At 41.0% G+C, this 144,179-nt stretch overlaps 3 protein-coding genes across 6 annotated transcripts; 1 reads left to right on the forward strand and 2 right to left on the reverse strand.

The window, feature by feature from the left end:
• Nucleotides 1-4,898: 4,898 nt before the first annotated feature.
• On the reverse strand, nt 4,899-40,582 carry LRRC74A (leucine rich repeat containing 74A). Its single transcript, XM_070733889.1, has 14 exons — nt 40,540-40,582; nt 38,244-38,354; nt 35,876-36,051; nt 34,942-35,049; nt 32,161-32,257; nt 31,032-31,081; nt 28,163-28,244; nt 27,310-27,395; nt 23,161-23,355; nt 20,673-20,768; nt 18,227-18,370; nt 9,670-9,777; nt 6,950-7,035; nt 4,899-5,082 (listed from the first exon to the last, which is right to left on the reverse strand). The coding sequence occupies exons 1-14, from the start codon at nt 40,580-40,582 to the stop codon at nt 4,995-4,997; spliced, it is 1,470 nt and encodes a 489-aa protein (XP_070589990.1). The 3' UTR covers nt 4,899-4,994.
• Nucleotides 40,583-43,870: 3,288 nt separating this feature from the next.
• Nucleotides 43,871-66,775, forward strand: ANGEL1 (angel homolog 1). 3 transcript variants are annotated; one of them, XR_011559324.1, is made up of 11 exons: nt 43,874-44,206; nt 46,827-47,441; nt 48,358-48,578; nt 51,879-51,948; nt 52,301-52,734; nt 53,619-53,745; nt 54,876-54,986; nt 60,461-60,530; nt 62,700-62,863; nt 65,342-65,898; nt 65,973-66,775. XR_011559324.1 is itself a non-coding variant. In XM_070754265.1 (10 exons), exons 1-10 carry the CDS (start codon nt 44,143-44,145, stop codon nt 65,500-65,502), a joined length of 2,037 nt encoding a protein of 678 aa, XP_070610366.1. In that variant the 5' UTR covers nt 43,871-44,142; the 3' UTR covers nt 65,503-66,775. The 3 variants fall into 3 exon arrangements, 2 of the variants coding, with proteins under 2 accessions (XP_070610366.1, XP_070610367.1); XM_070754265.1 differs by having other exon boundaries at nt 43,871-44,206; nt 65,342-66,775; XM_070754266.1 differs by lacking the exon at nt 43,874-44,206 and adding an exon at nt 44,578-44,693 and having other exon boundaries at nt 65,342-66,775.
• Nucleotides 66,776-79,205: 12,430 nt separating this feature from the next.
• VASH1 (vasohibin 1) lies at nt 79,206-104,859 on the reverse strand. Of its 2 annotated transcripts, XM_070754267.1 has the most exons (8): nt 104,274-104,859; nt 103,617-104,011; nt 89,916-90,004; nt 88,609-88,665; nt 87,902-87,976; nt 85,549-85,930; nt 83,556-83,668; nt 79,206-81,710 (listed from the first exon to the last, which is right to left on the reverse strand). In XM_070754267.1, the coding sequence occupies exons 2-8, from the start codon at nt 103,902-103,904 to the stop codon at nt 81,638-81,640; spliced, it is 1,077 nt and encodes a 358-aa protein (XP_070610368.1). In that variant the 5' UTR covers nt 103,905-104,011; nt 104,274-104,859; the 3' UTR covers nt 79,206-81,637. The 2 variants fall into 2 exon arrangements, with proteins under 2 accessions (XP_070610368.1, XP_070610369.1); XM_070754268.1 differs by lacking the exon at nt 104,274-104,859 and having other exon boundaries at nt 103,617-104,112.
• Nucleotides 104,860-144,179: the final 39,320 nt, after the last annotated feature.

Consider the following 144,179-nt stretch of genomic DNA (forward strand, 5'->3'; position numbering starts at 1 on the left):
CAGTATAACGCGGAAATCGGTTAGCGCGGGAGGTCTTGGAACGTAACCCCCGCGCTAACCGAGGGATCACTGTATAGCACAACAAGAGACCGTTTAACTTCATGTTTAGCTGTTTTCTTTGAGAGTTGTGTCAATGGCTTCAGAGCAGGATGTGGCAGCTCCACATTACTAGTATAGAACCTCTCTCTGTAATATAATTATTCCCACCATGAGATCATTTGGCTGACTTTCCAATTCTTGAATATTCTACCAACCTGTCGTGCATTTGTACAGATGCTTAATTATGTTTGAGTTCTCTTGCCCTGGATCCACCATTTCTTACAATGGCTACCTACGTTGTCCAGGGATTTGCTGAGTTATTGATGCTTCCTTTGAGAAGGACCTCTCCCCCTGCTAGAAGAATGAAATGTTTTGGGAAATATTAAAGAAGCAGAATATTATAATGGAGAAATGTTTTAGAGGCAGAAAGCAACCCCCAATCTTTCTTAATAGCCCACAGTAGATGCCAGCACTTAAGGAGATAAAGAGCTTCTTGAAAGAGGAAGCCAACTATCTAGATGGCTCCGCTCATTATCAAAGCAAACACTGCCTGCTGAAGTCCATTCAAGACAGGATATTTCAAAACCCCTTACAGCAATGTTTGACAGCTAACAACAGCTGTGTCAAGCAGCTCCTCACCCAAAATCCAGCCAGGATATAAGCTGTCAGCCGCAATGGCAATTGGCCTGCACGCTCTTTAGAAACACTAAGCCCATATTGCACAAATACCAAACTTCAGAAACACAGAACCCTATAAGAATCTTTCCGCAAACTCCACTAGTTGTTCGGCTGACCAGAACATCATGCTGTCTTTGTGTGTGATTGTGTTCCCCAATCAACTTTCTTTCCAATTGGCCTCCATGTTGTTTCCAGAATCTGCCCCAAACTTAAAATAATTTTTAAAGTGGTTTCTTATCAGTTTAAGGATTTTTCCCATGTGGACTCTAATCACAACAAATCATGGCTAGGCAAATCATAATTAAGAACATAGGACAGTTTAGATTTCCTTGACTGCTTTTATTTCCCATCTGTTCAGCACTCCTCTTCATATGATGTCATTATGATGTCACCAAACTGGATCAGTTGGTGCTAGTCCTTGGGCATCACCATCTTTTTTTTAATGTTAATTTTTTTATTTTTTTATTTTTTTTTCTTCTGTGCATGCACAGAAACTGAGTAGGTTGCTACAGGTTTGGACAAACCGATCCAAACTGGGAAAAACTCACTCCTCTCATATTGCTAAAATGCTAGTATTTACTCACAATGGCCATTATCAAAATGCGTAGGAACACTTCTGTAAATGTTATAATCTTATTATTTGAAACTAACCCTGATTAAAAAGCTCTTCTTTCTGTTTGAGGATCATGCCTTTATTTTCTTGAGATGATCTTTTTTCCTAGTTGGATCTAAGTTTCTCCATACTCTTCGCCTAATTATGTTTTTTGTGCATGATATGAGTGTATGTATGTTTTTATATATTGGGGTTTCTTGTTTTTTAGACTTTTTAAATGTATTATTGTTATTTTAGATTCTAACTATTAGATTTGTCATTATATATTGTTTTTATCATTGCTGTAAGCCGGCCCGAGTCTACGGAGAGGGGCAGCATAAAAATCTAATTAATAATAATAATAATAATAATAATAATAATAATAATAATGTTTACATACAATGTAATTATTGGCTGCCAGATGACTTTCTATCTAGGAATTATTAGGTTCATACTATTCTTGCATGTTACCTTGGTGGAACAATAAAAATATTTAGATTAGACAAATAAGTTATGAATTTATTTACTTAGATGACTTCTGTATATTATAACATTTGGCAAGCTTCAGTATAGTTTACTACTATATCTCGTGGGTAGGTACAATAGTAAAACATTTTTTATCTCTCATTTCTGCTTAATTATTGCTTCACAATATTTTTTTCAAAAGAGTGCAGTATACAAATGAAACAAACTTACCTCAATGTTTCACCGTAAGCTTTAGAAAGGAGTTTAGTGTTCTGGGATATTAATTGTTGAATTAATATTTCCTTCCTGCCATTTTGCTCTAAAACCTGGCAAACGCAATCCTGATCAGAATATCATCTAGGACAGTGATGGGGAACCTTTATTTCCCCTTGGGTACCGAAAGAGTGTGCGTTTGCACTACTCAGGCATTAAATTATAGGTGTGAGTGTCCACACCTATAATTTAATGCCTGGGGAAAGCGCCCCACCCCCCGGAAGTCCTCTGGAGGCTGGAAATGGCCTGTTTCCCAACTTCTGGTAGGCCCAGTAGGCTGGTGTTTCACCATCCCCAAACTCAAAAGGCTTCCCTGGAGCCGGGAGAGGGAAAAAACACCCTACCCTCATCATCCTCCCAGAGGCTCTCTGCAAGCCAAAACCGCCCTCCCAGTGCCTCTGTGCAAGCCAAAATTCAGCTAGCCAACATACACATGCACATTGGAGCTGAGCTAGGGCAACAGCTCAGGTGCCAGCAGATATGGCTCCGCGTGTCACCTGTGACACCCGTGCCATAGGTTCACCATCACGGATCTAGGAAAACTAAAGATAACTCAATAGTCTTAAATAAGTACCAAAGAGAGACTTTTGGGTTTTCTTTGTACTTTGTAATCAGCTGTTCTGCCAGTGGAATAACAATTTATTCTGTAACTATGGAAACTTATTATGTAACCATGACAAAATATTTTCTTCTTCTACATTGGAATTATTGCTAAGCTGACATGCTATTTTTGCTGTGTATTTCCCTAAACATATTTCCCTGTTATTGAAGACATTCATTTTGTACTAAGTTACTTGAAGAATCTCAATACACCATGTCTTGATAGCAGTAATTTATTTATTTATTTATTTACTCGATTTTTACGCCACCCTTCTCCTTAGACTCAGGGCGGCTTACAACATGTTAGCAATAACACTTTTTAACAGAGCTAGGCTATTGCCCCCACAATCCGGGTCCTCATTTTACCCACCTCGGAAAGATGGAAGGCTGAGTCAACCTTGAGCCGATGATGAGATTTGAACCGCTGACCTTCAGATCTACAAGTCAGCTTCAGTGGCCTGCAGTACAGCACTCTACCTGCTGCGCCACCTCGGCTAACCTTTTCCGGACCGAGTGCCCAAAGTGTGCACTCACATGTGCAAATAATAATAATAATAATAATAATAATAATAATAATAATAATAATAATAATTTATTAGATTTGTATGCCGCCCCTCTCCGAAGACTCGGGGCGGCTCACAACAGTGATAAAAACAATATTATAGTGGCAGAAATCTAATATTAAAAGAAATAACTAAAACCCTATCATATTAAAACCAGACAACACATACATACCAAACATAAATTATAAGGAGACTGGGGGAAAGATGTCTCAAGTCCCCCATGCCTGGCGGTATAGGTGGGTCTTGAGTAGTTTACGGAAGTCAAGGAGGGTGGGAGCAGTTCTAATCTTTGGGGGGAGTTGATTCCAGAGGGCCAGGGCCGCCACAGAGAAGGATCTTCCCCTGGGGCCCGCCAGACGACATTGTTTGGTCATCATCGTTCAAGTGAATTGTTAAGTCCTCGACTTACAACCTTACCAGTGTTGCTCGCTGGGATGACAATTTGCTTCGTGTTTCCTGCGCTCTCCTTCCTGGGTCGCCCCCCCGCCTCGGGCTGGGTAGCTAGGCGAACAGGTGTTGCCAGAAGCATAAATGCTGCCAGCGCTGCTTCCATCCACGCCTTCTGCTTGCACCTCAGGTGGGAGGTGTCCGCATGAGGCTGGAGGGAAGCCGGGCAGGTGAGAGGGAAGCTTGTCTGAGGCCAGGAGGGAGGAAAGAGGAAAAAAGCAAGGAGCTCAGACACAGCAGCAGCAGTAGCAGGGGAAAAAAAGGAAAGCTGAGCCGAGACCAGTAATCCAGGAAGTGACAGCCGCTGACCAGCTGGAGCTGCACACACATCTTCATTTCTGCTGGTGGAACTGAGTTCCACCCCCTCCTGCCTGCTGCCCACCCCTGCAAGCATATATCCTGCCCCTGAGTTACAGACTCACCCTTGCTTTTAATATCCACTTTAGTATTTCATTTTTCAAAGTCAGAAACTGGGGAGAAACTCGAAGCATCGCAGCGAGACAGGCTGGAAAATAGGCTCTGATCAGCTCTGTGAAAATCCAGTCTGACAAACCATTGTCGAAGGATCTTTGGATCAGAACTGTCCTGTAGGGACAGTGAAGAATGAGAGGCATCTTGGACAACCAAGAGGAGCAGGCAAATTCCTCAATCTGTCAGAGACAGCTGTCCAGCAGTGGGGGCAGCGGCCATTTTCAAATGACCACTACAAAACTGGGACAACCAGACCAAGTTTATGTGCAGGAGTGGTTTTAGGAATGCTGAAACCAGATGAGAGAGTGGCCAACTCACAGGTAAAAGGCAATTTTGAATTTGGATGTTAAAAGAATTTCCTGAGCTGAAAATAGCAGCTACTTGGCAGTTGAGAAATGCATAGAGGAAAGAAAGAAAGTGGAGGCTAAACTACTTAATCCCAAAAAGATTATTCTAGTTATAATTGCAGTTAGAGTATTAAAAGGAAGAAATCCAGGAGAAAGTTTTGTGTGTGTGTGTGTGTGTGGATTTAAAGGCTATTTTTTGGTCTCCCATTTGATTAATGCAGCTCTGAGCCTGCTTCACATTCTGAAATTTAGGCGAGATTGACTGGCATCTCTAGATGAGTTGACCAACATTTTCTAAGACTTGACTATGGCCTGCTTCTGCCCTGTTGCCCTTTTAACTGCCCTTCACAAATACCACTCATTATATCTTCCTCTTTTGGATGTAAAGAAATCAGCTTCTGTTCCAATGCATTTTATTGTCTAAACTTAAGATCTGTGGATATTCAATTGTCTCTCCCCCTCCAGCACTTATTATTCAGCCCAAAGCACATTTCTTAGCTTCCTGCCAGCACTCATCTTTTAGGACCATTTTTCACCAGCAGCATCATCCTCCCCCTCTTCATCATTTTCCTTGGGTTTCTTGACTGCCTCCTCAACTCTATAGTGACTAATTTGAAAATGAAGAAAAAACAGTAAGGTTAATAATAAAGTAATTTTGCTGAACTTTTCTCCCCTTTCTTGTACTTTTCCCAGTTCCTTAGGATGCTGAAAAGAACTAACTGCCCAGAAGGCTTGAAAACTCTGACTCCTAACACACAATTGGCCTTAATCAGTGATGCCGAACCTTTTTTTCCTCGGGTGCCAGAAAAGCGTGGGAAGGTGAAAACAGCTTCCCCTGTCCCCTGTAGGTCCTCTGGAAGGAGGCTGGAAACAGCCTGTTTCCCAATTTCTGGTGGGCCCAGTAGGCTCAGCTCGTGTTTCTCTCTCCCCAAGCTCCAAAGGCTTCCCTGGAGCCAGGGGAGGGTAAAAACGCCCTCCTCCATCCCCCCCAGAGACTCTCTTGAAGCCAAAAAGCGCCCTCCCAGAGCCTCTGTGTGAGCCAAAAATCAGCTGGCTGGCACACACATGCATGTTGGAGCTGAGCTAGGGCAACGGCTCATGTTCCAGCAGATATGGTTCTATGTGCCACCTGTGGCATCCATGCCATAGGTTTGCCATCACTGCCCTATATATTCATGTTAGGCACATCAACACAAATTGTTAACAAGAACAGAAACAATGCTTCTACCAATATGTAAGCCTCTCTCTCCCTCTTCTCTCTTTTAAAAAATTATACATATACAGTATCTCTGTCTGTCTGTCTGTCTGTCTGTCTGTCTGTCTGTCTGTCTGTCTGTCTGTCTGTCTATCTATCTATCTATCTATCTATCTATCTATCTATCTATCTATCTATCTATCTATAATTGTCCTAAAAATGTGAGTTCCAGGTATATTTATAAATGAAGAGGCATTTATTAAAAACTACTAAAATTAACTAAGAATTTCATTAGTCCTCTACTAACCTCGTCAAAGTGTTAAAATTCCCATTGAAGACAGATGATTTTATGTGATGCTGCTCATTTTGCTCATTGCCCGCATCACAAACCCACCACCCTTCCTTCCCTCCTGTAATTAGCTTAGCCGTTGCTAGCTTAGTCATGAAAACAGATGGGGTTGCTGTCCCGGCATATCAGGCATTAAGATACCAGCAAAGGCCTGTGTGTGTGTGTGTGTGTGTGTGTGGATTATTAGGGTTAGATGGAGATCTGAAACACCTCCCCCACAAGGCATAAGGAACAGCCTAATGAAGGTGAAGGCGGGGCAAACCCCAACTGCATGCAGGAGAGCAAGCTGGAAGAGCACAGAGACGGACGGGATGCAGAACAATGCAGACCCAATACACGATCATAGGCAAAAAAGATGCTAGAGGAGACAATGCGGGTCCCTAAGGAAGGGAGGAATAACAACAACAGGGAGAAAGTGGCGATTAGCACACCCCAAGTATTGCCTCATAATCCTACTCTACCCCCTGGGGAGAGAAAGAGGCAATACCCAAAAGATAAAGAAGGAACAGCAACTCCACCTGTTTTCATGACTAAGCTAGCTAAGCTAATTACAGGAGGGAAGGAAGGGTGTGGGCCTGGGCAATGAGCGATTTGAGCAGCATTATATAAAATCAACTGTCTTCAATGGAGATTTTAACACTCTGATGATGTTAGTGGAGGACTAATGAAATCTTAGTTAATTTTAGTAGTTTTTGGCCTCTCCAGTCCCTGGCAGGCCTGTTTTTCACCCTTATGAGCCTCCATGTGCTCCCTGCACTTACTTGCATCCAAAATGGGCCACGTGGGGATTCCTGGGAGGGACAGGGTGGGCGGGGTAGGGGCAGCCAGGAGTGGGATTTGGAAGTTCTCCAAACTGCACAGACTCTTAGCTAGAGATTCTCCCGAACCCTTGAGAACCCCTGGTTTAATGTAATAGCATACAGCACTCACCTGTAGTCCACGTAGCCTGTTCTGTGGGGGTCCAATTTGCGTACCAGTTCTACAACCTGCACCCGTTTCAGGGGGATCTTTGATTGCTTGAGACACAAGAATACAATTATTGCATAGATCTTGTTTTTTATTACAATTGGCAGCAGCCCTAAAATGCCCTTGAGTGGTCCACAAACTGAAACAGGATCAGATGTGGTTATGATGGGAACTATCATGAAAAACTACAATTGTAGGCTAGACTGGGAGGTTGAAAATACAACCTGGAAAAAGTGATCAACTAATTCAGTTTCACTGCTAAAATTACGTAGGCATTAGGGAGAAGAGCTCCATTTGACAAGTCTCAAAATGTGGAAACACATTTTGGTTTATTTAAGTAAAATAAAGTGAAGGTTGAAGTAAATGTGGACATATCTGAATATTACTTGGAGGAAGTACTACTCAAGAGGTGTAAGTTAGACTTGGAAATTTAAAAACTTCCCAGAAGAAAGCAAAGGCAACAAACCTTTGCCACAAAGAAGAGGGAGTCAAACTATTCTCCAAAGCACCTGAGGGTAGAACAAGAAGCAATGGGTGGAAACTAATCAAGGAGAAAAGCAACTTAGAACTAAGGAGAAATTTCCCGACAGAACAATTAATCAGTGGAACAGCATGCCTCCAGAAGTTATGAATGCTCCAACACTGGAAGTTTTTAAGAAGATGCTGGGTAACCATCTGTCTGAAGTGGTGGTTGGACTAGAAGACCTCCATGGTCCCTTCAACTCTGTTTTATTCTATTCTAAACATACATAATACCCCTTTCTCCTTAATCCTAAATGTACCGTACATATAGGAAATATGTGAATTTGAAATGTTTGTTTATCGAAGGTATTTTGCTTTAAGACTTTTTGGCAAATATCAATATTTTCTGAGTTTCACATTTCTTTTGGCACACTGTAATGAGTAAGGAAGGTGTTCTTGGCAGAGATATGCACGTTTTGTTGTCAAGGCAACAAGAAGTAAAATATTTGTTGAGCCCAGGATGTCCTGACAACATCTGAACATGCAAGAGTTTGTTATAATAGCTAAACTCAATAAAAGTAGTTTTTCAGTGGAGTTGATTTCTTGGTCTAGTCTACCTAATGCAGCTGACACAAACGTTTTCTTTCAGACATATTTGATCAACAGGGGCTACTCAATTAATGTACTGCTGAGAATTTTGGCATTCATATCTCTATCAAAGATGAGCAACATAAGGCACCTAAGTTCCTATATTTTGGGGGGCATTTTTGGGTCCCCTCAAAGTCTTTAAAATTCATGCCAGCAACATCTCACCAGTGATAAATAAAAATGATGTGATTTTCCTATTTCTCTCTGATGGAATAATTTCTTAATTATTTTCCTTTTTAAAAAAATCATTTAAAAAAAAAGCTTCCTCGCTCTTTGAAGGACCAACTATTCCAGCCCTCTCTATAGTCATATCATCCGTGGCATCTGGCTCTTGGCCAAGAAAAAATTTGGAGATAGTGAAGATAGTGCAGAGATTCCAAACGATGATGTTTGACCTTCGTGTTCAAAGAGGACCTTGACATCTAACAGGTTGGTGGAGTGTCCACGATGTGTCTGCAGGTGACCGGTAAAGCCTATACAGACACAAAATGTTCTGCCACACGTTGGGCAGATTCCAACCACAAAACAATAAAATTTCCTTTTCTGATCATCAGTATAATTTTATGTCCACAGTGGTACCTCGACATACGAGTTTAATTCGTTCCAGACCCGAGGTCGTAAGTCGATCAACTCGCATCTCGAACGAATGCCTTTAGACTTTGTTTTTCGCGCCGAGATAACCAGAAGCAAGGATTCTTGCACCACCTAGCAGAAGCTCAGCTTGGATCCCGAATTTGAGCTCAGGTGTCGAACAGAAATTTTGCTTGCGTTGTGGCTCGTAAGTTGGAATAGTCGCATGTGGAGCAGCTCGTATCTAGAGGTACTACTGTATTTGTTTATTTATTTAACTGGTAATCCTGTCTTTATTATTAGGAATACAAATAACTCGGTGTGGCAAACATATTCAATACTTTCCTTCTCTCATTTTCAACAACAACCCTGTGAGGTGGGTTGGGCTGAGAGAGAGTGACTGGCCCAAAGTCACTCACCTGGCTTTCATGGATTTGAAACTCAGTGTCTCCCATTTTCTAGCCTGATGTCTTAATCACTAGACCAGTGATGGCGAACCTATTTTTCCCTCAGGTGCTGAAAGTGTGGGTATCTGTGCTATCGCCCACACCCATAATTCAATACACTGAAGGCCTGAAACAGGCCTGAAACAGCTCATTTCCTAACCTCTGGTAGGCACGGAAGACCCATCTTTCGTCCTCCCCAGGCTCCAGAGGAAAAAAATGCCCTCTCCCATTCACCCAGAGACTCTCCGGAAGCCGAAAATGCCCTCCCAGAGTTTTCAGGCAAGCTGTAAATCATTCACATGCCCATTGGAGTGGAGCTAGAATAACGGTTTGCATGACAGCAGATATGGTTCCGCATGCCACCTGTGGCACCTGTACATAGGTTTGCCATCACTGCACTAGACCAGACTGTTTTTTAAAATCTGTCTTGGTTTCAGATGTAGATGAGTTGGGATTTGTAGCTGTAAAAATCTGGAACACTCTAATGAATTTAAACTTCCCAGGGATCTTCTGGGGTAACTGTAAGAGTTAAAAGAATTTTACATTTTGAAACATTACCAGCATCATGGCTTTCCGAAACTGTGCCACGGGGATTTTCATGTCACCATAATTATCAATACTCCTAAAAAAGTCCCAGGGCCTTAGCTTGTTGATATCCAAATAGATCTGGGGATAAAAGGGGGAAAAGAAGAAGTGAATGAGACCACAAGTTCAGTATTCTAAACCACTTCCCTCAGGATGGCATCAAATGTCTTTGGGTAAATCTGCCATAACATCTGTTTCTGCGATTCTAACATAAAGGCTAAGTTTTCTGTGGCTGAAACTCAACTTTCATCCCCTGGATAAGGCTCTTTGATTGTGAATTTTTCTGCTTTCTAATTATTAATACTTAAGCAGGCATTAAACCTTGTCCACTTTTCATTTCAGAAAATATAACATTACGTTTTCCTCTTTACAATTGAATCACTTCTCGTAAGCCAAAACATGTAGTCTCCCAGCTTTCTCTTACTTTTAATGCTTCTTAGCTCTGATCCTGGCTGTCAATTTTCGCTTATGCTGCTGCCTCTCTGTCGCTTGGTTGTCAATAGTTACGGGGTGGGTTAGAGATAAGGGTTAGTGGGAGGGAAGCACACAGGAGGCCATGAAGTGAGATAAGTTTCGTTTTCCTTGGTGCCAGGAGGAGACCGTTAGAAGAACATTCCAGAAGTGTGACGTGTGGGGGAGGGGAGGAATGAATCCACCTGATGGTCATGGACAATAGGGATTGGGCATTCACCCAAGGGGGTTGGTAAAGGAGGATTTGATATATGCTTGTATCGTGCCATTTTCCTCAGACTTTGCTTTTCCTTCAATGCTTCTAGTTCTGATTTTGATAAATTCACTTTTGAACTTTTACAAAAACATAGAAACATAGAAACATAGAAGACTGACAGCAGAAAAAGACCTCATGGTCCATCTAGTCTGCCCTTATACTATTTCCTGTATTTTATCTTACAATGGATATATGTTTATCCCAGGCATGTTTAAATTCAGTTACTGTGGATTTACCAACCACGTCTGCTGGAAGTTTGTTCCAAGGATCTACTACTCTTTCAGTAAAATAATATTTTCTCATGTTGCTTTTGATCTTTCCCCCAACTAACTTCAGATTGTGTCCCCTTGTTCTTGTGTTCACTTTCCTATTAAAAACACTTCCCTCCTGAACCTTATTTAACCCTTTAACATATTTAAATGTTTCGATCATGTCCCCCCTTTTCCTTCTGTCCTCCAGACTATACAGATTGAGTTCATTAAGTCTTTCCTGATACGTTTTATGCTTAAGACCTTCCACCATTCTTGTAGGACTCTTAGTTTTATTTATCTTTCATTCTGACTGGCAGCTTGACACTGGCATTCTGGAACAGCCAGCTACAGCCTCAGAAACCTCATTATGCTACTTAAGGAATGGTTCTCTTAAAGGGACTCCTTCAAATGGATCTCTCGCTTTTTGTTAGCACATTCATCACATTTCTACTCTCATTGCGAATCTCTTTCTTTAGATCACAACTGTCAATAAGGTTTAGTGGACTGCAAATTCCACCATCCATCAAAAGAAGCCATTTGGCTTGGATTAACAACTGAAATTCAACCAAAATGTAAAATAATACCAGGGACATACTACCAAGTGAGATGGGAGTGTCCCAAAGCACACAAATTCTGGAACAAAATAAAACAATGGTTGGAAGAACTACTAATGGCAAACTAGATTTAAAACCTGAACCCTACTGGGAATTACTATAGATAAATATGATAAAGCGACAATAAACTTAATGTTACACATCCTGACCGCAGCGAGATTGGCCTTTCCTCAAAAATGGGAAAATAATGACACCCCCACAGAAGAAGAGATTATATATAAAATATTGTCCTGCGCAGAGATGGACAGAATTACGAAGGAGCTAAAAGCCCTACATGGCCACATTAATTGCGGGACCGCCTTCTGCCGTATGAGTCCCAGCTACCGGTTAGGGCCCAGAGTCGGCCTTGTCCAAATCCCGTCAATTAGACAATGTCACTTGGTGGGGCCTAGGGGAAGAGCCTTCTCTGTGGGGGCCACAGCCCTCTGGAATCCTCCTTGAAGTAGACCCAGAGACAGGGTTTGAGCAATCGGTACTTTTATTCAGCTCAGAGAATAAGTGACAGCTCAGCAAGGTAAAGTGACGATTCAGCGAGTACCGACTGGCTCTGCAGGGAGAAGCCGCTTCTTTTATACTTTTGCGGTTCCCGCCAGAGCGAGAGCCGGCCGCGTCTGAGCCAATCAGGAGCGACTTCCTGCTTGGGCTCAGACAGCGCTGGAAAAGAGGAACAAACTATTTACAGCGTTACAAGGTAGCCATTTCAGGATACAACACCCCTCCCCTCATAGTTGGACCCATCCATCAAGAAAGCCACGTGACGAAGTCGTCCAATCGGTGAGGCCTTCGAGATTCTCGCGCTGACCTGCGCAGTCCATTTTCTCCTTCGCCACTGACTGTGGAGGATGGCTCGCCGCTGTTCTCCCGGTGCGGCGGACTAGGCCTGGCGGGCCCAACGAAGGCCTCGGAGGACGAGGATGGCTCGGCGTCGCTGGATGGTTCCCCCTGGCCCGATAAGTCTCTCTGCGTGTTTCTTAGTTCGGGCAATGTATAAAAGTCTGTTGAGGGGGGAGAGTCCGAGTCAGCGGGTTGTTGTAATTGGTTTTCAGTTCGTTTCCGAATGTGGTCTATGTGTCGTTTCCACAAACGACCATCCTCCAGTTTAACAATATAAGTCTTGGGTGCATTTTGCTTAACAATAATTCCCTTCATCCAGTTTACATTTCCATCAAAGCATTTTACATATACATTTTGACCCAAATACATTTCTCTTTCTGGTTTTATGCACATTTGGTTATTATTCAAACAGAACCTTGGGTTTAACCTGTCTAGTGGTGACCTCAACTTTCTCCCCATCAATAACTCTGCAGGGCTTACATGTGTGTGCGAGTTAGGGGTAATGTGCTGGGTTAATAAGAATTGGTCCAAGTTCTGTTGCACATCTCCAGGGCCTGACCTGTGCAATGCCTCTTTTGCCACCCTTACGTAACGTTCTGCCAACCCGTTAGCCCAGGGCGAGTAAGGCGAGATGAGGGCATGTCTGACCCCCAGGCCATCTAGGAATAATTCGAATTGCCTGGCTGTTAGTTGTGGTCCATTGTCAGACACCAATAGATCAGGGCAACCATGGGATGCAAACAGTCTGCTCAATACCTTGATAGTGGCACTTGTGGTTATGTTGTTCATTGCTATTATTTCCAACCATTTGGAGAAAGCATCAACCACTATTAGGAAATACTGAGACCCCACTGGGCCAGCAAAATCAATGTGGATCCTAGACCAAGGGCCAGCAGGCTGTTCCCACTCAGCCGGAGTTGTTTTGGGGGGATTGGGCCTAGACTCTTGGCACGGGTCACACTTTGAAACCCAACTTTCAATATCCGCATCAAGCCCTGGCCACCATAAATGCCCCCTTGCTAGGCTCTTCATCCTGACAATCCCAGGATGGCCCACGTGTAACATTCTGAGTACCTTTTCCCTTAGGCGTTTGGGGATGATCACTCTATCCCCCCACAGCAAACAACCTTTTACATATGACAATTCAAGCCTTTTGTTCTTAAAATCACACAATTCAGGTTTAACAATATCATTTTGCCATCCCTTTAGAACACAGTTCACTACTTGTTTCAGGATTTGGTCTTGCTGCGTGTGTGCAGCTACCTCTTTTGCTGTGGTTAGTGGGTTTTCCTCGAGTTCTATCATTAGCACGTCTGTGGTTGGAACAGGGTCTTCTACCAAGTCTGCTATGGGGCATCTGCTGAGGCCGTCTGCATGATTGATTTTCTTCCCCCCCTTGTGGGTGAGCTCATACTGATACCCAGAGAGGAAAAGGGCCCATCTGATTAGTCTTGGAGACATAAAAGGTGGAGTGGGCTTGTTGGGGGCTAGCAGGCCTAGTAGGGGTTTGTGGTCAGTGACTAGCTCAAAATTTCTTCCAAAAATGTAATTGTGAAACTTCTTTACCCCTGCCACTAATGCCAGAGCCTCCTTGTCTAACTGGCTATAATTTCTCTCCGTGCTGGTCATGGTTCTTGAAAAAAATGCTATTGGGGCCTCTGTCTGATTAGGTAGAACGTGAGCTAGGACTCCTCCTATGCCGTACGGCGAAGCGTCGCACGTGAGCCTAATGGGTAGTGAGGCACTATATTGGACTACTACACTTTTAGAAGTTAGTAAATTTTTTATTTGAGCAAAGGCTTCACGTTCAATTTTCCCCCATGTCCAGCGGGCTTCCTTCTGGAGTAAACGATGGAGAGGCTCTGCTACTGTTGCCTTCTGCTTTAAAAAAACGGAATAAAAATTAAGGAGGCCCAAAAATGCTTGCAACTCACTCTTATCTCGTGGCTCTGGGGCTTCTCTAATTGCTCTCAGCTTCTCAGTTGTGGGGTGGATACCTTCCTTATCTATTTTATATCCTAGGAATTCAATACTGTTAGTTCCCCAGACACATTTATCAGGCTTGATTCGTAACCCTTTGTCCTGTAGCCTCTTAAGTACTTCCCTTATTCTTTTGTTCACTTGTTCCTGGTTTTCCCCTGCAATTAAGATGTCATCAAAATATGGGATGGCCCCATTTACCCCTGACAATAGGCGTTCCATGATGCTCTGGAATATCCCTGGGGCTATGCTCACCCCAAACTGTAACCTCGTGCATTTGAAAGCCCCCCTGTGCGTTACAATTGTTTGAGCGTTTGCTGTTTGTTCATCGACCGGAAGTTGCTGGTAAGCCTGCGCCAGGTCGATCTTTGCGAACCTTTTCCCCTCCCCCAGGGAGTGTAAGAGTTGTTGCACAACCGGACTGGGGTAGGGGTGGTGTTGGAGTGCCTTATTCAGGGTTGATTTGTAATCAGCGCAAACTCTTAAGGAGCCATCTGGCTTCAGGGGTGTCACTATGGGAGTTTCCCATGGCCCCTGTTCCACAGGGACCAAGATACCTTGACTAATGAGTTTGTCCAGCTGTAAGTCTAGCTTGGGGAGAAGCGGGAGGGGAACCCTGCGAGGTTTCAGTCTAACTGGTGGGACCTTGGGGTCAATAGAGAAAGATATGGGGGTTCCCTTATACAATCCTAAGGTGGGGCTGAACACTTCAGGGAACTCTTTCACAAAGTTAGGCATAATATCACAGTTTACATTACACACACCCGAAATTTCAATCCCCAACGGTTCCATCCATGCTAGCCCTAGCAGGGAGTGTTTGGCCCCCGTCACAATAAGCATGGGAAGGGTACATTTGACATTCTTAAATACAATAGGTACATTTGCAGTTCCCAGGACCGAGATTACCCCCCCTTGGAAGTCTCTGATCACCAAAGAGGTTTGAATTAGGTCAGCCTCAGACACATTAGGCATATATAGCTTAAATTTTCCCCAGGGCATGATGGTATATCTCGAACCCGTATCTAGCTCCATTGAGCAAGGCTGGTTATTTAGCAACAACGAGATAACAATTTTAGCCCCCTTTTTGGTTGCCGTGTTATTCACGGAATATTGAGAGTTACCTCTATTGTAGTCTCGGTTAGCGGTGGGGTAATTCCTTTGACCCGAGTTGCGGAACGGTCTCCTTTCTCGCGATTGGGGGGGGTGGTTTTGGGGTCGCTGGTATTGTTGTGTGGCAAAAGTTTCTTCTGGTGCCGTTGCCCTGCATGCGATGGCGATGTGGCCTCTCCGGTTGCAACGGCGGCAAGTGGTGTCGCGGAACGGGCATCGATGGCGCTGGTGATTTCCCCGGCAGCCCGCGCAGGGGGCTGGATGAGTAGCTCTAGGGTGTCTCGGTTGGTCTTGCAGGAGGAGGCAGTCGTCCCCGTTGCTAGTTAGCTGGCCGCGGACGTCTGTTCCCATGGCGCTGGGAGACTCGGCGTCGATTTTGGCAATGGTTTCTCGCCTTCCGTGCTCTTTTAATTCTCTTGCCGCTGCGTCGGCTGCTTCCGCGGTTTGCGCTAATTTGATTACGGTTTGTAGAGTCGGCTCATCTTCGGTGAGGAGTTTACTTCTCACTGTGTGGTTCTTCATGCCGAAAATCAAGGCGTCGGTGAGGCGAGCTTCCGGATCTTGAAACTTGCATTGAGCGAGTACCGTTCGAAGCCGCGTTGTGAATTGGCTTATCGACTCGGTTTCTCTCTGAGCCATCATGTGAAATTGATGCCGGTAAACCACGGCTGGTCTGGTTGGTTTAAAATGGCTCGCTAGTTTCTGTTGAAGGACGTCCCACGCTGTGGCTCTTGCTTGTTCTGGTTCGGTGAGAGTTTGGGCAAGTCTACGGATCTCTGCGCCGCAGTAGTTTAGAAAAATAGCCCGTCTGCGATCGGCTCCGGCGTCCTGCATTCCCGCCGCCTCGAGGAATATCTCGAAGGTGGCCATGTACTCGTCCCAAGTCATTTTCTCGGCATCGAAAAGTTCTGGAGCCTGGCCGATCTGGATTTTGTCCATGTTGCACGCGAAGTTCTTCCGTTCGTTCGTCGCCAGTGAAGTAGACCCAGAGACAGGGTTTGAGCAATCGGTACTTTTATTCAGCTCAGAGAATAAGTGACAGCTCAGCAAGGTAAAGTGACGATTCAGCGAGTACCGACTGGCTCTGCAGGGAGAAGCCGCTTCTTTTATACTTTTGCGGTTCCCGCCAGAGCGAGAGCCGGCCGCGTCTGAGCCAATCAGGAGCGACTTCCTGCTTGGGCTCAGACAGCGCTGGAAAAGAGGAACAAACTATTTACAGCGTTACAAGGTAGCCATTTCAGGATACAACACCCCTCACCTTCTGCAAGAGTCTCAATATTCATCTATGCCATCAGGCTTGCGACCATTAGACTCTAGCCCCCTGGCCAATAAATGTATTATGAGTTAGTTGTTTGAATGAGAATCAGTGTTTTTTTATGGTTTTGGGTTTCTTAGACTATTAATTTAGATTAATTTGATTTAGGATGTTAAATTGTTCCTATATATATTGTAAGCCACCCTGAGTCTTCAGAGAAGGGCAGCATAAAAGTCCAATAAATAAATAAATAAATAAATAAACAAACAAACAAACAAACAAACAAATAAATAAATAAATAAATAAATAAATAAATAAATAAATAAATAAATAAATAAATAAATAAATGCATGCATGCATGCATGCATGCATGCATACATACATACATACATACATACATACATACATACATACATACTTACATACATAAAATAGAAAAATAAAACAGAGTATTTTGAAACCTGGGATAAATTTTATTATTGGTGGGAAAAGAGGAAAGCCGGGTTTATGAATTAGTGACAAAGTTGGATATATGTAGAATTTTATTTCTCTTTATTCCATTTTCCTTTTAAGAAAGATAATGGATATATATTTAGGAGAAGAAGTAACCAAGTGAAAATATGTAAACTGGATTATCCGTAATGTACTTGACTTTTTGTCTTTTATGTTTATTTTGTATCAAATAAAAAACTTTTTAAATATATAAAAAAAGAACTGAAACTCAATCACAGCTCGAGTGTCATGCAGGTAATCCTTACTTAGTGACCACAATTTGGGCAGCAGCTCAATCATTTATCAAAGCTATTGCTAAGCAAAACATCAAAATTTTACAATCTTACTTCAGCTTCCCTTTGCTTTACATGCTAAATGGAAGATACGAGAGCTCAACAAAGACCCAATATTCTGAGCCTAAAAGCAGGGGGTGGGTTCTAACTTACCTCGTGGTTAGTTCACTTCCTCCCGTGTCATGTGGCTGTGCCTCGTGGACATGTATATTATTATTATTATTATTATTATTATTATTATTATTATTATTATTATTATTAAAATAATATTTATTAGGTATTTACCAATATAAAGACAATACACTGACATAACAGATTGTTCAAAGGTGGGTACAGTCATAATTATTGGTTACATCAGACATACACCCCTCTTCCCCCCTCCCTCGGCTGCCAGTCTGCAGTTGTGTTTTAGATTTATTTTCCCGGCGTTGTGTAACAGCGATGTTCTCTATCTATATGTTTATACAGTTATTTATCTCAGATTTCTTTTTCTAAGTATTGCATTTATACTATTATTGTCATAGTTATAATGATATAATCTCTAAAAAAGGAGTCAACGAACAAATAAAATTTTACTTTTGTTTTTGTTTTGTTTTTCTGATTATTATTATTATTATTAATAATAATAACAATTTATTTATTTATTTATTTATTTATTTGATTTGTATGCCATCCCTCTCCTACATGCAAGTACAGTGCCAAAAATTCAAAAACAAAATCTCCAAAAAAGCCCAAAACAAGATGGTGGTGCATTTGCAGTGTTGGAAACTTGGCTTCTGCACATGCACAGAAGGAAAAAAAACCCAACAAAAATATTCCCCCCCCCAAAAAATGGCGGCTTCCACAGACTGCCACCGACATCACCATGACATCACCAGCGGCTTACTATCGGGTCTATAGAACCGGTGCAATCTGGGAGGAACCTACCCCTGCCTAAAACGTATCACAGGTGAGGGACTGATCGTTACACTTACCTGAATCAGCTTCATAGGATCTATCTGATACACAATCTTCTTCATAGAATGGCCTCCAATTCCTCCATAGACGATATCTAGTTCAGGCCGTATTTCACAGACATGATCTAACAGCCTGATGAAGCCATCATTTACAAGCACATTCTAAAATAGAGCCAAGAGCAGGATAAGAGGGTTTGAGGGTGAGAGATAAAGGATCCTGTTAGATATTTGCCTGGGTGACCTATCCAGACAGGGTAAAAGTCAAAAGTTCAGATTTGTTTATTGCATGTTGTTTGGTTGCCTTCTTTTGGCTCTTAAAATGTATCTTTGTAAAACTGCCCTGTTGCTGGGCTAGATTGTATAAATAGGAGAACTGTCATTGTATAGAGCTCTCAATACTCCATTGCTTCTTGACTGAATTGACTTCCTTGTCCCGTTAGCAAATAAACCTTGCTTGATTCAACCTTGCTTTGAGAGTTATTACATTGGCGACGAAGAGACCGACCCTTCGTGTGGTATCATGGCTACTCCATCGGTAGTCCAGCCACCTGAATTCTTCGACCCAGAAAGAATGACCTGGACAGCCTACGTGGCGAAGTTTGAAATATTTTTGGAAGCGGCCGGCATGAAAGATGCCGACAGCTGCTGCAAGTGTGCCCTTTTCCTCAATTACTGTGGCACACAGATTTTTGAGCTGGCAGAAACCCTCACTGACCCTGAACCGGCGAACTCAGTTTCCTGGGACGCTCTCTCGTCCAAGCTAGCCACTCACTTCAAACCTACGAAGCCAGCTAGAGTTTTTCGCCATCAATTCTCCCGGATGTCACAAGCAGAGGGGGAAACGATCAACCAGTTCGCAACTCGCTTCAGAATCCTCCCTCACTTTTAGCTCCAAATAAAAATATAAACATGTCTAATCCTCTTTAAAAAAAAAATCATTTTAGGCACGCACCTGTGGAGCCTGGGTAAAATCTAACAAGTGTTTCAGAAAGAGGCAGTAGAAGCCAGGGGTCTGGTTCAGGGGTGGATTCCAACTTACCTTGCGGCCGGTTTGATTCCTTTCATGCTGTGTGGCCACGTGTGTGTGCTTTGCACATGCGTGTGCCTGCACAGTGCAGAACACCCCAAAAAAATTCAAAAAAAGAAAAAGGCGGAAACAAAATGGTGGTGCATGAGCAGTGCCAGAAATCCGACTTCTGTGCATGTACAGAAGAATATTTTTTAAAATCCAAAAAAATGCAATTTTGTTTTTAAGAAAAAGATGGCGGTGCCCAGGGACCAATACTGACTGATTTGGTTCGGTGATGTCATCTTAACATCACCAAGTTGTTACTGGTTCAGGTGAACTGGTCCGAACTGGGAAGAACCCACCTCTGGTCTGGTTGATCCTTTAGTTCAGTGTTTCCCAACCTTGGCAACTTGAAGGTATCTGGATTTCAACTCCCAGAATTCCCCAGCCAGCGAATGCTGGCTGGGGAATTCTGGGAGTTGAAGTCCAGATACCTTCAAGTTGCCAAGGTTGGGAAACACTGCTTTACTCAAACCCAAAATGGCACCAATAGTTACAGGAGACGGAGCATGTCATATTTATCTATGAATCATCCTTGATCAAATAGATGGCATAAGCTGTCAGAATAGGGCACATCCTGCTTTTCAAATTACACACCCAAACTCAGAGTTTTGTAATTTGCATAAATCTACATATATACCACCACTTTTCATAATTGTTTCAGCCTCTTTTTCCTGTTTTGCACAAAGCATTCTGCTTTGCCAATCACGGGTAGCTTTACTGGGTCTTTCATACAAATGTGCTTGCTAGCATATTCTTTTGAATAAAACGGCATGCATTTTCAAACAAATATGCCTGAGATCCTTACTCTCAAAAGTAATGTGTTATGTCTCTCTTTCTGAAGTTCGCTTGGTATGTACGCAGTGAACTGATTTTTTTTTTACTACAATCCCTTTCAAGATACACATTAGTTTTCTTCATTTAACTCAGGAAACTCAAAAGCCGTCAAGCTAATATTCCTCTGGGCTCTGTTGGAAAAGAAGCTAAAATTGTTCACGAAAGGCTTTAAGAAGATTTCAATACTATTGAATGTTATGACTCCATTTGTACCTGAAAGCGTGATTTAATTGGCATGCATGATGCTTTTCAACTATGTTGAAAATAATTGCTTGGGGGGACAGGAGAGAGGGAAAGAGAAAACTATTTTTAAAAAATATAAGAAGACAGAGGAATCTAATGAGATACTAATGCTGTGAAGTACCCTATCTAATATTTAACTTGCACAGAGTATTCAATATTCTGTAAATATCTTATGCTATATGGTATAACGCTGTAAATATTTATTTCTCTTAGCAAAGCCCAGGATATGTGGCAACCTTTCATTCTACCAACAATTGGCTTTGTGCACATAGCAATATATATTCCTTAACTTTACCCTTCTTAATTCATTCTTACTGAGATGTTGATTTCTTCCATTCTGGTCCTTGGATTCTTCCTGACTGACATGAGAAGAGCAATAGCGCCTTCTACTGTGAGGAGATTGTGGGACAGCTGTGAGGAAAATAAATTATAATTTGGATCCTGAAATAATAACAAGAAATTATTTTGGTCCTGGAACTTTAAAAAAAAAAGCCTGCACCTAGAGCTGGAGACTTTGTTTCTGTTCTAATTTTAATACAGATTTGTTGCATGATTTTATACAATGCACGAACTCATGAGCAACATCCTTGGCCTGTAAAATGGAAATAACAGTGATCAATAGCTTTTAATGAGGTGCAATGCATGTACAATTGCCATAGATTGATGATCCAATTAGAGAAACAGATTTTTAGCAAGGATGTCTGGGAGGCTAAAGAAGAAGGGACAGGGTACAGTTCCTGGGAGAACTGTTGATTTTGTTCAGCACAGTCAGATAATAAAGATAAAATATTGTGAAAATATTTACTGACTCCTCGCATCCTGGACATAAACTGTTTCAACTCCTATCCTCTAAACGTTGCTACAGAGCACTGCACACCAAGACAACGAGACACAAGAACAGGTTTTTCCCCAAATGCCATACCTCTACTAAACAAATAATTCCCTCAACACTGTCAAACATTTTACTAAGTCTATTTCTATTTCTATTCTTCTATTTCTACTAGTTTTTCTCATAATTCCTATCACCTATTTCCTCCCACTTAGGACTGTAGGACTGCAACTTGTTGCTTGTATCCTAAGATTTTTATTAATATTGTTTCTTCATTGCTTATTTGACCTCTATGACAATCATTAAGAGTTGTACCTCATGATTCTTGACAAATGTATATTTTCTTTTATGTACACTGAGAGTATAGCACCAAAGAGAAATTCCTTGTGTGTCCAATCATACTTGGCCAACAAAGAATTCTATTCTATTCTGTTCTGTTCTATCCTAATCTAATCTATTCTATTCATTGTTTGTAACTCTGAACAGATTTCTACGATGCTGCATCAAAAAATAGCAATTTTTAATTTTTAATTTATTCTGCACTCATTTTCTTTTTGATAACTTTTAATTGGCAGTAACTACTTATCGATAACAATTTTGACAGGATAAGATATTGAAGCACTTTACTTTTTAAAAATCGGCTAAATATATTACCATATGGCAGCAGCTGGCCAAATGTAGCTGGACTAGGAAGCTTACACAGGTCAAACTGAATTATAAGATAGAAGGGTATTAATTTTTGTATTCACTTTCATAGGATAAGGAGGATTACAAGAGAGTAAACAGGGATACAATAGAGAATACAAATCAGAAGAAAAGCATGCATTCCTTTTGATGAGTATTCTCCATTGTATACTTGCTTACTCTCTTGTGATCCCTTTCTCTCCAATCTCTTTGCTCTGCAGGGGAAAAATTGGTTAGGCACAGCAGAGGTTGCTTAAAGAGGTCACTTATTGGAGTGATGAAAAAAGAGAATAAAAAAACAGGTCAGCATCAGACAATGCGTACTAGTTCACTGTAATGGCAAATATGTTGAAATGTATTGATAAAATTGAACGGGTCCAAAGACAGGCTACCAAAATGATGCAAGGTCTTAAGCATAAAACTTATCAGGAACTATTAATGAACTCAATCTATATAATCTGGAGGACAGGAGGGAAAGGGGAGACATGATCAAAACATTTAAATATGTGAAAGGGTTAAATAAGGTTCAGGAGGGAAGTGTTTTTAATAGGAAAGTGAACACAAGAACAAGGGGACACAATCTGAAGTTAGTTGGGGGAAAGATCAAAAGCAACATGAGAAAATATTATTTTACTGAAAGAGTAGTAGATCCTTAGAACAAACTTCCAGCAGACGTGGTTGGTAAATCCACAGTAACTGAATTTAAACATGCCTGGGATAAATATATACCCATCCTGAGATAAAATACAGGAAATAGTATAAGGGCAGACTAGATGGACCGTGAGGTCTTTTTCTGCCGTCAATCTTCTGTGTTTCTATCTTTCTATATGACAGAAAGAGATGATCATAAATGCCCACCATGGTCACACAGTAATTTTATCAGCAGCATCAAAACTTTGAATGGTTACTGCACAAGTGAGTCAATAAGCAAGATCTACCTATAGTCAGAAGGCTTTCTTTGTTTGCGTGATCAGTTGCAAACTGTAATCTCTAATAAAAGCTGTAAGACACTTTCAGCCCCTAAATTTATAAACAACATGGTATGGGAATGCCCTGGTCACTCAAACGTTTTTCTCTGACAGGTCTTTGTTGCAGGTCTACATTTCTTATCCTCTTTGCTACTTCAACTGATTTGAAGCCAATGTCTGCCACGTTTGAAGTCTAGAAACAGGAAAACATAAGAACAAAACTTGGGAAACTTTTCTCAGATTCTACAGTGAACTGCATAACTTTATCAGGGCCATAAAACTGGCAGCCCAAAAGGACATCTGACAGAATATGGCATCTCACCTTTAGGATTCTAAGGCTCCCATTCAATTCTACTCCTTTGCTTAGCTTTATTGCCCCTTCGTTGCTGATATGGTTGTTGCTCAAATCCAATTCAGCAAGCATAGTGTTGATTTTGAGAGCTTCTCCAAGGGCAATCGCTCCTTCATTCCCAAAGCCATTCCAGGAGATGTTCAGTATCTTCAATGTTGCATTAGCCTTCAGGGGGAAAAGAGAAGATAGAAAGAACCAACCTTTATCTGTGACTATGTAAATCTTAAGAAGAAGAAGAAGAAGAAGTAATATTCAGTTCTGAAATCAGAAATGAAATCAATTTGAAGAGACCTCTGACCAGTGTTCCCTCTAATTTTTTGGGGGGGGTGGGCGGAAAAGTATAGTGTCTGAGCGGCAGTCCCTTTGGGACTGAGCGGCACAGAAATAATAAATAAATAAATAAATAAATAAATAAATAAATAAATAAATAAATAAATAAGCAAGCAAGCAAGCAAGCAAGCAAGCAAGCAAACAAACAAACAAACAAACAAACAAACAAATAAAAAAACCCACCCTGTTTTGCCTCAGAGAATTTCAAAATAAAATACTGTACTGTGTGTCTATAACAGTGAGCTCATAATAGGGCAACTCTGTCAATATCAAAATGCCACTTAAATAGTTGAGCTAGTTTCAAACTAGATTTTGATTTTCTTTCTCTCTTCCTTACTCCCATTCTTTTTCTTTCTCTTTTCCTTCCTCTCTTTTTTCTATCTGTTTCTCTCTCTTCCTCTCTTCCTCTCTCTCTCCTTCCCTCTCACTCTTTCCCTCTCAGCTTCTGGGCAGGTTTGGAAAACTCTGAGTTGATGATGATTTTTAAGTGAGCGATTGCTCACTGCTCAGCTTAGAGGGAACTATGCCTCTGACCATGTTTCATAATGTGAAAGCCTGACTTTCCCAACATTTTTTTCCTTCCACACAGAGACCAGCTAGATTACTTTGGGAATCACGGCTGGACTAAGATGTGTAGAATCTGCCTGCTAGCATTCCAGCTGGTATTGAAAAGCTGCATAGTAACTGCAGTGATTCAAGACTGACTTTGCCTCTTAAATTGCCGACAATGCTACTAAGTTCTTGAGAGAGTTTTTAATCCACAGCTAATGAAAATATAAATTTAAAAAGAGTAGTTTATAAAGCCAGTCATACAATATCCCAGCGGCCGATAAGGCCCCACAGAATTGGCCTTCTCCGGGTCCCGTCGACCAAACAATGTCGTTTGGCGGGCCCCAGGGGGAGAGCCTTCTCTGTGGCGGCCCCGGCCCTCTGGAACCAACTCCCCCCAGAGATTAGAACGGCCCCCACCCTCCTTGTCTTTCGCAAATTACTTAAGACCCACCTTTGTCGCCAGGCATGGGGGAGTTAAGTTATCCTTTCCCCCTAGGCTACTACAAGTTATGCATGGTATGTTTGTGTGTATGTTTGGTTTTTTATAATAAGGGTTTTTTAGTTGTTTTTATTAATTGGATTGTTCATGTTGTTTTACCACTGTTGTTAGCCGCCCCGAGTCTGCGGAGAGGGGCGGCATACAAATCCAATAAATAATAATAATAATAATAATAATAATAATAATAATAATAATAATAATAATATAGAAACCTGGAACTCTGAAGCAGTGGTGAAATCCATTCTTTTTTACTACCAGTTATGTAGGCAAGGCTGCATAGTGGAAATTTTGAGTTGTTTGGAGAACCAGTAGCAGAGGTTTTGAGTAGTTTGAAGAACCGGCAAATACCACCTCTGGCTGGCCCCAGAGTGGAGTGGGAATGGAGACTTTTGGAATATCCTTTACTCAGGAGTTGGGTGAGAATGGAGGTTTTGCAGTAGCCTTCCCCTGTCACACCCACCAAGCCACGCCCGCCAAGCCACGCCCGCCAAGCCACGCCCGCCACGCCACGCCCGCCAAGCCACGCCCGCCAAGCCATGCCCGCCAAGCCACACCCGCCAAGCCACACCCACCAAGCTACACCCAAGCCACACCCAAGCCACACCCACCAAGCCACACCCACCAAGCCACACCCACCAAGCCACACCATGGGCTACTGCAAAACCTCCATTCTCTCCCCACTCCTGAGGGAAGAACAACTCAAAATTTCCATTATCAGTTCTCCAGAACAGGGGTAGGTAAACTTGGCTCTTCTATGACTTGTGGACTTCAATCCCCAGAACTCCTGAGCCAATGATGCTAGCTCAGGAATTCTGGGGCTTGAAGTCCACGTGTCGTAGGAGAGCCAACTTTGCCTACCCCTGCTCCAGAACCTGTCAGAAACTGCTGGATTTCACCCCTGATCAGAAGGCTCTAGGCGGTAATAGCCTTGGGTTGGAAGGATGTGACAAAATGGACAATGCAAAATTGGTACTGGTTCATGGTGGACCATATTCAATTTGAGATTATGGATAAAAGGATGAATTCTTAATGAAACTGATTTGCGACAAGTGATGGGAAGATGGGGCAAGGTAAGACGATATATGGCTAGTAGAATCCGAGACCAAGCTACAAGGAATAAACTGGAATCACTTTATAATTTAAAGTGGGCCTTCTCCGGGTCCCGTCAACTAAACAATGTCGGTTGGCGGGCCCCAGGGGAAGAGCCTTCTCTGTGGCGGCCCCGACTCTCTGGAACCAGCTCCCCCAAGAGATTAGAACTGCCCCTACCCTCTTCGCTTTTCGCAAACTCCTTAAAACCCACCTTTGTTGTTAGGCATGGGGGAACTGAGATATCTCCCCCAGGCCTATACAATTTATGTATGGTATGCTTGTGTGTATGTCTGTTTAATAATGGGTTTTTTTAATATTTTAAATTGTAAATTATTAGATTTGTTATAAACTGTTTTTATTGTGTTGTGAGCCGCCCCGAGTCTACGGAAAGGGACGGCATACAAATCTAATAAATAAATAAATAAAATGTAAACTCTTGAGTTAAAATGGTATATATAAGGAACAACCTCAATTTGATGGTGGGGTGTGAATGTTTGTCTGGTGGTGGGCACCAATCACAGAGCATTTGTTGTATGTTGTGTGTGTGTTCGTATTTTATAAAATCAATTAAAAATTAATTAAAAATAATAATAATAAAAAGAAGGCTCTGAAGGTTTGGAGAATTGTAGGAAGGTGACACTGGCTACATGGAAATGCACTGTGAAAGAGCCAAAGGCACTCTACAGACAGGGGCTTTATATTTGAATTCCTTTTCTTCCCATTATTTATTTTTTATATCAAGGACTTCTTTGAAATCAGGTGGAGCAGAGGGTCTGGCAGATCATAGAGTTGGTACATTGATGCCATTGGCACCACGCTGAAGACACCAGCATTTCTGGCCAGCATGAACATTGAATGGAAATTCTGGGGATGTAGTCCAACACAGATCCAAGTTGGAAAGGTTTAGGAAAAGCGGTCCTAGTACAGGTGTCCTTTCTGATCTAGGAGTCTCCAACCTTGGCAACTTTGAGCCTGGGGAATTTTAACTCCCAGAATTCCCCAGCCACCAAACCAAAGCTGGCTGGTGAATTCTGGGAGTTGAAGTCCTCCAGGCTCAAAGTTGCCAAAGTTGGAGATCTCTGATCTGATCTAGACAATCTGAAAGTATAGTGAGGTATGGAAATAAGTTTAGAGCAGTGATGGGCTACGAGACAGAACGCTAAATTGCGCTCACCGCCATGGCTCGGAAGTTCTTGCGGGACCAGCGCGATTTTGCTGCTGCACCTGGGAGGTAGCAAAGTTGCGCCCATGTTTCGGTGAGGTTTTAGCTGCGGCTCTATGCATGATTTTGCTATCTCCACAGGTGTAGCAGCAAAATCGCGCTGATCCCGCAAGAACTTATGAGCTGCGGCGGCGAGCGCAATTTAGCGTTCTGGCTCATAGCACACCGCTGGTTTAGAGTAAACATAATCATGTAGTTATGGAGTTGTTTTATATTTTTTAAAATGCCAATTCGGGGTGAATAATTGTTTCTCCTGCTTTGAAATATTTTGAAATATCAAAGATTCTTTGTGAGTAAGAGTCTCCGTTTGCTGCTTTCTAGCCGTAGGCTTTTATCTTTGTTGCTTTGGTATCATACTCAACCTTGCCTTGCTCAAGGCTTTCAACTCGAGACATCTAAAGCAGATCCTCCAGCAGATTCTCACCTTGAGACCATTACTCAGTGCCGTAGCGCCCTTCAGCCGCAGATGATTCCAGCTCAGATTCAGACTCTCCAGTGATTCATTATTGGCTGAATAAAAGATGCAGAAACACTTATATATGCCATATGGACACTTTTTGCAAGATTTATTTATTAATTTTTTATGCTGCCCATGTCACTATCCAAAGCAACTGTGGGTTTTGGGTTGTTTCTAGATGTCTATGGCTTTGAAATATGAATACTCCTCTGGAGTCCTTGATGGTCTTGATATCTGACTTACTAATACAGTGGTACCTCTACCTAAGAACACCTCTACTTACGAACCTTTCTAGATAAGAACCGGGTGTTCAATTTTTTTTTTGCCTCTTCTCAAGAACTATTTTGCACTTACAAACCTGAGCCTCCAAAACTGAAACCGGAAAAGGCAGGGAAAAGCCTCCGTGGGGCCTCTCTAGGAATCTCCTGTGAGGAAACGGCTGGAAAAGGTGGGGAGAAGCCTCCGTGGGGCCTCTCTAGGAATCTCCTGTGAGGAAATGGCTGGAAAAGGTGGGGAGAAGCCTCCATGGGGCCTCTCTAGGAATCTCCTGTGAGGAAATGGCTGGAAAAGGTGGGGAGAAGCCTCCGTGGGGACTCTCTAGGAATCTCCTGGGAGGAAACAGGACCTCCACCCTCCCTGTGGTTTCCCCAATCGCACACATTATTTGCTTTTACATTGATTCCTATGGGAAAAATTTCTTCTTCTTACAAACTTTTCTACCTAAGAACCTGATCAGGGAAAAAATTAAGTTGGTAAGCAGAGGTAACACTGTATTACTATTTGGCACATTTCATCCCTTAAGTTGGGAAAAAAAACTTACCCAGCATATGTCCAAATAGCTCTCCAGCTTTCTCAGAAAACTCATTGTAACTGAGGTCCAGCTCTGTCACTCTGTAATTAGCCTGCAGAAAGATTAGTGCAGAGATCTATAGATCCAGTTGTTGTCTTTCATTAAGCACTTGCCTTAAAAAAACGGTGGCCTTACAAATGTTTGTTTGTGATGTGACACTTTACTTTTCCAAAGTGTCAATAATAATGTTTCCAAGGTAGTGTTGTATATGTATCCATTTACCTTAAAACATATACATGGACATACACATGTTGACCTCATACCATCTCAGATATGCTATTTTTGTATTTCCTCTGCATCTCTACTGGTGGAGGGCCAGCGTGTAACTAGTTATCCAATCTTGAGGTAGCATTTTAGTCTCTTCAGAATAAAACCATTCTGGTTTATTTTTCAGGCGACCTGATTGTTAGGAAACTACAATATGCTGAAAACTACACTCTAAGTTATAGAATATGGTTCAAACAGGCAGGCAATTTCAGTACATACTGCCTCCTTATTTCTAATTCTGATTATGGCTTCCCTCAGGGAAGGGAAAAAAAGGTTCAAAGTTATTAAAGAATGATTAAAGAAAATTAATGATTAATCAGTGGAACAACTTGCCTCCAGAAGTTGTAAATTCTTCAACACTGGAGGTTTTTAAGAAGAAATTGGATAACCATTTGTCTGAAATGGTATAGGCTTTCCTGCCTAAGCAAGGGGTTGGACTAGAACAGTGTTTCCCAACCTTGGCAACTTGAAGCTATTTGGACTTCAACTCCTAGAATTCCCCAGCCAGCATTCGCTGGCTGGGGAATTCTGGGAGTTGAAGTCCAAATAGCTTCAAGTTGCCAAGGTTGGGAAACACTGGACTAGAAGACCTCCAAGGTCCCTTCCAACTCTGTTATTCTATTTATTATTCTAAGAAATTTTATTAAAGAAGCATGTGTTCTTCTGTGGATATCTCAAATAGAGATTTGAAGAAAGCACAGTCCTTCTACCCAAGAGACCAAGTCTGATCACAATTTGAGAGTAAAAATATATATATTTTGTTTTATACTATTTATAAGCCTCTTTACTCCCAAGAGTCTAAGTGTCATGTTTAAATTGTATTAACCAAAAATTATAACAGTAAAAAATAAATCTGAACAATATCCAAAATACAAAGTAATCACATAATTGTAATTATGTAATTGTAACAGATTGTAATTTACAGTCATTTAGCTAGGACCAAAATCTTGATTAAATAAAAAAGATTTAAATCTATTTCCAGCAGTCAGCAGGTTGGAGGCTGTGTGTATGTCTGGAGGAGCAGTAATCCATAAAGTGATGACAGTTACCAAGAACGTTTGTCATCTTACTCATGCCTAGGAATATCACAAAGGGGTGGAATGAGTGATAGAAAGGATAGAGAGAAAGAGGGAGGGAGAGAAAGGAAAGAGAGAAAGGGAGGGGGAGAAAGGGAGGGAGAGAAAGGAAAGAGAGAAAGGGAGGGAGAGAAAAGGGGAATGAAGGAGGGAGAGAAAGAAAGAGTGAGTGATAGAAAGGATGGAAAGAAAGAGGGAGGGAGAGAAAGGAGAGAAAAGAAAGGGAGATGAGAGAGGAAGGAGGAGAAAGAGAGAAAGGAGGGGGAGCAAATTATGGATGTCAGAACCCGCGCATGCGTGATAGCGCGCGCCGACACTTTATTTATTTATTTATTTATTTATTTATTTATTTATTTATTTATTTATTTATTTATTTATTTATTTATTTATTTATTTATTTATTTATTTATTTATTTTACTATGCCGCCCATTCCTGAAGGGACTGCCGCTCAGACACTATACTTTTCTGCCCACACTGAAAAAAAAATTAGAGGGAACACTGGTGGAATCTCCTTGGACTGGAAATGAATTGCACAGGCAGATTCAGTTCTACCAAGACATTGCCTGGTGTACCCAAATGCTACACTCTTTAGAGCAGTGTTTCCCAACCTTGGCAACTTGAAGATATCTGGACTTCAACTCCCAGAATTCCCCAGCCAGCATTCGCTGGCTGGGGAATTCTGGGAGTTGAAGTCCAAATATCTTCAAGGTGCCAAGGTTGGGAAACACTGGTTTAGAGTTTTAAAGTTAATGACCACCACTTTAAATTGTGCAGAGAAGTCTGCAATAATCAATGCAGATGATTTTGTTCTCTTTAATGCTTACTCTGAGCTCTTTATTTATTTATTTATTTATTTTCTTTGTTTGTCAAGTATGTATTGGTAGTATACAAAGATATAACAGTGTTTATATACCTGATAATAGTGAGAGAGAAAGGCATTACATCAGGGGATGGAAGGCATGCTGGTGTACTTATTGCCAGAAGTTATTCACTACAATGCTTCAGAATTACTCCTTCCTGTCATGGCTGGGTTCTGGATTCTGCTACTGTCGGTTTGCTCAGGGACACACGGGCGCATGCACAGTACTAAAAAAAGCAAGATGGCGGTGCCTGTGGTGCCACTGAGAGAACTGGTTCAGGGGCGTGGCAAGCTTGGGTCACTGCCGGTTCCAGCGACCCAGGTCGCCAAGTTACTAATGGTTCTATAGAACCAGTCTGAACCGGTAGGAACCCACCTCTGCTTCCTGTATTGAATGAGCAATTGAGGGTGTTGCGTGCAGAAATTATTACATTTGTGGACAAGAGGTATTTTCCAAATATGGCCTTGTGCCATGATTGGTGATGACTGGGGTTGTAATTCATCATATCTAAAGCTTGAGAAGCCTGTTTTAAAAGTTTCAGCTAGTTTGGAGGATTTTTATTAATTTCCTATAGTTACACTTAAATGCTTCCTTTATTCCAGACGCCCAGTTGTCCCCTTTAGCAAGATACTCACAATTAAGGATTCAGAAAAATAAGGCGCTGCCTCATCTCTAAAATCATTTCCTAAAGACAAAGAAAAAGTTGCTAAAAAGTTGGAGAGCTGTTTTACGTAAGGCAATTGCTTAGTCAGTTTCTCCCATTTGTAAAGGCTAGTTCTACCATTCATACAGAGTACGCAGATTTCATCTAATGTGCTTATCTGATGAATGTAAAACTCAATTTTATGCAAAGAGCCGGGGTGGCGCAGCAGGTAGAGTGCTGTACTGCAGGCCACTGAAGCTGACTGTAGATCGGAAGGTCAGCGGTTCAAATCTCATCACTGGCTCAAGGTTCTCAGCCTTCCATCCTTCCGAGGTGGATAAAATGAGGACCTGGATTGTGCGGGCATTATGCTGGCTCTGTTAAAAAGTGCTATTGCTAACATGTTGTAAGCCGCCCTGAGTCTAGGGAGAAGGGCAGCATAAAAATTGAATGAATGAATGAATAAATAAATAAATTTCTTTTTTTTAAATGGAAATGGTCTATATATTGGAAAAGAAGAACATTTGACTTAATAATTAAAAAACAGGGTATTATCTTAAATTAGGAAGCAATCTGTTCCAACAGAGCTTCAAACTGTTAGCCTGTAAAAATGAGATCAAAGTAGTTAGTAGGAATACATCAACAAACTTTGCAAAAGCTATGTTATTTATAGAGATAAAAAGCTTAGTGAGTGACAATAATAACAAGAAAACATGTTATCAATATTGGAGTTTTGAGATGTAGTACTAGGAAATTTCAGGTAAAACTTTTTTCAACCTCTTGATAACACATGAAGTTACTCGTATTTGGATTTGCATGCCCAGGATGGGGATTATGATCCTAAACCACAGTTGGAGTTCAAGTTGTATGCTGAGAGAGAAATTATGCAGCAACATATAAAGAAACAAATGAAGAATCACAAGTTTCTCACCTGTGATTTACAAGCCCCAAAGGTACACGTGTAGGGCAAACCATTATTCTGTATATTGCCCCATTCTTGCCAGCCAAAATCCTTGGATTTTTCAAAATATCTTTCTAAGAGCAAATGCCATATTCTGTAAAGCTGAAGATACCTGAATATTGCTCTGTTGCATCATCCTGCCTTTCTTCAAGAAACCTACCTGCAAGTTGAATAGACCTGATGTTAGAAATATTGTGGAAAAACATTCTGCAGATAGCTTCAGCCCCATCCTTGTTGAGGTGATTATGGGAAATATTCTGAAAAGAAGAAGAAAAACTTATAGAGAAGAGTTGAAAGATGAAATCGATGCATTTCGCAGTATTTGAGCAACTAGATATTTGCGAATTCCTAGAGCACTGATGGCGAACCTATGGCATGGGTGCCACAGGTGACATGTGGAGCCATATCTAATGGCACGTGAGACGTTTTCCTAGCTCAGCTCCATCGTGAATGTATGTGAATGTGTGTGCTGGCTAGCTGATTTTTGTCTCTCTCAGAGGGTCTGGGAAGGTGTTTTTGACTTCTAGAGAGCCTCTGTGGGGCTGGGGGAGGGCGTTTTTACCCTCCCCTGGCTGCAGGGAAGCCTTTGAAGCCTGGGGAGGTAGAAACATAAGCCTATTGGGCCCTCCAGAAGTTGGGAACAAGTCATTTCCGGCCTCCAGAGGGCCTCCAGGAGGCATGGGAAGCTGTTTTTGCCTGCCCCAGGCGTGGGTGTGATAGCATGCACGCATGCTCTTTCGGCACCTGAAGAAAAAAAGGTTTGCCATCACTGTCCGAGAGAATGACACAGTCCATGTTATCCAGACCAGTGTGTCAGTCAGAATTTAACTAGCAATATTTTACTCTTCTCTCCAAATGTTTTCATTTTCAAATGTCTCTGCTAATTTTTACACTCAGTTTTATGTACCTGCATTTAGCCAACTTCCATGTTATTGCTATCAAAAACTTTGAGTGAAGGCTACCAAAAATCAGAGATTTTTTAAAAAAGAGGAATCAGACACAAAAATGCACTTTAAGTTTTCCCCATCAATATGAGAATGAAAGAGTTGGAGAGACATCTTGATATTCACCTGTTGATCCCAATAGATAAACATAGAAACATAGAAGAACTATGTATCTATGTTTTCTATGTATCTATGTTTCTATGTAAAAAAGTTCCCTTTCTTTGAAACAAATTAAATTATAGCCTTTCATAAGTTTAACAAAAAGTTTTTAAAAAAATAATCATCATAGTCCACCTTTTTAAATTATAATCTGTGTTTCTGTAATTCCATAAATTCTATAATCAATAATTACCACTAACATTATTTCCTTTTCTTTAAAAAATAAAAATCATCAAACATAATCCTCCTTATTTTCTATTTCCATAATTCTTATAATTCTGTTTCTGTAATTTATATATCATAATTCAATTCATTAATCAGCCACCCATATAAATTCCATAATCTTTACTTATTGCTAATAATTATTCATAATAAAATCTTGTTAACTGTAACATTCATTCTAGTTATTACTTTTATTTCCGCTACCTGTGCATCACCCCTCCCCTCCCAATAATAAAAACAATATCATTATATTATTTATTTATTTATTTATTTATTAGATTTGTATGCCGCCCCTCTCTGTAGACATCAGTAGATATTAGTCATTAATATTAATCGTCCCTAAAAAAATGACCATTTTCCATTTTCAGTATTTCACTATTCCAAAGTTTTACCCAGAAAGTAATTTTATAAATCCAAGAATATCTTAATTAAACGTCATCATATATGCAACTTAGTTAACTTCTTTCAATTTAATTAATTCCCCCTCCATCAGAGCATTCTATCTCCTAGCAAATATTCATTCCCTTTGTCATTAATTTCCTTATATATAAACCAATTAGAATTGAAATTTCTTAATTAACATCCTTACATCATTACATCTTTTTGCATAATTTAATTCTTATCGATATATAGTTTCAGTCTTTTTCCTTAAAACTGCTGTTGTGATTATCAGTTATATTTCCACTCCATAATTCTTTCTCCAAATGTAACTCCAATCTGTCTCTGATAGAAATATCCAGTATGTAAGTTTTGTTCTATTGCCAATTATGTAACCATGACTCTGCAAAGTTTCTTTGTTCCAAAGCAATGCTGATATAAATACATGAGAATCCATGATAAGGAACCATCTGTTACCCTCTTGTACAAATACAAATACAAATCTCGTTACAGTAACTCCTCGAAACCAGAAGATGGCAGACTATTAATAAGAGACTAAGATGACATTCTAGTAATGTTGTCAGTACATTGTGCCTCTATATTCACTCTTCATATAAGAAGAGCAAATTGTAGACAATTCCAAGGTGGGAGGAATGCTGTGTTCTAAATCCCATCGCTACCAGTTCGCATACACACTTACATGCACGCAATGGTTCTGCACATGTGCAGAAGCATCTGGGGTGGGTGGGCAGAGCCTCCCACCACCACTGCTACCAGATCTTAGAACTATACCGTATCGATAGCAACCCACCACTATGGGGGAGGGATTAAAAGAAGAATTTAACACTTTTCCTCTTGCTGTCATAACTTATAAACACCTATACAACTTTTACTGAGAAATAAGAATACTGTATAAAAATCATAGTACTGAAGTTGTAAGTTCTACCACAAATATTTTAGAATGAAATACAGTTGTTCAGGATTCCATTAGTTCCTACTGTCCCAGGTTCAGTAGCAATTTTTGCATTTTCACAAGGATACACTCAAGCTTTGGGAACTGCATGGGACACTAGGATGCTGACCTTTGATAAAGATATCATAGGGTCAAATAAGTAAAGACTGTGAAGCTGATAGCACATCCAGAAAAACCTGAAATAACCTGGCATATTAGCCAAGCATAATTCTACAGAGCAATACAAGAGTTTTCTTTGTTGTCCTATGAGGGAAACACACAATACCATCTCTTGGATGTAGCAGTTCTCTCGCAACATCTGTACTAAGTATGTAGTTCCTTCAGCCAGAATCCAGTTATCTTCTAGCTCCAGGTGAGTGATGGTTGTGTTGGACTACAGAATGAAGAATTCAAAAATAATAATAATAAATACATATAAATACAAATCTAATATTAAAAAATTAAAAAAACTAATTTAAAACACATTGTTATAAAAAACGTATGTACTACACAATCATACACACTCAAGCCGACTGAACATAAACATAATAAAGGTCAGCGAAAAAAGGAGGGGGGAAGATTAATCCCCCCATGCCTGGCAGCAAAGGTGAGTCTTCAACATTTTATGGAAGGCGAGGAGGGTAGGGGCAGTTCGAATCTCGGGGGGGGGGTTGATTCCAGAGGGCCGGGGCTGCCACAGAGAAGGCTCTTCCCCTGGGTCCCGCCAGACGGCATTGTTTTATATATTTTATTATTAGATTTATTCAATTGTTATACTGTTTTTATTACTGTTGTGAGCCGCCCCGAGTCTTCAGAGAGGGGCAGCATACAAATCTAATAAATTGAATTGAATTGTTTTGTCGACGGGACCCGGAGAAGACCAACTCTGTGGGATCTAATCGGCCGCTGGGGTACCTGCGGCAGAAGGCGGTCTCCTAGGTACTCTGGGAAAAATGCAGACATTTAGTAATATTAATTTACATGACTAATAATGTAAATTATGGGCAAAACCAAAAGTGCCCATAACAATTCAAGCTGCTATATTTTGGAACCATAAGCTGCTTCTGGATAACCAGAAGGACAGCCTCATAGATCACACTCAATATATTCACAGTGAGAGGCTTTAGCTAATGATGTTGTATACCTAAACCATTTAATCTTTCTTCCCCAAATTGGGAAAAGTGTGTTGAAATGCAATAGCATCCGGTAAAAGTACTTACAACCAAAGCAATAGCAATGGCTTTGGTTCCCTTTGGTCCAAGACCATGATGGTTGAGATTCATAACAGGTTCTTCCATGTTTCGGATGAAGTATGAGACAGGAATCACTCCCACCAGCTTGCATGCCTCTCTATACAGGTCTGCGCCCTTTATAGTTGTAAATGAGCGCTCAGCATCTGCAAAAGATACAGTATGTAGATGATAATGCATACTTTACTTCAATACAGAGAAAACTGTATTGTCCTGTCAGAGGCTTCTTCTTCTACTTTCTAGCCTAGTGCCTTAACTACTTTCTAATTATCTTGACAAGACTACTTCATGACCTGTCTATATTATTATTATTATTATTATTATTATTATTATTATTATTATTATTATTTAGATTTGTATGCCGCCCCTCTCCGGAGACTCGGGTCAGCTCACAACAATAAAAACACTACAAATCCAATAGTTAAAAGAATTAAAAACCCTTAATATAAAAGCAATCATACATCTCATACAAACCATGCATAAAATGGAACGGTCCAGGGAAATCAATTTCCCCATGCCTGATGACAGAGATGTGTTCTAAGGAGTTTGTGAAAGGCAAGGAGGGTGGGGGCAATCCTAATCTCTGGGGGGAGTTGATTCCAGAGGGTCAGGGCCGCCACAGAGAAGGCTCTTCCCCTGGGTCCCACCAGATGACATTGTTTCATCGACGGGACCCGGAGAAGGCCAACTCTGTGAGACCTAACCGGTCGCTGGGATTCGTGTGGCAGAAGGCGGTCCTGGAGATATTCTGGTCCTATGCAATGAAGGGCTTTATAGGTCATAACCAACACTTTGAATTGTGACCGGATACTGATTGGCAACCAATGCAGACTGCGGAGTGTTGGTGTTACATGGGCATGCCTGGGGAAGCCCATGATTGCTCTCGCAGCTGCATTCTGCACGATCTGAAGTTTCCAAACACTCTTCAAAGGTAGCCCCATATAGAGAGCGTTACTTTTGGGCTGGGTAATGCAATACCCCTGAAGAGTGTTCGGATAATCCAGAATGCAGCTGCACAAGCTGTTATGTGTGTACCTCGGTACACTCATATAATACCTACACTCCACGAGCTGCACTGGCTACCAATTAATCTCCAGTCACAATTCACGGTGTTGGCTTAGGGCCAAACTATCTATGCCAGTGATTTTCAACCTTTTTTGAGCCGTGGCACATTTTTTACATTTACAAAACCATGGGGCACATTATGTGGTGGTGGTGGTGGTGGTGGTGGCTAAAAAAAGTTTGGACAAAAAAATTCTCTCTCTCTCTTCCTTGCTTTCACTCTATTTCTCTCTCCCTCCCTCTTTCTCTCCCTTCCTCTTTTTTTCTCTCTCCATCCCGCTTTCTTTCTCTCTTCCTTCCTTCCTCTTTTTTGCTCTCTTTCTCTCTCCCACCTTCCCTCCCTCTCTCTCTCTCTTTCTCTCTCTTGCTGTCTCTCTCTTGCTCTCTCTTGCTTTCTTTTCCTCTCTTTCTCTCTCTTTCTTTCTTTCTCTCTCTCGTTCTCTTTCTTTTTCTCTCTCTTTCTCTCTCTCTCTCTTGTTTTCTTTCTCTCCCTCTTGCTTGCTTTCTCTCTCTTGCTCTTACTTTCTCTCTTTCTCTCTCTCTCTCTTGCTTTCTTTCTCTCTCTCTCTCTTTCTTTCTTTCTCTCTTGTTTTCTTTCTCTCTCTGAGCTTCACGGCACATCTGACCATGTCTCACGGCACACTAGTGTGCCACGGCACACTGGTTGAAAAACACTGATCTATGCGACCATCTCCTGCCGCATACCTCCCAGAGACCAATAAGATCACACAGGGATGGCCTTCTCCAGGTTCCGTCAACTAAGCAATGCAGGAGAGCAGGACTGCAAGGGGTTGTCCATACTGCTCCCACCCTATTGGCCTTCCAAAAGGACCCAAAGACCTGGCTTTGCCAGCAGACCTGGGGGGCCCATGAAACTGACATCTGTCATGGCCAAATTACATTGAATGGTATGTTTGTTGCTTGGATTGACTGGGGTATGGGTTTTTAACTGGGGTTTATAGTTTTAGATTTTCCATATTTGACTTCTTTTTTTACTGTATTTGTATTTTTATATTGCTGTAAGCAGCTGAGTCCTTTGAGATTGGGTGGCATAGAAGTAAAAATAAATAAATATGGTAAACAAACAAACAAACAAACAAATAAAAAATACATACATACATACATACATACATACATACATACATACATACATACCATCTCGTTAAGTAAGCCACAGAAGACCAATGTTAAGGTGACTATGTTAAGGCGAGCACTTTGGGGACCTCTCACAAGATGAGAGGTGGAGAATGTTCGTATGAAAGACAGAACTATTCACCTTCAATCGAAAGGTCTGTGTCGGAGCTGTCTTCCCTCTTCTCTTCTGCTCCCTCAGAGGCATCAGCAGTTGACAATAGCTCTGGATACGTGCTTTCTGATATCAAGCTACCTGCAACCAGATTAATTACTTTCTGTATAAACAGAAGGTTCTTGAGATACTCGATACACAGCATTTCCGTCCAGAAAATCCACAATGTTCATGACTGAATCTATTAATGAACTTCAGAGAGCTGTTCATCCCCCCCCCTTTGTTTTGGGGTTTCTTTGCCCAGTTGTACATGACAATCATGTAAAATCTGTTACGATGGATGTTGTCTACGGTCAGAGTCAGAAGAGATAACTACAGATAGTCATTTGAAGTTGTCCCCCCACAATACCTGCAGTGTTGGTTCAAAAGGATACCATTCCTAGTTTCAAAGGACACCAAGCTGAGATTAGAGAAAAAACTTCTGTTTTCCTTGTTATTTGCTTCTATTATCCAAGCTATATTCCCCACCGTTTATTGATCTTTCACCTAAAATTATGCCATTCCCTTTTCTATTATTTCTTTCTTGCCATTAACTGGAATACCATAATAATAAGCTCCTCTGACAATTGGTAAACAACTAGCATGATGGGTTCTCCTTCAATGAAGTGAAATCAGGGGCAAAATTCGGGAGATTCTGACAAGTTCTGGAGAACTAGTAGAGGAAATTTCAAGTCATTCGGAGAACTGGCAAATATCACCTTTGCCTGGGCCCTGAGTGGGGTGGGATTGGACATTTTGCAGTGTCCTTCCTAAATTAGTGGGGAGGGAATGGGGATTTTGCAGTATCCTTCCCCTGCCACACCCACAGAAGGGAAAAATGTTGAATTTCATCCGAGTGAAATGGCTCAAATACCAGTGTGCGCAAAGACTGGAAACAATATTTTAGATGCCATTAGACATGATACCATTCCTGTCACTCCCAATTCATAGTTTATTGTACAACTAGAAACTCAAAAACATACAAAGGCCTCAAGTAATAATGATACTAAATATATTTATGTTTTGATTTTTCAGTTATTTTTGTGGGCTGGGTAGGCAGGAAATGTTTCTCTTCCTTCCACTCACTGGATTTCTTTGAGGCTTCTCTAAACACTACTTAATATTAAAAGCTGATATGAGATCTACAGTTCAAGATATATGTGAAAAAAAGAAATAGCAGTTGACAGAATTCTGGTTTCCCTGGATGAGTTCCCAATGCTGAACAGGAAACCATCCAACAACTCTTGTCTTTGCCTGTCACAGCATGATAATTTGTGAATAACCATGGTCAGGATTTCCAATTGATACATAAAATTCCAACTCTTTCTTGACATCTAATGATTACCCAGTTTTTTGTAGTCAAGATCTGAAAGGCTTTAGATTAGGGTGTCAAACTCATGTCGTCATGGCAACATCACATCACGTGACATATCAGGACTTCCCTCACTCTCACTAAATGGGGCATGGGCGTGGCCGGATGCATCATGCGCTGGCCACGCCCATGCCCCATTTAGCGAAGGTGAGGGAAGTCCCAATATGTGACTTCCCTCACATGGGCCAGGAGGTTGTCAGCCCTGCTTCAGATCTTAGATAAACTTTGAAGATAGGCAATATTTGTTGCACAGGCTATTTCTTAAAGTCCCTGGATTCAGGACACACAAATCTTTTGTTAGTTCAGGAAGAAGCTAATGTAGCAAACTATATTTTTCTTATAGGAGAGAAAATGGGACGGAAAAGATTAAGCAAATACTGCAAGAAGGTTCACAGGAAGTTTGCCATACTTATTTTGCTTATCAGTTAATTTTTAAAACAAATACTAATTATTGTGTTACTGAATTCCAGCAGTGTAACCTATAAGAAGTTCTCACGCAATAAGCTTCTGAAATCTCATTCCTGCAACAGGTATCATTCCATTTTGTAATAACAGTATTGTTTGTATTCTTTGGGGCCTAGGGATAGGATTTTTATTATCAACTGCTCAATCAAGATGCAATTGTTCACATTTTTTTTACTATAGTAAATGTAAACTAAATAATCTAATTCGTTTTTTGTTTTTTGCTGAAAATAAATGCACTGGCAGTTTTCTTCATTTCTGCATTTATACAGATCTGGCTAGTTCTGGCCCATTTTATACTCATACAGAGATATCAGTGTCCATCTCCCCTTCCTGGATCTTACATATATATGGAGTCAACATTGCACAATTAGAGCATTTGCTAAAAATTGATTCACATTCATGTTTTTTTTTTAAAAAAAAAATTGCATACCACATTTACTACAATCTCACCTTCCTCCTCTTCTTCCTCCTCCAAAAAATGTAAAAAGTCCATGCTGTTGCTGAGAGATCAGATAATCTAACTGTTGAGTCTTCTTTACTGTACTTTTGTGATAGTTTCTCTTTTCCTTCAGGCCCTTCTAAAGCAGAATCTTTATGGTCACATCCAAAAACTATTACAAATCACAGAACTGTTCATGTCTTAAAATGTCAGCTGGCAGTGGAGAGTCTCAAATTATATTATTTCTGATTATAATGACATTTCACATGACTGTGGCTGCCTGTATGTTATTCATGTTTATTGCCTCAGGTTTAGGTCATTTCAATTTCAAGTCTTCCATGACCTCACCTAGACATTGTGACCTAGGATATATGATATCTCTAAAGCCACATAGCTGAGGCTTGGGCAAGTCTTCTTTACTGAGATGGATCAAAATGGATCAGAATGCAGGTCAGATATCTTATTTCAGAAAGTGGTGCTGTTGATAATTTAAGGGGCAGTGACGGAAAACCACACTAGATTGTGTGTATTAATTTTTTCTAATATTTATGAAAAACTCCTGTTTTGTAGTTGCACAACCTAGCTAGGATATTCTTTCAATAAACAGAGCAAAATTACTAGTAGCATTAGGTTCAGATGACCTATTAACATCAAAATATGGGGCTGATATAAGCTGAATCACTGCCGACAACTGATACACAGATATTCATATCCTATTTTCATTGGTAATTTTCTATCCCACAATAAATTCCCTGAACTGCTCCCCCACATTTGATCTTTTTAACAAGTAAAAGATTGAGGAAATTTTATTTGTATTTTAACATTTTATTTACACCAGGCTCCAAATATTTCATAATCCTAAACCTGAGGCTACTGTATTTAGGTAACAGCAAACAAGTTTTTATACTAACCAGAGATCAGATGAGCCAGTTTGGTGCAGTGGTTAAGGCACCAGGCTACAAAGCAGACCACAAGTTCTACTCCTGAAGCACAAAGCCAACTAAATGACCTTGGGCCAGTCACTCCCTGACAGCCCCAGGAAGGAGTCAATAGCAAACCACTTCTGAAAATTTCCCCCAGGAAATTGCTGGGATTTGCAGGCAGTGGCCAGTGGGTGGGAGGTGATTTTGTTATATTGTACTATATTAATTTATTTGATTCTTTTTGTTAGTTTTTATTGTTTTAAATGTGGTCTTTTATTTTGTCAGCCCCCTTGAGTCACTGTGGGTTAATGGGAATTAATATAAATTCAACATATGGAGTGAATAGAATGACTGTTTTTTATTGTTTTGGGGGGTTTAGATCTAAATTTAATTAATTGGATCTAAGATATTGTATATTATATGTTGTAAGCCGCCCTGAGTCCTCAGAGAGGGGCAGCATAAAATAAGTAAGCAAGCAAGCAAGCAAATAAATAAATAAACAAACAAACAAACAAACAAACAGCAGTAATATATGTAAGAAAATAGTCCATTTTCCATGCTACACTCAGAAGAAAATTAAACTGTATGCTGCTTTTATTATCCCCTTACAATCAGTTATTTAAAACATGGGTTATGTGAACCCTAAGCCTGGTCATCTCAAGAGTTGTTTGCCACATTATGTACTCCTGATAGTTATTTTGAGTAACAGTAGAATATGAGCTGCCTGTGATTCAAACTAGCTGAGGATATTCTGGCATTGACTAACAAAGGCCATACTGGATATAACCAGCAGGTAAGAGTTTCCAGTTTTTCATCTAATTTGATCTTTGATTTACATTAAAAGCATGTAAATCGACTCCACTAGAGACAGTGATAAAGAGGAGCAATTACAGTATGCAGACAATTCAACCAGTAATTCCTGAAGAAGCAAACACAAGGATAAATTTAGTCAACCCCTTCCCTGTAGGTCAAGTTTATGCATTTATGAATGTTCACATGTAAAAATAAGACCAAAGGAGAACAGGATCAGTGTTAGGTTTTAAAGCTTAAGACTAGATAGTTTAAGGTACTAGTGCTAACAAAAAAAGTCCTGACTTATTCTGACAGAAAAAAATTAAATGTGTGACATTAATAGACTTAACAGCAACTAGTAGACAAACAAAAATATCTTTATTCTAAAACATGAAATTCAGTGTTCAGGGCGTTCACGCTGTTCAGCTTTTTAAGAAATCTTCTTGGGCGCTGATTTAAAACTCCCATCAATGTATTGAGATGATGAAATAATGGGTAACCCCCTATTTGCACTGCTGCATAAACTATCCGGATAGCCAAACCAAGAAGCAAAGTGTTTAGCCACCAGTGCTTTTTTTTTTTTAATCAGAGTTGGAAGGGACCTTGTAGGTCATCTAGTCCAACCCCCTGCCCAACTACTTAAATTGGGATTATTCTCTCACAGCTGCACCCCCCCAAATACCGATGTGCACAACTTTTTAAAAAAGTATAAAAAATTGATTTCCTTGATTCTGTCAGCCTGCTCACAGCGAAGCAGTTGGTTTGCTGTCAATTTCTTCCATTAAAACTTTGGGAAGTCCACCCACCTCAGGTTTTCTCCCCTCACATACCTATTCAATAATTTCAAGGAGGGGACGGGTGGTTTGACATTTCATTTGTTTATTTCTTTGTTTTGTCCAGTACATATTGGTGGTATACAAAGATATAACAATATTTATATACATGATACTAGTAAAAGAGAAACATTAGGACAGGGGATGGAAGGCACTCTGGTGCAGCTATTGCATACTCCTTACTGACCTCTTAGGAATCGGGAGAGGACAACAGTGGATAGTCTAAGGGCAAAGTTTTGAGGGTTAGGTGACGATACTAGAGTCTGGTAGTGAATTCCATGCATCAACTACTCGGTTACTAATGTTGTATTTCCTACAGTCGAGTTTAGAGGTTTACTTTAAGTTTGTATCTGTTGTGTGCTCCTGTGGTTGAAGCTAAAGTAGTTGTTGACAGGAAGAACGCTGTAGCAGATGATTTTATGGGCTATGCTTAGGTTGTGTTTAAGACAACGTAGTTCTAAGATTTCTAAACCTAGGATTGTTAAGTCTAGTTGCGTATGGTATTCTGTTGCGAGTGGAGGTTTCTTGTAGTAAAGTATCTCTGGACATTTTCTATGTCCGAAATGTGGTGAGGTTCCAGACAGATCTGTATTCTCCCCACACTCCTCGTCGTCGCCCGAGGAACAGTCCTGCGAGGTAGAATAAAAACCCCGCAGGGAAGTCGCTCCACTCTTTTGCCCGACGGACCCCCACAACTCCAGCCCGCGGGACAAACTCGTACCCAGCGGAATCCCAAGCACCGCGAGTAGGGAAAAAGGGTGCGGTTTGGTGTTTTGGCTTTCCGCGTGTTGCTTCTCGTTGCAAGTAGGTGTGGAAGCCGAAGGGAAAAAAAGGGGAGGCAGCGGGCGGCTGCGCAAACTTCCACACTGCTCCGCTTTGGCCTCAAGGGAAGGGAAGGGCCTCGGTCCCAGCGCCAGGCCTTCCTCCAATAGCCTCCGGAGAGAAAGGCACGGAGCCAGGCCGCCCTGCCGCAGCACCCCGGGACGTTTGGGCGAGGCGGAGCCAAGCCTTCCGCGTGGCTGGCTGGCGGCCGGGAAAGGGAGGGAAGGCGGAGCGGGCTGGCGGGATGATCGGGACGGTCCTCTGTTACGTCCTGCTGCCCCTGTCGCGGCTCCTGCAGGCTTTCCAAGGTAACCGGCCTCCCTTCTTCGGACTCGTGGGTCGTCCCCTCACCTACCCACCCACCCGCCCCCGTGGCCTTTTCTCCCCGCTCGGGTGAAGCAGGCTGACGGTCGTCAGCTCCCTTCCACAGGGCGGGATGATGGGACGGAGAACCCAGTCAGGCAAGGGCAGGGCTACTTGGTTGCTGCTGCGGCCCCAGCGAGGCGTCTGGCTCGCCTGCCAGGCTCCTTCGGCCAAGGCGGGCGACTGGCCCAACGGCGGCAAAAGGCGCCTGTCAGGGGGATCCCGCTCGCGCCGCTCGTCTCCGCCCCGCGCTGGGAGCCGCGGGTTTTCATTGGGCCTTCCCTTCCCTCCCCCCCTCCCCGTCCCGCCTTCCGGCGTGCTGGTGGAGCGTCTCCTCTCGGAGGATCAAAACAACGGCTGTGACGTTGCTTTGTTAACCGAGATCCCGCACTGAGAAGGGCGCTGGGGATTATAACCTGTGGTTTAACATATGTAAGAAAAGGTTAAAAGTGGTCGGAGCAAGAGGATGGGGGCACGTGAGGGGAAAAATAATAAGGCAGTTGGGCATTGAGGGAACGGAAACAAGCCTCTGGCTTAATGCAGAGATCTTCAAACTTGGCAGCTTTAAGACTTGTGGACTTCAACTCCCAGATTTCTCCAGACAGCTTTGCTGGCTGGAGAATTCTGGGAGTTGAAGTCCACAAGCCACGTTTGAAATCTTCTGGGCTAGGGGTAGGCAAAGTTGGCTCTTCTATTAACATATGGACTTCAACTCCCAGAATTCCTGAACTCAGGAATTCTGGGGGTTGAAGTCCACAAGTCATAGAAGAGCCAACTTTGCCTACCCCTGCAGTGGGATAATGGTTAACTTTTATATGAGGCTTCACTTGCATTATTTTTCTTGCAACCTTGTGAGGTAGGTCGGTTTTATTTTCCCTGCTGCACAGTTGGGAGAGAACATAAGAGCAGGGGTAGACAAAGTTTTTTTTATTTCACAAGTATTCATTCGGTTTTGGGTCCATCCCACCACCCTCGCCACAAAAAAAAATCTCATTTTGATGGTCAGAATGAATTGCCTTGGACTGCATGTGTCACATTTCAATTTTCTGGATAGCCTAAAAAACAATATTTGCTTTTATGGTCACTTCCCCTGTTGTGAGATGTAGAAAGGGGCCATTTGTTTTAAAGTAACTTACTTTTTAATAATCGGGATAGTTTGAGACTGCACTATATCAAATATCAGACCCTCAACCCCAGATAGCATGGCTTAAATTTTTTCGTGTGTAACTTTATTCTGTCTCTCTCAGTCATATTTGCAAAGTAAAATCTTAATTACTTTGTCATTTGTTACTACAGTACTGTGGTGCCCAGTCAACTAATATTTGAAATTAATGTCAGGTGGAGCTCTTGCCTCACAATCAGGAGGTTGTGAATTCAATCCTAAGTAGAGGCAGATGTAGGGTCTCCTGCTTGGGCAAGAGGGTTGGACTAGATGACCTGTAAAGTCCCAACTTGGTTAAACTGTTAATTTTCTTTTATTTGAATCAAGAATGGAAAAATTAGGTTTTTCAGTAAGGGCTTTCAACCAGTTTGCTGACTGATTTAAAATTCAGCTAAACAATAAAACATTTATGTTGCTAAACCCAAATATTCAAAGTCCTATGTGAGTCTTACATACTGTAGTGCAAAATTGTTATCAAATCCTGGCTTCCAAAAGCAACAACATATTCATCAACACATTTCTTTGTGCTTTTCAGATTTCTTGCCCTACTCAATCTTCATCTTTTGTGGATTCTTTTTTTTATCTTTCTGGATGAGAAGGATAGTACAACACTCAGATATAACCTGTCTGCTTAAATGCCTCTGAGCTCCATATAGATCCTATATACTTCTTTTAGAAACTAATAATAAACATAATCTTATATGAAATAAAATCATGTATGCAATCCAGAGCATTTCTTGCCTTCCCGTAATGGGTATTTGGCCCTTACCACTAGTCCTTTGTGAATGTACCCACAACGGACTCTCAGAATTGCAAACCCCCCAATTTATTTATTTATTCTATTTTTATGCCGCCCTTCTTCTTAGACTCAGAGCGGCTTACAACATGTTAGCAATAGCACTTTTTAACAGAGCCAGCTTATAGCCCCCACAATCCGGGTCCTCATTTTACCCACCTCAGAACGGTGGAAGGCTGAGTCCACCAGCCTGCCAGCCTGCCTTCCATGAGTCAAAAAGAGGCCTGTGAAAATATTTACTGACCCCTCTCATCCTGGATTTTATTAATATTGATTGTTTCTTCATTGCTTATTTGACCCCTATGACAATCATTAAGTGTTGTACCTCATGATTCGTGACAAATATATATTTTCTTTTATGTACACTGAGGGCATATGCAACAAATTCCTTGTGTGTCCAATCACACTTGGCCAATAAAGAATTTTATTATTAAAATCTGAATCCTTCTCACTCTCCCAGACGGGATTGAAATCCCTGATTTAGAAAACAGTGATTTGCTCTGTGCCAGCATTTGCTGGTGTCTGTGAATTGTTAAAAGCATGATTGCCGTTAATTTTACCACCCTTGAGTTGTTTCTAAAGTGAACACATGTTCATATTTTGACAGATGCTTTCTTTACCTGCCGAAAGAGCGCGCTTCTGCCAAAGAGCACATCTATAGACGGCCTTTCTGCTCCTGTCGGTGGGAAGCCGAACTTGGAGGAGAAGCAAGCCCTGCTGCAGCAGTGGCTGGAGAAGGGGGCTGGTGGGGGTTGCACTAATGAGAGGGCTTCAGAACTGGACCAAGTATCAGCCATTTCGGCTGTGGAGTGGCAAGAAGGCCCGAAGCTACTGATGACAAGCTTAAGCAACTTGATTGTCTCACCACAGTCTAATGGCCAAGGGGAGGAAAAGGAACAGCAGCAGGAGGAGCTGCTGCAGGGGGTCCCTGCTGAGGAATCTTCTGAGAGACAGGAATTTGTAGAACCTACTCTGACAAGCTCACCAACAGAAGGAAAAGAGGATGCGGAAGTCACTGCTCCATGGGCAGCAATACGGACAGAGGGTGATCCTCCAGATGTGGATGCTCCTGTGTCATCCACAGAAGTGTGGATTGAAGATCCTGCTGCATTAGCCTGGAGTCCTGCCCAGGAGAATGATGTGATACCAGCTGAGGCAGTCATGTGGCCTTTTGCAGATGCAGGTCAATTTCAGCCGCTCCCTCTAGAGATACCTTATCATGGTGAGTATCAGTGCATTTCATTGTGTGACTTTGACCTTACTGGATAAGAGCAGAGTTAACAAAGCGATTTGATATGGGAATATTATTTATGTTAGATATTATGGAAATGCTTCTCAATCCTACCTTTCTTTGAAATCCTTCAAGGTATCTGCTGAATGTTCTAAATTCATTTCATGATTAGAGATATTACACACTGTGAGTGATAATAAGGACAAACTATGTAAAATAACTAGTATAAATATATGAATAATGCATACTGATTTAATCTACTGCATTATTTTTGTTTAAGAAGAATACCTAGTTGCAATGATTTGCAGGAACTTTCCAAATACTTGCCTTCAGACCGGAATGGCAAAAGTGACATTTTGGGGGAGTACAGACACCCTTATAGAATAAATTCCTAGAATCCATTTCAGAGACGTATCCAGAGGATACTTGTATTTCTTAATATATTGGCCAAATGCTTGCTTCTGAATATTTTTAATTTTGGAATAAAAGCTGGTAGTCTGTCACACTAAAAATGTGGTTGTGAATTATAACACATTTGTTTACAGAGTGCTGTTGTGTTAGGGGAAAAAATCTTCTTTTATCCTCTAGAAGAAACAGAATTACTCAGTTGTACAGCAAAATATATTATGCTGTAATATAGAATAGAATAGATAACATTGTAACTCAAAACAAGTCGGAGGCACATGAGATGCTCAGGATGAAAAGTCAAAGGATGCATTTGTATTAAACTAGCCTTTATGACTTAGTAATTTACCTTATAGCACAGGCTCAGATTCTAGTTAAAGTTAATCCTCCCTCAAGTTGCTTTTTGCTCTGAAGGGCAGCAGAGTTTCAACCGCAAACAGACACTTCCAGCACAGCGCCCGTCTCAGCCAAACTATGTCCTGCACTTTTTGCTTTTGTACAGAGATTTTGTGGAGAGATTGGGAAGATATCTCTACCAGCAACCCAGAGCCGAACTCAGAGAGTGGGTCTCTGTTTGAATTCAGAGTAATGTCTTACAACATTCTGGCCCAAGACCTGATTGAGCAGTGCCCACATCTTTACATGCATTGCCATCCAGATACCCTAAACTGGAGCTATCGTCTTGCAAATCTCTTACAGGAGATCCAGCACTGGGATCCTGATGTGAGTATAACTTGGCAGCTTTGCTATATTTGAGTATACGGGTAGTTCTCAGGTTTTAACAACAATTGGAATCAGGATTGCTGTCACTAAGTGATGGGGACATGAAGCATGATGTCACATGATTGCATTACTTAGCAATAGCAATCCCAGCAGTGCCAGTTGCTGTTGCAATCCCAAGGCACACAAGTCATTAAGCAGGAGGCACAAGAGTCCCAAGTAAGGATTGCATGGGTGCTGCAGGGAGTTCAGGTAGAACATGGGACACGCAGTGTAGGCTGGGTACAGGTGCAAGAAGGCCAGAGGGGATGGACAATGTGGCCCAGTGTGAGACAAGATTGTTAGGCATGGCAAGTTGTGAGTGCAGGCAGGCTGGCCTGGCGCAGCAGGACACAAAATGGAGGAAGGCCAGGGCATGTAGGATGCAGCAAGGCACAAGCATAGGCATCCTGGTAGGACTTACTAGAGTGACTTGCAATCTTCCTTACAGACTTCCCCATTGAGTTTACTTGTGGGAAGCTGGCAGAGATGGTCACAAATGGCAATCACATGATCACAGGACACTGCAACTATCCTAAGTGGAAGCTGTTTGCTAAATGCCCAAATTACAATGACGTGACATCCACGGGGACATTACGATGGCTGGAACTTGGGGGATCACCCATTCAGCGCTGCCTCCACTCTGAATGGTCACAGAATGAGTGTCGGCATGTGAGGACTACCTGCATTTATTGACATTGGTACTAAGAAGGAAGCAGAGGAGATGCAAGGCTCATTAAGCCTTGCCTTATATTTGTTTGTTTGTTTGTTTGTTTGTTTGAGTTGAAAGGGACCTTGCAGGTCATCAAGTCCAACCCCCTGCTTAAGCAGGAAATCCTACAGCACTCCAGCCAAATGACAGTCCAATCTCTTGAAAATGTCCAAAGTTGGGGAGTTCACAACCTCCACTGGCAGGCCGTTCCACTGGTTGATCGCTCTGACCGTCAGGAAGTTCTTCCTTATTTCTAGGTTGAAAATCTCCTTGGTCAGCTTCCAACCGTTGTTCCTCGTCTAGCCCACTGGTGCTCTGGAAAACAGCATGACCTCCTCCTCTCTGTGGTAACCCTCAAGTACCTGTAGACTGCTATCATGTCCCCAATGGCCCTTCTTTTCTCTAGGCCAGTGATTTTCAACCTTTTTTGAGCCCCGGCACATTTTTTACATTTACAAAATCCTGGGGCACACAACCAACCAAAATGACACAAAATGACACTCTACACGCAGTACATATTATACATATAGTTAATAATATAGTTTCTAAATGTATTTATTGTATTTATTCTAAATGTATTTAGTCTTCAGAGAGAGGCGGCATACAAATCTAATAAATTATTATTATTATTATTATTATCATCATCATCATCATCATCATCATCATCATTATCATCACTTAATGTGAAACCTGGGCCTGTTTCAATTAACACAAAAGGGATATCCTGGCAGGGATGGTAGTTTGGGGACCCATGTTTAATTTCCCCACGGCACACCTGACCATATCTCACGGCACACTAGTGTGTCATGGCACACTGGTTGAAAAACACTGCTCTAGGCTACCCATGCCCAGTTCCAGCAATCTCTCTTCATAAGTTTTGGTTTCTCGTCCCCTAATCATTTTGTTTGTTCTTTTCTGCACTTTCTCCAGAGTTTCTATGTCTCTTTTGAAGTGTGGTGACCAGAACTGGATGCAGTACTCCAGATGTGGTCTGACTAGAGTGGTATTAATATCTCTCTGGTCTTGGAGTGAATCTCCCTGTTGATACACCTTAGGATTGTGTTAGCCTTTTTAGCCGCTGCTGCACATTGCTGGCTCATATTTAGTTGATTATCCACCAAGACTCCAAGATCCCTTTCACAGTCACTACTGCTAAGTAGGGTTCCTCCCAGACTGAAGTAATGAAATTTCAGATTATTCCTCACTCACAGTCTACGTTTCACCTGTCTTTAAGCCTATCTTTTCTGAATAATTAGGAGTCACCTTTTGAGGGGGAGAGAACTATTTAGCCTTTGAGTTAATACCACTCAGGTGGATGGACAGCACAGTTACGTAAACTATTTCTACTATATTTAAAGCTACAATAATAGAATCAGAAAAAAGTCTGAAAGTAAATTTCTCCCACTGTCATCTTTACAGCCTGAGATCTTAGGGACGTCCCTTCTAAGCCTCTTGCTCCATCCACTATGCACCTCTGGACTGGGCTGTGTCTTATCTGACAGTTCCTTAGCCAGCATCTCTTCACCATGGTACCCATTCCCACGTACAATTACATATTCATAACTCTGACATGTCCCTTGAATCTCATGCCTCTTGAACACTTTTCTCTTTCTCTGTTTTTCACTTGACTATACAATCGTGTAGTTTCAAAATCTGCTAGGCAGGTAGTCTTCTCTTAACAACCCTTTGTTTAACTACCATGCAAATTCATAGTGCTAAACTTATGATTGGCCCTTGAAGTTCTGGCCATCCCCACTATTGTGTGATTGCCATTTGTGATCTCCTTACTGGCTTATGACATACAAAGTCATTGGGGAAGCTAATAATAAGTTGCAAATGGCGACCCCATGACATCCTTACTTAAAGTCGGGGTGGGATTTGCTCAACAACAGCAACCAGAAGGATTTTCCCTACTAAGTGGTGCAGTCAAGTGGCATCTTGCTTTTCAGCCTCAATCTGTGGGACTGTCTCCTGCCGCATACCTCTCAGAGACCAATTCGATCATCCTCCGGGTCCTGTCGACCAAGCAATGTAGGTTGGCGGGCCCATGGGGCAGGGCCTTCTCTGTGGGCTGCCCCAGCCCTAGGAACCAACTATCCCCCGATGTCTGCACTGCTCCTGCTCTACTGGTCTTCCCAAAGGCCGTGAAGATCTGCCTTTGCCAGCAGACCTGGGGGCTATGAATATTAACATCCAGTCATGGCCGAACTGAGATTGATTTGTATGTATCTGTGTTTGATTAGATAGTTCGCTTGGATTTTATAATGGGGTTTTATTGTTTTATTATTTAATATTTGACTTTTTTATCAATGTATTGTATTATTTATTGTTGTAAGCCCTGGGATTGGGCAGCATAGAAGCCTAATTAATTAATTAATGCTTTCTGTCAATTCCATAGTTAACCAAGTACTTACTATCTGTATTTTTCCTTCTATGGCAAATGTAATTAACAAGGATAATAAAATTGGGAGAAGTTAAATGTATGTAGTGGAAAATTATTTGTTCTGCCTTTGAAAGCTACAACATAACTTATTACAGTTATTTTCTTCTAGATTCTCTGTCTCCAAGAAGTTCAAGAGAATCATTATTGGGAGCAGTTGGAGCCAACACTGATGATGATAGGTAAAACTTCCTTCTGATAATGAGCTCAAAAATATGCTTCTTGATGCTCCTCTCAGGATCAGTAAAAATGCCTCTTACTCAGTATTTAACAGCCATCGATGTTTTGGGATGGTTGGCTTTACTTTGATAGCAGACGTGGTTTGGGGAAGCTTGGAGCTTCATGGCTGCCTTTCAAGCTCTAATGCATATCAGGCTTTGGGTGGGAGGGTGTACTGAGCTTTGTTTGGCTTCTCCTTTCCTATGCATTACTTTCTGAATTGAGTTGGGCCAAGATGAGCAGTGGCTTCTTCATCTCAAAGATCAAACTAGCATAAGAGGTATATGTAACAAGAAACTTTTGTCATTTGGCCAGGCTTTACCTGTATCTACAAGCGGCGGACAGGAAGAAAGACAGATGGCTGTGCAATCTGTTACAAGCAGAATAAGTTCCAACTGATCAGTGCCAGCCCCGTTGAATACTTCCGGCCCGGTTTGGATATCCTCAGCAGGGACAATGTGGGCCTGGTGCTACTACTACAGCCCTTATTAACCGAAAACCCAGGAGACAAGGCAATCAGCCCTTTGTGTGTGGCAAACACTCATGTATTGTACAGTCCCCGTCGGGGAGACATCAAACTAGCCCAGATGGCTCTGCTCTTGACAGAGATTGACAAAACCGCAAAACTGGCTGATGGCAGTTACTGCCCCATCATCTTATGTGGGGACATGAACTCTGTGCCCGACTCCCCGCTATATAAGTTTGTCCGGAATGGCGAGTTGTACTACCATGGAATGCCAGCCTGGAAGGTAAGCAAAAGAAAGAGACCAGATAGTCTTGGTTTTGCTCTTAAATGGTTATATGGTTTCCAGCACCTCCTGAGAATCCTGCTTGCTTTTCTCTCCATCACAGGAATTTTTCAGGATTAGTTCATTTATTTAAACTGACCTGGTTACTGTAGAGACCATCTGCAATCAGGCTCTGGCAGAAAGTTCTATTTTCAATTAATAGCCAGCCAGATATTTAAATATGCTGCTGCTGACCTTTAAGTCTTATCTCTCAGTTCTCAGTTCTTTTCTCAGTTCTCTTATGCCTACCAAGCTATTGCTGGGAAGTGTGGTAGAATACGTACACACACACACACAAACACAAACACATATTCACACATAAAGTATGTAGTAGTGGAGGAGGGTGCAAGAAATATGTATATATACGTTTGTATATATGTGTGTGTGCTTATTGCATCTTGCTCCACTACTTCATTAGCAGAAAACAGGCAGATTTGAACTCTCAGAATGTTTTGGTCAGCTAGATTTCCAAAGTCTTTATTTAGTCACGAAAAGTCTAAAGTTTGGGGTAGAGCGCTTTCTCTGTAGTAGTCAGTTATTTGCTTGTTAATGCAAATGCATCACTAGTATTCTTGCATTTATATTCTAGATCAGTGTTTCCCAACCTTGGCAATTTTAAGATGTCTGGATTTCAACACCCAGAATTCCTAACTCAGCCTTGGAGTTGAAATCCACACAGTTATGGTTGACAAACCCTGTTTTAAATTATGGATTCTGGGGGTTTGATTTTCATATAGTCATTCTAGATTTTTGAAACTTTGGATTGTTTCCCTCAAAATATTTGATGGGTATTTGTGTTCTGTTCTTTTCTTCTTCTTCTTCTTCTTTTCCTTTGGCCTCCACAGGTATCTGGCCAGGAGGAATTCTGCCAGAACCCATACCAGCGGAAATTGCTGTTTCCTCTGTGGCCTGGTTGCCTGGGTATAACAGATGACTGCCAGTATATCACTCTTTGTCAAAGCAAGAAGTCAGGTGAATCTCATGATAACGTTGAAATTATAGGTTTTGTGCTTTTCAATATTGTATGTTAGGAATGACAGCTTTTCAGTCTCTGGGGTTCCTCATTTTGTTTAAAATATTATTTACCTATGTACACACACTATTCAATGACAGTTGTGAATTCACTGAGTAAAAAGGCTCATTGGTGATGTGGGAATGAACAATTAATAACTCTGCAGGACTTAAGAAAGGGTTCAGATTTTTGTTTGTTTTATGAGTGATTATCATTTAAAATTGTACCATTTCCCCTGAAAATACAACCTACCCCAAAAGTAAGTCCTGGCTTGATTTTACATGTATGCCCAATATAAACCCTAACCCCAAAATAAGCCCACCCACTCCAGGATTCACAGGTAAAAATTAAGCTAGGGTGCAGCCGATAACAGAGCTACGGATTGATCTGGAGCTGTGTTATTGGCTGTAGAGTCCTTCAGGAAAGCCTTGCAGGCCGCATAAGAAGTTCTTGAAGGCCTCTTGACCAGGGGTGACACACGCAAGTGAGAAATTACACACGCACCCTGAAAATAAGACCTGGTGCCTTTTTTGTTGGCAAAAAAATAAAAATAAGACAGGGTCTTATTTTCAGGAAAACACAGATATCCACATCAGTGTTGGGTTCCTACCGGAACAGTAAAAGACACTGCACAGATAATAAAAGTTGAGCTACATGCCTGCGTGTCCCAGCATGTTTTTGCTTCTGCACATGCACAGGAAGCAAAATCTTGTGAGGGGACTTGAGCGCACGAGAGATTGCAGGAATATTTTGCTTCTGCGCATGCGTGCAGGGAAGCAAAAAAATCACTAAAATCTCATGTGTGTGTGTGTGTGCATTCCCTCATGAGATTTTGGTTCCTGTGTATTCACAGAAGCAAAAACACATGTGGACATGTGTGTGTGCACATATGACACCCAAAGCTGAGTGCCCAGAGCATCGGTAGTAGCAAAAAAAGGAATCCGCCCATGATCTGCATGGATGCATGGGGGCATTGAAGCTTCATTTTAACAACTATCCGGTGGACAATAGTTTACAAATAACAAGTCTGAACACACCGTAGCCATTCTAATTTTTTTTGTGTGTGTATATGTTTGATTTTCGTCTGCAGACAGACTTAAATACAGTCGTGACTTTTTGCTTCAGTTCCGTTACTGTGATGTTGCCTGTGAGCGACCTGCAGACTTGGTCCTGTTGGAAGGTGTGACAGATGCCGTGCCAGGTATTCCAAGATTCTTCCTTGATTTTACCTCTTTCAGCAATAGTATACCTCACTTTAGAAAATTTTTTAATGTTTAACAAGATGCTGCGGGAGAGCTTTGTAAGTCGGCTAAAGTAGCCTTTTCCAAAGTAGTGGTTCCTAATTCCTGCACATTGCATTATTGCCTCTGCTTGATGGTGTGAATAGTATGAGAATCCATATTGGGAGACCCTCCCCTCTCCCCTCCAAGAAGGGAAAGATACCCTGCATGGTCTTGCTTGGTTTTCATAGTAATCAGAAGAGCACCAATGGGTTCTGCAGACTGTGGGTTGCTTTGGAATAATTCATTGAGGTAAATAAATTGACACTTCATGTTTTATGATTAAATCTGTGGTTATGCCCTATGAAGTTGGAGCTGGGAAGAAATTACTGTGTATAAAGGAATCAAAATGCTGTTCCCCATTGAGATAACTTTCTGAAACTGAACCCAGCAGGATCTAATGTGATTTGAATGGAGAAACCGGCAATTTTTTTTAAATGTGCTGGAATTAGACAAGGACTATGGGAAGGAAAAAAAAAATCTCCCATTCCATCCACATGGGAAAAAAGAATTGGCCATTGGTTTGAATGCTGCGACTCTTCCATTCTAAGCATTCTTGATCATATGACTTAGTGTGTTGCCTGCCCTGTGGGTCTCAGTGCCCATAGACATAACATAAGAGGGGAGAAAAACACACCACCCAGAAAGGAGGAATAGGCACTTTGCCCTGATTAGATCTTTAACCCTGCTCTTCTGTTCAGGTCATATGTGACCCGAAGCCAAGTTTGAGTCCCTGTAAAAAAATTTCCCTGCATATCTGAAACTTGAAATTTCATGACTTTTCATCATTTCAGGGGTTCTCTATGAGAATTTTTTTTTGGGGGGTGGGGGATTTCTTTCTTGCTAAAAAACAAAAAGTCACACTTCTTCTGTTCCTGGGTCACACTGACCCGGACCAAAACCTCTTCATTCGAAGTGCTTATGTTTGGTCAATTTGAATACTTTTTTCACTTGGAAAGTAGTCTGAACATTTCTGCACACAATGATATGAAAATTGAACTGAAAGAAATTATGCATATTGCTTTAATTTGGTTATAAAAGGCAGACCCCCCCCCCCGTTTTTCTGAATTTTTTTCAATTTATAGATAGTTTAGCTTGCAAAATGTGTTCAATTTTACTAAAGTTGGTGTGGGATTGGTAGTTTGAACATTTCTGAATATAAGAAAAATATAAATGAACTGAAAGAAATGATTCTTATTGTTTTTTTTAAAATCAGAAATAAGCCCCCCCCCCCCCTTGGCTGCTTGCAACAATTTTCACTTTTTATTTTTTTATGCTCCAAATCCGAAATATTCTTTAAAATCTTAGGCATTCATTTACTCAATTTAACAATGCTGATCATCATAAAAATATTTGTGGGGGTGGGGGCTAATTTTTTTCTGGGGAAAAAAAAAGTCATGTTGACTCTGTAAGGTTAGAAACATAGAAACATAGAAGTCTGACGGCAGAAAAAGACCCCATGGTCCATCTAGTCTGCCCTTATACTATTTTCTGTATTTTATCTTAGGATGGATATATGTTTATCCCAGGCATGTTTAAATTCAGTTACTGTGGATTTATCTACCACGTCTGCTGGAAGTTTGTTCCAAGGATCTACTACTCTTTCAGTAAAATAATATTTTCTCATGTTGCTTTTGATCTTTCCCCCAACTAACCTCAGATTGTGTCCCCTTGTTCTTGTGTTCACTTTCCTATTAAAAACACTTCCCTCCTGGACCTTATTTAACCCTTTAATATATTTAAATGTTTCGATCATGTCCCCCCTTTTCCTTCTGTCCTCCAGACTATACAGATTGAGTTCATGAAGTCTTTCCTGATACGTTTTATGCTTAAGACCTTCCACCATTCTTGTAGCCCGTCTTTGGACTCGTTCAATTTTGTCAATATCTTTTTGTAGGTGAGGTCTCCAGAACTGAACACAGTATTCCAAATGTGGTCTCACCAGCATTCTATATAGCGGGATCATAATCTCCCTCTTCCTGCTTGTTATACCTCTAGCTATGCAGCCAAGCATCCTACTTGCTTTCCCTACTGCCTGACTGCACTGTTCACCCATTTTGAGACTGTCAGAAATCACTACGCCTAAATCCTTTTCTTTTGAAGTATTTGCTAACACAGAACTGCCAATACAATAGTCAGATTGAGGATTCCTTTTCCCCAAGTGCATTATTTTACATTTGGAAACATTAAACTGCAGTTTCCATTGCTTTGACCATTTATCTAGTAAAGCTAAATCATTTACCATATTGCCGACGCCTCCAGGAATATCAACCCTATTGCACACTTTAGAGTCATCGGCAAATAGGCAAACCTTCCCTACCAGACCTTCCCCTATGTCACTCACAAACATATTAAAAAGAATAGGACCCAGAACAGACCCTTGTGGCACACCGCTTGTAACCTGACTCTGCTCAGAATACTCGCCATTCACAACAACCCTCTGGTGTCTATGCTTCAGCCAGCTGCAAATCCATTGAACTATCCAGGGATTAAGTCCAATCTTCACTAATTTATCTATCAGCTCTTTATGTGGAACCGTATCAAAGGCTTTGCTGAAGTCCAGGTAGGCAATATCCACGGCACCACCTTCGTCCAACACCTTTGTGACATAGTCAAAGAAATCAATGAGATTAGTCTGACATGATTTGCCTTCAGTAAAGCCATGCTGATTTGGGTCCAATAAGTTATTGTTTTTTAGGTGCTGATTTATCCTCTTTTTCAGTAGAGTCTCCATCATTTTAACGACAACTGATGTCAAGCTAACTGGCCTGTAGTTACCAGCTTCTTCTCTACTGCCCTTCTTGTGGATAGGCACAACACTTGCCATTCTCCAATCCTCAGGAACATCTCCTGTTAACAAGGATTGGTTAAACAAATCAGTCAGGGGGGTAGCAATGACAGATCTGAGTTCTTTAAGAACTCTTGGGTGGATGCCATCTGGACCCATTGTCTTATTTATCTTTAATCGTTCAAGTTCTTCTAAGACATCGGCTTCTAAGATCACTGGAGCTGAATCCGTACAGTTGGAAGCAATGCTATATCCCTCTATAGTATTATTTTGTAAGGTGTCTTTTGAGAAAACTGAACAGAAGTAGCTATTGAAATGGTCAGCGATCTCCTTATTCCCATTAATGCATGTATTTTTCCCGGTACTAAGCTTCGTGATGCCGCAGTTTTTCTTCTTCTTATCACTAACATATAGACTGGGAGCAAAATGATTTTTTTTAGGTACTTAAATTTGGTCTTTTTGAAAACTTTTTCCACTGGGAAACTAGTTTGAACATTTATGAACGTAATGATATGAAAATTGAACTGGAAAAAAGTAAAACTTATATTTTTATTTTGATCAAAAAGCCCCTCCCCCCCATTCTTTCTGAATTTCGTGTCAATTTATATTTTTTAAGGCTACAAATCTCTAAGGAATTTCCCCCCAAAAGGTTTGATATACTAAATTGAACAATCCTGAACATAAGAAAAATATAAATGAACTGAAAAAAATGATTCTTATTTGTTTATTTTTGCCTCAAAAGGGCCACCCCGCCTCGGCCTTGCTTTGTGCCATTATGTTCACTTTTTATATATATTTGGCTAGAAATGTTTGGAATATCCTTTTGAAAATCAAGCACATTGTAGCCAGAGAACTAATTTTATGAAAGAAATCCATTTTACTAAAAACAAGTATGTAAGTTTGAAATTAACAGCATAATTTTTATATAAATTGAAATAATTGAACACGGGGGGAGGCATACTTTTATGTGCAAAATAAACCAATATGCATCAATTTTTCCAGTTCAATTTTCATATCATTATGTTCAGAAATGTTCAAGCTACCAATCCCACACCAACTTTAGTAAAATAGAATGCATTTTGCTAGCAAAACTATCCATAAAGTGAAGAATATTTCACAAAAACGGGGGGGGCACGCATTATATCAGCAAAATAAACCAATATGCATCAATTTTTCCAGTTCAATTTTCATATCATTATGTTCAGAAATGTTCACGCTACCAATCCCACACCAACTTAAATAAAATAGAATGCATTTTGCAAGCAAAACTATCCATAAATTGAAAAATATTTCACAAAAATGGGGGGGGGGCACGCATTATATCAGCAAAATAAACCAATAAGATTTACTTTTTTCATTTCAAGTTTTATTTCAATGTGTGCAGAAATGTTCAAACTTGTTTCCAAGTGGAAAAAGCTTTCAAAAAGACCAAATATAAGCACTTCAAATGAAAGGTTTTCGGTCCGGGTCAGGGTGACCCAGGAACATAAGATTAGGGAGTTTTTCTGAACAGAATAGCAGAAAGACAAACATGCAGGCAACATGTATCCATGCAACTTGACTAATGCCTGGGGGGAAAGTGCAAGTGTGCACATCTCTCACAGATGTGACACCCTACTTCATTACACAGAAGCAAATGCAGGACCTTCTGTGGCCATATCTAAAGGTTGGGAAGAATTCCTGAAGCCATCGCTGTTTGCTCCAATGTTTAGTTTCGGTTCTGAATCACTTTAAAATGCTGATGCTCTTTCTCTCTTGGGCCTCAATTTTTGCCTTCTGTTTCATGCCTGCACCAATGGTGTTAGAATGCAGCCATGGCAAACTTTATTTATTTATTGGATTTGTATACCAACCCTCTCCGAGGACTCACAACATATCAAAAGTACATAACAGTATACTCAAAAATCCAATTAATATGACTAAGAGAACTTAAAAATCTCCAATATAATTTTAAAAAATATTCATCCCCATTCACTCCATAAATACAGTACAATTTTATACATGTTGGTGCTTGGATTTATTCAGAAGGTTGTAGAAGTTTTTCCAGACTGTTGGGCAAAAAGATGGTAGTTTGCAAAGAATATTGCAATTAAGCGCTTGAGTTGTGGCATTTAGTATATTTTGCTATAGGATAGTGGTGACTAACTTTTTCAGCACAGATTGCTGAAAGTGCACGTGCACCCATAATGCAATGCGCATGGAACTCCCTGCACGCCTTGACACCCCCGCACATGAGCCAGTCCCATGCATGCACACGTGACCCACCCTGCACGCTCACACCCCACGCATGCACTTCCAGTTCCTGCGTACACCCCGCACCTGTGCATGTCTTATGCATGCATCCCATGCATGCATGGCAGAGATCTAAAAACCAGCAGGCCGGTGGGAGACACCCATGCGCGGTGGAGCTGAGCTGGGGCAACGGCTCGCATACCTGCAAAGAGGGCTCTGCGTGTCACCTGTGTCACTCACACCATAGGCTTGCCATCACAGCTGTAGAATATTTAGGGCAGCTGGTTTTATTATGTCTGTTGAAGTCAAAGATTTCAGACTGGCTGGTGGGTTTGATCCAGTGTTTTGTTTTGTTTTTCTGTTGCTGCATTGCAGACCGTCCTGCCTATTGGCCTAAAGACCTCATTGTCGAGAACAACTCTGATCCAGAACTGGTTTGTTCAAGGTAATATGTATGCTGGGTTGGGATTTTGAGAGTCCCAACACACTTGGGGCTATCAGATTGGGGAAGGCTGCAATTAAGAATGCTTGTCAGAGTGAGATTCGGGCAGACATTTTGTCAACAGCCTCTGATTATGTAATTAGAGGAAGGCTACGAAAGTGAAGAATCTCTTGATCACATGATTCAGAGCAGAACGTGTGTACATTGAAACTACAGGTAATCCTCAATTTACAGCCACAATTGAGCCCAGAATTTATGTTGCGAAGTGAGAAATTTGTTAAGTGAGTTTTGCCCCATTTTACAAATTTTCTTTGTTAGATGAATCACTGCAGTTGTTAAGTGAATCTGGTTTCTCCATTGACTTTGCTTCTCAGAAGGTCACCCTATGACTCCGGGACACTGCAACCATCATTAAATGTGAGTCAGTTGTCAAGCGTCCAAATGTAAATCACGTGACCATGGGGATGCTGCAACCATCGTAATGTGAAAAATGGTCAGAAGACATGTAACCAAAGTTACAATGAAATAATGTCCTATGACCATTTTTCCACTGTTGTAACTTTGGTCACTAAATGAAGTGTTGTAAGTTGAGGACTACCTATAAGGAGATTTTTCAGAACAAGGTACTTCACATTGCTTTTGAATGTGATATTAATAAGGTTCCAGATAATGTTTTAGTTTGAGGATTGTTTTAAATTTATTTATTTATTATTTGGATTTATATGCCTCCCCTCTCCGAGGACTCAGGGCAGCTTACAACATATAAAAAGGCAATATACATCAAAATCCAATAAATTAAAATTAGAAGTGACATCTAAAAACTTAGGAACCAATTAAAATACACACATATCCATTCAATCAACAAACCCACTATACATTCTGTGGCCACGGGGCTAGAGTCCAATGACCCCAAGCTTGGCAGCATAGGTGAATTTTTAGACTCTTACGAAAGGCGAGGAGGGTGGGGGCAGTACGAATCCCCGGGGGGAGCTGATTCCAGAGGGCCTGGGCCCCCCACAGAGAAGGCTTTTCCCAAGCGATATTGCTAGTTGACAGGACCTGTAGAAGGCCACATTTGGGGGATCTAACCTGTCGCTGGGATTCATGCGGCAGAAGGCGGTCCTGTAAGTAATGCAAAAAATTGCATTATTTTTGCAATTGCAAATTGCATAAATATTCTCAGATTCCTTTTTGACGTTTGTAATGTTTGAACAATTAGCAACACTTGGCATTATGGCTAGCCCTAAAGAAATTTTCCCTTCATCTTCAGAACATTTTCCATCCCAGTCTAATCCTGGACAAAGTTCACAGAGTTGCTTTAGTTGATAATGCCACACTAGAGTCCTTCCCCAGATTGCTCCCCTGGAAAAGTCTTGCAACTTTGCATTTCTGCATAGAAATGCGGCGATATATTATATTTTCCTTTGCACGATTTCTTAGTCTGTAATTAGCCTGGAAACAATGTGATCATTCAGCAACGATTTTTTAAAAGCTACTGGAAATGGGGATGTTGCCTGAATATCACTGGTATTTTTTTCTCAATAAGCTTCAAAGAATTGATTTTGTTGGGAGTGCAGAAAGGGGGGGAAATGAAAGACCTCCTCTTTTTCATAAACTGTGTCCTAGATAATCATTAATTTTTTGGCATAGAGCCATGATGGCGAACCTATGGTACACGTGCCACAGGTGGCCCACGGAGCCACATCAGAAGGCACGTGTGCTGGCCAGCTGATTTCCAGCCTTGGGAAAGGTCCTTTGCACTTTCAGGAGGCTTCCCTGAAGCCCTCAGATTGCAAAAAATGGGCCAATGGGCCAACCGGAAGTTTATTTCTGAACTTCCGATTGGCCTGCTTGGCTGTTTTTTGCCATCCCCAGGCTTCAAGAGTCCAGAGGCTTCAGTGAGGCATGTGCATATGCTCAGGAGGCAGTGCAGGGGTGGTGGTTTGCACATGCGTGGGGGAGGACCTAGGTAACACGTGCACACACACCAGCTTGGCACACGAGCCTAAAAAGGTTTGCCATCCCTGGCACAGAGCTTTTATTTGAGTAGATTTCTGAAGCATGGTAATAGGGAATGGTAGCTGAGTTTGCTTTTCTTGCTTCCAGTCCTCTTGTTAAATGTCATCTCCCCCCTCTTCTATTTCGGGGGTGGGATTTCTTTCCTCGGCACAGGTATCCAGGCAGTATTCACCATAACCTCAACCTGACCTCAGTTTACAACCATTTCCTGCCCGAGAGAGGTTGCCAAGAGATTACAACTATGCCAATGGGAGTGGGAGCCACTGTGGATTATATCTTTTATTCAGCAATGCCAATCAAGAATGATCAGGAAGAATGTGAGTAGGCTTCTTTCTTTCAGCAAGCATAGGTATTTTCTGAGAAGTTTCGCTAATTCAGTGGGCCATTGAATGTGTCAGTTTATGTAGGCACACGTGTAATTTCAGCTTTAAAACAATTTTGCTTATGGCTTTTTTAAAATGATTGTTGTTGTGAGTGGTCCACGACTGGGTCAGTTAGTCACAGATTCTGAGGAGGGTCCGTCCTGGTACCCTAGGCCAGTATTCTTGACAGTTGAGTCAGTGAGAGTGAAAGAGAGATGGAACCTGAGGAACCACCAGAGACTGTAGAAACCCCAATGATGGTAATGTCTGAGTCAGAGGAGGAGGGAGGCATGGGAGATCAGGAGCCCCTATTAGATGCCCGGGTCAGAAGGTCAAGAAGCAGACAGGAATATCGTTATGGGAAAAAGTTCTATGAACTTTGAGTCTATGAAAGAAAGTCTAGACAGTTATATCTCTAGGAAACAGTTGACCACACCAAGACAGTATATAAAAGAGGATTTCTGGGTAAAGGGGTGTGGTGTTCCAACGTTCGTAATGGTGGCAATCCTAGATTCAGGGTTCCAGATATGTCTCACTGGCAACCTGCTATTATTCTTCTAACTTCATTGGGCAGAGATCAAACTGTGTGAGAAAACCTGGAGAATCGTGAGTGTATGTGTGACTGAAGAAAAAAAAACATGATCTCACTGAGGAATGTGCTAATTAGCCTTGACTCTCAGCGGCTGCCCAGACTTTTATCTCTTAGCCAATTTGGTAGGGAAAGCTGCCAAAATGGACTGAAAGGCTTGAATTTGCTTATGTAAAATCCTGCCTTTCATATAAAAGTGTTTGACTCAAAATCTCAGCACATGGATTCTTCCTTTGTTCCGATCTGCATAGGCCAGAGTAGAACAATTGTCAGACAAGTATGGGGGGTGTTCAAAATTATATGAACCTCTATTTATGCAATGGAGCTTCCTACTTCTCTCTTGTATTCTTTTCCCAAATCCATGAGAGATGAAGAATTTACTGGTGCAAATGCTGTGAGACTAAAGGAGAGAACCTCACGAGGAAAGGGAAATTGTCCAGCACTCTGAACAGAAACTGATCCTCCTCAGAAATGGATATTTGTTCCATGTCAGACACTAATTCCAGCCTTTCTTTAATTTATTCTGGGAAGAAATATTGATGATTATTTCTGAGCAAGGAGTGGCTCATTCTTCCATTCGTTTGGGGTTTAGCTTGACAAGGGAGTTGAAAACAGAGTTTAAATTTAACAGCATGGAAGCCATGAAATTGACACTCATATGCAGAAGCAAGACTGGAAAGAGATTCTTGTTGTGTGACTTCCTTCATTTGTTTCACTGCTCACATTCTTCAGAATGCTGAAAAAGAGTTATATGGACATTTGAGAACTTGCCACTGACACATGGTCATGTCACATTTTAAAAAAGGATATCAAGGGGCCTGGTGAATGTCTGGACTTAGAAATGTATCTATTGTAAACAATTCTTATATTTATCTATCTATCTATCATCTATCTATCTATCTAATCTATCTATCTCTATCTATCTAATCTATCTATCTATCTATCTATCTATCTAATCTATCTATCTAATCTATCTATCTAATCTATCTCTATCTATCTATCTATCTATCATGTATCTATCTATCTATCTATCTATCTATCTCTATCTATCTATCTCTATCTATCTATCTATCTATCTATCTATCTATCTATCTATCTATCTATCTAATCTATCTATCTATCTCTATCTATCTATCTATCTATCTATCTATCTATCTATCTATCTATCTATCTATCTATCTATCTTATGCTGTGAGCCGCCCCGAGTCTGCGGAGAGGGGCGGCATACAAATCTAAATAAATAAATAAATAAATAAATAAAATATCTATCTATCTATCAGATTTGTATGCCGCCCCTCTTCGTAGACTCGGGGCGGCTAACAACAATAATAAGACAATATAAACAAATCTAATATTTAAGTTAATTTAAAAACCCCAATTTAAGAAACCAATCATACATACAGACATACCATGCATAAATTTTATAAGCCTAGGGGGAAGGGAAAGTCTCAATTCCCCCATGCCTGACGACAGAGGTGGGTTTTAAGGAGCTTATGAAAGGCAAGGAGGGTGGGGGCAACTGTGATATCTGGGGGGAGTTGGTTCCAAAGGGTCGGGGCTGCCACAGAGAAGGCTCTTCCCCTGGGTCCCACCAAACGACATTGTTTAGTTGATGGGACCCGGAGAAGGCCAACTCTGTGAGACCTAACTGGTCGCTGGGATTCGTGCGGCAGAAGGCGGTCCCGGAGATATTCTGGTCCGATGCCATGAAGGGCTTTATAGGTCATAACCATTGCTGTGCCTTATTTGTATCTCTATCTGCATTTCTTTTACCTTCTGATTGCCTCTTCACAGCTTTACTTTGTGGGGCCCTGTTTATATTTCCCATTCTGTTTTGTATTTAGATCGCAGGATGTTCCAAGACGGAGCCCTAAAGCTGCTTGGCCGCCTCTCCCTCCTCTCTGAAGACATCCTTTGGTCAGCAAATGGCTTGCCTAATCCTTTCTGTTCATCTGATCACCTTTGCCTCCTGGCCAGTTTTGGGCTCGAGATTTCTGACTTTTAATCATGTGCCAGATCTTCCAAGACTCTCTGAGAGTTGGCCTGAATGGGAAAATCATGCCACTGAAGTTTGCATCGGCGAGCGAAAAGAAAAAAAGGATCTTCCGCACCCTGCCCCCCTTCCCTATTTTTGAGATGTCCTTGTTCTTTTCTCCCTTTTTACATGAGGAAATAACGATTTGGTTTACTCTAGAATTCTGCAATCCTCGTCTGAGCTTCACTGCCACTTTATGTCCGCCTATAGTCTGGCTACTGTACCATATTAAAGGGAACCCTGCCATCCGATTGGCAGCCTGGTCTGGGCTTCCTCTGGTTTTAAAGTATGCTCACTCACCATGTTAGCAGGGCATGTCGTGGAGCATCTGAAAGGAATCTTCATGTAATATGTGCTACACCAGGGGTCTCCAACCTTGGCCACTTTAAGACTTGTGGGAATTCTGGGAGTTGAAGTCCACAAGTCTTAAAGTGGCCAAGGTTGGAGACCCCTGGGCTCCACGCACACATATACACACATACACTATTACACTTGCTTTGTGCTGCAGGCAGCAAGGGATCTATATATTGTTTACTATTGCACTCAAACCAGAGTGACAGTGGTAGAGTGATTTTAACTTTTTGAGAGCTGGCGAGCTATTGCTTCCAATGAACCTGTTCCCACAGGTAAATGCTTGTTGATTGGCATGTCCCTCCTGTCTGTTTGGTTAATGGAATTAATTCAGCTGGCATCCCCTTACTACACACTTACTTTTTCATAATGATTTTCCTGGCAATTTAATTTGTTTGCATGTCAACAAAGCTTCTTGAAAACTCCTCTTTAGATTAAAAAATAATTTTCTCTCTTCTGAGAACATTGCATTTTATTATCAGGTTCCTCAAGAAGCTTTTTGCACACTGATTCACTACTACTTTGGGATGCTTTGGCTGTCTCTGGTGACAGAGTTGCAAATAAGGACTGCCAAAACTAGCAGAAAATGACAGATGCTTTAAAAAATCCCACACACACTTGGAAGCCACAATGTTGGGAACTCGGAAGTGGGCCTGACAGTTGCTGCTCATTTTTTAAAAAAACACATTAACAAATTGTTAAATGAATATGTGATTCAGAGTAAAGGCTGGTCTGTAAATAACTCCCATTCTCGATATATAGAAAAATTATTACAGTATGTGCAAGCTGTGTGCCACATTGTATTGGGAAAAATGCATCGGGAGCTTTCAATATTTTAAATGTTTTCTTAAATTTGAAAGAAAAATAAACACTTTTTTCTAATTTCAGAAAAGTTGTAAATTCAGTCGGTTGAGTCTAGAAAGAGTGAACTGAAGCCCTTTTTGTGTGAGGCTTCAGTAACGCCCTCTAGTGGATGTTGTGGGTCACACTTACAATATGTTGCTCGACAAAGATGCTAGAAATGATGGGCCTCCCTCAAGAGCTCAACACAATACAGTGTTCCCTCGATTTTCGCGGGGGTTATGTTCTGAGACCGCCCGTGAAAGTCGAATTTCCGCGAAGTAGAGATGCGGAAGTAAATACACTATTTTTGGCTATGAACAGTATCACAAGTCTTCCCTAACACTTTAAACCCCTAAACTGCAATTTCCCATTTCCTTAGCAACCATTTGGATTATTACTCACCATGTTTATTTATTAAAGTTTATTAAAAAAAATATATTTATTAAAGGCGGATGAAAGTTTGGCGATGATATATAACGTCGTCGGGTGGGAAAAATTGTGGTATAGGGAAAAAACTCGCAAAGTATTTTTTAATCAATATTTTTGAAAAACCGTGGTATAGACTTTTCGCGAAGTTCGAACCCACAAAAATCGAGGGAACACTGTAATGCCTAATTTTCAGATTCTCTTACAGGAGCACATTAGTCATTGCAGATAAATGTCTGAGTGATAATAAGAGTCTTATCTCTAAGTTTTTCAGTTGGAAAAGATATTGCTCATTATAGCAATAACACTTAGTCTTATAATACCACCTTACAGTGCTTTACAGTCCCCTCTAAGCAGTTTACAGAGTCAGCATATCACACCCAACAATTTAGGTCCTCATTTTAATACTGGAAGGATGGAAGGCTGAGTCAACCTTTAGCCTGGGAGGGTTCAAATTGCCAAATTGTAGGCAGCCGGAAGCCAGCAGAAGTAGCCTGCAGTATAGCACTCTAACTACTGAATCACCATGGCTTATTAATGTATGTACGTAATATGTATGGGTTTCAGCATAACTCTAATGCCTCGAGCAATTTCAACCAAACTTGGTACACATATGACTTACTATCTGGTGAAAAATACTGTGGGGATAAGGCACCCATAGAGTGGCCTTTTGGAACAATAGTATTGTGCTGTACACAGCCTAACGTTTTTCTGAAGAGGTCTAGGCCTCCCACAGTAGGCCTATGAAGGGAGCCTGATTAGGCCAGTACAGAGGCTTTGGATTAATCATGCTGTGGTTAAGCAGATCGCCCCCCCCCCCCCTTACTACAGCAGCCCTTTCTCACAGGGAACACCTTTGGCCTGTCTTCCCAGGATCATCCTTTGCCCCAACTTGGGCCCAAACTTTCCTCGCACAATAGGCCTATGACACAAAGGGAGCCTGATTAGGTAAGCCAGGGCTGGCAAAGTTGGCTCTTGTGTGACCTATGGACTTCAACTCTCAGAATTCCTGAGCTAGCATGACTGGGAATTCTGGGAGTTGAATTCCACAAGTCATAGAAGAACCAACCTTTCCTACCCATGGCCTAAGCGGATCCTCCCCCCTCTCACCTCACTATTTCAACCTGTGTTTCCAGGATTGTCCTTCACCACAATTCATCATGTAAAGGATGGGACTACCCCAACTGTACTCTACAGTTATTGTAAGCCGCCCAGAGTCCAATTGGAGTTGGGTGGCATATAAATAGCACAAATAAAATTAAATAAATGGAGGCAAACAGGTATGGAGGCTAGAGAGGACACCCAGCCTATTTCAGCAGGGGTGGAGGAGGCGCCTTATGGGGCCAGCCCAGAGAATTATGTGTCAGGCCTAGTTTGAGGAAATGGTAAAAGAGATGGTGGCAGAGTTGAGAGTGACTCTTCTAAATCCCCCAGTTGTCCACAGGTTCCATACCTGGGATTTTATACTTTTAAAACCCTGTCAATAAAATTGCTTTGATTTGACACTATGAATTCATTCCTTTTCCTGTCTAAAACAACATGGGGATAAATAAATTACCCAGGCAATGCTGGGTAATCAGCTAATAAAGTGGTCTCTTTCGCAGGTCCGACTTTCACAAAAAGGCTATACCACGGGTTTTCAAAAATAATAAAAAAATACTCCACTTTTTTTTGAACATTTGAACGTTTTCCCGTGGCCGCCCGATGTACAATACTGTGCGTTTTAACCAGTGATGGGCTACTAAAATCTTTACTACCACACTGTGGGCGTGGCTTATGCATTTTGTTTCAACATTTTTCAGTGCAAATTGGGTGCTCTGGGGTGAAGCTCCAAATTTTGCTAACGGAACTATGTTCCTGACCGTTCCCATAGGAGCCCATCATTGGTTTTAACTCTCCTCCCCCCCCCCCAGCCGTTCTGCTTCTTTAAATAAAAGCTCCGCTTCCGCCCTCGCCTCCCGATCCCTCCCCTTTAATTCTTGGAGCGTTGGTACACTCCACTTGAAGCCGAGCCTTACTGCCACCCACCGCCTCTTCTCAGTTTTGCCGCCCCGTTGCCCCTGTGGATTTGGGGGCTAAGTAGAACCAGGAATGGAGGAGGGAGGGGGAGGAAAGAAGGAAGGGAGCGTCTCTATTTCACGGAAATTTGACTTTTGCGGGCGGTCTTGGAATGTATCCCCCGCAAAAGTCAAGGGACTACTGTATATTATAATCCTTAGTAAGATTCTTAACTGCATTTTGTTGTTTTTTGTGCTCTTCTGTGGGTTGATTTGAAAATTTTTAGGTTACAATTCCAGATCTGTAACAATTTGCACGTAGACTCAAGCTACAGGAGGTAATGGTTAACCACAACTAGGTACTTTAGGTACTGCGGTTTTTTCACCGAGCTACAATTGGATGGTCCTCATGTTCTGCACAAATTCTTGACTGGTAGGTATAATATAGGTATATAAATCTTCCTCTTAGAGTAGAGATAAAAACTTATGAGCCACATGCAATTTTATTGCATCAAAACTCTGGTTATTGGAAGAGAGGAGGAACTTTTCTTAGTTTTAAGGGAAAAAGTCAGGTAAACTTAAAATAAAAATAGCCACCTACCAAATTTGGTTGAAAAGCCTAACTCCATTCCCTCTGCTCTCTGTGGCATATGCTCTCAGCCCTAGGTGTAATTTTCTGCAAAATGTTTTTGTACTGATAATGTTTTTGTACTAATACTTAACTCTGCAATCTTGTACTTACTACTTGGAAATAATACCCATTGCACTCCAGATAACCTCTGAGTAAATGCATACAGGACTGTGTTCTTAAGAATCCAAATAAGAGAAAACTGCAGGATTGGAGGCTTTCATCAATACAATAAAAGCAGCAATGCACTCTAACCCCTGCCCCTTTTGTACATGCACATATCCCAACATACATATAGAAAAAGGAGGATTTTGTGTCACAATGACATAAAACAGCTTTTATTAATTTGCCCTCCCTTGACACCCCCATCTCCTGCAGACTAGAGAAATCACTTTGTTGTCAAGAAAATTTTGTGGACTATCCACCTTGTCACTGAAAGCTTGATTTTAAGCAACTGTTTGTCTTTAAAAGTTAAGGACTTATCGGTACTTTAAAGTTTAAAGTAGCATTTAGAAGCACATTTATATGTATTCATATCATTTTGCCTCTTCTCAAGACAGTTCATTAGTCCCCCCCCCTCCCCCCCAGGTATTTCTTATTTCTATTTCCACTAACAAATGCTGTGTTTATTTTATACTGCATACTCACTGTATGGTAAACAGACCAAGGATTACATAATTGGTTTCATTTGATGCATTGCATATTTGAAAAAAAAAATATCTAAATTTTAATCAGTTTGGAGATAGCTTTTTTTAGCCTAGCCACCAGTAAAATTCCTCACTAGTCAAGGTTTTATTAAAGTAGTCTCTGATCTTAAGTAATGTTTAGTTCAGGTCATACCCTACAGATGAGATCTAACACTATTCTAAAGCAGCACTCATAGAATAAAAAGTATTTTGATTTGGAAAGAATGGATCACATTCGTGCTGATTTTCTCACAGGTGCAACATCCATGTTACTAGTTTGTACACAGGATATTAAAAAGATTACAATAAGTACAATAAGTTCCTGTGGTGTCACAGGAACATCACTTTAAATGGGTGTGTAAAAGTGAAATCCTATCGAATTTTTTTTTTTAAAAAAATTCATCAACTTGTTTTAAGACTTCATTTCTTTTAAGACTTTCCAATGAGTGTTGGTCACTTGGAAAAAAATGGTTGGGGGAACCACTTTTGAAATTAGAAAAACTCCAGATGTAATAGAAGAGCCATGATCAGGGTTCCAAGTAACACCCCTAACAAAATGTGAGTAAATGTGGCAGGCCTGAAGGCCCAATACAAAAGGTGGCTTCCAGTACTGACACTCAATATATTTCAATTGTAGAAACTAATACAGTAATATCTTCTCTTCGTGGAAGTCTGCAGTAATCCTGAGTATAACTGCAATTTCCCGGTGTTCAGTATTGTCATTTAGAACATTATTATCATTATCATTATCATTATTATTTAGATTTGTATGCTGCCCCTCTCGGTAGACTCGGGGCAGCTTAGCATGCTAGAAAAGTAATAGGATATATGCCAGCTCTTTACATTGAAAATAATTATGTCTTGGTATATTGTTAGGAGCCTTTTCTCTGCTTAAAAACAACTCGTTGCTGTTTTGGCAGTACAGAATAATCATTGTAGAATTGATGGTTGCAATATTACAGACACGTATTGTCCCTGAACAGGCCATTCCTGGAAGTCTGATGTCACAATGTACCCAAAGACATTACTTTTTATTTAGGGAGGAGAAATCTTACTCATTAATGACAACAACAAGAAACAATTGTTTTATGATTCACAAGATTAAAAAAATATGCAGAAACAAACTTTAATTCTGAACAAGAATTTGGATAAGGAATACAAAATTGAAGGATAACAAGAACTAAATCTATACAGCTTCAGTTATCAGTGGTATAAGAACACAGAACCAGGAGGTGGGGGTAGTTGACAAAAGATACACAAACATGATCATTCATAAAAAAACAAAACTGTACTTTGCTGTCATGACAACAGACCTGAAAACAAAATAAACTGCTAAAATGTGATAAATACTGATTGTCTTAAAAGCAATGCCCTCATTTCCCTTGGAACCATGTGACAAAATTAGGGGATCTCTACACTACAAGCAATTAGAATTGGTGTTGAGGCAGGTGGTTAGCATATCATGCCAAGAGTGGTTTGCAGATAATAAGACATCTGTTGCTGAGATCACGCTTCATTCAGATTTCCCTAAGGAGCCTAGCTAAGCTTCCTTTCTGGCCAATTTACAGCATAGGTCCAGCAGTTGTGACAAAAGAACTGCACTGAAAATTCCTTGCACACATTTTTAAGATTAAAGTATACTTTTACACAGAGCCCTAAAGCTAACTGTTGATTTGTTTTATGGCCAGTCTGTCCTTAAGATAAGGCGGCATGGACTACGTTCTAGGGACATCTTCAGTAGCTAGAGGTTTCTTAGTAAGAAATTAGTAATGGCACATACAATCACAAATGTACATTTCTTTTGCATTCACCAGCCGCTGAGAACTGTTGGATTGTTCGTCAAAAGCGGCTCTCCCATTAAAAGAATATGCACATAGCAACATGTATGCAAAAACTGCTTTCAAGAGAGCCAGAACAAGGGCGTTAAGCTGATGTAGAATTGGTGGGCGATTACATTAGATTTCATCAATTTTATCATACCTATTGATTTGTGATACAAAAGTAACAGCCAGGCTAATTGGAGGCTGAACAATAAAGACACTGATGCTTTGTACATTATCCAGTGTATAAACATTGAAAATGCATATCACAACACAGAGACATATAACCAACCAGTCACAAGATTTGGAAGTGCAGAACTTCAGCTAAGGCTTTCAGCAAATATTGTTGCTATGTGATCATAAAACAGATCTAATACTGACAAGTATTGTGCAAACTAATTTAAACACTATAAATTGGGTCTGGATAGCAGCAATTATGCATAAAATTAAAAATACCAGTGCATATGAGAAGAGAACACTATAGTAACATCATTCTGCAGTAGCATTTCCCATAAACTGTTTTATATTTTTTAAGTGTTGCTCTGCTACAGCAAACACAGCCTCTTCCTTTCTGCTCAGGGCTGAGGGAGAAATTTTCACTTCTTCTCAAGTCTCAACCCCACCTCAGGATTGTATTTTTTTCTCACAACACTCTTCAGTTGCTTTCATCACTTCTACAACTGATAATTCTAAATACAGATAGTCCACTACTTATTACCATCACTAGAACAGGTATTTCCACTGATAATTGCAATGGGCATTAAGTGAATTATGCATGGGTTTATGCCCATCCTCTTTTTTGGCTACAGTCATTAAGTGTATTACCCAGTAATTAAGCGACTGCCTCCCCACAACGACTATCCTTGACAGAACTGGTTGGGAAAATCACAAATGATGATCGTGTGATACTGTAGTGGTATGTAAACAGCAGTGGGCTACAAGCCGGAACGCTAAATTGCGCTCACTGTCATCGCTCGTACGTTCTTGCGGGGCCAATGCGATTTTGCTTTTGCACCTGTGGAGGTAACAAAATTGTGCATGGAGCCACAGGTGTGCCCATGTTTCGGTGAGGGTTTTTTGCTTCCGCCCATACCGAAACATGGGTACACCTGCGGCTCCGTGCGCAATTTTATTTATTTATTTATTAGATTTGTATGCCACCCCTCTCCGCAGACTCGGGGCAGCTAACAACAGTAAAAAGACAACGTAAACAAATCTAATATTAAAAAATCTAAAAACCCCAATTTAAGAGATCAGTCATACATTCAGTCATACCATACATAAATTTTATAAGCCTAGGGGAAGGGAATATTTAAATTCCCCCGTGCCTGATGACAGAGGTGAGTTTTTAAGAGCTTATGAAAGGCAAGGAGGGTGGGGGCCACTCTGATATCTAGGGGGAGTTGGTTCCATAGGGTCGGGGCCACCACAGAGAAGGCTCTTCCCCTGGGTCCCACCAAATGACACTGTTTAGTCAATGGGACCCGGAGAAGGCCAACTCTGTGGGACCTAACTGGTCTCTGGGTTTCGTGCGGCAGAAGGCAGTCCCGGAGATATTCTGGTCCGATGCCATGAAGGGCTTTATAGGTCATAACCAACACTTTGAATTGTTACCTCCATAGGTGCAAAATAAAAATCGCACTGGCCCCGCAAGAACTTACGAGCCATGGCAGCGAGCACAATTTAGCGTTCCAGCTTGTAGCCCACCACGGCATGTAAATGCATATAATGCCAATTGCCAAGCACCAGCATTTTAATGACATCATCATGGAGCCCTATGACGTTCATATAAGGACTGGTTTTAAGTCAAGTTTTTTCAGCAACTTTGAAGGTCGCCAAGTGAATGGTTATTAAGTTGAGGACTACCTGTAAACTCACAAATTCACATAGCTAGATAGAGTGTATCAGTGACAAGCCCACAATTTTATAGGATGAAGCCTTAATGGGGGATATGTCAAATATTTGATTCACCAAAGCACCAGTCCTTAAGCTGTATCTTCAGGCTGAAAGTGGTGGAGAGGAATACCGGTGCACCTTGTTGCCGAGTACTGTCCAGGATAAGGCTAGGCAACATTTACCTTCGTAAGCTCATTTATAAATGTAAAGCATTCCGTATGAGTTCAGCACAACTCTAATCACTAAAGCAGCTACAACAAGGAATCTTTTAATCTTTACTACTTAGCACCTTACGGGAAGCCACCTAGCATTAACAAAATGCAACTACCTATAAACCCCTTCACAATCATATTTTAACATATTTAATTGTACCTATCCAAGATACTTTGGTTGTAGCCTAGTTCTGCTTACTTGCATGGATGGATCATGAATTGAAGATCTGTTGCCAGTTTTAAGAGATATATTTGTTATTTGTCAGGCAAAAGGAACCCCCAACAGAAAAAGTAGAACAGTACAGAATTTTAGTCCCCCAGCTACTGTCGAACTATTTAAAAACATTAACACTATTTTAATAGGACAAAGCCCTTCCATGATGGCATACAAAATACACATCTACTCCACAAACATAATCAAATACCACTGATTACAGATTAAATCACCAGGCCTCAAAAGTGAAAGCCAGCAAAATAAATTATTTTCAGCACTATCTTGAATATATGCAATTAAAAGGCCTGAGAATCCCCTAATGGAAACTCATTGGAAAGGCCAAGACCACTTTTTTAAAGGCCCTGCCTTATGTGGATGTACTGAGAGTGTGATGAGTTGATATGCATGGAGGCAGGCTTTCAAGTAATTTGAGGCCAAGCCATTTAAGGCTTTAATGGTTATATTCAGACCTAAAACTGGTCTCAGAAACATACTGACAAATGCACTATTAACCATTCAACTCCCAGGAAGCTGAATGGCCATAACCTACATGTTTTCCATATACAAAGGCAGCCCCAGAGACAGAAGATGGCAAGAAGGTGACAGCAGGTAGAAAGTAGAACTGATTAAATGCTTTTTTGCACCTGTCATGCAGATGCAAAAAGTGATCCAAACTACCAAAAGCAGCATTGTGGGAGACAGAACAGGAATGGAGGTCAAAATATGCGTGAAATTGGTAAGAAACACCTATGTTTGTTAAATTAACTTATTGTCTTCTTTGATAAAGTCACTAAATCAGTGCATCAGGGAAATGTTGTATAGTATTCTTAGACCTCAGTAAAACATTTGACACAGTAAACCATAATCTACTTCTTAGAATAGTTCCAAGATAGAACAATGTGGGATAGACAGTACTGCCACCAGATGAACTGTTGGCTGATCAACTGCCCTCGCCATGTAGTCCTCAATGCAACTACCATCTCCATGGAGGGAAGCATGGTGTGTGATTCCTCAAGGTTCTGTCTGGGTTCAGTGCTATTCAACATTTTCATCTAATTTGCAGATGATATCAAGCTGGGATGAAATGATAGCAATTGTCAGAAGGATCTTCACAGATTTGAGCATTGGGCCTTATCCAACAAGATGTTGTTCAGTGGTGAGAAATGTAAGGACTTTCACCTAGGCAGAAAATATCAAATACCAGTGTACAGAATAGACAATACCTGACTATTCTATATCATTAACCATTAGAGGGATCTAGATGTCCTAGTGAACCACCACTTAAGTATGTATCACTAGTGTGTTGCAGCTACCAAAAAAGACAATGCAGTTCTAGGCTGCATTAACATCAAGACTGTGAAAGGTGAAAGTATTGCTTGATATGCACTAGTGAGGCCACACTTGGAATACTGCATCCAATTCTGGATACAAAAACAATGTTGAGACTCTAGAAAGAGTGCAGATAAAAGCAACTAAGATAAGAAGGGGGCTATAGAATAATTCGTAAAAGGATATTGCTAGTTTAGCCAAAGTAGGAATTAGGGATGACATGATACCTATTTTAGGTACATGAGGGGCTGACACAGAGAGGTGGAGGTCAACTTATTCTCCAAAACTTCAGAGCATAGGCCAAAAAGCAATGGATGCAAGCTTGCTAAAGCAAGATCTAACTTGGAACTAAAGAGAAACTTCTGGACAGTGAGAAAAAATAGCCAATGGAACAGCTTTCCTCCCAGAGTTATGAGTGCACCATCACTGGAAGTTTTCAAGAAAGGATTGGACATCTATTTGTATGGCATGATATAAGGTTCCTTGGCATGGGCAGAGGTGTGGACTAGAAGACTTTCAAGAGTCCTTCCAACCCCATGACTCTACATGTCATTAATACAAGAACTGTCAAGCTAAGATTCATTTCTTTCAGAAAGTATCACAACTGGCATAGCACTTTCAACTCATACAAATTATTCACAGGCATAGAGCTACCTTAACTTCCTCACTTAGCTACAATTCCCAAAGTGCTCATTTCGTCCTGTTCTGGAAAAGCAGCCTCATAATGATCTAGCCAGACTGGCCATCTGGCTACTTTTAATCTCCAGCAACCTCTAATCATGGCTTGTCCAGATTACATTTCATCTTCTGAACTCTCACCCATCCCCAAGGGTCTCCAGACATCTGTTCAAGCAGTCCAGTGTCTCTCTAGGAGAAAATGACAAGTGGATCTTACACACCTCAGCTCCAATACTAAATGACTCATCTACGAAATGTTGATTTCTACCTTCTCTTCAGTTTTGCAGTTAATACAAATAAGGTCAGCAAGCTCTTTTAGAATTTGACAGGAGATTTTTTTTAAAAAAAAACTTTTCCTGTCCTCTGAATAAACGTTTACCAGAAGCTCCAAAGATTGTAGGCAAACACCCAGAATTACTGAGGCTGGGAGACAAACCAGAAGGGAAACTATTATTCAGTTAAATTTTTCACTGTCATAGCATCCTCAGAAAATAATCTTCTGTTTTCTCATCTTTAAATTTGTAATGTTCAAAACTGGATTTTCTGGGTGAACCTAGATTTTCTGAACTGGCAAAGTCAATATTAGATCCTGTTACATCAGAGCCTAACTTACTAGAAGAGAGCTTTATCATGTCAAAAGATTCTACCAGTTCTTAAATTCCTACCCTCTTCGTTTTAAGAAGAACTAGAAATATAAATGATTTCCAACCACTAGCAATTCTGATTGTGGCTGACAGGCACTGCAGTCCATCAGTTGGACACTCAAGGCATCTCAGCCTAAAGCACATTGAGGCTCTTCTGTGTGTATGGATTGTTCTGATCTGAGCTCACTATCTCTATTCCATGCTGATGTGGGGTTTGCGTAAGGCATTACAAGTCAAACTTGTTCTAAAGGTTTGGCCTCAAGTTACGGAGAAAACCATCTTCCCACGATGGAAATTTCCGCCATCCTACTACTCAAGGGCCAGCTTCCCATTGGTGGGAAATCCTGCTGCCCTTTAAGGTTCTCCTCTCCTTATAGCCACAGTACTTTATTGCCTATATCCCTTTTTTCCTGGGTGCCCTGGTGGCTGCAGAGTAGCCTCATGTATGGTTTTTTTTTCTTCACCACGAAAAGCAGCAAGAATATTTGCAAAGCAACATTAGGGAAACTGAGGGGTGAAGCCAATGCCCATGTGGATATTTTTTTTTTAAGGGAAGGAGATTGCACAAACTTGCTGAGCTCCTTATTTTATGCATAAATTCTATTTCACTGAGAAATGTTTCCTCACCCTTCATTTTCTGCTGGCTGGGGAATTCTAAGAATTAAAGTCCATACATTTTGAAGTGATCAAGGTTGAGAAACATTGCACTAAGCATATGCAATGAAGTTATCCACAAAATTTGCAATTCTGCTTTGAATTCCTCAAATCCCTCAAATTTATCAACTAAATTTTTCTCTCTCAGAGCCAATTCACGGACATATCTAGTCACAGACTGGTGAAAGGATGTTAAGTTCAGTTGTATGTTTTATGTATTTTCACCTTCCTATTATTCCTGACAATAGAAATATTTTGAATGGTTCAGAATGTAGCTTTCTTCAGAGAGAACTAATGGCAGCTATTACTGCATACAAGGCCTCAGCTAAATGTTGAATGTCAAAGAGGTAATGTTTTCCCATTTCATCTTTGAATTTGGCTCAACTTTTTCAATAAATCAAGCTTAACATTAATTTCAGTCACAACCATATCAAGGCTTTCCTTGCTGTTGCCATTTATTTTTTAGAAGGCTTAATAGCTGCAAAATATATCATTAATGATGACCAAGTACAAAGTGAATACAACTCTGATGAATGAGACTTTTTAAAAAGGAGAATGCTTAAGTATTTTGCACAGGCAACTGCTGATAGATTAATATAAAATTTCATTAGAATCTCACTATGTTGCCTAAAAATTAGACTCAATGTTAAAAAAAACCCACAATAAAATATTAAAGATAAATATTGTCCAATTCCTATGTTTTCTCCCTTACTTTTATAAATAAAAATGAAAGAATTCAGACAATATTTTTCTAAATGCACCTTTGTGGCATGCTTGTTCTGGGCAGGAATAGTATATATTCTGTAATATTATGCCACATATAATAATATCACTAAAGTGGTCCCCATGAGGATTAATGTGATAGGTAGAGAGTAAGGAATATGATTTTGACAGAGAAATGCAAACTCTGTTACCAAAGCAGCAGTGAAGTCCATAACAAACAAAAAATATTTAGAAGTGGCTGAAGCAGACACTTTGCTAATTCACAGGAGTACAATTGGGGTGAGGGGGAGTATAGCACAAGGAGGCTTTTAAGATTCTGTAATTATAGTAATTATCTCAAGAAAAGTAGTATTAGCCCTCCTGGCCTGGTGGGGCTAATAGGATACTTCGACCTAGTCTTAATTACAATGAATATATGGAAGGTGGCCTGTTCTACGTCAATGATCTATAACAGGGGTGTCAAACTCATATCCTCACGGCAGCATCATGTGATGTATTGCGACTTCCCCTTTGGGAGGAGGGCATGGCCAACACACGAAACATCAGCCCATGAGCGGGCAGTTTGACAGCCCTGGTGTGTAACATCTTTATTTCGAAGAAGGCCACTGGATCCCACACAACTCCATAAGAGTATTTCATAAATAGTAATGATAGGTTAAATATTTTTCTGAAAATGTTTCCCTTTAACCAGGAAAAAAGTTTAGAATAAAATAAAATATGAAGAGATCTACGTAGTCTAGAGAAAATGATGGGGGATATCACTGCAGGCTCTTTTCTAGTAAAATAGGAATTTTATGCCTGGCCATATCCATATTGTATCCATGTTATGAATATGTATATCCTGGTAATCATTCCATGAGATCACACATGGCATGATCACAAAATGTTATATGTACCCAACAGTTTAAAAACTGTGGGGATATTTCATGTATGCTCCCCTGTCACTGCCTTTAACCTATCTAATGTATTGTAGATCTCTTCCTTGTTTTTGAGCCCATGTCACCCCTTTCTCCTCTTCCTCAGTATATATAAAATGCAATGCTATTCACCAGAAATTCTATAGATAAAGACATGCAAGGCACATCTGAATCTTGTTTAGTTCATAGCAGGTGTATTCTGCTACAAAAACATAAAAATTTTAAAAACCCTGAAAGATAATAAATATTTGTGACAAAGATGGTAGGGAACAATAACAATAAAATCTGTTTTTCCTGCACTTATAGGAAAGCTACATCCTAAATTGGAGAACAGAGTTGGTCAAGTGTTTTAAACCCTCTCTGGGTTTCTCTCCTTACATAATAGATCATCACTTCTTTCAACGATTTGCATGTACTAACTATACAGTGTATGAGACACTCAGCTAATAAACTATGCTTAACTGAAGACAGCATCAGATTTCTTAGAGGTTTCTCAAATTACTGTCATCTAACGAGGCCTATCGCATTCCTTTTCACATAACTTATTAAATACTAAATGTCCAGGTTTTCTTGCTTTATGGCTGTCCACACATATTTTTAACAATGGCCACTTACAGAGTTTTCTATTCGTGCCTCTAAAGCCTATCAAACTATTTTCATTTTGCCAGTTCAGTGTCAAAGGGACATGGACCGAACTATGGAGCAGGTTCATAACTAAGTTTGGCTTCTGCCAATATTAGTAAACATATTTAATAAAACATCCAAGAGAGAAAGATGCACCACTAAAGTAATGCAAATTCACCCTAAAAATATAGCATTGAGAAAAGGCAATAAAATACTGGTTCCACAGAAAAACTCTGCGCTTCTACCCACTTTGAACAAGTCAAGAAGGGAGGAGAAATAATCAGAGAAGAGAATGAAAGAAAGATACATATCCCAGGATCTGATCCCTGTGTTAATATTTAAATACACTGCTACTTACTACTTGACACACTCTAGGAACCCTCAGTATACAATTTCATACAGCAGGAATTAATTCACATCATGTCAGGGAGAAAGAGCAAGGGTCATGTTACTATAAATGAGCAAGACACTCTTTTCCAAGAAACAGGAGACAATGCTTACCCAGCAGGTTTCTCTCAACAAGACACCCTCCAGATGGCGAGACTGCAATTCCACCCATATGGAGAGTATCAGGTTGGGGCTAATCTGCTGCCACCCGAAAGCTTCTATTACTTCCATCACTCTAACAACAGTCGGATCCAGAATAGCACCAGAAAGTGAGGAAAATGGAAACCTTGTCTCCAATTAATCTCTAAAATGCATCCCAATCGGGTACCGCCATGGCAAGCCAATTAAGCCACAGCATTCATGTGGCATCCATGCCCCCAAAACACAGGCAGTCCCTAAACTGTCTTCTATTTACAAAACTTGTATCTCGAGGATCCAGCTAGCCAGTTTGCAGTGGGAGTTGCATGATGTGCATTTTCATCCGAGGCAATCCATTATTTGAAACAAAAGACACTAGGATCACATTTCAGATGGTTTTAGAGCATATGCAACAATATGGTATGCTTTTCCCACTCCCCAAGTTATTAAAAATATTAAAATTCTCAGAAAATACAAATTAAGAAACTCTTCCATAGGAGTCAGTAATTATTTTTTTTTTGCTTCTAGCCCGTGTTTATCTCTTGAGATTTTCTGCCAACTTTGTTCCTTCAAATGCAGAAAGGAGACATATAGCTTACAATGGGGCTTTTTGAAGTCCAAAGCATTCTACTTCTATGTGGGCTGAGAAACAGCACCAAAAGGGCGTTTAATGTTACTTTGCAAATGTAACTTCTTTCCTTGCCAACGAATAACTGGTGAAAGATCTGTGAGTTTGTTTGTTTGTTTGTTTTAGTTGGGTGTATTTAGTTCCTGATATAATGCAAAGAAGTGGCTATCCTTTAATATACAGGATATCACCCCGAGTAAATAAATACCTTGGAAAATATGCACTTTGTACCCTCTGCGTCCCCTCCCACTCTTATAGGTAGTGTTGGTTCAAATGCTTTCCACCAAGTGATCCACAAATGAGAAGATCTTTATACTCTGATTTGGTAACCATTAAGATCAGGCATGGCTTTGGGTTCTGTAGGTTTCTTGTCTCCAGATGGTCTGCACAAGGGAGAGAATTGGGAAACAAGCAAATGAGCTAATGAAAAGAGCCTGTACTTTCTAACAAGAAAAAAGTCTTTAACTTTTTTAGTATCTTAAATTGTTACCGTTATCTGCAGAGCTTAGCTAGGTAATCATCTCACATATTCTTCAAGGATACATTCCGGACATAATTAAAGCAGAGTTCTCAAAGCCTTGACTTGGCATAAGCACCAGGCTGTTTCAATCAACCTCTCTATCTCCTCTCCTTCTGTGAGTCATATGATAAAAGTCAGGAAGAGGCTTGTCATCCTTTTGTTGCTTGAGTTTGTTGCATGAGAGGGAGAATGGAAATGATGCCTGTTTCTTTCCATTAATGAGCTTTCATTATGACAATGAGCTTACAAGTCTGCAATGGGCGAAGGCAATTTCTTGCAGATGGCATCTGCAGTTTTTCTGTGATGAGTATTCACAGAAGGGAGGAGTTTGTGCAATGCTTCCCAAGGACATTCATATCTATTCTAACTCAGATTTCTAACAAACACCCTTGTTAGGAATAACAGCACTCAGCAAAGAACATAATTGAGATATTCCCTTCCCCCTAGGCCTATACAATTTATGCATGGTATGTTTGCGTGTATGTTCGGTTTTTTAAATAAGGGTCTTTTAATTATTTTAAATATTAGATTTGTTATATGTTGTTTCATTATTGTTGTTAGCCGCCCCGAGTCTACGGAGAGGGGCGGCATACAAATCGAATTAATTAAAAAATAAAATAAAATAAAATAAAATAAAATAAAATAAAATAAAATAAAATAAAATAAAATAAAATAAAATAAAATAAAATAAAATAAAATAAAATAAAATAAAATAAAATAAAATAAAATAAAATAAAATAAAATAAAATAAAATAAAATAAAATAAAATAAAATAAAATAAAATAAAATAAAATAAAATAAAATAAAATAAAATAAAATAATAAAATAAATAAAATAAAATAAAAAATAAAACAAGACAAGACAAGACAAATAAAATAAAAAACAAACCAAACCAAAACAAGACAAGACAAAACAAAACAAAATAAGATAATAAAATAAAATAAAAAATAAAAAATAAAAAATAAAAAATAAAAAACAAAACAAAACAAAAAAAATAAAATAATAAAATAAAATAAATAAAAAACAAAACAAAACAAAACAAATAAAATAAAATAAAATAAAAAAATAATTGCACGTAAGTTAAAGGCACGTAAGTTAAAAGCCTGTCCAGCCATTTCCGACTCTAGGGCTTGGTGCTCATTTCCACTTCTTAGCAGAGGAAGCCAGCATTATCCAAAGACATTCTGGTGGTCATATGGCCAACATGACTATACACCGAGTCTGTTGCCTTCCCACCAAACTGGTACCTATTAATCTACTTGCATTTGCATGCTTTCTAACTGCTAGCTGGGCAGGAGCTGAGGCAAGTAATGGCCTCATGCGGCACTCATGTCTCAAAATGAGACAGTCAACTTTCCAGGTGACAAGCTCAGCATCTTTAACCGCTGAGCCATTGTGTCCCCTAGAATTGCACAGAAATATGCCAAATACTGTTGGAAAGAAGTTATAATTCAGTTAATGGTCATTCTCTAAAATCCACGAGACTGATCATTCAACCAATCATTTAATATCAAAATGTCACTGGGAGCAGTAACCAAAGAGGTTGCTGAGAGAGAAAGCAGGTGCGAAGTGTATGTAATGAGACAAGAATAATTATGTAAATTATGTCTCTACTCACAAAAGACAAAGAGTTATGTGCACTTAAATTATAGCAAAATCAAGGAAACAAAAAACTACATAAAGACAAAGCAAAATATTGCAGGCTTACCGCCTTTCTGTCCTGCTATTGCGACGATGTGGACTGGATTGGCTACGTTGTGGGGATGATACATCCTTTTTCCTATCCTTGGTGGGTGATGGTGGTCCAGTAGTTTTGCTGATCTAGGGAAAGAGAAACTTTATACCCTTAGGCTTTTCTCTTGATACAAAAAATAGGAAAGAGCTTGCTGTATTTTTAGCACATTTTAGGTCTTTTGAATGTTCAAAATACTTCACCAAAATTTTGTGTATGTCATGCCCCAGCCTATACAATAACTTTTATATACTGTTGTTGCTCTGCAGCCCCACCTAGTGGCTGGAGGGACAAATGTGCACCAATGTATAATCTTTATACACTGTTGTTGCTCTTTAGCACCATCTAGTGGCCAGAGAGACAATACCAAGTATATTGTTTGAAGCTGACACACCCTTTTACCCATCAGCCCACACTCTCAAAACAAATCCATGCGGTAAGCCAGATTCCTTTCCTTTAGCATTTGGAGAAGGCAGGAGCATAAAAAAGAATCCATCTTTAATCTGCAGCACATGGTCATCCAAGGACAAACCCACATCCCACACACATAGCATCGTTGGTGAGATTTAAATATTTATTAATTGTTATGTTCAGCAGTAACTTAATGCTGTCTATCTTGTATTTGATTCTCATTGTATGTATCCCTGTTTTCCACAGTTTCACCCTATCCTGTTCTTTCAATAAAACATTCAGATCTACACACACGATCTGTTTTATTGGAGGATAGGTGGGTTTAGCTGCATGTCGAGCTCCACACAGACTAATGTGTACTGAAGCCATTACAGTGTTTGAAAGTTCATATACATATATCTACAGAAAGAGCAAGTTGCTGCTAATTATTGTGCGGATAGGAAGAGAAAATTTGCCAAATAAACACATCCAATATTTAGCCTTAAGAAACATCTAACAACAATTATTCCTTCCTTCCTGTAGTAAAAGAACCAGTGTTGTGTATAACAGGTTTCATCTTCCAGCACGCAAATAAGAGCAAATCAATCAAGTAATATTTAACTAAGGCAGGGGGTGAGCAATCTGAACTATACATGAATCTCCCCACCCATCCCTATTTGTAGATCCCAGAGCCCCTTAAAACTCTGACTGCCAAAAATGGATGAAACAGCATTGGCCCAAGTTCCTTCCTTCCTTCCTTCCTTCCTTCCTTCCTTCCTTCCTTCCTTCCTTCCTTCCTCCTTTCCTTCCTTCCTTCCTTCCTTCCTCCTTTCCTTCCTTCCTTCCTTCTTTCCTCCTTCCTCCTCCTTCCTTCCCTCCTTCCTTCCTTTCCTTCCCTTCCTTCCTCCTCCTTCCCTCCATTCCTTCCTTCCATTCCCTCCTTCCTTCCTTCCTTCCTTCCTTCCTCCTTTCCTTCCTTCCTTCCTTCTTTCCTCCTTCCTCCTCCTTCCTTCCCTCCTTTCCTTCCCTTCCTTCCTCCTCCTTCCCTCCATTCCTTCCTTCCTTCCTTCCTTCCTCCTTTCCTTCCTTCCTTCTTTCCTCCTTCCTCCTCCTTCCTTCCCTCCTTCCTTCCTTTCCTTCCCTTCCTTCCTCCTCCTTCCCTCCATTCCTTCCTTCCATTCCCTCCTTCCTTCCATTCCTTCCTTCCCTCCTTCCTTCCTTCCATTCCTTCCTTCCTTTCCTTCCTTCCTCCTTCCTTCCCTCCTTCCTTCCTTCCATTCCTTCCCTCCCTCCCTCCCTCCCTTCCTCCCTCATGTGTATGACACTATCCCACCTATTCCAAATCATCAACCCAATCAGTGTGGTTCCAAATTCACCCCCAGGCACTCAGTTAAGGACACTCACTCATATTTTATAAAGGTAGATTAAACTTGTTGTGGACTTCAATTCCCAGAATTCCTCAGACAGCAAAACTGGCTGATTAATTCTGGAAATTGAAGTCCACATGTCTTAAAAGTTGCCCAAATTGGAGACCCCTGGATCGAACAATCAGTTCTTCCCCCCAACCACTTCCCCTCACCTTTAGCCTCATATCACGGGAATGTCTCTCAAGCTCCTTGCGGAAGTCCTCACGGCTCAGCTTCTCCACATCCAAGACGGAATGCTTCCACTCGATCTGCTCTACACTGTGTGGGTCATGGGACACACACTGGCCAAGCTTCACCTTTTTGAGGGTGTGCCAGCAGCACCGATATGCCTCTTCATAGTCAAAAATAAGCTCACTCAGTGTGCGGAAGGTGGGAGCTTTGTACATGAGATCCTCACGTCGACTTATGCCAAGCGCCCCATAGCGGCCCCCAATGTTCACTCCCAGCACAATATGGTGGAAGTAGTTCCCTGAGAAAAAAGTTTTGAAACTGATGGGGAAGCGGTCCAGTGTTGGCATGTGGTTGGTGAGGTAACTGTTGATGGTACAATATTCAGGAAATAGATGGTACAACAAAGAAAAGTAATGAACCATCACTATATATTGCTCACAGTCACTCATGCCCTCATCACCTCGAGGTTCGATTACTGCAACACTCTCTACATGGGGCTACCTTTGAAAAGTGTTCGGAAACTTCAGATCGTGCAGAACGCAGCTGCGAGAGCAGTCGTGGGGCTTCCAAGATTAGCTGACGTTTCTTCAACACTCCGTGGCTTGCACTGGCTACCGATCAGTTTCCGGTCACAATTCAAAGTGTTGGTCATGACCTTTAAAGCCCTACATGGCATGGGACCAGATTACCTCCGGAACCGCCTGCTACCGCACGAATCCCAGCGACCGATAAGGTCCCACAGAGTTGGCCTTCTCCAGGTCCCGTCGACTAAACAATGTCATTTGGCGGGCCCCAGGGGAAGAGCCTTCTCTGTGGCGGCCCTGGCCCTCTGGAACCATCTCCCCCCGGAGATTAGGACTGCCCCCACCCTCCCTGTCTTTCGTAAACTACTCAAGACTCATTTATGCCGCCAGGCATGGGGGAGTTGAGATATTCCTTCCCCCTAGGCCATTACAAGTTATGCATGGTATGTTTGTGTGTATGTTTGGTTTTATTATAAGGGTTTTTAGTTGTTTCATTAATTGGATTTCTACATGCTGTTTTTATCATTGTTGTTAGCCGCCCCGAGTCTGCGGAGAGGGGCGGCATACAAATCCAATTAATAATAATAATAATAATAATAATAATAATAATAATAATAATAATAATAATAATAATAAATTTTTACATATTTTAGGCTTCATTCTTGTCTCTTTTCAGGTTAAACTACTACAGGTAGTCCTTGACTTATGATCACAGCCCTAACAAGGTGCTAATGCTCTTCCTGGCTTGCGGGATTTTTTCATTTCTACTTCCTTCGAAGACATTTTTTGCCAAGCCCTAAGTTTTTGCAGGCATGTTTTCATAGCTACTCCTTCTGAAGTTTTTTCCCCCATCCCTAATGAGGTTCTAATGATCTTCCCTGCTTACAGGATTTTTTCATTGCTATTCCAAATAAGTATTTTTCCAGCGCTAAGTCTTTTTAGGCTTGTTTTCATTGCTACTTCCTCCGAAGATTTTTTTTTCAGCCCTAACCAGGGGATAAAATAATGTGCTGAAGCTGACCAGACTAAGGACACTAGCCAGATAAATACTTGATAGATTTTTTTTCCTATTTCCTCCCCCCAAAATAAGGTGTGTCTTATACTCCAGTGCATCTTATACTCCAAAAAATACAGTATGTTTTTTTCATGTGACAAAATACCAAGCCTATTTTCTGTATCTGTAGATAAATCTCAACTGAATAATCTTCAGAACCATGCATGCATTTGGATCTGGCTTTGGTGCATCAGATTTCTTTATCTTAGTCTTCAGGTCTATGAGCTTGGGCAGATCATCTAGCACCATAAAGACAATTCAAAGGTTTATAATATAGGTCACATAGTGCCTCCTAACACTAATTCTAATACTAATTCAAACATAAAGTGCAATAAAAATCCTATTCCAGCTGCACAAAGTGTTAAAAGAAAAGCAGGGGAAAACATATAATTAAAAGACATACTGGGACATAAGACACAATTATCTCAAAAGAGGATGCGATTCCTAGATTATTAATATAATAAAAAAGGAATCTGTCATTTGTATGCCGCTCCGACTCTTCAGAGAGGGGCGGCATACAAATCTAATAAATAATAATAATAATAATAATAATAATAATAATAACAACAACAACAACAACTAAAATATTTCTAGTTAGAAAATGAAGGTGTCTCTCTTTTTTTGCTATTATGCTTCTTGTCTAAAACAAGAAGAAAATTAAATATATATTTTGCATATCAGAGTGTAAGTACAGGATTCAGGTGTTATTTGTGGAAACCGTGCACATCCATTTAGTCTTCTAAAATAAAAGGATACATTCCTAGGATCACAGCCTCCAAACACTTGATTGGCAGGGCTTCCTTTGTCATTTCTTTGGCCAGATCCATCAGCCTGTAAGACAAGCCAAGAGAACAAGCAAGAATATTAATATTTTAAAAGTTTTGTCAGATAATATATAGATGAAGAACAGCCTAAAGAGAAAATATGATGGGAAATAACTGCTTAGTCATTCAAGAACAGAAAAAAAGTCATGATGGGTAGTTCCTCTTCACTTCTTATTTACTTTTTACTACTAATACTGAATTCAACATTCAGTAAAAATTTGTCTTCCAAACCGGATTAAAGGTTTGGTGAATAGTTTAAATAATTTGAGTATAATCATATAACTTTATATGTTTAATCTATCATTAAATGTTTCAGGTTAAGAGGCCCAAGTGTGCCATGCAGTGGAGGCTTAAACTACCCAAATGGAATTGCAATCAGGAATAATAAGCACCTCCACCCATATTTATCACATCAGCTAGGCACCAATTATGGCTACTGCTGCAAGAGTTCAGAAGTGCTGAACTGCACTGAAGGAGATGGAAGGCCTGGGAATCAAGCGTAGGTTGCTTCTTTAGCAGATGATATAATATTTTTGCTGTGGCTGTATAATGGATCAGCAACCAGAAAAAGTTGTTCTTTTAGAGTAAAGGTAAGAAAAAGAACTATTCTCAAAATAAGACTGGAAAGATGATACTTACCCGGTCAAAGGCCTGCTTTTCTTGATTTCAAAGAACTGTGTCCCAGTGTGATTGTATCTGGGAATAAGAAGTTAAGGGATATTTGACTTGGGATATTTGACTTGGAAGAGCTGCTGGAGGACCGAGGGGTGGGTTAGGGTTATTGATAGGTATGTGTGTGTGTGTGTGTGTGTTGTTAGAGGGACTACCGTGCATGTAGCATGCAGCAGAAAGGTTTACTTTTCTTTCACCGATAATGACCCCCACAAAATCCACTCCATCTTTCCACTTCAAAATACTGCCAGCACTGAATCTAGCAATAGCAAAGTGCACTCAAAGCACTCCACATTTTTTCTACAGTCTCAGGTTTTCCTCCATGCACTTGGAAAGGCATCGAGTGAAATGCCTTTTGAAGGCTGTATTTTTGGTGTAGCACAACAAACTTTGAAACGACTTATCTGTGGCTTGCTTACAACAATGAGAGAGAGAGAGAAAAGGAGAGGGGGGAGGGAAGGAGGGAAGGAAGGAGAGAGGGAGGGAAGGGGGGGAGAGAAGGTTCTTTTTCCAGTGCAGCTGAAATGTTAATGAGTTATTTCTTTTTGTAGATCAAACAAGGAAGTTGCTTTGCTTCACTTTTCATTTCTTAGGACAGTGATAGAGAACCTGTTTTTGGTCCAAAAATTGTGCCAAATTATTATTATTATTATTATTATTATTATTATTATTATTATTATTAATAATAATAATAATAATAATAACAATAATAATAATTAGATTTGTATGCCGCCCCTCTCCGAGGAGTGCAGGGCGGATGTTGCATGCATGGGCCAACACCCATAGCTCCATGCACCACCGCATGCGTGTGTGAACCCTCCCGCTCCTGGCATGCAACGGCACACCTGTTTTTGCTCTCCCAAGGCTTCAGAGCCTTTCTGGGAGCGTGGGAAGGGTGAAAATGGCTTTCCCTACCCTCCCTGAGGTCCTGCATAGCCCATAAATTGCCTGGAAATCAGCAAACAGTCCATTTTCAGCCTCCGGAGGACCTCCAGGATGATGGGGAAAGTCGTTTTCACCCTTCCCAGGCTCCTGGGAAGGCTCTGAAGCTTGGGGAAAGCAATGAATGGGTATTCCCCACCCTCTCCAGAGGGTGTTTCCTGACTCCCAGTGAACCCAGAGGGTGTTTCCTGACTCCCAGTGAACCCAGAGGGTGTTTCCTGACTCCCAGTGAACCCAGAAGGCCTGAAAATCAGCTGTTTGGCACACACAGTTACGCGTGCCATAGGTTTGCCATCACTATCTTAGGGATTCCGATGCAGCTGAAAGGATACTGAAGTTCCCTGATGTAGCGCTGTATAGCTTCCAGGCGCTCAGGGATGAGAGTGGTTGACTGTAGAGTAGGCACACTTGGTATGGAGATCTGTAGATAAGAAAGGAGGGAGAAAATGAAATTCAAGATCACCAAGTCAAAGATGAAATCCCATTTATATTCTAGTTGAAAGGAAGGAAGCCTGTGATATTCCAGAGGCAAATCAATTGCAACTTCCAGCATCTTTAATCAGAACTGCACTGTCTGGAGCTACCTGAAGATATCATTCATTAATATTAAGATTGCCACAAGACTGTCTGCCTCAGCCTATTATAGGTAGTCCTCCCATTACCAATTGCCTCATGCAGCAACTGTTCGAATTTTTTTAAAAAATTAACTTTGTGTTATGATCATCACAATGTCCCATGATCATTAGGATCACCATTCCTGTGTTTCACAACTGGTGCACCTTTATGGCCACTGCAGCATCCCCCAGTCAAGCTGCACACTCAGTTTGTGACACGCAGAGTTAATAGAGAAAGCAGTAAAATAATAAACTGCGGCCATGTGATATTTTTCACTTAGTGACCATAGCATTTTGCTTAATGACTGACAAGGAAGAAAAGCCATTTTTCTGCTTAGCAACTAAACTGCCAGTTCTAATTGTGGATTGCTAAGCAGGGGTTAATAATAATAACCTAATAATAATTAATAATGATTTATTAGATTTGTATGCCACCCCTCCCCCGAGAACTCGGGGCGGCTACCAATATTTAATGGTAATAGCCAGTTAGTAAGCAAAAAAGTCTAATGATCATTTTGTCTATACATTCCTTTGTCTAAGCCAGGACATTGCATTATAGAAGTGCTATACAATTTCATTAATTCTAAGAAGCTTTGGATTTGTTAGAGTTGTAGTTAAGCTCATTGGGGTAGAGGAGCTAAGGTTGACTATGATATTTTAACAATACTCAAGCAGAAGAGTGGGAATTTGGCATGGCTCATCTTTTTAATGAACATTTAATGTAACGTGTGAGAAAACAAGTTGGAAAACTTTGAAATATCTGAATATGAGATAGTGACATTGAGACATGTATTTATTCTTCAGAATAAAATATACTGTTCAAAAAAATAAAGGGAATACTCAAATAACACATCCTAGATTTGAATGAATGAAATATTCTCACTGAATACTTTGTTCTGTACAAAGTTGAATGTGCACAACAGCCTGTGAAATTGATTGTCAATGTGTTGCTTCCTAAGTGGACAATTTGATTTCACAGAAGTTTGATTTACTAGGTGTTATATTGTGTTGTTTAAGTGTTCCCTTTATTTTTATTTTTTTTGAGCAGTGTACATTAGGCCAGAGGTCCCCAACCGCCGGTCCGCGGACCGGGACCGGGCCGTTGGGGCTTTTCAGCCGGTCCGCGGCGCCAGGGCCCCCTCGGCCTTTCCGCACCACCAGCGGCGCTCTCCCCGCCAGCCAGCCAAGCCCCGCGCCCGCCGGAACCGGCTCCTCGCTCTCCCCCTGCCGCCCGCCGCGTTTGCAGGAGGTGGGGAGGGTCGGGCGGCCCGCCAAGGCCAGGAGGGACGCCGCTGCCCCCCCTTCCCTCTCTCCGCCCGCCGCTGCGCCTCCTTGACGCTGAGAGGAAATGCCGGCAAAGGCTTTCCTCAGCGGAGGCCGGCGAAGGTGATATTGAATGTCGGGGGAGAACGGGCGGTTGCGCACGCTCCCTATCTCCCTGCTAGCCCACTCGGAATATTCAAAATAAGAAAAACCTTTGCCGGCGAAGGCTTTTCTTATTTTGAATATTCCGAGTGGGCTAGCAGGGGGATAGGGAGCGCGCGCAACCGCCCGTTCTCCCCCGACATTCAATATCACCTTCGCCGGCCCCGCCTCTCCTGCAAACCCCCTTGCTGAGAGCCCGGGGCGAAAGTGCTCTCGCAAAGGTGAGGCGGGCAGGGCGTGCGCGCGTCATCGCTGAGAAGAACGGAGAGAGAACGAGAGTGAGTGAGAGCAACAGACAGCAAGATAGAGAGAAAGTGAGAAAGAGAGAGTGAGAAAGGGGGGGAGAGAAAGAGATAGCAAGAGAGAGAACAAGAGAGAGAAAGAGCGTGAGAAAGAAAACAAGAAAGAGTGAGAGAGAGAGAAAGCAAGAGACAGAAAGAAAACAAGAGAGAGAAAGTGAGAAGAAGAGAGAGAAAGAGGGGGAGAGAGAGAGAAAGAGAGAGGGGGGAGAGAGAGAAAGAGAGGGAGAGGGAGAAAGAGAGAGGGAGAGGGGGGAGAGATAGCAAGAGAGGGAGAGAGGGAAAGGGGGAGAGAGGGGGGAGAGAAAGAGAGAGGGAGAGAGAGAGGAGATAAAGGAAGAGGAGAGAGAGAAAGGAAGAGAAAGAAAGAAAGAGGGATAGAAAGAGAGAGAGAGTGAGAGATGCTCAGTGAACCTTTCTTTGAAGTTGCCTTTCTTTCTTTCTCTTTCTTGCTTTCTTTCTTGCTCTTTTTCTTTCTCTCTTTTACCTTCCCTTCCTCTATTTCTTCTTTTCTTTCTCCTTCCTACCTTCTTCCCTTACTCTCCCCTTTCATAAGTTTCTTTCCTTCCTTCCTTCCTCTGTTCCTGTCCCTTCCCCCTTTCTTTCTTTCTTTCTTTCCTTCCTTTCCTCCCTCCATTTCTTGCTTTCCTTTTCCTTCCTCCCTTCTTTCCTCCCTCATTCCCTTCTTTCACTCCTTCCTCTCTTACTCTCCCCTTTCACACCTTTCCTTGCTTCCTTTGCACCCTTCTTTTGTTCCTGTCCCTTCCCTCTTTCCTTCCTTCCTTCCCACCCTCCGTCCATTCATTCACCCATTCCTCTCTTGATCGCCCCTTTTACGGCGCCGCTGACAGCTAGCTCCCCCCCCCACCGGGCCATGGAAAACTGGTCTAGCTTAAAGCCGGTCCCTGGTGCAAAAAAAGTTGGGGACCTCTGCATTAGGCAATATCCAATGAATGGGAAAATATTCTTCAGTTCTAGTCTACGGAAAGGGGCGGCATCCAAATCTAATAAATAAATAAATAAACAGGGCCAGTCCTAGATATTTGATTTTTTAAAATTGTCTTCTTCCAATAGCCAAGTTATTTAAGCCATTTGAAGCAGAAAAATCCCTTTAGCACCTGTATTTTCTAAGCAAGAAAAATATATGATGGTCAATTGGTGAGACATCAGCTGCTGCTGTCTCTTTTATATCACCCAAAGTTGGCTGCTACTCAACTCTGCCTAAAGGTAGAACTAGCCATAACTGCCAGGTAGTAAAATTACAACCTTCTTTGAAGAAGGCATTTAGAGAAGCAGATCCTGGTTATACTTAAGACTAGTTACTCTTTTAACTGCTCCTTTTTTAAAAGAAGAGAAATTGTCACTGTTTCTTCTCATCTTCTTTAGAGTGGTAGGACATATGTAACCCTACATAATACAATGGAAACCACTTAAAATGTGCAGGTCCTATGGCTATAATTAGCTTCCCATTTAAACAGCTAAGAGTGATGATGAATTCACTATACTGTACACAGAGCTGGGCCTTGAACCCAGATTAAGTTAAAATTTCCATCATATCAAGAATTTCAGTTCTATCATGAGACAGAGAGGGGAGAGTGAAAATCAATTACTTGTTCCTCTTAACTCCAAGCTAACTGAGATGCTACAGTAACACTTTCTTGTGACACATTTTTCCCTGCTAGACCATCAAAATGTATTACTATACACATAGTAATTGTTAAAAGGAAACCTTTTTGGGAAAAGCTATTACAGTGATACCTCGTCTTACAAACCCCTCGTCATACAAACTTTTCGAGATACAAACCCGGGGTTTAAGATTTTTTTGCCTCTGCTTCCAAACTATTTTCACCTTACAAACCCAAGCCACTGCCACTGGGATGCCCCACCACCAGACTTCTGTTGCCAGCGAAGCGCCCGTTTTTGTGCTGCTGGGATTTCCCTGAGGCTCCCCTCCATGGGAAACACCACCTCCGGACTTCCGTGTTTTTGCGATGCTGCAGGGGAATCCCAGCAGCACAAAAACGGGCGCTTCGCTGGCAACGGAAGTCCAGAGGTGGGGTTTCGAGGACTTTCGTGTTTTTGCAATGCTGCAATTTCGCTGAGGCTCCCCTCGCTGGAAACCCCACCTCTGGAGTTCTGTTGCCAGCGAAGCACCCATTTTTGCACTGCTGGGATTCCCCTGCAGCATCACAAAAACACGGAAGTCCGGAGGTGGGGTTTCCCATGGAGGGGAGCCTCAAGGGAATCCCAGCAGTGCAAAAACGGGTGCTTCGGCTGGCAAAAGGGGTGAATTTTGGGCTTGCACGCATTAATCGCTTTTCCATTAATTCCTATGGGAAACATTGTTTCGTCTTACAAATATTTCACCTTACAAACCTCATCCTGGAACCAATTAAGTTCGTAAGACGAGGTATCACTGTATTTTCTTTTAAAGACAGTGTGACCTACTAGAACACATTGATTGTAGTGATCCAGCATTGTTAACAACACAGCAAAGGAGTTCAGCACTCCACCAACTGCTGAACTCCTACCTATGTCCTTTCCGCATTGCCCTGAAAGCAACTTTTAAAAATTATGAAATTATGAAATATTATTTTTTTAAAAATTATGAAATGCTACAGGCAGATTGCCTTACCACAGCATAGTCTGCCTATGCATTTGTAGATTCCAAGCCTAATCAGTTGATATTTAAAGAAAGGAACACAAACTCGCAAAGGATGTTAAGTGGTTACACTAGTATTTTCAGATATTATACTTGGATGAAACTAAGTGTACATAAAACCCATTTAGGAAAATGTTATTTATTCATTTTCATTCATTCATTCATTCATTCATTCATTCATTCATTCATTCATTCATTCATTCATTCATTCATTCATTTTCTATGCCACCGAACTCCCTAGGGCAGTGATAGTGAACCTTTTTTCCCTCTGGTGCCAAAACAGTGTGGGTGCACACTATTGCCCATGCATGAGTGCCCACGCCCATAATTCAATGCCTGGGGAGGGCAAAAACAATTTCCCCCACTCCCCCAGAGACCCTCTGGAGGCTGGAAACAGCCTGTTTCCCAACTTCTGGTGGGCCCAGTAGTCTCGTGTTTTGCCCTCTCCAGGCTCCAAAGACTTCCCGGGGGCCAGGGGAGAGTAAAAACACCCTCCCCATCCTCCCAGAGGCTCTATAGAAGCCAAAAATGCCCTCTCAGAGCTCTGTGCGAACCAAAAATCAACCGGCTAGCACACACATGCACATTGGAGCTGAGCTAGGACAACAGCTCGTGTGCCAGCAGATATGGCTCCACGTGCCACCTGTGGCACCCATATCATCACTGCCCTAGGGACTCTAGGCAGCTGACAACAGGAATATAAAACAACAGTAATACAAAACCTCTAAAAACTGTTTAAAAACTATTTACAGTTAAAACAGTTAAAACAGTTAAACCCCTGCATACCATTCATGGCTGAATCTCACTGGTTACCCCCATAAGATCAGCGGCCCAGGCCTGTGGGAAAAGTCAGGTCTTTACAGCTTTCCAGAAGGCCAATAGGGTCAGGGTGGTCCGTATCTTAGGAGGTAGCTTGTTCCAGAGAGCTGGGGCAGCCACAGAGAAGGCCCTCCCCTGTGGACCCACCAGCCGACACTGTTTAGCTCAGTGTTTCCCAACCTTGGCAACTTGAAGATATTTGGACATCAACTCCCAGAATTCCCCAGCCAGCATTCGCTGACTGGGGAATTCTGGGAGTTGAAGTCCAAATATCTTCAAGTTGCCAAGGTTGGGAAACACTGGTTTAGCTGATGGGACCCGGATAAGACCAACTGTATGGGCCCTTACTAGTCGCTGGGAGCTATGTGGTAGAAGGCAGTCTTGAAGGTAATTCTATTGTATTAGTCTTCCTCAAAAGATGATCTGGGATGTGTGTGTGTTCTGCTCATGCTTGAACATGTAAAGATGTTCTTAAGAAAAGCCTAATTCTTAGAGCACTAATGGTGAATCTTTTTTGGTTCATGTGCCTTTTTTTGGTTCACGAGTCTGCAGAGAGGGGCGGCATAGAAATCTAATTAATAATAATAATAATAATAATAATAATAATAATAATAATTGTGCATGTGCTAATGCATGTTCACATGTCCACACCCATTCCCTCCCCCGTTTATCCCCCATGCTGCCCCTACACACAACCGCCCTGACCCCTGCGCATGCGCACAGGCCTCACTGAAGCCTGGGACCGTGAAAAAATGGGGAAACGGGCAAACAGGAAGTTTGGAAAAACAGACTTCCGGTTTGCCCATTGTGCTGTTTTTTGCACTCTGGAGGCTTCAGGGAAGCTTCCTGAAGCCTCTGAGTGCGAAAAACAGCCCAACCAGCAAACTAGAAGTTTGGAAAAACAGACTTTCGGTTTGCCCATTGGGCTGTTTTTCACACTCCCCGAAGCCTCCGGAGGGTGAAACGGCCTTTCCCAAAGCCCAAAATCAGTTGGCCAGCACTGGAGCTGACATAGAGCAATGTCTTACGTGCCCTTTGTTATGGCTTCACGTGCCACCTGTGGCATGTGTACCATACGTTTGCCATCACTGTCCTAGAGATTGCACCTATGTGATTCTCTTGGTGACATTAGATAAAAGGTTTATTTAATGCAACTGGAGTCTCCTGTCCATAAAAGTGGAAGCCCTGCTAAATCAGCCTCCCTGATAACAAAAGAGAATTCTATTCAAATTCCAATGGATCTGAATCCATCCAATATCCTTCCAGAACTTGGCATACAATTTGGAAAGTGTGGGAGCAAGGAATGCGTGGCTGGGATAATAGGGCAGAACCAGCATATTTGGAAAGTTGAGACCATGTAATGAATAGAAATGTGACCAATTGTTAAACCGTTTCGCATAAGAAGCCAAACTGGAGAGGTTGCGCTCTGCCACCTGTTGTAGTTCTCCCATCTATTACTCCACTGTTCTTTATCTTTTTTGATGGGGAGGGATCAGAAAGGCATATCACTAACCATGTTTAAAATAATGCCTTTTCTTAGCTATGTGACACCTGGAAGTATAATTATAAAGAAAATTATATTTCCATTTTCTGCATGGATATGTCAGAAAGCAGCTACATAGACAATGGCAAGTTTTACAGCAGTTACATACTTGAAAATATTGAACAAAAAGACAAAGTTTCCCTGAAATAATTACAATTTAGAATATTTTTGAGGCAAAGATGGAAGGAATAAACTGAAATTCTGTACAGCATTCAAGATACCCCAAAAGACATTCGCTACTTATAAAAACTTTTAGTTCCAGAAACTTAAGTTAGATTGGTGCTTTAATCATTACCAACTGGAAAGCTATTGGAAGATCCTTAATTTCACATGCTGGAAAAATAAAGCTGTGGCTCCTACAAAACAGATTAGAGAAACAGATGTGGAAAGGGAGATGACAGATGTTAAAGCTGGCTTTAGAAAAGTCCAAGCAACACAAGCCATTGCTGATACACACTGGATAATTGAGAAAGTCCAAGAAAAACAAAATGAGCCTCACTGGTTATAAAAAGATCTTTGATGTATGTCAATCATATCTTGCTCTGGGATCTCTTTAGGAAGATGGGAATGTCAGAACATCTCTTTAGGAAGATGGGAATGTCAGGACATCTCATTGTCTTCATGCAGAACCAGTTCAAGTAATCGTCAACTTACAACAGTTCATTTAGTGACCGTTAGAAGTTATGACATCATTGAAAAAAGTTTGGACTTTGGACAGTTTTCACACTTACAACCGTTGCAGTGTTCCCCATAGTCATGTGGTCAAAATTTAGATGCATGGCAACTGACTCATATTTGTGAAATCGCAGCATCGCAAAAACACAGAGGTCCAGAGGTGGGGTTTCGAGGACTTTGGTGTTTTTGCGATGCTGCGATTTCACTGATGCTCCCTTTGCTGGGAAACCCCACCTCCGGACTTCTGTTGCCAGCAAAGCGCTCGTTTTTGCGATGCTGGGATTCCCCTGCAGCATCTCAAAAGGGGTGAATTTTGGGCTTGCACGCATTAATCACTTTTCCATTGATTCCTATGGGAAACATTGTTTCGTCTTACAAACTTTTCACCTTAAGAACCTCGTCCCGGAACCAATTAAGTTTGTAAGACAAGGTATCACTGTATATAATTGGGTGAAGAAATGTCAATAATTTACACTGTGCCTGTCAATCCAAAGCAATTTTTATTTAAGGACTTTGGCCTCCCACAATCTCTGCTATTCTATTATGCATTTTCTATCTTAGGTAAAATGGGAGGGGAGATGGTATGAGGTTGTTAGTATGTAGCCATTACAAATTCCTTCTAGAAAGCCAAGGTCATCCTTTGCCTCTGCACCTGCACGGAAGAAAATGGGTGGACTCTATCAGCATGGCACTTGAAGATTGGACAGTGTGATGGATTTGTGGGAGTGGGGACAAGCACTTGTACTTTCAACTGGGCCGTAAAACCCGGGGGGGGGGGGTTAGATTCGAGTTTCGCCCAGATGTTAATATATTAATATTAATATATTATATAGATATTAATATTGACTGTTTCTTCATTGTTTATTTGACCCCTATGACAATCATTTTGTACCACATGATTCTTGACAAATCTATATTTTCTTTTATGTACACTGAGAGCATATACGCCAAGACAAATTCCTTGTGTGGCCAATCACACTTGGCCAATAAAAAATTCTATTCTATTCTATGTACCAATATGTCTCTATTGATAAATTGGGACTTTGAGGAACACTTTGCCTTGGACTCTGATTTAATTTTGGATGCTATTTGGAACCCTGATTGTGTCTATGACAATACTCTGATGGCTAAAAATGCAAATAGCCCATGAGTTCTAGTCATGAAGGTCAAAGATGGATGAATTCAGTGACAACAACTGTTGAGACACCTAAAGATAAAGATTGGGACAGATTAATCTGGGAAAATCTGTCCATGCAATCGTAACAGATGACACCAACCTGATGTCACATAACTGATCATGCTGCAGCAACTAAAGGCATCATAGCAAGTATTCTGTTAATATTCAAACTCTCCCATTTATCTCTTGTAATGCTGACCGAACCATAGTTTGTAATCTATACGTGAATTCCTGTCACTTGAGTCACTAGGCCTTCCAGATACCCATATTTGACTCAGAGTTTTGGGCTGGAACCTATCCAACTTATCCAGATGCAAAATGTCTGCAGAACAAAGGCTCCTTCCTAGGCCTTGGAAATATGAAGATCTCATATTCTGAGCATCCAGACAGCACAGCTACTATTAACATTTCAAGATATCAAGAAAAGACAAAACTTGGCAATAATGCACAGGAATAAAACAAACTAAACTCAGGAGCTGCTTTCCTGACTCAGCAAAATGGCCTTAAGCAGCAGAAGATACAGGCTCTATTTTACCTCTGCTATAACTCTGAAACACAGCTCTGTCCATTCCAACACACTCCCTTGTTATTTAAAAGGACTCTTTCTGCAACCTTTCTGAAGACTCTCCCCCTGTCCAAGATGAACATGTGATAACACAGGGCAGTACTGGGGGGTGGGGAGCCCTGTATAAACATGCTCACCTTTTCTGCAGCAAGCAGCTCATTTGGGCACTGCTGCATGACAGGAAAATTGCTACCAAATCAGTTACTATAGGTCAGTGTTTCTCAAATAGTGCCCCCCCAAGGGGGTGCAGAATGATGCTGGGGGGTGCGTGACCCCAGGAAAAATGCTTTTTTTGCCGCATAGGGGATTTTTTCACCAAACAATAGCACACAGCACAGAGTAAGAGATATGAAGTGCATATAACAAACCCTTAAAAGACACCATGGAAAAATATTTAACAGGGATGAAAAGAAAGGAGGAGAGGGACGGAGATAAAGTGACAAACGTAAGTCTCCCAAAAGCTAAGATGAAGAAATATGACAAAGCATATGTAGCACTTGTCTTTACTGTGACTACAGTGGGAGATGAGGAAAGACCGGTACGTTTACTGTGTCTAAAAATGTTGGCAGAAGACAGCATGAAGCCAAATAAATTAAGGCATCACTTAAACACATTACACCCCAATCACGCCGATAAGCCGCTTGAGTTTTTCCAGCGAAAACATGCAGAATATTGCAAACAATTGTCCTAGCGGAGAGTTGAGGAGGGCATGAAATATTTATTTCTTCCTAGGGGGGCATAACAGAAAATAATTGACAAACACTGTTACAGGCCAATGCTTCTCAATTATTTTCTGTAATGCCCCCTCCCAGGAAGAAGTAAACATTTTGCGCCCTCCAACTCTCCAACGATGTGTGTCTAGCAGCCCTCCCTCCCCGCCCTGCCACCTCCAAATTGCGCTTCACCATGAGATGCACGTCCTACCTGGCACTTGTACCGGCAACCTTATCAGGTTCTTTGGTATTGTGTCCAGGGCAGCCCATTCTAAAAGAAAATGTCTCGCGAGTTTGAGAAGTTTGATTGAACTTGCGAGAGGGTTTCTTTAAGAACAGCTGCCCTGGACACAATGCCAAGGAACACGACAGAGCTACCGATACAAGTGTCAGGTAGGATGTGGCAAAAGAAAAGCATGTTCCCTGGGGTCATGCATCTCCCTCCCCAGCATTGCTCTGCACATCCACAGGCTGGATCTGACTCATGGTGTTCTAGAAACCATTATTTTAGTAGCTATGGGAAACCTGCTTGAAATTAATAATATTCAGGGTTTGCCGCAAGTCTTTGTCCAATGGTAATTCAGCTCATGGAGCTAAATAATGATGATGACAATGTAAAATGTGTCTGTTGTCCCAACAACTTAGTGAAGCTTGTTGGGCTGGCCAACCTAGAAATGGCACTACAACCCTTATGTTTAGTCTTTTGAAGTCGCAGAATGCGGGGCCATAAGACTGGCTCCTGGGCTAAGCATACATTTCATTTGAATGAATATATAACTTGTAAGGCTACACAATTCAAAAGGGAACAGGTGATGAGGTTTGCACATGGGCAGGTGTCCAATGAGTGCTTGCACACACAATGAAGCCGGGGATGGGTTCTGGATTTTTTCACTGCCGGTTCTCTCAGTGACACTGCATGCATGTAAGAACATAAGGAGAGCCATGTTGAATCAGGCCAAAGCCCATCGAATCCTGCATTCTGTGTCACCCAATGGCATTATTATTATTATTATTGTTGTTATTATTATTATTATTATTATTATTATTATTAATTAGATTTGTATGCTGCCCCTCTCCACAGACTCGGGGCGGCTTGTCCTTGGGGATCTTGAACAGAAAAAGAAGGCAAGACCTTCCCTTTCCCCTGACCCCCAACATGTGCGTGCATATGCAGTGCTTAAAACAACAAAAGTGTGCAGAAGCAAAAACCAAAATGGCAGCGCCTATGGCACTGCCAAGAGACCCAGTTCGAGGATGTGGCAGGCCTGAATCATTGCCAGTTCTAGCGACCCAGGCCAAGTTACTACAGGTTCTACAGAACCGGTCCGAACCAGCAGGAACCCCCTGAATGAAGCACCACCTTTTCCTCCTCAAATCCAAAATAATTCATAATCTAGTGTCTTGTAAGTGAAGTCTGTATTAATTGAGCTTTCTTCCATTCTGTTTTTAAAAGCACAACTAAAATGTAATCCCACGAAGGAAGATCAAGAGGCAGATAGATTTATTTTGGTTATTTGAACAGCCTGCTCTCAGTTTCTGCTTCCATTTTCAAGCCTAAGCAGGTTATCACATGAATGCATTTTCAAAAAGAAGTTCCTTGCTGAAAGCCATTATCAACAGGCCTTTGCTACAGCGCAGGGATCTCCAACCTTGGCAACTTTAAAGCCTGGAGCACTTCAACTCCTAGAATTCCCTACCCAGCAAAGAATTCTGGGAGTTGAAGTCTTCCAGGCTTAAATTTGCCAAAGTTGGAGACCCCTGCTGCTTTGCAGCAAGTCGTCTACATTTTGTCCAGTGTAAGCCAGTCAGTAAATCTGACACAATCCTTATCAAGTGAATTGCGCTCTATTTCCAGTTTTAGTAATATACTAAATCATCTGCCTTTTCTAAGCTGCTACTTGCTTTTATTCATTTAACCTAGTCATCTGGCATTATTGCTCATCAAGGACTTTCATGAAAACAAAGGTTTGAATCACCTACTACAATAGTCTCCTGATAACTTGATCTCAACATGGATAAAGTTGCACTATAATATTTAATGGAAATAACCCAAAATGTTCTTCAACCTTTCCTATGCATTTGTTCCTTTCAGCTATGGCAGTTGGTACAATCTTCACAACACAGTTATATAGGCTCTTAGTTAGAAGAACTAAATATTTAGAATTCAGAAAAAGTCAATCAGTTCAAATTAAACTTCCAGAAGTAAAGCTCTGTATAACAAGTTTAGATAATCTCTTCCAGGCTGGAAAGACAAAAGAACAGGAAACTGTCCAAAGAATTGCAATATCCACCTATTGTTGACTCAAAACGTATCTAGCATGACCTCATAACATGTAAGTATGTCCCCAAACACTGTAGGTTTAACATGATAAAGAATAAAATTAATATACTGTACAACAGAGAGACTTATAGTCAAAGATATTATGTTGTCCAAATATTATGTTTCTAAGCTGCTATCTCAGAACTGTTTCGTTCATAGCTTCAGATTCTTAAAACTAATTATACTGTTTCATCCAACTCTTATGTGCATAAATCTTAATATAGGCGGTATTAGAGAGCTGTGAATTATCATGTGAACTCAACTCAAGTTCTTTTCCCAGCACAAACATAAAAAACGTTCAATATAGGACAGTGTCAATAAACTTAAATCAACTCAGCTCAGGTGGATCACCTTTAAAGCCAATGTTGGCACACCTTCATCAAAAAAAGAAAGCTTACCCAAGTGAGATGTTCACAGGAAACAGAAGGAGGAAGAATCATTTATATGTACCTCCTAGCATCATGACTTACATCCTTGTGTCAGGCATCATGACACAAGTGCTAAATTAACTTTTGCATGATGTTGTCAGGATGTGTCATTATGTCACTGTGGCTTGTTATAGCCACAGTCTCAACTGTGTACCCTTGTAAAGTATAATTTATATGGATTACTTTGTATAATCTGTTTATATAATTACTTTGTAACTCAATGCACTGCAAGCATAATGTATTCTGTTGAGCTGTGTCTAAAAATGCAGATTCCTTTAATAAATTTGAACAATCTGGTTGTTCTTTGTTACATCTATTAATGAATGAATCCAGCTCAGATACTAACACCTACCTGATCCTTTTCTAATATTGAAAAAAAGCTAAGCATGTTGATTTTACAAAGTACTTGGAATGAAAAATCAGTAGAAAAATCCCATGGCAATAGGCTACTCAAAATCATCTTCGGAGAGGGGTGGCATATAAATCTAATAAATTGAATTGAATTGAATCTTGGAAAACAATAATGCTAAACACTTTCATATTTATGCAAATAAATCTGGTTGGATATGTGCACTTAGCAAAAATTAAGCTTGACTTAGTGGCACTTTTATGAGTAAAACAGATAAATTAGATTGTTTATGTGTTGATGGATTTCTCCCACTTGCAACCTTAATCTGTGATTCATATTCATTCATCGTCAGACTCAAATTAGCATTGATTTCCACCACCCATTTCCCTTTGTTGACTGATGTCAAGGAAGCAGTTTTTTCCAACAATTTCGGAGTCCTCTCACCTTGGGTAGATCAGTGGCTCCCCGAATCCTCAGAGCTATTAATTCTCCCTCAGGATGGATCTTGGCCACATGTTTCCACATTCTTTCCCAGGTGGCCTCATTGATGGGAAGCCCTCCCCGGTTGACAAAGAAAGGGACCCCCCCATCTCGGAGGTCTTCATCTCCATCTTCTTCTTGCTCTTCTTCTCGCTGGGCCACCCCTTCCTTGGCCTGGGATCTCCGCAGAACAGCGGCGCCACCACCGCCGCCACTGCCATCCACTCTGCAAGCAGACATCCCAGCATCCATCAAGCTTGACCTCCCCCTTCTTCAGACCACAAAACCTCTGGGCCCCTTCAGATGGTTTGAGACACAAGAGCGGCCACCGAAGACATAGTCGCTAGAGAGCGGAGGCCCTTTAAGACAAGACAAAAGGGTGGGGCTCATTGATAAAGTGGAGGGTGGGGGGACAGTGCAACAGCAGGGCTGAGGTTTGCAAATTCTCCAGCCGGGAAGGAATGAGGCTCATTTGCTTTGGGAACTTTGGAATTTCTGCTCAGAGAGAGAAGCTGGCTAATCTCTCAAGGCTGCGAGGGATAAAAACATCACCAGGTTCCATCATCCCGGAGAAAGGAAAGGAGGGAAGATGAGGATGTGGGAAGAGAGGACTCAACTCACCTATCTGGACATCATCATGAGCTGGTGGCCACCAGGTCCGGGAAAGCATCCCAAGAGCCAGAGGGAGGTTGCTAGCCAGAAGAGCCGGAGAAAGACGGTCTCTCACCCACCCACCCCACCCCACGCCGCGGAGGAAAGAGAAGAGGCAGACAAAAGGCGAAGCAGCAGCAGGGGCTACGCGCGGGGAGGGGGGGCGCGAAGGGAGGCGGCTTTCCTCGCCTTTCTGGGCGGGGAGGGGGAAAGTCTCGTCAGGCAGCCAAAGCCCGCCCGTTGCAAAGGCAGGTGAACTCAGCGCGGGTCACAATGCACCGCCGCCGGAGAAGGGAGGGCGGCGACGGAAGCCAGGGCTGCCCGCTGCCGCCTCTCTTGGAAATACGGGACTCCTTTTTTCCCCCCCAGGCAAGCCCGACAACTGAGCGGGCGAGCCGGAGGGACAAAGGTCGGCTGGCCCCGAGGGAGGGGAGCGTAAGACGCTGCGGCTCCCCTTCTGCGAAGAGAAGAAGAGGCTGCCGCGGATGCCGGCGAGCAGAAAAGGCGCTGCAGCTGCGCCAGCGTGGCTGCCTTGGAATTCGCCTCAGGCCTAAGCGGGCTCGGCGCTGCAGGGGGGGCGGGAGGGGGGGGGCTAGCGTCACACAGAGTAGCCTCGCCGGGTCTCCCCCTGCCTTTCTCCCCCCTCCCTCCCGGCGACAGGCATCGAACAGTCCCCGCGCATGCGTGCCTTCCCAGGAGAGAGGATAGTTAAAGGGACAGGGACAGAGGGAAGCGGGCTGTTGGGCTGCTACCGGTTTGGTTGGAGCCTGGATAGTGGAGAAGCAGAGGTTGAGGTGTGCCGGTTGCCATAGTGTCACTTCATTTATTATTTTATTTCATTTCATTATTTATATGCTGCTCGTTCCAAAGCGGACTCAGAGCGCCTAACAAATGCAATAAATACAATAATATTAAAATACAGTCACAAATACATAATAAAATCAGTAATAATGATAAATAATAACTTTAAAAGAAGCATACACACATAACACTCAATCTAATTCCAGACCTGCAGGTCTTAACCACTTTCCGGAAGATCGGTAGGGAGGTGCAAATCTCTGGGGGCAGTTGATTCCATATGGTTGGAGCAGCCACAGAGAAGGCTCTTCCCCAAGGTCCTGCCAACTGATATTGTTTGGCAGACGGGACCTAGAGAAGACCGAATCTGTGGGCCCTTACTGGCCGCAATGAGGGAGGAGAGAGGAGGCAGTCCCACAAATAGTCTGGCCCAGAGCCACTTATCCTCCTGGGTGACCTTAATGGGTGGGTTTGTGGCGACTTGTGAACTAGGACTACAGGAAAAACTTTGGAGGTTTACACCTCTAAAAAAAATATTCTCTCAAAACCAGTTAAAGCTTGTGAATTTTTTTTTAAGGGAAAACCAACAACCTCCTATGGAGATTCTCAAGTCATCTGGTCATGGTTTATTTTATTTATTATTTTTATTTATTATTTGGATTTGTATGCCGCCCCTCTCCGAAAACTCGGGGCGGCTCACAACAAGTGAAAAGACAATCCAATACATAATCCAATTTAATTAAAATATTATAAATTTAAGAAAAACCCCTATACTAACATACACACACACAAGCATACCATATATAAATTCAACGTGCCCAGGGGAAGATGTTTAGTTTCCCCATGCCTGACGGCAAAGGTGGGTTTTGAGGAGTTTACGGAAGGCAGGAAGAGTAGGGGCAGTTCTGATCTCCGGGGGGAGTTGGTTCCAGAGAGTCGGTGCCGCCACAGAGAAGGCTCTCCCCCTGGGGCCCGCCAACCGACATTGTTTAGTTGACGGGACCCGGAGGAGGCCCACTCTGTGGGACCTAATCGGTCGCTGGGATCCCAAAGGTGTTTTTTTCAAGAGGCAATTGGACTTTCTGGTTTTTCTTTGAAGATGTTTGGCTCCTGAAAGAGCTGAAGAAGCTTCTTGGATGAGAAGCCAAATGCCTTCAAAGAATGGAATGGAATGGAATAGAATAGAATAGAATAGAATAGAATAGAATTCTTTATTGGCCAAGTGTGTTTGGACACACAAGGAATTTGTCTTTGGTGAAAGTCCAGTTGCCTCTTGAAAAACAGCCTCCTAAAAATTGACCGTATATTAAAGCTACAAATGAAAACAAATGAAGAATGAAGACATTGGACTAAATCTCTATAAAACAAATACTTGGGTCCTATGGAACAAACTAAAACTTGACTGCAATATTAGAACATCCAGTGTCAAAGGCCAAATTTCTTTGTAGAAAGTCAACTCATGCTTTCCAACCTGGCTCTTCAGTTAGTGTTCTAGTGTCATTTTGATGGAATAAACAAACATATCTAGCACATAGATCCATTTTTCTTTGATTCCCAAATTATTGGAATATAATAAAACACCACATTTACATCCTACTTCAATCGCAGCATATAAAAGGAGTTTTGTACATCTTACAAAATAGCCATTTCCAAATGCAATTAATCTGACATTATCCTGAGTATATCAACTGTAACAGAATAACAGAGCTGGAAAGGACTTTGGGGTCAATTTTGCATACTTTATGTATTGCGTTTGGCCAGTCTTATTAGAAAAGACCCATTGAAACCAAAGCAATTATTTTAGTATTGATAAAAACTAAACCTCATACTTTAAATAAGTTTACTCTAAGTCTGAATATGTTTACAATAAGTGCAAAGAAAGTCCAGTTTTAAATTCCTGACTTTTAATTAAAAAATAAAATCCTCTATTCGTGTTTGTCTATAATATGACCTACCTTCTGTCTCTTCCCTATTTTAAAACAAACCCCAACCTCTTATGTTTATTTTTATACATTTTTTATTTTTCTCCACATATACATTCATTCATATACCATATATTTCATAACAAGATATACAGCTATACATTTCCATTCAATAAACCATAAACTAGCTTCCTAATTTTGCATCTTTAATATTTTTGTTGCCTGTCTTCCCCCCTTTATTTGATGTCACTCCCCTCCCTCAAACTCCCTTTCTTCCCTCTGCTTTCTCCTTCTCTCTACTCTCTACTTTTTCCTTCTCTCCCACTTTTAATTAGAGGAGAGGAGTATAAATTACAAACATTTGCAGACAACTTGGTACTAATATTGGAAGAACTAATTTAAAATTTGTATAATTATTTACTATATATTGACTTAGAGCAAGAATAAGTGAAGGAAACAAAGATTAAATGGGCAAGAAAATTTGGACATACTATAGAATTGATTAGATGGCAACAGCTTTTGGAAAGAAACTATAAATTGACAATGGCAACAGTGTATAAAGAAAATACTGTATGTACAAAGTGTTTTACAGATGGCAAATGTCACTAGAAAGGATAGTTAAAATGTTTAATACAAATCTAATAAATTATTATTATTATTATTATTATTATTATTATTATTATTATTATTATTATTATTAAAGATAAGCCTATGTTAGCCACCCCGAATCCACAGAGAGGGGCGGCATATATGGTAAGTCCAATAAATAAATAAATAATAAATAAATGTTGGAAATATTATCAAATACCAGGTTCTTTTTACATCCATATGTGGTGGACATGTGCTGATGCCAAAGTGTATTGGAGTTCAATCCAAATATGGATAGAAAAATATTTTAAAATCTTTTACGTTTAGAAAATCAAAATATGCCACCTAGGTTTGGTTGTCTCCTGTTATCTCTCCTTCAATAATTCTGTCTGTTGACTGCCTTCTAATATATGGTAGAGGCCTCCCAACATGTCATATATATAAGCCCTATTTTTCTTTATTCCTACATTTGAACTCATAACTGCTATTCCCTCAACACTGTCAGACTTTCTACTAAATCTGCACTTATATTCTACTAGTTTTTCTCATCATTCCTTTCACCCATTTCCTCCCATGTTGACTGTATGACTGTAACTTGTTGCAGTCATTGCAACAAGTTATTAATATTGCTTCCCCATTGCTTATTTGACCCCTATGTCAATCATTAAGTGTTGTACCATATGATTCTTGACAAATGTATATTTTATTTTATATGCTGAGAGCATATGCACCAAGACAAATTCCTTGTGTGTCCAATCACACTTGGCCAATAAAAATTCTATTCTATTCTATTCTATTCTATCATAAGCCATTAATTAGCATGTTTTAGTGTATTCTGCCATACATCATCCCCAAGTATATTCATTGCTAGACTCTACCAGTCAACATTAAATAAATCAAGAGTATCACCTCTTATATGTTTATCACCTTTTCAAAAGCATTACTGGATTTCAGAATTGTTTATTACTGGATTTAATTTAATCAGTTGCCAAAATGTTCCCGGCCTCAATCCAATCTTTATAATATATCCCATTACCGTGTTGGAAATGTATATGAGCAACAAGAGCTTCAGTAATAATCATCTTGGATTCTCCTGCCATTTCTTGCTACTGTACTGGACAGCTGCAAGCCTACCATTTGGATTCGAGTTTATACAAGCCATGAGAACAGTCTTCTTTCTAATAGTTGGTGCTTATATCAGTCAACTCCTCTTGTAGTAAGTTTTAAGTTACCCATGCTTTTCATTATTATATTTCTGAAAGTTAAATATTCTTGAAAGCTACACTCTGAGCTGAACTCCTTTTCCTCTTTTTCTCCTATACAGTCCCACTTAGGACTGTATGAGTGTAACTTGCTGCTTGTATCCTAAGATTTTTATTAATATTGATTATTTCTTCATTGCTTATTTGACCCCTATGACAATCATTGTGTTGTACCACATGATTCTTGACAAATGTATCTTTTTCTTTTATGTACACTGAGAGCATATGCACCAAGACAAATTCCTTGTGTGTCCAATCACACTTGGCCAATAAAATTCTATTCTATTCTATTCTATTCTATTTCTATTCTTTCTATAAATCATGATGTCCTTGCATACTTCATGTCCTTATGATACATACAAAATTCACCACAATTAATTGCCTTATTGTCATTGCACCTTGTACAACAAAATTAAATACCATGCTCAATGTACATTATAACTATAAAAATAAAACACAAACACACAGCCTTCACATGCTATACAATTGAATTGAAAACCCGATATGCCATTAACATTGCACTATACCGTAAAATTCAATATAGTTACTGCCTTGGGATAGAAGCTGGTTTTCATTCTACTTGTCTTTGTTTTCATTATCCTGTACTGTCTGCCAGATGGTAATAGTTAAAAAAAAAATGGTTTTCAGGGATGAGATGGATCTTTAAGAAGGTTTTGAATTCTCTTCAAGCAGCGGGAGCTATAAAGCTCTTCCAAAGAGGGGAGAAGGCAACCAATGATTCTCTGGCCAATGACGTTAACCCGCTGGAGTGCTGTCCTATGTGCCATCTGCAATTGGCAAACCATACACAGGTGCAGTAACTTAAAATACTCTCTATGGTGCAGCAGTAAACGGTCACCAGCAATTTAAATACAGTAATTGTAAACTATAATCTTTACAAATAATAGAGATCACAAAAGTCTTATCACGCCAGGATTGTCAAGACATATCTCTATCATCTCCAATCAAGAAGGATGGGATGATCTATCCAATGTGCCATTATTAAAATAAAAGTGAAGTGTATTGTTTATTTATAATATTGTATATGGCCACGTATCTCGCAAAAGGCAACTCTGGGCAGTGTACAACATTGCAATAAAGTAACACACATATAGAACAATCAGTATTTAAAAAGTAAGAATGTTAAAAGATTATACAAATAATTATGCAAATCCTAGGCCAGTGTTTCCCAACCTTGGCAACTTGAAGATATCTGGACTTCAACTCCCAGAATTCCCTGGGTAGGGAATTCAGGGAGTTGAAGTCCAGATATCTTCAAGTTGCCAAGGTTGGGAAACACTGGCCTAGGCAAAGAAAGAATAAAAATAGCTAGCTCAGCAATGGAGCCATCTAAGCATATCTACAATTACCTGGACGTTCTAGGCCTGGTGACATAACCAGGTCTTGAGGGACTTCAGAACACCAAAAGAAATGAAACTAGTCTAATTTTTTATAGAAGAACTTTCCATAAGGTGGTGCCACAACACAGATGGCCTGTTGCCTGGGTCCCACTAAATGTAACAATTTTAGCTGATGGTACCTGCAGCATGCTTTCTTTGACTGATATTCTGGGGTTATCTGATGTAATTGGGGAGAGGCAGTTGTCTGAAGGATGAACCATTCTTGTGCCATGAATGGTTATAAAGGTTAAAATCAGCAAATTCAATTGGACTTGAAAGCAAACTGGCAACCAACACAGCTCACAGAGCAGAGGTGTAACATGCACTGTTATAGGCATACACATAACTGCCGGCACTGCTACATTCTGCACCATCAGCATCAACAATATTATTAATAGCAAGGCAGTTGAGAAAATGAATGGTGAGATTTTCCAAGAAAGCTGAGTGATGATCATACAAAACAACTTTCTAGGCTCCCTCCCCCACCTCCATTCAGCAGTAGAATGAGACAAGATTTCTTTATAATGACTTTTTATGGTAATGTTCTGTAACTTTTCAGCGTTACATTTTCTTACATGTAGTTACATGTAGTTTTAAGAAGAAACCTCTCAGTTTCTCTTGCTCCACGTATAGTCATTAGGAAAGGAGCATATTTTCTTCTTTATTGTTCTACATTTGAATTTCCATCCTTGCTTTTCTATTATTATTCTAATGCAACCTCAACTTTATTGGATCTTTTGCACTCATGAAAAAGTGTAATCTCCCAGATGGAGTTCAACCAAGGTTACTTACAGGACCATCCCAATGGCTGCTCAGATCCCACAGAGTTGGCCTTCTCCAGGTCCTGTCAGCCAAGCAATGTTGCCTGGGGGGGGGGCCTAAGGGAAGGGCCTTCTCTGTGGCAGCTCCAATTCTTTGGAATCAACTTCCCCCAGAGATTCGCACCGCCCCCACCCTCCTGACCTTTCAAAAGGTTCTAAAAACACACCTTTGCCAGCAGGCCTGGGGCTGTTAAGCGTCGGCATTCTGCTCTGGCTGATAGTATGATAGTATGCCTGTGATTGTATCTGCTTGAATGGTTTTTAATTGTCTGGGGTTTTAGATTTAGATTTTAAGTTTGGGTTTGTTACATTTTGTATTTTGTATTTGATTTTATCTTGTAAGCCGCCGTGAGTCTGCTGGAAAAGGTCTAGAAATCCAAATAAATAAATAAAAAATAAATATACGTCAATAAATTTCTTCCAAAGAAATAAAAATCTCCATAAAGGCTGTACCCTGAAACTTCTTATTTCATGTAGAGCTTAAAGACCTGGCTCTGCCAGTTGGCTTGGGAACCCAAAGGAGTGATTTCACATTGGGGATGATTAATAAATTAGCAATAGATCTTACCCCCTTCCCTTATCATCTTACTCCTTCCCTCCCCATCTTTTTAGCTAGGTTAATTTTTGGTAGCATTGTATTTAAATTATTGGGCTTTATTTCGTTCTACCTTTTAATTTTGTGAAGATGACCAGAGTTACCACATGGTAAAATGGGCATCTAATAAATTTTACAAGCAAATAAATAAAATGAGATGACTTAAAAGATTTGTACTATGGACTCCATGTTGCAAGATTAAACAAAGAGTTAAGGATTTTTCAGGAAAAGCGAGAAATATTTTCTTGCAATGTACCAATTGTCTACTATTTGACCCCAGGATATGTTACGTTGATTAAGAATCATTCATAATGTGAAACTGGGGAAAATATTTCTGACTAATATCCCAAAGGTCAGTCACGGTTTTGCATAAGCAGAGTCAGCTGCTACTCACATACTTTATTTCTTGTTACTGCTTATACACAAGCCACAAGAATCTCAGAGAATAAATACTTCTTTGTTATTTAATCAATGGAGGTTTTTTTGCTAGTCTCAGAAAATTGAAGATAAAACTAAAGTGGCAATTCTTATACTGAAAGTCAACAAATCAACATTTGATGACTTTTCAGAACGGGAACATAAAAGCTGGACTAACAAATCTGATGCTAGAACTTTGCATCTAACTCTGTTCCAAACATGGTCTGCTAACTGCCTCTCTCCATGAAAGGGCCTTCATGTAGTTTGCATTCCATATTCTATACCGGTTACTTTGAGCTATCCATGTGTTAATATCAATTTTCCCCATCAGGTCTCCACAAGCAGGAAGAACTTTAGTATGAGTACAATCTGATATCTTTTGCCAACCATTTTATCAATAGTGCTATCAGGTGATCCTTGCAGTATAGGGTCAACTTAGCACCTATTGACCACTTGCAGGTGAAGGAGGGATGCCTCCAGTGAAGGGCTACCAAAACATTTACTACCACACTGTGGGCATGGCTTATGCAGGGCACCCTGCATTTTCTTTCAACATCTTTCAATGCAAATTGGGAGCTCTGGGGTGGAGCACCATTTTTACTAACCCACTGCATTCCCCCCTGTCTGGGCAGTAGCCCATCCCTGGGTGCCTCCCCCTTTCTAGTCCCTGCACATTGTCCTGAGATTACTCTGCTTTGGGTGAAAGGAGAGTGCATCTCTATCAAACTGTACATGCCAAGCAGTAATAGGCAGCCAAAATTTTTACTGTGGGTGTGGCTTATTTTGTAGGTGTGGCTTAATTGTCATGTGACTTGGTAGGAGTGGCTTGCCAGCCATGTGACCAAATGGGAGTGGCTTGAACAATCATCATCGTATCATCGTTGCATCATCGTTACTGTATTTGTTGTTGTTGTGAGCTGCCCCGAGTCTTCAGAGAGGGGCGGCATACAAATCTAATAAATTATTATTATTATTATTATTATTATTATTATTATTATTATCATCATCATCATCATCATTCAAGTGAACTGTCACGTCCTTGGCTTACAACCTTACTAGTGTCGCTCGCTGGGGTGACAATTTGCTTCGCGTTTCCTGCGCTCTCCTTCCTGGATCACACCCTCCCCCCACCTCAAGCTGGGTAGCTAGGTGAAGGGGTGCTGCCAGAATCATAAATGCTGCTGGAGGGGAGCCTGGCAGGAGAGAGGGAAGCTCGCCCGAGGCCAGGAAGGAGGAAAGAGGAAAAAAGCAAGAAGCGCAGACGCAGCAGCAGGGGGGAAAAGGAGAGCTGAGCCCAGACCAGTAATCCAGGAAGTGACAGCCGGCAATCAGAGTTGGTCTTCTCCAGGTCCTGCCTGCCAAACAATGTCGGTTGGCAGGACCTCGGGGAAGAGTCTTCTCTGTGGTGGCTCCAACCCTATGTGGAATCACTGCCCCCAGAGATCTCCTCCCTACCCTTCTTCTGGAAAGCCGTTAAGACCTGGCTTTTCCAGCAGGCCTGGAATTAGATTGACTGCTGTGTGTTTATGGTTTTCTTTTAAAGTTATTTTATTATTTATTTATTTGTTTGTTTGTTTGTTTGTTTGTTTGTTTGTTTGTTTGTTCGTTCGTTCGTTCGTTCATTCATTCATTCATTCATTCATTCATTCATTCATTCATTTATTAGATTTGTATGCCGCCCCTCTCCGTAGACTCAGGGCGGCTCACAACAGTGATAAAAACAATACATGGTAACAAATCTAATAATTAATATCTAGAATAACAGTTTTACATTAAAAAGTCTAAAAAGAAAAAAAACCCAATAGATAAAATACATACACACAGTCATATCATGCACAAAATTACATAGGCAAGGAGGGGATGTCTCAGTTCCCCCAAGCCTGACGACAGAGGTGGGTTTTAAGGAGTTTATGAAAGGCAAGGAGGGTGGGGGCAGTCCAGAGGGTTGGAGCCACCACAGAGAAGGCTCTTCCTCTGGGTCCCGCCAGACGACATTGTTTAGTCGACAGGACTCGGAGAAGACCAACTCTGTGGGACCTAACTGGCAGCTGGGATTATTTATCGTTATTACTGCTTTTATTGTGTATTTATGACTGTATTTTAATATTATTGTATTTATCGAATTTGTTAGGTGCTCTAAGTATATTAAATAAATAAATAAATAAATAAATAAATAAATAAATAAATTTGTTTCATGTGCTACCATGATGTTATATAGTTTTAAAAGTCTTGGTTGTTTCTCAGATGTTTTTGATTTTTGACAGTGTTATCCTTTTCATAACTTGTGTTGGTTGTGCCTTATTGGATTGAGTTGTCAACCACTTTTAGATATAGTTTTCCATTTAGCTGGAAGATGTTGAACAATTCATTAATTCTAAAACAATCTTTAAATCCACTACTTCTGAAACACAAGTGGTTTAGAAAAGTAATGATGCAAATGCTTTAAAAGAGTCTTCCTAATTCACTGATATTCATTTACAATTGTCTTTAGAGCCCCCTAGTGACGACTAGATAATGAAAACTTTTTGGATCAGTGTTTCTCAGTTTCAGAGCTTTTAAGATGTGTTGACTTCAATTCCCAGAGTTGCCCAGGCAACGTACAAACTCTGAAATTGAAAAACGCTGGTTTGAATCTTCCTCTTTAGCAAAAGGAAAAATTGTTTGGGAGTGATGAGAATCAAAACACAAAATATGCAGTCCTTTCTTCCACCAATATTTTTCTCACAGAAAGCCTATCAAGTGGATTATGGCAAAAAACAACAACAACCAAAACCCCAAACTCCAAGACATAATTCAAACATAATATGAATCATATTTTATCTCCTATATCTCCTATACCTTTCTTCTATTCCTATATCTCTTCTTCTATTCTTTCATTTGTTGTGGTTCAGCCTGAGCCAGATCAAAGACCAGCTGCGTCTCTGCTAGCTCCATGCCCGGGGAAGGCTGAGAGTGGAGAGGAGAGTTTTTTGCAGTCAGACAGTGCAGACAGCAGTCACAAAAGTGAAGGTGATGCAAGGCCTGGGAGCCCTGGGGAAGGGCTATCTCAAGCAAGTAGCTGTGATTCCCTGGAGTCCCTGGATGATGACGCACAAGCTATCATTAGTATGTGGCAGAGACGCATAGCTCAAACGAGAAATCAACTGCGTAGATATTATCAGCATTGAATGAGGAACACCAGAGGGTTGGGTGTGGTCCTCATTAGCAGGGAAGGGTTTATAAGGCATGAGAACCATTCCAGCAGCCTGGAGTGTTATCAAAGGGGAGTTGGTGTTATCTGCATTTTCTCTCAGCGTTTTTGTTCCTGGCTTGTGGCCCAGCAGCCTTGAAGATTGGTGGGAAGTGTGTGTCTGTTGGCTCAACAGCCTCGTCTGGCATTAAGGATCCTGTGTTTCTGTATGAACAATTGCCTTCGTGTATCTATTTGGAGTTCCAGTGTTTTCCTGATCTGTAAGGACATTTTCTGTTGGCTTCTTTTCTCTTTACCATTATAAAACTGTGTTTGGATTCAACTGGTGTGTCTGGCTTATCTTTTTGGGTTGGTCATAACTTCCGGAGTGACCCAGACAGAACATCATTGATATGTTCTATTACTATATCTTCTTTTCTATTCTTTCTCAGATATATTTTACTATGAGTATCTCCTCTATAACATTCATCATGTATTTTATTATGTGTACATATATATATATATATCCACTAAAACCCTCATTGTGTATTGGACAAAATAAATTAAATAAATAAATAAAAATAAAAATAAAAATATTGGTTTAACGTGTTGCATGAACACAGCTCCTTTGGTTTGGAAACCCTGGTTTGTATCTTAATGTTATATGTGAATCTAATAGGCTGTGGCCATTGAACATACCAGATTATTTACGGGACCATCTCCTGCCACACACCTCCCAGAGACCAATTAGATCCCACAGGGTTGGACTTCTCCAGGTCCCGTCGACTAAGCAATGTCGGCTGATGGGCCTGCGGGTGAGGGCCTTCTCTGTGGAGGCCCCGGCACTTTGGAACCAACTCCCACCCCCCAGGTCCATACCGCACCTACCCTACTGGCCTTCTGAAAAGCCTTGAAGACCTGGCTTTGCCAATAGGCCTGAGAACAATGAGAATTAACAGCTCTCTCCAGGCAACATCACCTGACTGGTGTGCATGACGGTATGAAAGTATTGATTGAATTCAGGGTTTTTTATTGTTACTATTTATCTGTCTGTCTGTCTGTCTGTCTGTTTATTTAGACTTCTATGCCGCCCAATCACGAAGGACTCAGGGCGGCTTCAGCAATATGAAATTACAATATAAAATTACAATAAAAAGAAGTCAAAGAAAAAAGAGTCTAATTACTAAAACCCTAGCTAAAACCCGTATTAGGATGACTCCACAACATGCATACATACCATTCATCCACAATCATAATTATACAGATGGTCAAGATGGATGTTAATTTAGGGCCCCCAGGCCTGCCAGCATAGCCATGTCTTTATGGCTTTACGAAAAGCCAGCAGGGTGGGAGCAGTACGGACATCGGGGGAGTTGATTCCATAGAGCCAGAGCAGAGAAGGCTTTCCCCTGAGGTCCCGCCAGTCTACATTGCTTGGCTGACGAGACCTGGAAGAGGCCAACTCTGTGTGCTCTAATTCAGTGTTTCCAAATCTTGGCAACTTATTTCATTTTTATTTATTTTATCATTTAGATTTGTATGCCGCCCCTCTCCGCAGACTCGGGGCGGCTCACAACAAAGTGAAAAACAATTTATGACAAATCTAAATTACTGTTTAAAAATATTTTAAAAACCCCATTTTCTAAACAAACATACATCCAGACATACCATTCATAAATTGTATATGCCCGGGGGAGATGTCTCAGTTCCCCCATGCCTGACGACAAAGGTGGGTCTTAAGGAGCTTACGGAAGGCAAGGAGAGTAGGGGCGGTTCTAATCTCCAGGGGGAGTTGGTTCCAGAGGGTCGGGGCCGCCACAGAGAAGGCTCTTCCCCTGGGGCCCGCCAACCGACATTGTTTAGTTGATGGGACCCGGAGAAGGCCCACTCTGCGGGACCTAATCGGTCGCTGGGATTCGTGCGGCAGCAGGCGGTCTCGGAGATATTCTGGTCCAGTGCCATGAAGGGCACTTGAAGGTATTTGGACTTCAACTCTCAGAATGCTGGCTGGGGAATTCTGGGAGTTGAAGTCCAGATATCTTCAAGTTGCCAAGGTTGGGAAACACTGCTCTAATTGGTCTCTGGGAGGTATGGGCTTTTAGTCTTTATTAATGGGGTTCTATTGAGGAGTTTTTACCATTATTAATTGTTTGAATTTGACTTTTTATTGTATAGTTTTTTATTGTTGTCAACTGTTCTGAGTCCTATGGGATTGAGCAGCATACAAAGTTAAATAAACAAACAAACAAGCAGACAGACAGACAAACAAACAAACAAACCACATTTTGCTTAGTCAAGAAAGCAATGAACCCGATTCCAGGTACATCAGGACTGGTATATTGCACTTTAATATAAATGAAATTATATCTGTTATCATCTACAGATGGGATGCAGCTCCCTAAACTAATTGAAGCAGTGGTGGGATTCAAATAATTGAACAACCTGTTCTCTGCGCTAGTGACCAGCTGGGTAGGCATGGCTGTATGGTTATATGACTGGGTGAGCAGGGTCAACTCGATGTCACTCAATCCAAGGGGCACCTCACCTCACCCAACCTCTCCTTGCCATGCTCGGCCACGCTTCACCCCTTCCCTTCCAGTATCAAAATGGACCTTTCTGGTAATATTGTTTATTTACTATTAAAGAACACAGAAAATTAGTGAAATTTACAAAACCAAAGCCAACAGTAATATGACCTAGACAAGGGGTGAGGAACTATGAACCTTTTAAGACCTGTGGACTTCAACTTCCAGAATTCCTGAACCAGCCATTGGCTCTGAAAATCTGGGAGTTGAAGATCGCAAGTCATAAAGGGCCCATGGCTCCCCACCTTTGATCCTAGACCTGTGATGATGAACCTATGCCACCCGTGCCCGAAGTGCCCTTTCACCTGGCATGTGCTGCATCACCTGTTCCTTTTCCGGGATTCTGGTGCTCATGTATGGACGACGATCAGCTGACCTTCGTGGATGTGGCAGTGCTGGAAACTGCAAAGTTTTACAGCATGGACATGCACGCCAGCTAGCAGATTGTTGCATGTGAATGGGTGCCAGTAACCAGAAGACTATGTGTGTCTGGTGCACATGTGGAAGCTGGAAGTTAATTTCCTGGTGTGTGCAGGCATGCATATACCTTGAAGCTTTGACCATCTGTGCAGGTCCTTACGCACTCTTTGGGTTAATTTTGTATTATCCTCCTTTAATGAACTACATCTCATGGTAAGCCATAACTCTAAATATTTAACTTTCTTAACTAGACTATAACTATTGAAGTGCCAATTGATATGAAAGAACTAAGGGAAAGTTTCACTTTCCAATCACAACATTAAAGCCTTTTCCAATTTATTCAGAATAAGCTTTCATATATTTAGGCGTTTAATCAATCAAAATTATATTTTTTAAATGTATTAATACCTTCTTCTTCCTTTTCCTATTCCCCCTCCTCCTGCTCCTCCTCTCTGAAAACCCTTCTATAAATTGTTCTCCTATTTTTAGTTTTCTCTGCATACACATTCTTCTGGATAAATCTATAGCCATAGTCAGTAAAGGGCAGCCATTCGCGGCTCTACTGGAATGCTCAGGAGTACGGCGCCTATCATTCAGTTTCCTGCGCATGCGCAGAGTCATGTCCCAAAGCAGTCCCGCCCGGGAGCCACTAGCAGGAAGAAATCCTGCAGGTGTTCTGTTGGGCTCTCTGGTAGACTCCTCCCAAAAATTCACAGGTACAAATTTTAGACACACACACGTTTGAAAATTCAAAACAATGTTCTTTATAATGAAAATTCACTTAAACCAAGCCCTCTTTGATATAGCAAAGAGCACTCATCTCCAAACAAACTGGTAATTTGTACAAGTCCCTTATCAGTTCTATGATACTTAGCTTGCAGCTGTGAGGCAATTCACAGTCCTTCTTCTTTCACAAAGTGAAACACACTTTGCTCTGGTTTAGTTTCAAAGCGGGGAAAAATCAGCACACAAAAGATAAAAGTCAGTAAAGCAGTCAGGAAACACAAGGATCAGATAATCCTCCACAATGGCCAAACCCACAGGCTGCTATTTATAGCAGCCTCACTAATTACCACAGCCCCACCCAACCACAGGTGGCCTCATTTTCTTTGATAATAATCTCTCAGTTGTTGTTGCCTATGCATCGCTCTCCGCATGCGTGGCTGTATCATTAACTCTTGTTCTGAATCCAAGGAGGAGCTAGATAATTGATCTCCTTCTGAGCTGTCTGCCACACTCTCATCCTCCCTGTCACTCATGTCTTCTTGGTCAGAGGAGCCTTCATCAGCAGATTCCACCGGGGGCAAAACAGCCCTGCAGCATGTGGATGTCTCCCCCACATCCACAGTCCTTGGGGCAGGAGCTGGGCCAGAGCTAACCATAACAGCAGGAAGGAGAGCAGCTCGTCGGGGAGACGACGCTCCCCCGTCACCCGCGTCGCCCACTTGCCAGAGTCTCCCCGACAAGCTGCTTTCCTTCCTGCAGGATTTCTTCCCACTGGTGGCTCCCAGGCGGGAGCTGGACTCAGCCCCATGGCCACTGACCAGCTGCATCGGCAGCAGCAGCATCAGTAGAGGCACTCCACGCCTGCCAGATGAGCGCCATGCTCTCTCGGCCCACCTAGCAAGAGGCACTCTTGCTGCTGGCTGGGGCAGTAAAATTCAGCTGCTGCACATGCGCAGAAGCTGAATTTCACGTGCATGGGCATGCACAGGTGACGGTGATGGCGCTGCGTGCACAACTCCATTTCCACCGGTGGAATGGCATTCCATGCCATTCCACTTCCTGCCCAAACCTGGCCATAGTTGAGCACATTTAAATCTGCTAAAAACAATATTTAAATACTATAAAGTGGCTTCCTAGAAATCTACACTACTTTCAAATCTGCTCTGTATCCTGTGGCTGAAACAGGATGTACATTTAAATAGTCCAGATAGAAAAATCTGAACCTTTGAGTCACAACAATAAATGCAAAATCCTGTTCCAATCCCCGATTGGAATACAAACAACTCCATTCTTGTATTCTTGAGATTTCAGCATACTAAAATACATAATGCACAGTATTGCTTTTTAAAAATTGTTATTCTTGCTGGAATCTTGCTGGAAACAACTGGCACACTTAGGCATATTGCCTCTTTCTGTGTCTTAAGATCCCTGTGAAATACAGTACGCCAAGAAGTGTTTGCCCAAAATTATTTAGTGAGCAATGAAAACAAATGGAAGATGAGTTCTGTTTTAGTCAAACTGCTATCAGGTCCTGGATTTGATTCCATTAAATTCCTAAGACGTGGTCGCATTACAGCACTCCTTTCCTTTCCAAGACAGTGAAAAAGGATTCTAAACTCCTCCTTCAAATTCAACTAGAGTTTTACAGGCTTGGATTTGACTGCTTTTGCTGCTTCGATAATTGGTCCTCAAATTAAAGCCTTGTGTGTGTGTGAGAGATGTCAGGATTAGCAATCCTGGGTGATATTTCATTGTGTTACCATATAAGGTGAAAAGTAGAATGTAAGCATGTTAATGTTGAGTCCTAGGGTGTGAACTGCAACCTGATTGGGCCAGGGCATTATAAGATGCAAATCAACTTCATCATTTTCTTTCTGTCTGCTGTTGTTTGCTGTTGGCGGTGGTGGTTGTTAGTTGGCTCGCTGGAGCAGTTTGGGTGTGAGTTAAATATTGAGTAGTAGAAACCTGGATTGGTTTAGTCTCTACTTGTAAGTAAGCTGAATATAGCTAAAGTAAAGTTCCTGCATAGAGAAGACTGAGACAGAAGATATTTTGCACTGAAGAGTAAAATTATTTATTTATTTATTTATTTATTTATTTATTTATTTATTTATTTATTTATTTATTCACTTACTTACTTACTTACTTACTTACTTACTTACTTACTTACTTACTTACTTATTTCTTAGATTTGTATGCCGCCCCTTTCCGTAGACTTGGGGCGGCTAGCAACAATAGTGAAACAACATATAACAAATCTAATATTTAAAATAGTTTAAAAGACCCTAATTTAAAAACCAAACATACACACAAACAAACATACCATGCATAAATTGTATAGGCCTAGGGGGAAGAGAATATCTCAGTTCCCCCATGCCTGATGACAGAGGTGGGTTTTAAGGAGCTTACGAAAGGTGAGGAGGGTGGGGGCAATTCTGATCTCTGGGGGGAGTTGGTTCCAGAGGGTCGGGGCTGCCACAGAGAAGGCTCTTCCCCTGGGTCCCGCCAAATGACATTGTTTAGTCGACGGGACCCGGAGAAGGCCAACTCTGTGGGACCTAACTGGTCGCTGGGATTCGTGCGTCAGAAGGCGGTCCCGGAGATATTCTGGCCCAATGCCATGAAGGGCTTTATAGGTCATAACCAACACTTTGAATTGTGACCGGAAACTGATCGGCAACCAATGCAGACTGCAGAGTGTTGGTGTAACATGGGCATACTTAGGAAAGCCCATGATTGCTCTCGCAGCTGCATTCTGCATGATCTGAAGTTTCCGAACACGTTTCAGAGGTAGCCCCATGTAAAGAGCGTTACAGTAGTTGAGCCTGGAGGTGATGATGGCGTGAGTGACTGTGAGCAGTGACTCCCGGTTCAAATAGGGCCGCAACTGGTGCACCAGGTGAAGCTGGGCAAACGCCCTCCTTGCCACAGCTGAAAGATTTTTCTCTAATGAGAGCTGTGGATCGAGGAGGATGCCCAAGTTGTGGATCCTCTCTGACGGGGTCAGTAATTCCACCCCCCAGAGTAATGGACGGACAGATGGAATTGTCCTTGGGAGGCAAAACCCACAGCCACTCCATCTTATCAGGGTTGAGTTTGAGTCTACAAACGTGTCTTCATTATTTATCTGGTTCATTAATTGCCACATTATATTCTGGTATCTTATCCAGTCCTCCTGTGTACTTCTGCATATATCTGGACAAGAAAAGTGGGGAGGAGGGAGGGAGAGGGAGGGAGAAGGAGAGAATATAATTTGATGGAATATCAGCACAAAGCATTCAGCAACCCTACTCCATCCTATCTCTCTTTGTGTTGTGCAACTTATTAAAACGATGTGACTTTTCTGGACACCAAGAGGGATATCTAGTCTCCTGTAGAATGATCAGCCACCTAAAAGTCCAATTACCAGTGAAAGTTTAACAGGAAATTTATTTCTTGCATCTCCCCACCACCACTCCCCAGCCTATCTATGCTATAAATAACATCCTGCATAGACTGTGCTAAAGTGTTTCAATTTAATTAAATGGTGTTCCAATTTATAAAACAGTTTTCTGTTTCTTGCTTTGATGGGTCTATGAAGCTATTGGTGGCGCCAGAGTTCAACTTCTTCTGCAGTGTATTTGGTCATTGATTAGAACTGAATAATATTAACTTGACCCATCATTTTAATGAATATGAGTGGAATTTATTCCCATCAATTATTTAATGTCCTATTTCATATTGGACAGTTCTATGAGCGGACTGGAATGATATTAATCTTGGACTTTATAACATTTGTACTTAAATAGCAATGCCAGCCGTGGCAATACTTTGTACGTATTATAGGCACTGAGTAAATAAGTTTGGAATGTAAATCAATAGCATATAATATTGCTCTTGTGGCTTCTGATTGTGCCTGATTCTGATTGTGTCAACCGTTGATCCCTAAATTAATCAGAGCCTGAACATTTAAACTTTGCTTTCATGTATGCATCAAAATGATGTTTTGATTGTCAATAGGGTTCTGTTTTATATTCTACAGCCTGTACACGTGTAACTAGCAACTTTTCATTATGACACTTGATTATTTGGGGATTAAACAGCCCTTTCTTTTTGCCCTTAAGTTTTTGTTTATTTCCATTTTCCCCATATTTAAATGGGAAATCTGAACCTAGCTTTATTTTGGAAGCTACTTTAGGAAAAGGTAGATGCCACCTTGAAGAAAATGTTCTAAACTATTACAATGAGCAAAGTGAACAGCGTTATATAAAATTAAATTTCTTCAATGGGGATTTTAACACTCTGACAACGTTAGTAGAGGACTAACAAAAGCTTAGTTAATTTTAGTAATTTTTAAATACATTTTAAACGTTCTGGAGATCCCAATGGCTGTTGCCTCTTCATTTATAAATACAGCTGGGACTCACATTTTTAGGACAATTCTTAAACTGTTACTGTATGTTTAGCCATCTATTTCTGTTCCTTTGCCAAGGCGTTTAACTTATAAGCCTCTGTACTGGAAGTTGCTACTGTTGTATTTTGTAAAACCCCAGCAATAGTAATAGAATTATATGAATGAATCCTCATTTGAATGGCCCTAAAGATTAGAATGAATATCTGAAGACAATTCTTTTCATTTTGATGATGATGATGTTCATCCATTGTATTCAGAGAGCAGGGCCACCATCAGGAATTTTGGGGCCCCATACAGCCTAAGTGTCTGCCCCCCCCCCCGCCATTTTAAAACTATTTTAAGTCGCCAAGCCACTCCATCCCCGGGGATCATTTCCCGCTTCACGCCAAGCGAGGCGGTCCCATAGGCCAGTGTTTCCTAACCTTGGCAACTTGAAGATATCTGGACTTCAACTGGCTTCGCTGGCTGGGGAATTCTGGGAGTTAAAGTCCAGATATCTTCAAGTTGCCAAGGTTGGGAAACACTGGCCTATGGGACCGCCTCGCTTGGCGTGAAGCGGGAAATGATCCCCGGGGATGGAGTGGCTTGGCGACTTAAAATAGTTTTAAAATGGCGGGGGGAGGCCAGACACTTAGGCTGTATGGGGCCCCAAAATTCCTGATGGTGGCCCTGCAGAAGGAGAAAGGAAAGGAAAAGAAGGTGAAGGAAAAGAAAGGAAAGAAGATAGAAGAAGGAGAGAATATGCAAAAAAGAAAGGGAAAGGAAAGGAAGATAGAAGAAAGACAGAAAGGGAAAGGAAAGAGAAAGAAAGCAAAAGGAAAGGAAAAGAGAAATGAAGGGGGAGGGGGAAAGGGAAAGGAGCTAGAAGAAGGACAGAAACGGAACGGAAAGAAAAAGAAAGGGAAAGAATAAGGGAAAGGAAAAGGAATGGGGAGAGGAGGGAAAGAGAAAGGAAAGAAGACAGAGGAAGGACAGAGAGGGAAAGGGGTGGAGTGGGGCGGAAGGGCTGAAGAGCCAAGTCTCAGGATCTCCGGGATCCCTTTGGATCAGGCAGTGGGTCCCGCTGGTTCCCCCTCTGCCCAAAGGGAAGGGGTCGCCACGGGAAGAATGCCTAGATTCGGGGGTTGAGAGGGGAAAGGGGGGTTTCATTTCAAAGCCTGATCTTAGCTGGCCTGCCCTAACTGGTGATGGGGGGGTTTAAAAAAAGAGAAAAGAGAGAGAAACGGAGGGGTGGGGGTGGGCTGGTGAGGAGAGAGAAGGCAACTCGTATCCCCCTATGCACAGCTGCTCCCAGTCCAGGGAGAGGGCACAATCGAGAGGCGTCCTGGATCCTAAGCGCTGGGTTGCCTCCAAAGTAAAAAAGCTCCTTAGCTGCTGGCTGACCGTTTGATTTATGCAGCTCCGGAAGGCGGTGCTGATTGGCCACTGCAACCTGCTTGTTTCTCTCTCCTCGCCCTCCCTTTGCCTCATCCCGGTTAGCCTGCTGGCTAGCACAACAACGCATGCGCAGATGGTTTAAAAAAACCTTAATTTTTAAGAAAGATGTGGTCCTGCCGATCTGCTAAAAATGTCATTACCCCCATAGCGTTCCCTCCCCCCTTGTGGACAGCAGCTCGTGACGAGGTCTCGGGTGTTGCGGGCGGGGGCGGAGACGGAGGGTCACGGAAGGAGAAAGGAGGGGAAGGGGGTGGATGGGCTTCTTGCTCTGGCTGGGCCTTCGCTCGCCTGCCTGCCCTGCCTGCTAGCCCCCGGGATTGGGCCGTTCTCAGGCGGCATATTCGGCTGTGGCTACGTGGCCGGCTTTGTCCCGCGGGCTGGCGCTGGCAGAGGCGACAGTGACGGATTTAGGGGGGAACGGGGACGGATAGACAGGCTTGGCTACCTCCCCCCTCGCCTTTCTTTTCCTCAGCCAGTTCCGCGGCACCGCTGAGCAGCCCCCGGGATCGGGTTGTTCCCGGGTGCGCCTTTTTTTTTTGGTAACCCCCATGAACGGGCATCCCCTGGGGCTAGGGGGCCTCTGTTTGGCAGTCCACCCGTTTTTCTCGCGGAGTGCCCCCCCCCAATACTCTGTCTCCTTACCTGGCCAAATTGGTGCCTCCCTCCCTCGCCGGAAGAGCTGCCCATCTAGCAGTCCCGCTGCCCCATTGCCCGGCAGGGGATGATGGGCAAGGGACGCCTCGGGGAAGGAGGGCAGGGCGGGAAGGGAAGGAGGGGGCTGGTGGGGGTTTAGGAAAGGGGAGCCCGCCGGGCACGAGGGAACACTGGCCGCGCGGGGCTCCGAGGCCAGCCTTGCAGCTCCTCGGCGGGAGGAGCCGAAAGCCACCGGGAGAGGACTGGGCTCAGCAGGAGAAGTGCCACCCCCCCCATTATTCAATTTTCCCGGGCCCGGTACGCCCCTCCCAGTAATACCCGTCTATCGGCGGCCCTGTCAGAGAGGACCTTGACATCTAATGAGTTGTGGGCTGTACGCGATGTGTCCACAGGTGGCTGCTAAGGCTTGAAATGTTCTGCCACATGTTGGGCAGAGATGCTCTGGCTTTGCGGAGTGCTCGCTTCTCTTCTGCTATGAATGTTCTTCTGGCCTCTGATGTCTGGAAGCCTTGGTGGATCAGCATGTGCCATGTTGGTCGATCTTGTGCCAGGGTTTCCCAGGAGATGGTGTCGATATTGAGGCCTTTGAAAGAGGCTTTCAATGTGTCTTTGTATCATGATTGTTAAGTGAATCTGGCTTCCGCATTGACTTGACTTGATAAAAGTCCCCGGGACACCGCAACCATCATAAATATGAGTTAGTTGTCAAGTGTCCAAATGTAAATCACATGACTGCAGGGAATGCTTCAAGGTCATAAGTGTGAGCAATGGTCATAAGACTGTGTTCAGTTCTGGAGACCTCACCTACAAAAAGATATTGACAAAATTGAACGGGTCCAAAGACGGACTACAAGAATGGTGGAATGTCTCAAGCATAAAACGTATCAGAAAAGACTTAATGAACTCAATCTGTATAGTCTGGACTGGAGGACAGAAGGGAAAGGGGGGATATGATCGAAACATTTAAATATGTTAAAGGGTTAAATAAGGTTCAGGAGGGAAGTGTTTTTGATAGGAAAGTGAACACAAGAACAAGGAGACACAATTTGAAGTTAGTTGCGGGAAAGATCAAAAGCAATGTGAGAAAATATTATTTTACTGAAAGAGTAGTAGATCCTTGGAACAAACTTCCAGGAGACGTGGTTGGTAAATCCACAGTAACTGAATGTAAACATGCCTGGGATAAACATATATCCATCCTAAGATAAAAATACAGGAAATAGTATAAGGGCAGACTAGATGGACCATGAAGTCTTTTCCTGCCATCAGTCTTCTATGTTTCTATGTTTCTAAGTCACTTTTTTCAGTTCCTTTGTAACTTCAAACATCACTAAAAGAGCTGTTGCAAATCAAGAATTACCTGTAACCTCTCCTCAAGGCCTTAAACTAACCTATGGCATTTTCTTCTGAGGAAAAAAATGGCAGGTAGATTTGCAGAAAAAAGTAACCCCAAAATGAATGAGTGTAAATGTATTGGAAGAATAAGGGGCTGGACGAAGAGGACTCTAAGAGAATTAAAAAATGAAGGCCTTTATTTATTTTATTTTATTTGTTAGATTTATAAGCCACCCAACTCCAAAATGGATTCTGGTCGACTTCTCTAGTGAATTTATGTCCCGAGCAAGCAAAGGGAGAGGGAACGGCTGTCTGATACTGTGAACTGATGGTGACAGGAGAAATTCAGCAGAGAGGAGTGTCCTTCCACATCCCTCCCACCCCATACTCGCTTCAGAGTTAATGACACCTAACCTTGGTTAGTCCTGGAAGGACACTTTTGTTCAAAGAGAGAGACAGAGAGACAGGGAGAGAATGAGAGAGGGAGGGAGGGAGAGAGAGAGAGAGAGAGAGACAGGGAGAGAGAGAGAGAATGAGAGAGGGAGAAGGTACACAGTGATAAGACCATTTCCTTTCTCACAGCGTCTCCTTTAATGTCAGGCCTGAAATATGAAGTCATTAGGGGATATTAAAACAGTGCTGACAAACTAATTAACAAAAGACATTACGCCGGATGGGCTCAATTTATCCTTTTTAATGGTTCTTATAAATGGGTGCCGCCAATTAAAATTAATAAAGATTTACCAGCGATTGCCTGGCATGCACTGCAGAAGAGTCCACTGAAGGTCGCCTTAAAGTCAGCTTCCTCAGAGCTGCAAATTCAGCTCCGTCTCTCAGCCCAGCAGGATCTCTCTTGGTTATTTCCCTCCCTCCCCCCCTCCCCTGTTCCAATGCTGTCTATTTCTGGGTTTTCTCTGGTTCTTGTCTGGGATGCTTTAGAAATCTATTCATCTCTCGGCTGGCTTTTGAACCCTGCTTGTTCCCGGTTCCTCCTGTCCTTTCTGGATGAACGTAACTTTCCAAATCGAATACCAGCCCAATAAGTTTTGCTATTCTTTACTCCAGGGAGCTTCAACCATGACAACTTTAAGTCTTGTGGACTTGCCATGGTTTCAGACCAGGCCCCTGCTCTACTCCACTCTACTCTGGCAAATCCGTTTGAGGAATTCTGGGAGTTGAAGTCCACAAATCTTAAAGTTGCCATGGTTTCAAATCTCTGCTCTACTCCACTCCACTCTGGCAAATCTGTCTGAGGAATTCTGGGAGTTGAAGTCCACAAGTCTTAAAGTTGCCATGGTTGCAGACCTCTGCTCTACTCCACTCCACTCCACTCCACTCTGGCAAATCCATCTGAGGAATTCTGGGAGTTGAAGTTCACAAGTCTTAAAGTTGCCATGGTTTCAAATCTCTGCTCTACTCCACTCCACTCCACTCTGGCAAATCCGTCTGAGGAATTCTGGGAGTTGAAGTCCACAAATCTTAAAGTTGCCATGGTTTCAAATCTCTGCTCTACTCCACTCCACTCCACTCTGGCAAATCCGTCTGAGGAATTCTGGGAGTTGAAGTCCACAAGTCTTAAAGTTGCCATGGTTGCAGACCTCTGCTCTACCCCACTCCACTCTGGCAAATCTATCTGAGGAATTCTGGGAGTTGAAGTCCACAAGTCTTAAAGTTGCCATGGTTGCAGACCACTGCTCTACTTCACTCCACATCACATCCCTGCTCTACTCTGTTATGTCCTGAGAAGCTGGGAAGTTTTCACTCCGGTTGGACTGGGAAGTTGAGCAGGGAAATTCTGATTGGCTGATTTCCAAAGGGCTCCCTATTTAAACCTCCTGCCAGAGGCAGGCTGGCACTGATGTTTCCTCATGGTAACCAATAAAGAGTTGGAGTCACACTACCGGTCTCCTGTCTCTTCAGTATTGGAATTCAACATACTCCATTCCATTCCACTCCACTCTTAGCAAATCTGGCTGAGGAATTCTTGGAGTTGAAGTCCACAAGTCTTAAAGTTACCATGGTTGGAGATCCCTGCTTCACTCCACTCCATCCCAGCCCTCCCCCCCAAAATACCACAGAAACATTTGTTGTAGCAGTCGGGTATTTAAACATTACTTTAAAGTTTTACCTTATAAATACTTTTTGAGGAAATTTCTGAGCTGAAAAGTAGTCTGAGACATTGGAAGGAAATTAAGTAAAATATTATTTAAAGTACTTCTATGAGTATTGATAAAGATTCTCTGAAGATAGTTTAGGCATTTTATTGACACTAATACAATATGTAACTCCTTGACTGAACTGAGCATCATGATTGAAGAAACATGTTGGTTTAAGTTTTAAAAGCATAACATTCCAGTGAGGTGCACAAAGCATTAAATTAAGCTTTACTATTATATTTTAAAGTTTAAAAACCTTTACAATATCCCCAAACTATTTCAGTGCAAATTTCATCTAGAAATGAAATTTAAAAAAAAATCTTGTGGCATCCAGCAAGTTTATTCTCACGTAAACATTTATTGTAGGCTCAATTAGCAAAAGAAGGACTAGGGCTTTTATCTCGGCAATGCATAGACAATGGCTAAAATGATGAGGACGATGAAACATTCATGGATAATGCCCATCGAAATAAAGTTGAGTGAGAGAGATTTGGGGTCATAGAATCATAGAATTCAAGGGTTGAAAAGGATTTTGAAGATCATCTAGTCCAGTTCCCTGCATAACACACATAGTACACCCATTACTACTCCAACGTATGCCATTCAGTTGCAGCCTAAATACAGTACTTCCACCAAAGAACAGTCTACCATCTCCCAGATTTGAACTGTTGAACAGCTTGTACAACTAAAAAGGTTTTTCTGGTATCGAATGGAAATCTGCTCGCTTATAAGATAAATGTCAATGAGGTATGTTTGTTGGATATGACTGTAATGTTACACAGTAATTGTTTAGCTAATATCCATCTGGTAGTAACATAATCCAGCCCAAATTTTGCAAACTTTTAGACTTCAAAGATTTTGTCAAATGCTTTCTGAAATCAAGATATACTATGCCCATCACATTCCTCCCATCAACAAAGCTGGTCAACCTTTTAAAAAATCAGTTTTGTTTGGTACGACTTGATCCTGATCAATTCATGCTGGTTCCAGCCAAGTGTTGCATTTTTTTGTAAATACTGTCAAGTATTTACAAAAAGTAAATACCAAGTATAGCTATGATATAATACTACTGTATATGTTTAATAAATGCATACAGCTGATAAAAAGAAGGGAAGGTCAAGGGGAGTTATTATTATTATTATTATTTATTAGATTTGTATGCCGCCCCTCTCCATAGACTTGGGGTGGCTCACAACAATAACAAAGACAATGTAAGAACAAATCTAATAATTTAAAAAACACTAAAAAACCCCTTATTAAAAGCAAGCATACACACAAACATACCATGTATAAACTGTATAGACCCGGGGGAGATGTCTCAGTTCCCTGATGCCTGACGGCAAAGATGGGTCTTAAGAATTTTACGAAAGGCAAGGAGGGTGGGGGCAGTTCTGATCTCTGGGGGGAGCTGGTTCCAGAGGGTTGGGGCCGCCACAGAGAAGGCTCTTCTCCTGGATCCCGCCAAACGACATTGTTTAGTCAATGGGACCCAGAGAAGGCCAACTATGTGGGACCTAACCGGTCGCTGGGATTCGTGCGGCAAAAGGCAGTCCCGGAGATATTCTGGTCCAATGCCATGAAGGGCTTTATAGGTCATAACCAACACTTTGAGTTGTGACCGGAAATTGATCGGCAACCAATGGAGACTGCGGAGTGTTGGTGTAACCTGGGCATACCTGAGGAAGCTAATGATTGCTCTCGCAACTGCATTCTGCACGATCTGAAGTTTCCGAACACTTTTCAAAGGTAGCCCCATGTAGAGGGCGTTACAGTAGTCGAACCGAGTTGGTAGGATTGCTGTAAGTTCAGAAGGCTAATAGCATTAAGAGCCTCAGTAGTGCAGTGGTTAAAGTGCAGTACTGCAAGCTATTGCTGCTGATCACCGGCTGCCAGCAGTTTGGCAGATCGAATCTCAGTAAGCTCAAGCTTGACTCTGCCTTCTATCCTTCCAAGGTTGGTAAAATGAGGACCCAGATTGTTGGGGGCAATACTCTCTGTAAACCACTTAGAGAGGGCTATAAAGCACTGTGAAGTGGTATATAAATCTACCGTAAATGCTATGCTATTGCTAGAATTGCTACTCATTATTGGGCTGCAAAAAAGAGCTTAATGCTGTTTCTCAAGAATCAAAAAGAGCAACCTATCCCCTGTTCAGATATATAAAACTAAGAACCATTCATTCTGTGCCCCTTCCTAGTTAATAAATAAGATTAAGGGGCTCAAAAAATTTTCCCATAATTTGAAAGGATATTTAAGGGCTTAATTGGAGACAATTTAGCTTATATTTAACTTTAGCTGGAATGCATTTCCAGTGCCAGCACAATGCTTTATATGAGAAGTAGTCTGAATATATAAAGAAGACATACCGAATGTTTTCTTAACAACCCTGAATAACCTTCGCATTCATATCTGGTTGCATTCACATGTCACATTAATTTTCATCATGATTTGTTGAATCATCAGTCTGAAAATGAATAATGACTTGTTTTTCAGTTTCAAGGTTTATTCTCTCTTCTTTTTAAACAGTCCTAGTTTAGCATATGACCTGTATAGTGTTAGGAACAGGTGATTGTGTGCAAAGCAGCATACCTCAATCTGACTACATTCATTCCTGTTTGTCATTGTGGTTGTTCACATTTTCAACTGGTAAGCCATGTTAATTCATATCATAATAAACACTGAAACACCCAACCATGTTTTTGCTTACGTTAGTGCAAAACCCATCTATTAACTGATGTGGGGTCAAGGTTCCTTACAGAACATCTTTAGTAACCAAGTAGTTGATGTATGGAACTCACTACCAGATTTTGTTGTATCATCACCTAACCCCCAAAACTTTACCCTTAAACTATCCACTGTTGACCTTTCCCGATTTCTAAGAGGTCAGTAAGGGGTGTGCATAAGTGTACCAGAGTGCCTTCCGTCCCCTGTCCTAATGTTTCTCTTTTACTAGTATCATGACTATAAATATTATTATATCTTTGTATATCAATACGTACTTGACAAAACAAACAAATAAAAATAAAAATAAAAAAAGAATGGGGAATGTGGCTTCTCATCTTTATATGCTATTACAAATAACTCTAAATTCAAAATTAAAAATGCAATAAATGTTATTAGTGTATTACAATTCATTAACATTCTTTCCAAGAGACTGCCAGTGGTGTTTTATTAGTCCTCAGTGACTTAGGGGAAAGAACAGTCCACTTCAAACACGAACAATTCCGGTACCTTAATTGTTCAAATATTTGTAGGCTGTCTTGATCAAACTGCAGTGACAGTTCAACAACACCAGGAGAATCAAAACTAATTCAAAATTTGGTAGCAAATTGTCATACCTTTCTGTGGTCTTGCGTGATTTATTTAAAAATGCAGTAAATGGAATGTGCTGGGCAGATTGATTTTTTGCTTTAAACATTAAAAATAGTAAAGTGATAAAATTGATGGAATTGGAAAGGAAGGTAGTGAAAATGTAGCCCAGAAAACAAAGTGAAAATTCCTTGTGTGTCCAATCACGCTTGACCAATAAAGAATTCTATATATTCTATATATATTTTGCAAATAGCTAAAGGGTACAGAAGCATCACGCTGCTAATTTTTCCCTCTTTTTTCTTTCTCTTGCAAGTTTTGCAATGCACATTCATGTACAGCACGTTAATTGTCTTTTCCCCAAATCCCTGCATCATGATAAATCTCCTACTGCCCTATTATTTGGCTAATTGCTGTGGATTATATGGCAGTCAGGTCTCTTTGGCAAGCTGAGATAAATGGAGAACATTTCCCTTGTTTTGATTTCATTTGCTAATTGCCGCGTGGAGAAGTGGTTAGGTTAATTCATTCCCTCTCCCTCTTCAATAGCAGCCTCTTGATTTTCACAAGCTGGGAAACGAGTAGAGAAACAGGATTCTCACAATGGGTTCATTTATTTCCTGCCTGAAAACTTGGAGCTGAGAAAGAAGAGGTCCTGGGGTGGCTCACCCAAGATACTGCAGCAATATTCTGATGACTAAGTTCATGGGATAAATCCTGTTTAGGCCATTTAATTTTACATTTAATGGAATTTTAAACTGTACTGTATTTATTCTTTATCCTGGCACCAGTTACTTTTGGGAATATAGCTTCTGATGATACATACAAGATGAGGTCTTTGGCATATGCTCCCTTCTCCCAAAAAATATTAGTCTAATCCAGTGGTTCCCAATGTGGGGCCTACTCACCCCACTGGGGGGGGGGCAATTTGATTTTTAATAGGGGCAATTGGAACCTTGTTTAAACCAAGTTAATGGCCTTTTAGGCTTCCTCCACATGAGTAGGAGTTCACTTTTTGAATAGTAAGAATATATGTTGGGGTGGGGCATTGGGATTTTAGAGATGCTTAGGTGGGGCACAAGCAAAAAAAGGTTGGGAACCACTGATCCAATCAATGTATTATAGAACTGCCAATATATGATTTATGCAAATCCCAAAGTTGGTTTTACGGTTGTTAGTAATCCATGATTGACTCTGACTTGTATTTAGTATTTATAATCGCAAATGGGTCCATTAAAAACAGAAAATTTACATTTAACAGTTCTCATATGGTGTTTTGTATTAATATTGATTGTTTCATGATTGCTTCTTTGTACCCTATGACAACCATTAAGTGTTGTACCTCATGATTCTTGACAAATGTATGTTTTCTCTTATGTGCACTGAGAGCATATGCACCAATGACAAATTCCTTGTGTGTTAAATCACACTTGGCCAATAAAATAATTCTATTCTGTTCTGTTCTGTTCTACTGTGTTCTGGTTTCTGGTAGAAATTCAGCAAGTGCAAATAACTTTTATCAAACACATTATTTCATAAACAAAGAAACTCCATTTTATTCTCTTCTCTTCCTGTTATACACACATTTCATACTGGCATATCTCTCCTGGCTCTGTAATCTCTCTTAATTGCATTCCTTACATTCCTTCCCCTGCTCTGCTAGACAAGATTTATTTTGTAAAAGCATGCTCACATAAAAAAATCAACATCTTTTTGTTTGGCTATGTTGAAACTCCACCCTTCTTCTTTACTAGTCCCATGACGTGCCAATTACCTCACTCAATTATTTAACCCATTCATCTCCTTAATATCTTCTTCCAGACCTTTGCTCTCTACGTTTCTGAATTCTTCTGAATTTAGGATTAACCCAGCGTGCCTCTAATTCTCCCTCACTAGATCCTGAACTCATAGCCCCATCCTGTGGCTGGCCTCCCACCTGTTCTACTACCTGTAACCCCGGGGGCCCCACTACTTCATAAACACTATCTGAATCTGAGTCCTCAATATCTTCATCATCCTCCAACTGATCAAGAGAATGTACAACATACTGTACTACTACTCTACTCTACTCTACTCTACTCTACTCTATTCTATTCTGTTCTACTCTATCCTATTCTATTCACATAATGTTTCCTGATAAAAACAACAACAACGAGTTGGAAGGGACCTTGAAGGTCTTCTAGTTCAACCTTCTGCTTAGGCAGAAAACCCTACACCGCTTCAGACAAATGGTTATCCAACGTCTTAAAAACTTCCAGTGTTGGAACATTCACAACTTCTGGAAGCAAGCTGTTCCAAACCTAATGAAGTATTCCAAATGTAGCCCTATCAAGGCCTTATAAAGTGATATTAACACTTCACTTGATCTTGATTCTATCCCTCTGTTAATGCAGCCTAGAACTGTGTTGGCTTTTTTGGCAGCTGCTGCACACTGCTGGCTCATATTTTTTTAAAATAATTTTATTGTTTTCAAATGTTAAAAAACAAAACATTACAAACAAACATAAAAAGACCATACAAAACACATAACATAAATAGGAGCTACAATTGCTCCGCTTAAAATGGAAGTATTCTTAATACAAAAAGGGAAAACTATTATAGATTAGATCAGTTCAGAGAAATAAACACATCTATAACATAACTATTCATAGCATATTCCAATCTAATAAATTTAACTATTTAACTATTTAAATGATTGTGCACTCGGACTCCAAGATCCCTCTCACGGTTTGTACTTTGAGCAAGATACTACATATACTGTACCTGAGCATTTTGTTTTACTTGCCTAAATGTTTAATATACATGTATAATATAAATGTTATAAATAGCAAATAATCAGGTTTCTTGTATCATGGGGTTTGCCAGGATCTCAGTATTTCTGATTTAAATATACAGAATAATTTCAACAATATTGTAGTAAGTTACTATAGAGAGGTGGGCAGCAAATAAATGTAATAAATAATTATTATTGGATCATCCAGATCTGCTATCCATCTTCTGTGAGCCACAACAGTTGGCTTCTGACAAGCAGAGTCAATGAAGAAGCCAGCAGCAAAATCACAAATCACAGTCATATGATGTCTCGCTTAATAACAAGGGGTGGGATTCAGCTTGTTCGGACCAGTTCAGGCGAAACGGATGTTAATTTTACATCTGGTTCACCAAACTGGTAGTTACAAGTTCCACCCCTCCCCTCCCCAGAATCTCCATGCAGGCCGTTTTGGATGCCAGGTAAATGCAGGGCGTGTGCAGAGGCTCCAGGAGGGCAAACAATTGCCTCATCAGAAGTATCGGAAGTCTGGAAGCACAAGGGAAGCTGTTTTTACCCTCATAGAGGCTCGAGGAAAGCCTCCAGAGCCTGTGGAGGGTGACAAATGGGCCTACTAGAAGCCAGAAATGGGCCTGTTTCTGGCCTCCAGAGGGCCTCTGGAGGCCAGGGGAGGCCAGAGTACTGAAAGTCTGAAAACAGGCTCATTTCGCATGCATGGAAGCAAAAAAATTGGCCTATTGGAAGTCCAGAAATGGGCCTGTTTCTGGCCTCCAGAAGGCTTCCAGAGCCTGGGGGAAGCCATAGTGCTGGAAGTCTGGAAACTGTCTCATTCCACATGCACGAAAGCAAAATCTCACATGGAGGTGCGTGTGCACACCATCACCAGCACCGGCCTCTGGGACCGATCCAGTAGGGAAAGGTATGTTCCGGAAGGTGTGCTCCGGAAGCTTGAGGAAAGCCTCCAGAGCCTGTTTTCACCCTCCCAGAGGATCGAGGAAAGCCTCCAGAGCCTGAGTAAAAAATAAGCCTACTGGAAGCCAGAAATGGGCATGTTTCCAGCCTCCAGAGGACCTTCGGAGTCTGGGGGAGGCCATTTTTGTCCTCCTGGAGGCTCAAAAAAATGCCTCCAGAGCCTGGGGAGGGCAAAAGTCTTCGAAGAGGGGCAGAAAATAAATAAATAAGTAAATAAGTAAATAAGTAAGTAGGTAAGTAGGTAAGTAGGTAAGTAAATAAGTAAATAAGTAAATAAGTAAATAAGTAAATAAGTAAATAAGTAAATAAGTAAATAAGTAAATAAGTAAATAAGTAAATAAGTAAATAAGTAAATAAGTAAATAAGTAAATAAGTAAATAAGTAAATAAGTAAATAAGTAAATAAGTAAATAAGTAAATAAGTAAATAAGTAAATAAGTAAATAAGTAAATAAATACGTAAGTAGGTAAGTAGGTACATAGGTACGTAGGTAAGTAAATTAGTAAATTAGTAAATTAGTAAATTAGTAAATTAGTAAATTAGTAAATTAGTAAATTAGTAAATTAGTAAATTAGTAAATTAGTAAATTAGTAAATTAGTAAATTAGTAAATTAGTAAATTAGTAAATTAGTAAATTAGTAAATTAGTAAGTGATGCAGGAGGCCGAGTAGCTCCCATAGCCAAGTCCACCCAGCAACCAGGCATAGAACTGGTTGCTAATTTTTTTCAATCCCACCCTTATGAATAACCATATTAGTTAGTCACAGTTGCCAGGTCCAATTGAGATTGTTAAACAAGAACTTCTTTTACTATGATATTACATATGCAATACTCCAAATCAGTGAAGGGCTACTAAATTTTTTACTGCCACACTGTGGGCGTGGCTTATGCACGATGCTCTGCATTTTCTTTCAACATCTTTCAGTGCAAATTGGGTCCTCTGGGGTGGAGCTCCATTTTTTCTACCCCACTGTGTGTCATCGTCCCCAAACCCCCCCCCCCCCCCCCCCCCCCCCCCCCCCCCCGGGCAGCAGCCCACCCCTGCTCCTAATGTACTAAAACTTATACGCTAATAAAAAAAAAAGAGGAAACACTCAAATAACACATCCTAGATCTGAATGAATGAAATATACTCATTGAATACTTTATTCTGTACAAAGTTGAATGTGCACAACAGCATGTGAAATTGATTGTCAATCAGTGTTGCTTCCTAAGTGGACAGTTTGATTTCAGAGAAGTTTGATTTACTAGTATTCTACTTCTGCTCTACTTTGTTTCTACATACAACTCTTCATCAAACTATTGCTTTCACTGTATCTCTCCCTTGTTTTAACTTTAACATCCACTTTGTTCCTTTCCTAACTTTACTATTCTTTTGAGCTAGGCTGCTGGTTTCCTCCTTCCCCTGGTCATCTGATTCATCATTTGTTTTGTAAAGTGTGCTGGTTTACCAGACCATGTTGTATTTTATTAAACTCTCTGCAATCCCATAACTGGCCAGAGGATGGAGCTCCTGAATATTTTTGGAACTCTCAGCCTTATTTATGTTCCTCTTCCTGCTAGGAAGAACTTTTATCTCTGTTTGAGAGGGAGGGAAATGGGGGGGGGGGATAAAGGCACAACACAATGCAACACAACACAGTTGCCAAGGCTTCCAACAGCTTCTCTCAGGGATTCTCATTCAGCAGAGATTTCACCTCTGAGGCCGTTTTCTTTGGGCTTTCGCTCTATTTGCTCAACGGTTCCCTCAAAAGAGACGAACTTTCCTAAGTGTCCTTCCAGTTAGTGACTACTTCGCCTTCAATCACAACAACACACAAGCACATAATAGATTTAAACTAAATCTAAACAGCTGTAAACTAGGCTGCAAAAAATATGACTTCAGCAGTAGAGTAATCAACACCTGGACTGCACTATCTGACTCTGGTTTCTACTCCTAAGCCCCAAACCTTTAACCTTAGATTATCTACAATTGACCTCTCCCCCTTTCTAAGAGGCCTGTAAGGAGCGTGCATAAGCGCACCATCGTGCCTACCATCCCTGTCCTACTGTCCTATTGTCTTTTATCATTACTTTTTATCATTATTATTCTAATGCTTTGTTTATACAAATTACCACCCTATAATTGTTTGACAATAAATAAAATAGAGCAATTAAGGGGAACCAGGCTCAAAATAACTCACCTGGAACTTCCCTTTTTCTTTTTGACAGAATTAACCCCCAGAATAGGGGGTTAGGATAGGAAAGACAAAGCCCCAGGAATATGATTAACCCATTAAGGTAGGAAGACAGGATACAGGGCATTGGGTAAACCCATAGAAACATAGAAGTCTGACGGCAGAAAAAGATCTCATGATCCATCTAGTCTGCCCTTATACTATTTTCTGTATTTTATCTTAGGATGGATATATGTTTATCCCAGGCATGTTTAAATTCAGTTACTGTGGATTTATCTACCACATCTACTGGAAGTTTGTTCCAAGGATCTACTACTCTTTCAGTGAAATAATATTTTCTCATGTTGCTTTTGATCTTTCCCCCAACTAACTTCAGATTGTGTCCCCTTGTTCTTGTGTTCACTTTCCTATTAAAAACACTTCCCTCCTGGATCTTATTTAACCCTTTAACATATTTAAATGTTTCAATCATGTCCCCCCATCAATCTGCAGGAGCTTCAAAGGGCAATTAAGTATAAAAGGCTCAGAGTCACACTTCCAAGTTGGCTTGCAACCCAGGAGCGCTGGAGCTGTGTCATTACTTTTCTTGCCTTCCTGAATTAAAGGATCCCTCTTCTGGCAGCTGCTTCCATGTCTATTTCTTCTCAGCATCGGTGACTACTTCCCAGCTGGGAATGAACCAGAGAAATTTCTTTCAACAATTGGTTCTCTTCCTTTTCTCCTTTAGATTCTGCTTCTTTTTATCTACTGTTGACAAACCTGAAACACCAATGCACACCTCCATCCATCCTCTTTCTCCAACTTTCCCCACTACTGGAGTTTGAAATACTGCTTTTTTGTAGGCATTTGATACATCCTTACATCTGGAAAAAGTGAAACAGAATAGAGAATAATGCCTCAGATGTTTGTAAACCATCAAGTGTTCTTTCCCTTCCACGAACTATTTAAACAAAGTCTCTCGACATGAAACTCTTGTTGAAGTCCTTGCTTTCCTAGAGAACAATGCAGATTGTAGCAGACAGCTGAGCCTATAGGATAAAATTTAGTAGTCCCAAACTTCTCCTCTAAGAATCCTTCTGAGTCTTCTGCCTTAGAGTACTAATTTGGTAATTCCCACTGCCACCATCTATCTTTCAGAAGCATCCCACCATGTATATGAGACACTGGGCTATCCACAATCTGTGCTGCATTTCCAGTAATCTAAATTTAAAAAGTTCAAATAATTTCTATAGTGCCAACTTCTGGCATATATTGTATAGATACTTGACTAGATAATGCAATCCATTTTTACTTCTTTGGCAGATGGACCAATCTCACAAGATTTAAACAAAACCAAACATTATTTAAAATAAAAAAGTAAACACCTTGTTTTAATATTAAGTATTAAATTGCAAGCAGGCTTGAAAGAGTTAACTTGCAGAGCTATTCAGATCATGGTACACAGCAGCCACAAGTGTTTTAAACAAGAAAAATTGTACAGAAAATAAAGGGTTTTGGGGCAGATAAGAAAATAACACAGGTCTGTTACAAATGTCTACTCTGAATCTCTGTAGGGCTATTATAGTATCTAGCTTTTAGAATGACTCTATGAAAACCATACTTGATTAAACAGGTTAGGAAAGCATTAGATGGAGTACAAACCAGATGGTTTGTCTATCTGCATTTTAAAACTTAAATTTGATATAAACATCTGTAGATTTCAAAACCAATCACAATATTTTGAACAAATATTACATATTTGCATTTCAGATGGAGGTGAAATAATCTAAACTCCTTTTCTCTTATTGGTAACAACCTATACCACAAGGTGACCTTTCAGATCTCTGATCTTTTAATTAGCAGGAACTGATAAGAGGAAGGTGACCACAAGAGATTGTGTAAAGGCAATGACACTGAACTTTATATGGAGATGGGCTTGTTAGCTGAGATACTGGAAGTTGCCATTCTAACACATCAAAAGGGTGCTAGTTTGAGGAGAGAACTGGTTTCTTCCACTGGTTCTATATATTTATTGGTGAAAGTCCCCAACACTTAATACTGATGTTATTGTTTTCTTCTTGTATTTTTGCTAAATGTAATTGCTGAACTATAGGCCATTCTGATTAGGTTGGCATTATTCAGTTATCAATGTGCCTGCTGCACATTTCAGGAAATTAGCAGACATTTGTTTGGCTAGTCTTGGGGGCAATAGTTTGACAGAAGTTGGTTTATACAGTACATTGTTCATGCTAGTTTCAGTTTTAACTTGTATCTTTTATAAACCAAAGTTTACAGCTCATCTTCAGTGACACTATTTTTATTCAATAAACTATGTTGAAAAATTATAGCATTGTGAAATATACAAATTCAATAAGTAAGATAAACTGCCATGGGAAATTGTGGGTTCTCCTTTGCTGAATGCATTTCAGAATTCTTTACTGAAATCATAGTTAATCCTGGACTTCTGTCTGCTAAAGCAATTCAGGTGTTTCAAATTTTAGGGACTACAGTTTAGTCTCTGATCTATGTGTTATGTTTTCTGTCTAATCAGACATTTCTTACATTTAAAAAGCATTTCTATACCAGGATTAACACAAATATAATTACTATAGATATAAAATAAAATAAATGCAATGGGGAATTCAGGGTCCAGCTACTCATTGTTCTGGGTGATAAATATTGGATCTGAATGTGATAAATGATGAGGAATGTGAAAGCTCAATGCAAACATTCCCCAGGGAGGCTAATTAATCCTTCCCTCCAGAATACATTCACAAGATCATTAAAAAAAAAATTCTGCCTAATGAAATTTAAAAATGTAACATGCAAATAAGCATTTCATTCTGCTAAAGGCAATGAAGGTTAAAGCCATTGATTATTTTTGTTCCTCTCCATGGAGCAACATCTTCCTGGAATACTAGACAGCATGTCCCAAGCCACATCCAAGGAGCAGAAGATTGTAAATATATTTAATCAGTCTGAAGATATTGATTTTGCTTATCAGGGATGAATAAAACAAGGCCAATGGTATACACTGCTCAAAAAATAATAATAATAAAGGGAACACTTAAACAACACAATATAACTCCAAGCATATCAAACTTCTGTGAAATCAAACTGTCCACTTAGGAAGCAACACTGATTGACAATCAATTTCATTTGCTCTGGTGCACATTCAACTTTGAACAAAGAACAAAGTATTCAATGAGAATATTTCATTCATTCAGATCTAGGATGTGTTATTTGAGTGTTCCCTTTATTTATATATTTTTGAGCAGCGTAGTTGGTCTACATACAATATTTCTCTCACTTTCCCAAAGCAGAATGAAGGGGAAACTTCTCTCACTTTAACTAACAGCTCAGAGTCAGTTCTAAATACAGTAAAGTATTTGGGATGAAGAATTCATCCCTTCCTTCTCTGGAGAGAGAACTACAAGTAAGCAATATGTTTGCCTGGCCTAAGCCAACCCTGGTGCTCCAGGAAGAATGGATTTCTGTTACCGGTATGTGGTAAATTAGAATTATCAGGATTTGTAGGATATTAATACTGTATGGTAACAAACATCCATAACATGGATCTGCATTATTGTCCCTTTAACACTTGATTAATTTTAATCCCAGTGGCTGTGGATCCCCTTCATTCCAACTCTGGCAAAAAGGCTTTCTTACTGCAATAACATGGAATACTAAAACATTAATCTTCTATATATGTCTAAGCAGGTTTATTATTAGTTGCAGAATCCTTACTTCTCCATTTGCCCCACCTCCCAAATGGGAAACTCTTCCTTTTGCTCTTCTCCCAATTCTCCTCCTCCTCCTCCTCCTCTTCCTCCTCCATTTTTAAAATTTATTTATTTTGTCCAATACACAATGAGGGTTTTAGTGGGTATATATATATATATATGCACATAGTAAAATACATGATAAAGGTTATAGAGGAGATACTCATAGTAAAATATATCTAAGAAAGAATAGAAAAGAAGATAAAGTAATAGAACATATCAATGAAAGAATAGAAGAAGAGATATAGGAATAGAAGAAAGGAATAGGAGATATAGGAGAGCAATAGGACAGGGGATGGAAGGCACTCTGGTGCACCCGTACCTGCCCCTTACTGACCTCTTAGGAATCTTGACAGATCAACCGTAGATAATCTAAGGGTAAATTGTTGGGGGTTTGGGGATGACACTATGAAGTCCGGTAATGAGTTCCATGCCTCGACAACTTGGTTACTGAAGTCATATTTTTTACAGTCAAGTTTGGAGCGGTTAATATTAAGTTTAAATCTGTTGTGTGCTCTTGTGTTGTTGTGGTTGAAGCTGAAGTAGTCGCCGACAGGCAGGACGTTGCAGCATATGATCTTGTGGGCAATACTTAGATCTTGTTTAAGGCATCTTAGTTCTAGGCTTTCTAGGCCCAGGATTGAAAGTCTAGTCTCATAGGGTATTCTGTTTCAAGTGGAGGAGTGAAGGGCTCTTCTGGTGAAATATCTTTGGACATTTTCAAGGGTGTTGATGTCTGAGATGCGATATGGATTCCAAACGGATGAGCTGTATTCGAGGATGGGTCTGGCAAAAGTTTTGTAAGCTCACCATCACCATCTTCTTCTTCTTCTTCTTCTTCTTCTTCTTCTTCTTCTTCTTCTTCTTCATCTTCATCTTCATCATCATCATCATCTTTTTTATCTGACAATAAAACCCATAGAATTTAAGGGATTGTTTTTTAAGAATCATTTTACTAATCCTTTTCTTTAAAAAAGAAAAGTCAGTGTTTCTTAAACATAGCAATTTCAAAATATGTGGATTCCAAGTCCCAGAAGTCCCTAGCTATCCCGATAGCTGGGAAATTCTAGGAGTTGAAGCCCATACATCTTAAAGATGCCAAGGTTGGAAAACAATGGTTTATGTTAAGAATTATGGCAGCTAGAAGGTTTTATCTGCCTGTCTCCTAGAACAAGGTTCCAAAGCCTGGTATTCTGGTCTATCAGGACCTACATTATCAAAGCTAGTGCTGACTTAGGGATGGAAATGTACTACAAAATTGCTAGTGAATTCAAATATCAGGCATTGAAGTTCAGCACTCTGGAGAGTTGCAAAAGAGGAAGGAGAGAAAGTGCTATCCTAAATATTTCAGTACCAAGGACAGCACCCTTTAAGGCAAGGCTCACTCATCTCCAAAGGCTACACTGGAACAATTGGCAGAGTTAGTCTCAATAGGCTTCATTTAATAGTTCAACTAACCTGCATATCAAGATCTGAAGGAGTCTGTTTCAACCCTTTGGAACTATTGCAGTGGGAAATGGTCTGAATGCAGATTACTTGCAGTTGCAGAGAAATATCACTCTTGGTGCAATAATGTATATACATAAATAATGGAGGTTTTTGTCTGAAATGATATAGGGTTTCCTGCTCAGCGGGGGTTAGACTAGAAGACCTCCAAGGTCCCTTTCAACTTTGTTATTCCATTAATCTATTAAATATTTGCCTAACCTTATTGAAGAATACTGATTTCCAGTATTATCAAATAGGGAGAAAAACCTGTCAACTTCCTTAATTATGCACACCAAGAATAATTTTATAGACCTTTCCACGATTCTCTTTTCATGATTCTCTTATATGTCCCCCCCCTTCTAACAAGTAGAATACCATTAGACTACATTATGATTTCCCTTGTCTGGATTTAGAATAAAATTTTTGAGTTGTGGTGATCAGATCTATGTCTAATATTCAAAAACTGATTATATCATATCAAAAGAGAAAATTTTGTTCTAATCAAATATTAGATAACAAAATGGATTTATTTATTTATTTATTGGATTTATATGCGACCCCTCTCCGAGGACTCGGGGCAGTAGGATTGTTAGGTTGATGTGAATTGGATGCAAGCAAAAACACATAGAACATATTCTATATAATTTCTATTTAAGATTAATCAAAACTCCTCAAAAATTTATAAAGATTATTTTTTATAATTAATTAAAACTCACTTAAAA

Source organism: Erythrolamprus reginae, chromosome 1, assembly GCF_031021105.1.
Source record: "Erythrolamprus reginae isolate rEryReg1 chromosome 1, rEryReg1.hap1, whole genome shotgun sequence".
Lineage (NCBI taxonomy): Eukaryota > Metazoa > Chordata > Lepidosauria > Squamata > Dipsadidae > Erythrolamprus > Erythrolamprus reginae.

Excerpts from the sequence above, each read along its gene's own strand:
- LRRC74A (XM_070733889.1), bottom strand. The coding sequence starts at position 40,582 with ATGGACTTTTTACATTTTTTGGAGGAGGAAGAAGAGGAGGAAG. Across the intron at positions 31,082-32,160 it reads CAGGTCTATTCAACTTGCAG|GAAATGATTTTAGAGATGAG; the intron begins GTAGGTTTCTTG and ends CTTTGTCTTTAG. Across the intron at positions 27,396-28,162 it reads GCTATTTGGACATATGCTGG|CCAATAATGAATCACTGGAG; the intron begins GTAAGTTTTTTT and ends TCTTTTATTCAG.
- ANGEL1 (XM_070754265.1), top strand. The coding sequence starts at position 44,143 with ATGATCGGGACGGTCCTCTGTTACGTCCTGCTGCCCCTGTCGCGGCTC. Across the intron at positions 51,949-52,300 it reads GCCAACACTGATGATGATAG|GCTTTACCTGTATCTACAAG; the intron begins GTAAAACTTCCT and ends TCATTTGGCCAG. Across the intron at positions 62,864-65,341 it reads CAAGAATGATCAGGAAGAAT|ATCGCAGGATGTTCCAAGAC; the intron begins GTGAGTAGGCTT and ends TTTTGTATTTAG.
- VASH1 (XM_070754267.1), bottom strand. The coding sequence starts at position 103,904 with ATGGATGCTGGGATGTCTGCTTGCAGAGTGGATGGCAGTGGCGGCGGT. Across the intron at positions 90,005-103,616 it reads GAGCCACTGATCTACCCAAG|ATCTCCATACCAAGTGTGCC; the intron begins GTGAGAGGACTC and ends TCTTATCTACAG. Across the intron at positions 87,977-88,608 it reads AAAAGCAGGCCTTTGACCGG|GCTGATGGATCTGGCCAAAG; the intron begins GTAAGTATCATC and ends CTTGTCTTACAG.